This window comes from Hyperolius riggenbachi, chromosome 10, assembly GCF_040937935.1.
Source record: "Hyperolius riggenbachi isolate aHypRig1 chromosome 10, aHypRig1.pri, whole genome shotgun sequence".
Classification (NCBI taxonomy): Eukaryota; Metazoa; Chordata; class Amphibia; order Anura; family Hyperoliidae; genus Hyperolius; species Hyperolius riggenbachi.
Genome location: NC_090655.1, coordinates 69,556,124 through 69,676,081, shown reverse-complemented (window position 1 = coordinate 69,676,081; position 119,958 = coordinate 69,556,124). Strand labels below are relative to the sequence as shown.

Here is a 119,958-nt window from a genome sequence, read left to right as displayed (position 1 = left end):
TGTCCCTAGGCCTTCTCAAAGGACTAGAGGACATGATCTGCGCATGGAGGAAAAACGTTTTAGCCATTTATTTAGGAAAAGGTTCTTTACAGTTCGAGTGATTAAGATGTGGAATGCATTGCCACAGGAAGTCGTTATGGCAAACTCTATACCTGCATTTAAAGGGGGCTTAGATGCTTTCCTTGCGTTGAAAGACATCCATGGCTACAATTACTAGGTAATGCCTAATGATGTTGATCCAGGGATTTTATCTGATTGCCATCTGGAGTCGGGAAGGAATTTTTCCCTTTAGGGGCTAATTGGACCATGCCTTGTAAGGGTTTTTTCGCCTTCCTCTGGATCAACAGGGATATGTGAGGGAGCAGGCTGGTGTTGTACTTTATACTGGTTGAACTCGATGGACGTATGTCTTTTTTCAACCAAAATAACTATGTAACTGTGTAAAAAATTCACCTGCCCGTTGAAGTCTATGGAGGTTCGAATCTAAACTTTTTCCGCATGTTCAGATTCGACGTTCGCTAACCCAAAATCTGATGTTCATGACATCTCTATCAAACACTGCTGCAAAATGGAGTTTAGTGGAAAGTAGGATGTTGCTGTAGGCTGCAAGAATAAAGGCTCATACACACATCAGACTATGGTCTTTGGAAAATCAAAGATCACAGACCAATCTTACCACCCTTCATGTAGTATGAGAGCCATACTCTACACAGTCTTTTCTATGGAGCTGAACTCCACATCAGAAAAAAATCTTTGCAAGATGCTGCACACACGGATCTGTACAGACACAAAAGATCAGTATCTGCAAAAGATCTGTTCCTGACAAAAATCCATTCCTGCAAATTGCAATGATAGTCTATGAGATCTGCAGATCATCATACACACATGATTTAACTGACATTCATCTGCAGATCAAGCAGTCATCCGCAGATCTGAAAATCCATCCTGGTGGATCTGATCTGCAGATGAATGTCAGTTAAATCGTGTGTATGATGATCTGCAGATCTCATAGACTATCATTGCAATTTGCAGGAATGGATTCTTGGCAGGAACAGATCTTTTGCAGATACTGATCTTTTGTGTCTGTACAGATCTCTGTGTGCAGCATCTTGCAAAGATTTTTTTTCTGATGTGGAGTTCAGTTCCATAGAATAGACTGTGTAGGCATTGCTCTCATACTACATGAAGGGTGGTAAGATTGGTCTGTGATCTTTCATTTTCAAAAGACTATAGTCTGATGTGTGTATGTGGCCTAAGCCACAATTAGCGGCAATGGCGGGGAATTTGGATGCATGGAGGTGCCCGATGTAATGCAGCCATCAAATATGCCTCAATTGCCGCTTTTTGCGGCTTTTATCATTTTAGCCTATGGCGTCTTTCCGCTTTGCTCTGTGTGCTCTTTTTTTTCTCTTATTTCGTAAAATATATCTTATGCATGAATTTTAGTTGGGCAAGCCTATCTCTTACTGATATCAAGAATTCCATTCCGCTCCCCAGTATATCATCTCACTCTTAGAAGATGTAAAGGGTGGCTGGCTATACGTCAGGCAATGGTGGCTGATCAACCATCCGATTTGCTAACTATAAAATCAGAAGCAAATCACTGCCACCAAAAGTGGTATGATAAAGTGACCAACCTCAGCTCAAGATTGGTCGAATGCATAAATCGTACATGCTGCAAGATCTCGTGCAGGCTTGCTTAATTGGTTGCGTGGCAGTAACGGCGTGAAATAATTCCCCCCCCCCTGCATATTAACCTCTCTCTCTGCTGCTGTATCCAGACTCCTCTTCTGGGTTCATGACCCATGTGGTTGCTGGCAATATGCACCAGTAACAATGTGGGGTGCAAACCCGTAGGAGGAGTCTGGACACTGCAGGAAAGAGGTAAAGTAATAATGGAGGGGAACATGCACACTAGAAAGGGACAGCAGATGCAGTGTCACAAGACCTATTCCAGAGTTTTCTTGCTGAAATCCCTCGGGACTTGGTCTGCTGGTGTATGGGCAGGCAACAGATCTCTCTCTGATCAGATTTGATCAGAGAGGGATCTGTCTCTTGGTCCATTTGCCCTTACACCATCTGATTTATGGGCATCTTAAAGGGACTCTGGGGAGTAAATAAAAACAAAATTGGAACTTACCTAGGGCTTTCTCCAGCCCACTGTAGGTCGGGAGGTCCCCCGGTGTCCTGGTTCCTCTACCCGGTCCCTCCGCAGAAATCACGACCGGCGACACGGGCCGAGTGTCGGGCTGACACTTCCTGAACGGCCATGCTTGTCATCATGCCAGCCACTTTGCGTCATCACGGTGGCCGGCGTGACAGTACTGCGCACGTGCGGTTTACAGTTACATCGTTCAGGAAGTGTCAGCCCAACACTCGGCCCCGGTGTCGCCATTTGTGATTTCTGTGGAGGGAACCAGAGAGGAGCCCGGAGGATGCCAGGGGACCTCCCGACCTATGGTGGGCTGGAGAAGGCCCCAGGTAAGTTCCGATTTTGTTTTTATTTACTCCTCCGAGTCCCTCTAACTCCCACTGGTCCTTAATCTTTATTGTATTACTCCCAAAACGATTCAGTAGTTCTGCATAAATAAGAGAAAGTGAAAGAACATGGAATTCATTAGACTGTAGTTTTGTTTTAGTTCATGAAACGTGAGCAGAAGGCTGTCAGAGGCAACACATCTACACATTTTGATATTATATATAGCCCAAAGTACTGGGGTCAGGGATAGTATAAAAATGTACAGGCATGGCTGGATTTCAGGCAAGGTCACAAAAGAGCACGAGGAGAGGGAGGGGCGGGCTGTGGGCAGCAGGGTGGCAGTAGCAGTTAGCCTGCCGAATATTAGTCCTGCTACACAGGGTTTGCACATAGCAGTGGGCAGCTACAAACAGCCAGATCTGGCACTCTGGGGATGAAGGGGCACCCTTCCAGTGATTTATGAGCTGCCTGTTACTCACCAAATGCGCCCCTCGCCAAGGAGCTTACAATCTAATCCCTGCAGTCACTAATCATTTACTGTCCTCAGAGGAGCCTACTATCTAATACCTGCCATGTTGTGGGGGAAGTTTAGGATGCTTTCGGTCTGGGGGCAGCTGGTGACAGTGGGCCTTGGGCGGGTAAAATTACAAATCCAGCCCTGTGTACAGACACAGGATTCTCTCAAAGTGGTGTAGCAATGTACCTTTACTTCCACCACTTTGGTTAACCAGAAAAAAATCCTTCATACTACAGTATTAAAAAGTGAAGAGGCGGCACAATGAAGGCGTTGCTGATTAAAGCATGTATTGTAGTGCAACGGAACAGCACACTACATGTTACAAACCATCGCAGTCCTTCCTCAGGTGTATAAGGTATATATATACACCTGAGGAAGGGCCGCGATGGTTCGTAACATGTAGTGTGCTGTTCCGTTGCACTACAATACATGCTTTAATCAGCAACGCCTTCATTGTGCCGCCTCTTCACTTTATAATTACTTGTTACTCTGGGGGGCTACCTGATCGAGACGCAGCACCGGCAATCCAGGGAGTGATTTCTCTGTATATACTGTATATTCCAGTACCATGGTTTTCTCACCTTTTGATACTACAGTATACAGTATGTATAAAGGGTGTAGTACATACACATGAATTACCACTAGGGGGTGCTGGGAAGAGATGAAAGGGATGAACAGGCTGTTCCTAATGCAGCAAAGACAGTGGTAAAACCTTGGCTCCCAAGTGGCAGCTCATGTATTAATGTGCTGGTTATAAGGTCTCAGGCTGCATTTCCACTTGTGCGGTGCGAATCGCCGCGGTAAAAATTCGCATGCGGATGTGAATTTCGCATGCGGGTCTATGCGAATTTTCATGAAAGTTCGCATGGATGACGATGTATGCGAATTTAACCATGGCAGTGCTGGTGTGCTTTTCCATTGTTTCTATGCGAATTTGCATGAAAATTTGCATACTCAAACCTCATGCGAATTTCCTATTAAATACATGGTATGCGATTCGAATAGCAGTATGCGATATGCGAATTCTGATGGCTCTGTCATGCGAATTTTTTCTGCACAGAAAAACGCAAAGGAATCCTGAGGGCTCGTTCCCACTATCGCGAATCCGCATGCGTCCAATGCATGCGGATTCGCACATGTAATGCAAGTGGATGGGCCTGTTTCCACTGTAGCGTTGTTGAGGTGCGTTTTTTTCAGCGGTAAAAAAACGCACAAAAGAGCCAACGAATTCGCCTGCGAGTGGAATGCATGCGAATCGCCGCTAATGTATTTAATAGTAAAAACGCATGCGTTTGTTACATGCGTTTTTACCCGCGATTTCGCGTGCGATTTCGCACCTTTTTCAATGTTTTTTTGCCCTGGCAGTGTCATGGTTAATTTTGCATGGCACCCTGCCATGCGAAATCGCACGCGAAATCGCGGGTAAAAACGCATGCGGAAACGATCCGCATGCGTTTTTACAAGCGTCGGAATGCCGGCGAAATCGCGTCGCAACAGTGGAAACAAGCCCTGACAAGTGGAAACAGTCCCATTCACTTGTATTGCTATGCGAATTTGCATGCGAAAAACGCATGCGAATTCGCGATAGTGGAAATGGGCCCTAAGATTATGTTACCACAGGTATCATACAAGACACAACATAGAATAATAAATCAAAACGCTAGTAGCAAATGAAGTATGGTCTTTTTTTAATAATTTGCATCTCCACTGTTCTTACGCATACATTTGAAAAAGTTGTGCGTTAAATAACATTATCAATACCAAATAACAATTTAGGCGCAATGTTAAATTACAAAAACTTTTTTAATGTGCTATTACATTAGCAGTAAATTTACCAATAGTCTACAACCTGATTATAACCTAATCTCTGCCTACTCTCACACAGAACCCTTCCCTGCTGGTGCCCAACTCTAAATCCCCCCTGGAGGTGCCTAACCCTAAGACCTCCCTGGTGGTGCCAAACCCTAAGACCCCCTTCACCTTGTGCTGCCTAACCCTAAGACACCCCTATCACAAGCCCCCTAGTGGCCAGACCGCACAACGCCTTCGAATCGGTTTCAGCACACAGACCTTGCAATCCGTGGTCTCAATCGATCAGTGCACAGAAACTGCTGGAATATTGGCAGCAGACAGGCAAGAAGGGAGCTTGTGAGTTACGGTAATACAAATTACACACTATTTCAGGGTTTAACTGCCACCACTACTGCAGAAGGGTAGGAGACCTAACTAATATCTGCAAATGAAAACGGTTAAAACACACTCTAGTTTATCTAGCTATCAACAGTAGTAGCGACTCTTCAGAAGCCAGGGTTCAGTTTGTGCCGCTGAATAGCAGGGGTAGCTGAATAAATAAAATGACTTTTTAGCCGTTTATTATTAATGCAATATAAATAATTAATATATACAGAAAATCATTAAAATCAACAATTATGGAGACAATCGTAGCGCAGTACGAAAATAAAAATAAGGGAAGAAATAAACGGATGCTTAAGCCAAATGAAAATATGAAAATATGTCCTTTCTTGGAAAACACGTGCAGTTCTTTGTTTCATTTCAGGAGCCAAAGTTCAGACAAGATGGCCGCTGCTCTTCCTCAAAGCAGCAGCATGCTCCCATGAAGATGGAATTCGGAGGAATGCCCCTCCCTGTATGCACCCTGGTTTTATGGAAGCTAGTTTTAGGGGTGGAGCAAAGCTAGCCCCCTCCAGTTCACAAACAATCACATTTCATTCCCTCGGAGAGAGATTTAGGTTTAAACTTATAAAACGCTGTAATTCAAAACCAGGAAATACCATATTTGTGCGGATGACAGATTCATATTCTTCAGAATATGACAATTCCTATGACATCAGACTTGGCTTTCCATATTATGTTTAGATCCGGAGAGGTTTAATACTTTGTCGTGGCTTATCCCTGGCCCTCCAAGACTGGTATCAAAATGTCCATCAAAACACCATGAATTAAATTATATAACTCCCATAACAGTCCTGGGCACGGTATTCCTTTAGCAGGCTAAAAATCATATACAGCATTCATTTTCTCTCTGCTTCAAACGGAGTCGAGCAGTCTGGTCTCCTGCTGAGTTTATCCTGTCTTCTTCAAAAGGCAGCACACTCTGCCATTTGGGGGCTTAAGGTGCGTACACATGCACTACTAAATGCAACGATGGGTCCGCTGAGCAGATCGTTCAGAAACAACCTTATCAGCCCGTACATACGCGCATACTGTCGGCTAAAGGCCGCCCAGCGGGAGGGTCCGGCGGACCCATCTTTGCCTTTAGTAGTGCGTGTGTACGCACCTTTACTGCTGGACAGCTTTCACACCTAGGTGTCACTGGACCAGAAAGGAACTTCTTTTGATCAAGTTAATTTAAACAAACATGCCTTCACTGGTCAACAAACATACTTCATGAAAAGATTTCCTCTAGCACAGGGGTCTCAAACTTGCGGCCCGCGGGCCATTTGCGGCCCTCGATACAATATTTTGTGGCCCTCGCCGGCAAAAGCTTCCTTATAGTTCGCTTATAGTTCAGTGCTCCCAAGTAATCCGCCGCATCCCCGCCGCTAAACGAGGGCCACAGAGCCCCCAAATCGCCCAGGGGGCAATCCGCCGGCATTTCCTGGAAGGGGCAGAGCTTTCAGCTTCAGCTCTGCCCCTCCTGACGTCAATCGCCATACGGATCGCCGCCTCTCCCCGCCCCTCTCTGTGAAGGAAGAGTGAGAGGGGAGGGCAGAGGCGGCAATGCGCCGCGATTGTGAAATTCCTTATGCGGCCCAGCCTCATCCTGACTTTGCCTCCTGCAGCCCCCAGGTAAATTGAGTTTGAGACCCCTGCTCTAGCAGCTATGAAAGCCAGAGACCCCCAGGCTCGACTGCCTGGTATCCATAAACATAAGATTCTGATCTGGCACGTCAACGGCAATCGGTGCAGTAAACTGATTGCGATTGCGTTCTCTTTTCTCACGGCTGTTCCGTGACAACCCCCCCACCTTGTGGTGCCTAACCCTAAGACTCCCGATCCCTGCAATACAATATAATAAATAACTTTTTATTCCACTAATTAGCGTAATGGCTATCAATATTGCAATAAACAATTGAGCCCATTTTCGGTCACATTTTTATTAACTGCTCCTGTTCTTAGTTGTGCAAAAACCCAGAAGGAGCTCCTGGAAATGGGGCAAATGTTGATAGGTATATGATTCTTAATCCAATTCAGAAAGAGTAAAAAAATCCTCATTTGAAATACTTTTAAAGGCCCAGTGCACACCAAAACCGCTAGCAGATCCGCAATACGCTAGCGGTTTTGGGAGCTGATTTCAGAGCGATTCTAGGTATGTTTAGAGAGGTTTTCTAAACATACCTAGCGGTTTTGGGTGCGTTTTTGTGTAGCAGATTACACATATTGTTACAGTAAAAGCTGTTACTGAACAGCTACTGTAACAAAAATGCCTGGCAAACCGCTCTGAACTAGCGTTTTTCAGAGCGGTTTGCGTTTTTCCTATACTTTACATTGAGGACGAAACGCTTCCGAAAACCGCAAACGCGCAGCAGGAGGCGCGTTTGCGGCTCGGCAAAAACCGCAAACCGCCGGTGTGCACCATCCCATTGCAATACATTAGACAAGCGTTTTTATAGGCGGATGCGGCCGGCGGATCGCTCCAAAAACCGCTCGGTGTGCACTGGGCCAAAAGCATCAGTCAATTAGAGCTCAAATTAACCCATTATTATGCAGACAAAAAGGTATAGTGAGTACACAGAATACTAGACATTTTGGTATGTCATTGGCTTCAATTCATCAAAGGCTGTTAGAAAAAAAAAGTCTAAAATACCGAATGCAGTATTTTCCCAACTTGTTTATTTTTTTTCGAATTCATCAAGATTTTCACAGGTGCGGTACAAGTTAGGTAATTTACTGAAACCCATGGCTTCAATTCACAACAACCTGTTCGGTAACAGCAGAGCAGTGTGAAGTTGTCTCTGTTTTGTTACATGCTGTTCCGTGCAGAGGGCTCGTTCACACTACAGGCATTTTGGGGAGTTTTGTAAGCACTGGCGATTTTCAAAATCGCCCTAAAAATGCTTGTGCAATGATTCTCTATGAGAGAGTTCACATCTGAGCGGTTCGTTTCCGATCTGCTCAGAAAAGCACTGCATGGACCATTTTTGGGGCGATTTAGCCTCAATGGAAAGTATAGGGAAATTGCTAGTAAAAGTGCTTTGCATAGCGATTTCCCAGCTTTTAAGAATAAATACATTGTATTTATTCTTTTCTAGTTCAAAGAGTTCACTTCCTGAGTCCTGACTGACATCAGGAAATGAAAAAATGCAATCGCTCTGCATAAGCACTTAGAAAAGCACTTTTACAAAAAAAATGAAGCGCACAGAAATCGCAAAAAAAAAAAAAGGCATCAAAAAACGGTGAATGGAAGTGAATGGAATGCAATGTGAACGAGGCCTGATGGCATTACACAAGTAAAAGGCATACCAGACATCCCTTTAGAATGCACGTTTGTTATACTCCCTCTGTTCACTCTAAGGGCCCTTTTCCACTAGCGCGATTGCGTTTGCTGAATAACAAAAGCACAAATCACTAGCGATTTTAAAATCGCTAGGGTTTGCTAAATAACATAGGAATCGCAGTAGGTTATTTCCACTACCGCAATTCGATTTTTGCACAAACGCGATCGCGTGGCGGATCGATTATTGACACAATTTTGCTATGCCCTGCAGTGCATAGCAAAATCGCAAACGCTGTCGCCGGGAAAAAAAAGGACTTTGCTGAATCGCATTCGCTAGCATTTAGCGCTAGTGGAAAAGGGCCCTGAATATATTAGTCTTTCTTAACATTTTTAGAAAAACTTCCAGCAGACATTACATATGCCATGCTTAGGTAATTTCCCCACCAGCTATTCTGCATCTTCAAACAAAAACCTAAAAGTTTAAATGGCAGAAAGGGCCGCAGGGGAAACCTCTTATGTTCAGGATCTCTCTGCTCCCTGCGTGGGGGTAGAAAAGCTTGACCCTCCAGAGAAGGCTATGGATCCTATCACAAGGACTTGCAGGAGATGGAGGCTGTTGCTATTGGCTCTCCGCTCCTGTCAATCATGAGTTATCCCTCTCTGCTTCTGTGAGTCACAGCTCCTGCACTTTCTCTGCACTGTTTCTGACATACCAGAGCTTCCAGTAATCATTGAACATGTTACTGGGCTTTACCACATGCTGTAATCTTGAATTGACATCTGTTGAGGTGTTTACCTCACAAGTCGGTAAATTACCCCACTGCTCTGTAATTTCAGCTTACCATGCGGTAACAGCCTTGATGAATTGACATTTTACAAAATGCTCAGAAAAATCAGCTGTTTTCAGCATTACCGAATGCGGTAGGTAATGCTTGATGAATTGAAGCCATTGAGTATCTCTAAGGCCACATACACACATCAGACCATAGTCTTTGAAAATGAAAGATCACAGACCAATTTTACCCCCTTCCATGTAGTATGAGAACCATACCTTCACAGTCTTTTCTATGGAGCTGAACTACCCATCAGAAAAAAATATTTGCAAGATGCTGCACACACAGATGCTGTACAGACACAAAAGATCAGTATCTGCAAAAGATCTGTTCCTGCCAAAGATCCGTTCCTGCAAATTGCATTCATAGTCTATGAGATCTGCAGATCATCATACACACCTTGTTTAACTGACATTCATCTGCAGATCAGACAATCATCTGCAGATCTGAAAATCCATCCTGGTGGATATGATCTGCAGATAAATGTCTGTTAAACAAGGTGTGTATGATGATCTGCAGATATTATAGACTATGAATGCATTTTGCAGGAAAGGATCTTTGGCAGGAACAGATCTTTTGCAGATACTGATCTATTGAATGTGTACAGCATCTTTGTGTGCAGCATCTTGCAAAGATTTCTGTCTGATGGGGAGTTCAGCTCCATAGAATAGACTGTGTAGAGTATGTCTCTCATATTACATGGAAGGGGGTAAAATTGGTCTGTGATCTTTCATTTTCAAAAGACTATGGTCTGATGTGTGTATGAGCCTTTAGTCTGACTTAGAACATCCACCACTAATGGTCCCTTGAGTGGAGTGAGTAGAAGTTTGCCCTATTTTGTAGGTAGAGAAGCAAATCTGACTTGGATACAAATTTAATGAAAATTGTATGTAGCTTGTAAACAAAGTGCACAGTATCATTCAAGATAACCAGCAGATAATGTGAAAAGAGATCAGTGTTAAAGGTCAGTATTCATTAGTTCAATCACGTATAGAAAAATCCAATGTATAGATGTCTGCCTAGTGGAGACTGGTGTCCACACAGCTATATTAGCAGCTTGACCTGAAATGTCATCATCTTGGAAGAGCACTGAGGGCAGCAGTAGCAGCAGCCAGGGAGGACAGGGTCTCAGCTTGCAACCGGGATGCAGAATGCAGTCTGGTAATCTATGGAAAACACTTTTGGATCTTCATTTGAAACCATGCCAAATGCTGGCTTCAGTAGTGTTTTAAACCGTATCTGAAGCAAAAATAAAATTAGATATCTCAGTAGTGAAAAGCCTCTACATCACAGGTGACAAACACAACAAGACCCCCAGGCCAAATGCAGCTCTCCTTGCCATTTTATGTGGCCCTCAAGAGCTTTATAGGTGCATCATTGTAAGTCGTACCAGACTGACAACGAACTGCTTTTCCTATTCAGAGGAGCACACTGGTAACAGTATTTCTGGTTGAAACATTGACAGTCTGATGGGGTGCAGAACAGCCCATGGGACCCCCCAGTTAAAATATGGGGCTTCCGCCTTGTATACAAACCTCCATGTGGCTGGTAAAAACACCCACACATCTTTCCTTCCCTGAAACCCCCTCCCCACATAGCAGAGGAGTGCAGCGTTCCAGTATAAAATGACTTGCATTGCATACATCTCTTCTGTTCTTCTTGGCAGCTGTACACTCAATACTACTATACCTCCAAGGTGGGAAAATATCACCTATGAGAAAACTTAGGAGAAAAAGTGAATTGCATATGGCCATGGTGTGCATAAAAATGCAAAACAACTGACAGACAAGTGTGACCCCTGCTTTAATCACTTGAGGACCGCAGTGTTGAAGAAAATCTGTAATGAAAAAACTCCCCTGGGGGGTACTCACCTCGGGTGGTGGAAGGCTCTGGATCCTATTGAGGCTTCCCCCATCCTCCTCGGTCCCACGACGGCGGCGAAAATCTTCCGGAGCGGCGGCGATGTAAATATTTACCTCTTGGGCTCCAGCGCAGGCGCAGTATCCGCTCTCTGCACGGAGATGGGCAAAATTAACCGATCTCCGTCGGGCCGCTCTACTGCGCAGGCGCAAGTCTCCTGCGCCTGCGCAGTAGAGCGGACCCGACGGAGATTGGCTATTTTCACCTATCTCCATCAAAAGAGCTGCAACAGCGCCCCCGCTGGAGCCTGGAAAGGTAAATATTGAACAGGCTGTAGGATTTGTCGTCTGTGCGTTCCGGGGGCTGCAGCGAGACCGCCGTGGGACACAGGAGGACGGGGGAAGCCTCGATAGGGTCCGGAGGATTCCCCCTACTGAGGAGAGTACCCCCCCAGGGGAACTTTTTTTTCAGTACAGGTTTTCTTTAAAGGGACCCTGGGCTCTAAAAATAAACAAAATTGGTACTTACCTGGGGCTTTCTCCAGCCCACCGTAGGTCGGGAGGTCCCCCGGCGTCATCCTGACTCCTCTCCTGGTCCCTCTGCCGCATACCGCACCGGTGACACCCGGGCCGAGTGTCGGGCTCCCTCTTCCTTAACGGTGACGCTCTTCGTCATCACGCCAGCTGCTGTGCGTCTTCACGGTGGCCGGCGTGACAGTACTGCATATGCACAGTTTAAAAATTTAGAGGAGCCAGGATGACGCCGGGGGACCTCCCGACCTATGGTGGGCTGGAGAAAGCCCAAGGTAAGTACCAATTTCATTTATTTTTAGAGCTCAGGGTCCCTTTAAACCCCCCTAGTAACCAGGCCATTTTTTACAATTCCGATCATCGCAGCTATAACGGTTTATTGCTCGGTCATACAACTTACCTCCCAAATGAATTTTACCTCCTTTTCTTATCACTAATACAGATCTCTTTTGGTGCTATTTGATTATTGCTGTAATTTTTAGTTTTTACTATATTCATCAAAAAAGACAGGAATTTTGTCAAAAAATGATATTTTTAACTTTCTGTGGTAAACATTTTCAAATAAAGTAACATTTCTATACAAGTTTTTGTCCAAATTTATTGTGCTACATGTCTTTGATAAAAAAAAAATCCAATAAGGCCTAGTGCACACCAGAGCGGTTCGGCTGCAGTTTGCGATCCGCTTGCGGGTGCGGATCTGCTAGGGTAATGTATTTCAATGGGCTGGTGCACACCAGAGCGGGAGGCGTTTTGCAGAAACGCATACTCCCGGGCTGCTGCAGATTTTGGATTGCGGATGCGTTTCTGCCTCAATGTTAAGTATAGGAAAAACGCAAACCGCTCTGAAAAACGGCACTTCAGAGCGGTTTGCCAGGCGTTTTTTGTTACAGTAGCTGTTCAGTAACAGCTTTACTGTAACAATACAGGAAATCTACTATACCAAAACCGCTACACAAAACCGCAAAACGCTAGCTGAAACGCTGCAGAAAAATAACAAAAAGCGTTTCAAAATCTGCTAGCATTTTGCGGATCTGCTAGCGGTTTTTGGTGTGCACCAGGCCTAAGTGTATATTTATTGGTTTGGGTAAAAGTTATAGCGTTTACAATCTACGGTACAAAAAAGTGAATTTGCGCGAAGCAGCTCTGACTTTTCTGAGCACCTGTCATGTTTCTTGAGGTGCTAGAATTACAGGATAGTATAACTACCCCTCAAATTACCCGATTTTGGAAAGAAGACACCCCAAGGTATTTGCTGAGGAGCATGGTGAGTTCATAACAAATTTTATTTTTTGTCATAAGCAAAAAAATGACACTTTGTGACAAAAAATAGTGTTTCCATTTCTGCTAACTTGTAACAAAAAAAATAAATAAAATCTGCCACGGACTCAGCATGCCCCTCAGTGAATACCTTGGGGTGTCTACTTTACAAAATTGGGTCACTTGTGGGGTACTTGTACTGCTTTGGCATTTTTTTTTGGGGGGGGGGGGGCTAAATTGTGAGCACCCCTGTAAAGCCTAAAGGTGCTCATTGGACTTTGGGCCCCTTTGCGCAGCTAGGCAGCAAAAAAAAGTTTCACACATGTGGTATCACCGTACTCAGGAGAAGTAGTATAATGTGTTTTGGGGTGTCTTTTCAAACATACCCATGCTGGGTGGGAGAAATATCTCTGTAAACGACAACTTTTTCAATTTGTTTACACTAAATTGTCCATTTACAGAGATATTTCTCCCACCCAGCATGGGTATGTGTGAAAAGACACCCCAAAACACATTATACTACTTCTCCTGAGTACGGCGATACCACATGTGTGAAACTTTTTTGCAGCCTAGCTGTGCAAAGGGGCTCAAAGTCCAATGAGTACCTTTAGGATTTCACAGGTCAATTTTACTCATTTATTTTTCAGACTACTCCTCACGGCTCAGGGCCCCTAAAATGCCAGGGCAGCATAGGAACCCCACAAGTCACCCCATGGTATTCCGTGAGGAGTATGGCAAGTTCATAGAAGATTTTATTTTTTGTCATTTTCCAGGCAGATTGTGTACCCCTTATTAGTTCAAAACTTAAGAGCGCTATACCTTAAAGGATCTATGGGCCTGATTGACTAACCGGTGCTAATCTAGTATCTAGTTAGCACGCCTAAAGGCTTTGGGTGTGCTAACTAGGGTGCTAAGAAGTAAGCACGCACCGAGCTGAATAAGATCACGCGCAAATCCCGGTGCCCGCGAAACGTCGCACCGGGTGCAACGAAACCGGCGCACCCGATGCGCCCTAAACATCACACCCATGCGTCATTTAGTACGCATCCAATGCGCCATTATAGGCACATCAGGTGTGCCGTTTTCGCTATTTAGCGCGCGCAAAGTAGGTTTAGGCGTAATAAGGGGCTTTTCACAAGCGTGCTAACAGTTAGCACCGCTTTGTGAATCAAGCCCAATATCTTAAGGGATCTGTAATTTAGAAAGGGCTGTACTCCATAACCTCGCAGAGCGGAGACGTTCCATAGTTAAGTTTGAATTTGCCATAGCTTTAATTTGGTCTAGACGTGGAACTTCACTAGAGCCCCAGTGAGCAAGAATTTGTTGTCTGGTAGCGAAAAGGATATGAGACACCAACAATCTATTTGTGTAACGATCAGTGTAGCACAGAGAGGATCTGATTACCGGTGATCTGCAGTATCACTGGGAATACAGATATATACCAGATTATAGATGATCTGCAGTATCACCGATAATCCGATATACAAACTAACCTCTGGACACCTGAGTAGAGTGTTTGGTGCAAACAGTAATAAATGAGAGGACTGGGCCTCAGAGCAGTAAGGAGTACTGCCCAATTCCTTCTGGACTCTCCCGGAGGGAGGAGTCAGGCTGAGGGAAGGAGTGACACTCAAGAGGGAGTGTCACTATCAGGACTGGGAACCGCTTCTAATAGTAAGGTCGGTTCTCGAGGTCGGACAAGCCAGGTTGTAACCACACGGACAGATAAAGTACAGATTCAGAAGGCAGAGGTGAAGTCTAAAGTACAGGCAGGGTTCAGCAACAGGGTATCAGAAATATCGAGGTACAAAATCAGAAGGCAGATGCAGAGTCTAAAGACGAGCCGGGGTTCGGCAACAGAGTATCAGAATGACAAAGTACAGGATCAGAGTTCAGGAGAATGGTCAGGCAGGCAGAAGGTCATAACAGATAATCACAATCAAACTAGTACTTTAAACTATCAACAAATCTAGCTAAGTGTAGGATTACAGCTCCAGCTGGTCCCGGCACACTTTCGGATCTGACTCAGGTCTGCGTGCTACCACGTAGTGATCGCAATGCCAGACAACCAGCAACTGAACAGCCAGCAGTATATATACCAGAACACTCTCCAGGCCCCTCCCTAATTGCTGGACCAATGAGAGTTGTGGAAAATGTCAGCTGACCAGCCTGGTCAGCTGACTCACTTCTGGCTGTTATATAAGCTCTGCCTCTGCGTCACTCTGAATCTTGGTGGACTATCAGTCCCAGCCACACCAGTACTGTCTTGTAATGTATCCATCGGACGAGTGTGGGAGCCGCCGCACCGCTCACTACACCAGCGGCGGATTCCCCACGCTCAGCCCCCTTGTCAGGGACACTGCCATGCGGCAAGTCCGCCGCCTCCAATGCGGATTCCGCCGCACCCAATGCGGATTCCGCCGCTCTGCCTATGTGGCATGCGGCGGTTTTTCTGCGTTGTGACGCCATGCTGGACGCGGAAACAGCCGCCTCACCCTGAGAAGCGGCGGTTTTTCCGCGTTTCTTCACAATTTGGAGCTGAAATGTTCTCTAAACCCACATGAAGTAATGCTAGCTCCGGATTAGCTAATGGATTAGATACGAAATATACAGAAACCAGTTTAAAAACTACCGTCCATAAGCTTTTTATAGGCAGACATTCCCATAGTATGTGAGAAATCGTGCCGATGTCCTTTCCACATCTCCAACATTGTGGGGATTGATGAGGATTAAAAGTTGCTAATTTCCTTGGGGTCAGATACCAATTCAATAGTATTTTAAAGAATGTCTCCAAGTGAGAAGCGGCGGCTTTTCCGCATTTCTTCACAGTACCCAAAAGAGGAGTGGACTCCGGACAACTCCTCCCAGGTTTCTCGGGATGTAAGGCATGAAACTCCTTCCTTAACTAGTCCGCATACATGCAGTCCCCGGTACCTATTGTCTCTCCTCAATGCCATACCCTCTCCAATGCACCAGATATTGTACCGAATTCTGGACCATGCGTGAGTCTAATATTTTCTCTACCTCATACTCAGGTTTCTCATCCACCATCACAGGAGGAGGAGGAGTGGGACCCACATGGACTGCAGGTTTAAGCAGGGACACGTGGAAAGTTCTTACACCCCGCATGCTGGCCGGAAGATCTACAGCATAAGTGACGCTGTTGATCTTTCTGGCTATCGGGAAAGGACCGACAAACCTGGGGCCCAACTTGTCTGAGGGCTGTTTCAGGGTCAAGTGACGTGTGGATACCCAAACCAAGTCTCCTGGTTGGAATCTCCACTCCAAAGACCGTTTCTTGTCAGCTTGACCCTTCTGACTCAGAAACGCCTTCTCCAAATTACTCTTAACAATTCCCCAATTGTCTCTGAGTGACTTCTGCCAAGCCTCCAGTGCTGGAAACGGAGTGGAGGCCACTGGCAATGGGAAAATTTAGGCAATCTCCCGGTCACTACCTAAAACGGAGCGAATCCCGAGGAGGAACTTCTCAAATTATTATGCGCAAATTCTGCGAATGGTAAAAATCTAACCCAATCGTTCTGTGCCTCAGCAACATAGCATCTCAAAAACTGCTCCAGTGATTGATTGACCCTCTCTGTTTGCCCATTGGTCTGTGGGTGGTAGCCTGACGAGAATGACAGCTCCATGCCCATTAGATGACAAAATGCCCTCCAAAATCCAGACACAAATTGGACTCCCCTATCTGACACGATGTTTTCCGGAATGCCATGCAGCCGGAAAACGTGAGTGATGAACAATTCGGCCAGTTCCTGAGCCGAGGGGAGTCCTTTCAGGGGCACAAAATGGGCCATTTTGCTAAAGCGGTCGACTACCACCCAAATGACCGACATGCCTTCAGACCTGGGCAATTCCCCCACAAAATCCATGGACAGGTGGGTCCATGGCTCACTCGGGGTGGGCAAAGGCTGTAACCTTCCCACAGGTGCCAGCCAGGAGGGCTTACTTTTAGCACATACCGCACATTCCCTGACATATTCCTTGCAGTCTGTTGCCATAGAAGGCCACCAAGCGCACTTGGCAATCAGATCCTGCATTCTGGCAGCTCCAGGGTGACCAGCATTTTTATGGGCGTGAAACATTTGCAGAACCTGTAGACGAAATGGCAGTGGGATAAACATAACCCCCTCAGGTTTTTCCTCAGGGACATCCTGCTGAAAGGGACCCAGAACCTCAGCCCAATCTTCCCAGGTCTCTGTGGCTGCTAACACTAACCTCTGCGGGACGATGGACTCAGGAGCGGGGGCTGTGCTGTCTCTGGTTCGAAACATCTGGACAGGGCATCTGCCTTGATGTTCTTGCTGCCTGGGGTGTACGTGATTATAAATCTGAACCTCGTAAAAAATAAAGACCAACGGGCCTGACGGGGACTTAGTCTCTTAGCCCCCTCGATGTATTCCAAATTCTTGTGATCAGTGTAAACCGTGATCGTATGTTCTGCCCCTTCTAACCAATGGCGCCATTCTTCAAACGCCAATTTAATGACCAGAAGTTCCCGGTTGCCTATATCGTAGTTTTTTTCTGCCGGTGAAAACCTACGGGAAAAATAAGTGCATGGATGTAATCTGCCCTGCAACCCTGACCGTTGAGACAGCACCTCCCCCACCCCAACCTCCGAGGCATCAACCTCCACAATAAAGGGAAAGGACATGTCTACATGTCTCAAAATAGGTGCTGAGCAAAACAATTTTTTCAAGTGAGAAAAGGCTGCCACAGCCTCAGGGGACCAGTGGTTGGTATCTGCCCCCTTCTTAGTGAGACTGGTAAGGGGGGCAATTATCGTGGAGTACCCCTTTATGAACCTCCTATAGTAGTTCGCAAAGCCCAAAAATCTTTGCAGAGCCTTCAACCCCACTGGCTGTGGCCATTCCAAGACAGCTGTGACCTTGGCAGGATCCATCGACAGGCCTGAGGTGGAAATTACATACCCTAAAAACGTGACGGTGGTCACCTCAAAAACACACTTTTCCACCTTGGCATAAAGCATATTTTGTCTCAATTTGTCCAACACAAATTTAACGTGGATCCTGTGCTCAGAGAGGTTGTTGGAATAAATCAGTATATCGTCAAGGTATACCAGCACAAATCTACCCAACACCTACCTGAAAACCTCATTGATTAATTCTTGGAAGACGGCTGGCGCATTTCACAACCCGAAGGGCATCACTAAGTACTCGTAATGCCCGTCGGGTGTGTTGAAGGCCGTCTTCCATTCATCGCCCTTTCTAATGCGGATCAGGTTGTATGCACCCCTCAGGTCTAACTTTGAGAAGATCTTAGCGTTTGTGACCTGTGTGAACAAATCGTCTATCAATGGTAACGGATAACGATTCTTCACCGTGATTTTATTCAGGCCACGGTAATCGATGCAAGGTCGAAGACCTCCGTCTTTTTTCTTAACAAAAAAGAAACCGGCCCCTGCAGGTGACCGGGAGAGGTGAATGAACCCTTTGGCTAGATTGTCGCGGATGTACTCCTGCAAAGCCACTTTCTCGGGTCCAGACAAATTATACAGGTGACCCTGGGGGGGCATACAACTGGCACGAAGATCAATGGGGCAATCGAAAGGGCGATGCGGAGGTAACTTATCAGCCGCTTTGGGACAGAATACATCCGAAAATTCTGAGTATTGCTCGGGAACACCCTCCAAATAAATCTTGGTCTGACCTAATGTCACTTTCCCTAGACACTGCTGGGAACAGAAGTCTGACCAACTGGTAAATTGTCCTGCAGCCCAACTGATCAGTGGGGAATGAAGCTGCAGCCAGGGCATACCTAAGACAATTGTGGAGGTGGTCATGTGTAAAACAAAAAAGCTTAATCTCTCCCTATGCAGTACCCCAATATTGACTTCCACCTCTGGTGTCTGAGACAGTGGACGGTCCCTTTGTAGCGGGGAATCGTCCACGGCAGTAACTTGGATAGGTGGTTTTACTGGGGAGAGTGGAATGCCCAACTTCACTGCAAACTCGGAACTCATAAAATTAGCCGCTGAGCCTGAATCAACAAAGGCCTCTGTGGCTTCAGATTTGTCCCCCCATGTAATCGTACATGGAAGGAGCAAACGTTTTTCTTTTAGGGGTATGAGACGGGCGCCTAGGGTGTTACCCCCTACAACTCCTAGGCGGTAGTGTTTCCCGGCTTATTAGGACAGTTTCGTACCCTATGCCCCCCCTAAGCGCAATACAGGCACAACTGTTCCGTCATCCTCCGCCTTCGCTCCACCTGAGACAATTTTGATCGACCTATCTGCATAGGCTCGGGTGGAGGTAAGACTGGAGCAGATGAGACTGAGGAAGGTGCTGCTACCTGAGGTGTAGCGTAAGACACTACTCTGACGCGATGACTACCCCTGGTCTGTTTTTGGTAGCGCAGCCTGCGGTCAATTCGGATGGCCGCTGAGATGGCCTCATCGACTGTTTTGGGCTTGGGCTGACTTAGCATCAGATCAGAGACCTCATCGGACAGCCCTGACAGAAAACAATCTAACAGGGCGTACGTGTCCCACCTGGCCGTAACTGACCACCTCCTAAATTCGGCCGCGTAATCTTCGACCGGACCCTTGCCTTGACGTAAAATCTTGAGCTTCCGCTCATAAGTCGAGGCAAGGTCTGGGTCGTCGTAAATTACTGCCATGGCTTTAAAGAATTCCTCCACAGAGGTAAGGGCTAAGTCACCGGCAGGCCGATTGTACGCCCAGGTCTGGGAGTCACCAGATAGCTAGGTTTTGATAAAGATGACCCGTTGGGTCTCAGTCCCCGAGGATCGGGGTCTCAACTCAAAATACGATAACAATCTACTCTTAAAATTCCGAAAGTCAGACTTGTGGCCGGAAAATCTATCAGGTACGGGCATATGTATGTCATCACTAAGAGGAGATCGCAGCGAATCAACTGACGTCTGGAGGGTTCGCACAGAGCCTGATAGGGCGTCAATTAATGCTTTGTGCTGGCCCAGTGCTTGATGGATGTTATCCACCGAAGTGGCAAGCACGCCCAGAGGGTCAGCGCGTGCGTCCATCTGTTTTTTGGTCTGGTGTTCTGTAACGATCGGTGTAGCACAGAGAGGATCTGATTACCGGTGATCTGCAGTATCACTGGGAATACAGATATATACCAGATTATAGATGATCTGCAGTATCACCGATAATCCGATATACAAACTAACCTCTGGACACCTGAGTAGAGTGTTTGGTGCAAACAGTAATAAATGGGAGGACTGGGCCTCAGAGCAGTAAGGAGTACTGCCCAATTCCTTCTGGACTCTCCCGGAGGGAGGAGTCAGGCTGAGGGAAGGAGTGACACTCAAGAGGGAGTGTCACTATCAGGACTGGGAACCGCCTCTAATAGTAAGGTCGGTTCTCGAGGTCGGACAAGCCAGGTCGTAACCACACGGACAGATAAAGTACAGATTCAGAAGGCAGAGGCGAAGTCTAAAGTACAGGCAGGGTTCGGCAATAGGGTATCAGAAATATCGAGGTACAAAATCAGAAGGCAGATGCAGAGTCTAAAGACGAGCCGGGGTTCGGCAACAGAGTATCAGAATGACAAAGTACAGGATCAGAGTTCAGGAGAATGGTCAGGCAGGCAGAAGGTCATAACAGATAATCACAATCAAACTAGTACTTTAAACTATCAACAAATCTAGCTAAGTGTAGGATTACAGCTCCAGCTGGTCCCGGCACACTTTCGGCTCTGACTCAGGTCTGCGTGCTACCACGTAGTGATCGCAACGCCAGACAACCAGCAACTGAACAGCCAGCAGTATATATACCAGAACACTCTCCAGGCCCCTCCCTAATTGCTGGACCAATGAGAGTTGTGGAAAATGTCAGCTGACCAGCTTGGTCAGCTGACTCACTTCTGGCTGTTATATAAGGTCTGCCTCTGCGCGCGCGCGTCACTCTGAATCTTGGTGGACTATCAGTCCCAGCAGCACCAGTACTGTCTTGTAATGTATCCATCAGACAGAGCGTGGGAGCCACAGCACCGCTCACTACACCAGCGGCGGCTTCCCCACGCTCAGCCCCCTTGTCAGGGACACTGCCATGCGGCAAGTCCGCCACCTCCAATGCGGATTCCGCTGCACCCAATGCGGATTCCGCCGCTCTGCCTATGCGACATGCGGCGGTTTTTCCGCGTTGTGACGCCATGCTGGACGCGGAAACAGCCGCCTCACCCTGAGAAGCGGCGGTTTTCCCGCGTTTCTTCACAATTTGGAGCTGAAATGTTCTCTAAACCCACATGAAGTAATGCTAGCTCCGGATTAGCTAATGGATTAGATACGAAATATACAGATACCAGTCTAAAAACTACCGTCCATAAGCTTTTTATAGGCAGACATTCCCATAGTATGTGAAAAATCGTGCCGATGTCCTTTCCACATCTCCAACATTGTGGGGATTGATGAGGATTAAAAGTTGCTAATTTCCTTTGGGTCAGATACCAATTCAATAGTATTTTAAAGAATGTCTCCAAGTGTGTTGAACAGTGCGAGAAATGAATCTAGATATATGTCTACTGGTTTTTATAATATCATTGACAGTAATATTCGATCGTATTGTTTTATTTCATACTCTATCTAATGAGTTAGCAGATTGAGCAACTAATTCTGAGGACCAAAAGGAGATACCTTTAGGTAAGGAAAGAGGTTCTTTGAGAAAAACAGCTAAATGCCTAGGTAGTGTTGGGATGTTTAACGTATAAAAGAGCTAATCTGAAGTTATGAAAGCTCTCCTTTTTTGGTAAAGAAAATTGTTCAGCCAATTGTGTAAAGGATTTAATTTGCCCTTGGGAGAATAGATCATTAAGGTATATGATACCTGAAGATAGCCACTGTCACAGGGCCCCTAGTGGCCGGACCGCACAATGCCTTCCAACCGGTTTCAGCACACAGACCATGCAATCTGTGGTCGCAATCGGTGCGCAGAAACCACTGAGAATTTGGCAGCAGACCGACTAGAAGGGAGCCTGTGAGTTACGGTAATTACAAATTACACACTATTTCAGGGTATATCTGCCACCACCTCTGTTACCATGGGACAGAGGAACCCACTGACTGGCTAATTCTAGACCTGCAAATAGAAAACGGTTAAACACACTCTATTTTATCTAGCTATCAACAATAGTAGAGACTTTTCAGAAGCCAGGGTTCAGTTTGTGCCGCTGAATAGTAGGGTAGCTGAATAAATAAATGCGTCGTTTATTAAACATGCAACATAAATAATTAATATATACAGAAAATCGTTAAGTTAAACAATTATAAAGACAAATAATAACACAGTATGAAATAAAAAATGGAATAAAATACTTAGGTTCGTGGAAATATGTCCTTTCTGGGAAAAGAAATGCTAAGCCCTTGGTTTCAGAGTGGAGGACTCAGTGTCAAAGTCCAAACAAGCCAGATGCCAGCATGTCCTCAAGCTGGCAAGGGTGTAATTAGTATGATGTTTCAAAGTGGAGGTCATTGATTTTGGGTCCTCTGCCATTTTTATACCCGACTTAGTAGGAGGGAGTGAGGGCGGGAACCACACACCCCCTTAGAACAAGAGATGAGTCCTCCCCTTCTCTTGGGGACCAAAAATCATATCTAACCATATATGGGCTCTATCTCACAGAACCGTACAGGTCAGGGCAGATTTACTAACATTTCCAGTTCAGTCACGATTTATCCAGCACAATGATACCAAACACGAGGGGTAGGACCCCGGTGGTGTCACCAGGTCACTTTCAAACTGCTTAACTGACAGCCCATAACTGCAGCATGTCATGTGAGAACATTAAATGAAGCAGAGTAAATTGTTGGGCGCATCCTCACTAGTTTGCCTCAGGCAGCAAAAAGTCTAGAACCGGCCCTGTGTGCCGCGGTGCCCATCCATCTTCCTAATCCGCCACTTGTCCATCAGCCCTTTACAGAGCAGTGATGATCGAAATCAGCTAATTATGATTACGCTAAAGTACATTTTCGCATTTATGCGTATACGCAATTACGAATTGTTAATTCATTTGACTTGTAAGCATTCGTAATTACGCATGAATTTACGCATCATTTTGTGCCGACTTTGGCGGTGAATAGCAGTAGTTTGGGAGATAAAAATGCAAAGAAAAATGGTTTTTAAACTAAAAAAAAATGACAGTTTAAAAAACATTTTTCTTTGTATTTTTAAAATCGAGTCTTTTTGAAAAAATTTCTTTTTTTGCCTTGTACCCACTATCCTCAACATATGTATCAATTTTGGTAGCAATAGCATATATAAGGGCTTTGCTATTCACCGCCAAAGTCGGAACTAAGTTACGCGTAAATTGTAAATGTGTAACTATGAATGCCGACAGTTGCATATGAAATTAATTAGGCTTTTCCCTGAAATCTTGCATTACGATTATGATGCGTAAATGCGAATTTCAATTCACATCGGCGTAATTTCTGCTCATCCCTAATACAGAGCATAGCATGTGGCGCGTGTGTGATGTCCCGCACGTGCCACATCAGCGGCTTGTATTGGGCTAACACAGAACAGGTAATGTATAAATGCACACATACATGCACATTTGTACACTGGCGGAACAGCGGCAGGTGTTTTGACACGTTTATCGCTTGTCCTGATCCTGATATCGCTCACCGTTCCCGCCGCACGCCTGATCGACCACGACGTCCTGACATCTTGCAGCATGTTTGATGGACATGCTGGGCCCGAAATTGTCTGCGTCGTCGATCAGGCATGCAGTTGGCAGCACAGATTTTCATCCGATTCCATAATAATTATTGAATCAGATAATCAATGGTTGATTGGCTACCAAGTCGCTATATGTATGGGTAACGTTAGGTACCTTTTGACTTTATTCATTGCGGTGCCCATCCTAAAACAGGATCAGAACGCAACGATACAACCTATACAGTGCAAGATGAAGTCTACGGTCTTTATGCTTGTACTGCCCATTGGCCTGTAACACACTGCATTATTTATTTATTGTATTTATAAAGGGGCAACATACGCAGAGCTGATGCTGTGCATAACTCCGTCATAACGCCGCACAATGTACCTACTCCAGTGTGGCACTGGTAGTGCCATAGGGATATAATTGCATCACGTTACAATGGGATTATATTCTCCACACTGCAATGGAGCGAAAGGAGCCTGTCTGTGCAGAAAAGCACCCGTTGTAAGGCATGTTCCTTTCCGAATTTATATGAGTTGTGTCTTTGTATGCATTTATGTTCATGGTTGAATTTTTTTGCGTTTGCGTTTTTAATAATCTCCCATTTCAACAAGTGAAAAAAATACAGTATCAGATTTTTATTTTTTATATAAAGCACATGTGAATCCCATACAGTATGCAGGAAGAAGGAACTTGCTGTGCGATTTAAAAATGCAAATTGCATTGGAAAATGCACACGAATTTGATTTCTGTGCAAACACAAGATGGCGATGCACTTTGTACTGCGTTACCAGGAAGTGTTTGTTAACATATTTTCTGCTACTTCACTTTTTTCTTTGATTTTAATGAATGAACTTGGCTTCTGATTGAAGTTATGTTCATTCATACACAGGAACTTTGATTGGTTCAGGGAACACATGTTCCCTGTTCACCAATAAGGTGTAAGTTGCAGGGTTGCCAACTATCCGTATTTTGACATTAAAAACAAGTAGAAATAAGGCTGCCTGTACTTGTCCATATGTTTCACTATTGTGTCTGTCCAGCAGAGGCACAAACATTTTTACAAAAATTTGCATCAGCTCAGAATTTTTTTGCATCTCACTATTCTTTCTAGCAAACAGACCTCATTACACAAGCAGATAGGGACACCGTGCAAACTCAGAGAAGACAAAGAGACTTTTTCTTGCTTTGTATTTATTAGTCATTTATTGATCTTTACAGAAGATATGACTGTTAACAGGCCGTCAGTGTCTGTCCTATATTTGCATCAGCCATATTTCCACCGCAGAATATATACCTGGACAAAGAGATACAGCAGATTATAATGGATTGCAGTTTGTGGAAAACAACTAAAATGCAAAGAGGCAGATTTAACAAGACCAGTAGACTGGAAATTGGAGCTAAACAGATTTATTTATTTATTACTTATTTATTGTATTTATAAAGCGCCAACATATTACGCAGCGCTGGACATTAGTTTAGGTTACAGACAATACTTAGGGTTGACATACAGCAATATGACAATACACGAATACAAGAAAAACCAGATCACGCAGCACAATATGAGTACAAGGTAATGCTTAGTCAGTCACTGGATGGGAGTATGTAGATTAGGCAAGTCAGGTTCACTCAAATGCATAGCATGGGTGCGCACAGTAATGGAGGTGCATGATCAGGTAGGACACAAAAGGAGGAGGACCCTGCCCAAAGGCTTACAATCTAGAGGGAGAGGTAGGGACACGAAAGGTAGGGGAACAGAGTTCTGCTGTGGGTTTAGAGCACTTCTCAGGGGTGGTAGGCCAGAGTGACAAGGTGAGTTTAGAGGGCCTTCCTGAAGATGTTGAAGGAGGGGGCTGCCATTATGGGTGGAGGTAAGGAGTTCCATAGTGTTAGAGCAGCTCTTGAGAAGTCCTGGAGGCATGCATGGGACTGGGTGATGCGGATGGCGGTCAGGCGAAGTTCATTGGAGGAGCGGAGTGAGCGGCTAGGTGTATACCTCTGAGTAAGATCAGAAATGTAGGTTGGACAGGTTTTGTGGACAGATTTGTAGGTCAGACACAGTATCTTGAATCTGATTCTGGACTGGATAGGAAGCCAGTGGAGGGATTAACGGAGGGGAGCCGCCATGGTGGAGCGATGGGAGGAGTGGATAATTCTGGCTGCCGCATTCATGATGGACTGCAGTGGGGCTATTCGGGTCATAGAGAGACCAGACAGAAAGGCATTGCAGTAGTCAAGGCAGGAAATTATAAGGGCATGGATGAGGAGTTTGGTGGTGGCAGAGGTCAGGAAAGGGCGAATCTTACAGATGTTATGAAGGTGAAAGTTGCAGGACTTTGTGAGGTTTTGGATATGGGGAATGAAGGAGAGTGCGGAGTCCAGGGTGACACCCAGACAGCGGGCTTGAGAGGTAGGGCGAATGGTAGTGTGGTTAACAGTGACATGCACATCTGGAGGTTCATGGATGGCCGGGGTGGGAAGATCATAAATTCCATTTTGTCTAGATTTAGTTTCAGGAACCAAGCGGACATCCAGGAGGAGATGGCTGATAGGCAGGAGGAGACCTTGTCCATGGTAGTGGTGGATATGTCAGGGGTGTGGAGGAAGATCTGGGTGTCATCTGCTTACAGATGATAGTTAAAACCAATGGAGGAGATAACCTTGCCAATGGAGGATGTGTATAGGGAGAACAGTAGGGGGCCAAGGACCGAGCCTTGGGGGACTCCCACCGAGAGGTGGTTGGGGGTGGACGAGGACTCATTGAAGGAGGTCGTGAAGAAATGATTGGAGAGGTAGGATGAAAGCCAGGTAAGGGCGAGATTGTGAATGCCCATGGACTGGAGGGACTGGAGGAGTAGGGGATAATCTACTGTGTAAAAAGCTGCTGAAAGGTCAAGGAGAATGGAGTATTTACCTTCAGCTTTAGCTAAGGCAAGGTCATTGACCACTTTGGTGAGAGCTGTTTCGGTTGAGTGGGCAGGCCGAAATCCAGATTGCAGTGGGTCTAGCAGTGAGTTGCCATTGAGGTACTGGGTCAAGCGTTTGTGAACAAGACGCTCAAGGAGTTTTGAGGCAAAGGGGAGGAGGGAGATAGGGCGGTAGTTGGAGGGTAGCGAGGGGTCGAGGGAGGGTTTCTTGAGCAGGGGTAGTACAGTGGCCTGCTTGAAATCTGAGGGGAAGCTGCCTGTAGATAGGGAGAGGTTAAACAGGGTAGTGAGGACTGGAGCCACATGCGTGAAGTCTTGTACTGTAGGAAATCCTGGTTAAGTCGAGTTTTCCTCCATTTCCGTTCAGTGGCTCGCATTTCCCTCTGGAGGTTGCGAGTATGGGTAGTGTGCCAGGGCTGGGGGTTAGGGGGGCGGTTGCGGTGGAATATTGGTGGAGCAGCTTTCTCTAGGGCTGATGAGAGAGTTTGGCGATACTGAGCTGCAGCAAGATTAGGACAGGTTGGGGGGGAAGAGTGGAGGAGATGGCATGGAGAGGGTCAGCAAGGACGCTAGGATTGAGCTTACGTAGGTCTCGCTGCCATCGACCAGGTGGGTGGGCAGGTAGGTTGGAGGTGCCTTCCATGGGGAGGTTGAAGGTGAGAAGGTGATGGTCTGAGGGTGGAAAGGGTGCGATGTCTTGGTCTGCAATGGTGGTGGATTTAGTGAATATAAGGTCGAGAGTGTGACCTGCAGTGTGGGTGGGGGTGTTGGTGTGTTGTACTAAGCCAAGTGAGTTGGCTATGGTGAGTAGCCGGGTCGCAACGGAGTTCTGGGGTTCATCGATGGGAATATTGAAATCCCCGAGGATGATGGTGGGGAGGTCAGAGGAGAGGATGTGTGGGAGCCAGGAGGCAATGTTGTCTAGAAATTGTCAAGATTAGTTCTTAGTTCCCAAAGAACTAAGTCTCTCCAAAAAAGGGACAGTTGGGAGCTATACCATTGCATGGTCTCGCCAGTCACGTTGCTCTCGCCGCTCGCAACGCTACTCACGTCACCGCACCTGCCCACTCTGCTGTCACACTGACAGCAGAGCTTCTGCATCTTGGTCAGGAGCCAATTTCATTGGCCCCCGCGATTACTGTGAGCCAATCACAGTAATCATTGTGTACAATAGGAAAAGGTCGGCTCTGGTCCTTAAGAGGCCAGAGCTATCCAGTAAGAATGTGGTTAAAGAGGACTGTAGTGACAATTAGTAGTATGCACTAAATAATTGAGGATACCCACTTTTCTAGTCATTTTTCTGGTTTCACCATCAGAAGCACATCCAATATCTGTATATTGCTGCATATTGGTATGTAGCCATGTCCTCCCAGTAATGCTTAGCCTAGGCTGATTAGCTATGCAGATTCTGGGAGACCAGGTATATTTTCTACTGGCTTCGGAACTCTCAGTAAACAAACATTTCACAGAGCTGCACCCGACGGGACTAAACATGTCATCACCAATGATAAATTTCAGAATATAAATCCGGGTGAGAAAAGATTAATCAGTGGGCTTATACTGAATAAATAATTGTTATGCACAATATATAAGATGTTGGTTGGACTATCTCTGTTAAAAAAAATAAAGAAAACCTTCATAGGGTTTAACCTAAAGGACTAAAGACTTTTTTGTTGTTGTTGTTAAACTTACTTTTTAGGCCGATTTTACACTGGAACCCGGCGTTACAGCAGCATTGCGTTGTGACCATCACTCCACACCGCAACGCTAAAAACAGCCTTCGGGGATCATCACGCCAATGCTCTCTAATCTCCCTTCTGGCTGCAGGCCACGCAGGGGGGAGGCTCTCTAGTGCTCACTTCCTGTGGCCATAATCTGAATTGCACGAAAGTGTATTGAAAAAATACACTTCCGCGCATGCCCGCTGTAATGCCAAAAAAAACCAAAACCCTGTGTTGCCATAGATTTACAGGACTTCCAATTGGCACGCAATGTTGCCCGACAACGCACTGTTGAACGTGCATCAAAATCGCGACTTCCGGTGGATCGCATCGCAAGTATGAAATGCCCCATAGACTTTAATTGGTATAGCATTACCCTGTGGCAAAACAAGGTAACGCATCAACATACCAGTGTAAAGGGGGCCTTAGAGTAAAGCCCAAATCAAGAGATCAGTTCATTACTGGCTCACTTGACTTCTAACATGCTTCATCAGCGACTGACCTAGATCATATGTGTTGCTGTAGAAGCAGGGCCGGTTCTAGACTCTTTGCTTTTTGAGGCAAACCTGTGAGGATCTCCCCCCCATCCCCAAGATTTGGAATGATCGCACAGCACCCGAGAATTTTCACCCTCCGTGTAGGTAGGTAGGTAGCTAGGTATAGTTGCCCCAGTATAGGTAGCCAATATTGTTGCCCCCTGTTTAGGTAGCCAGAATAGTTTCCCCAGTATACGTAGCTAGTATAGTTGCCCCCAGTCTAGGTAGTATAGTTGCCCCCAATATAGGTAGTATAGTTGCCCCAGTATATGTTGCTAGTATAGTTGCCCCACTGTAGGTAGCTAGTATACTTGCCTCAGTATAGGTAGCTAGTATACGTGCCCCAGTATAGGTAGTATAGTTGCCCCAGTATAGGTAGTATAGTTGCCCCCAGTATAGGTAGTATAGTTGACCCCAGTCTAGGTAGTATAGTTGCCCCCAGTATAGGTAGTATAGTTGCCCCAGGTATAGGTAGTATAGTTGCCCCCAGTATAGGTAGTATAGTTACCCCCAGTATAGGTAGTATAATTGCCCCCAGTATAGGTAGTATAGTTGCCCCCAGTATAGGTAGTATAGTTGCCCCTAGTATAGGTAGTATAGTTGCTCCCAGTATAAGTAGTATAGTTGCCCCTAGTATAGGTAGTATAGTTGCCCCTAGTATAGGTAGTATAGTTGCCCCTAGTATAGGTAGTATAGTTGCTCCCAGTATAGGTAGTATAGTTGCCCCTAGTATAGTTGCCCCCAAGTATAAGTAGTATAGATGCCCCAGTATAGGTAGTATAGTTGCCCCCAGTATAGGTTGTATAGTTGCCCCCAGTATAGGTTGTATAGTTGCCCCCAGTATAGGTAGTATAGTTGCTCCCAGTATAGGTAGTATAGTTGTCCCCAGTATAAGTAGTATAGATGCCCCAGTATAGGTAGTATAGTTGCCCCCAGTATAGGTAGTATAGTTGCCCCCAGTATAGGTAGTATAGTTGCCCCCAGTATAGGTAGTATAGTTGTCCCCAGTATAAGTAGTATAGATGCCCCAGTATAGGTAGTATAGTTGCCCCCAGTATAGGTAGTATAGTTGCCCCCAGTAAAGTATAGCTGCCCCCAGTATAGGTAGTATAGTTGCCCCAGGACAGACAGGATGCCACTCCAGGGCTCTTGCTGCCTGATGAACCTTCTTCACCCGGAGTCATGGGCCACCCGACCCTTTGTAGAAGATTTATGTTAAATACTTACTTCGCTGCATCTGGACCATAAATCACTTTCACAAAAGAAGCCCCCACTCTTGGATCTGTGTCAGTATCAACTTCTTTCTGCCAGACAAACACTACCTTCTTCACCGGTTTTATGTTTAAGTCCAAATCAATGAATACTGAGTAAGTTGAGTTGGGACTGATGAGGCCACTGAAAATACAACACATTTATTTGAACAATGAAGAATTCTGTGAATATACATGTGGTGTGCTCATACATTTGGCCTGTAAGTGGCACTGTGCTACTTGTAAAAACTGATAAGATTGAGGCCTCAATTCACGGAGCATTATCAAACGTTTATCAAACACTTTATCAAACGTTTGATAATTTACCTCATGGGTAAAATCTCACTAACTTGTGTTATATATTTGTTGAACGTTTTATCGGTAAAACATTCAATAAATATATAACACCTTTGGCCTCAATTCACGGAGCATTATCAAACGTTTATCAAACACTTTATCAAACGTTTGATAATTTACCTCATGGGTAAAATCTCATTTTGAATTCACTAAGGTGTTATATATTTGTTGAACGTTTTATCGGTAAAACATTCCATAAGTATATAACACCTTAGTGAATTTAAAATGAGATTTTACCCATGAGGTAAATTATCAAACGTTTGACAAAGTGTTTGATAAACGTTTGGTAATGCTCCGTGAATTTAGGCCTATGTGTATTGTTGTGGATTGTTGGTTCCTGTTTCTGCATGCTGGAGACATAGACATAGACAAAATCTTGTCAGAACTGTAAGGAATGTTGTAAGAAGAAAATGGTGAGCTTCTGAGAGGAACTGACAGTTTCCCCAGTATAGGGTGGCCAGGCACACTCTTCACTTCCTGTTTCTGCCTGGTGCTGTCCCCAGACTTCTGCAGCCTGAGGAAGTCGCCTCACTTCGCATTAGTGATGGCCCGAACGGTTCGCACGCGAACTTATTTGCGCAAACTTCGGTGGTTCGCGTTAGGGTCAACTTTTACCCTCTACATCACAGTCAGCAAACACAGGGTAGCCAATCAGGCTACACTCCCTCCTGGAGCCCCCCCTCCCCCCCCCCCTTATAAAAGGCAGGCAGCATCAGCCATTTCACTCACTCGTGTGCCTGCAGTAATTGGAGAAGGGAGAGAACTTGCTGTAGACATAGGGAAAGCTTAGTTAGGCTCTTGTTAGTTTGCTCCTTGCTGATACTTATTGCTAAAAAGCACCCCTCAACAGCTCTTTTTTTTGTGTGTGTGTGTGTGTGTCCCAGACACTTATGTTGCATATACAGCCCTGTCAATCAGTCGCAGATGGCCCTTGGTAATTCCTACTGTGCCACTGCCAGGCCCAGCACATTCAGTGACTACCTGTGTGTGTGACAGCCGCACATTTGTAATACCAATCACTGCATACCTGCCTGTTCAGTGCACCTACCTATGTGAGCACACACAGTGTTATATACAAGTCACTGCACCTGTTCACGGTACCTGTGTGTGTGACAGCTGCACATTTGTAATACCAATCACTGCATACCTACCTGTTCAGTGCACCTTCCTACCTACGTGACCGCAAGCAGTGTTATATTATATACCAGTCACTGCACCTGTTCACGGTACCTGTGTGACTGCACATTGTATTAGTCAAGTCAGTGCATACCTTTCACTTCATCCCCCCCAATATGGGCAAAACAGGCAGAGGCAGGCCACCCGGCAGGTCTGTTTGATGTCGTGCTGTCGTGATTTCGTGCGTCCCTGGACCAAAGTACAGTGTTCAGAAGGCGCGTGCCATCAACCCCCAAGATTGTCAGGACGTAGTTGACTATTTAACACAGAACACCTCATCTTCCTCAGCCACCAGCGCTACTACAAGCACCACATCCGCTGTATTTGACACTTCGCAGGAGTTATTTGGTGTGGAAATCACTGATTCACAGCCAATACTGCTACAACAAGATGAAGGCGCTAAGCACGGAAGTGTGACATATCTTCCGCCTCCTGCTCTGATTCTGGCACCCCATTTAATTCTCAGTCGGCCGCCACCACCAATGTGCCATCACCCCAGGGCTCAGCGGTGTGGAAATTTTTTTGTGTTTCTGCCTCAGATGAGAGCAATGCCATCTGTACTCTCTGCCACCAATAATTGAGCCTTGGAAAGACCAAGACCCGCGTAGGGTCAACTTCCTTACGAAGGCACATGATTACAAAGCACAAACTGCAATGGGATGACCACCTGAGGAAAAGCAGTACACAAAAGCAAAGCCACACACCACAGTGGAAGATACCAGGCCGCAATTATTTCTCAAAAAAGGTGATACCCAAACTGTACCGTGATGTTGAAAGGCAAGTGGTGTCATCTTTGGCACACAGCGTTGGGTCAAGGGTCCATATGACCACGTGGTCTGCAAAACACGGTCAGGTCTGCCCGAAGACTAAGTCAGTCCCCACACACAGCATCTCTGCCTGCACGCCGTGACTGCCTGCCCCAAGACTAAGTCGCTCCCCACACAGCATCTCTGTCTGCAGGCCGCTTGACTGCCTTCTCCGCCACCACCAACAGGCTCCAGGGCTCCAGGTGGATTCCTGAATTTGCTAGCAGCGGCCACTATAATAATGTTTCTGGTGCGTGTACATGCCTGCCTAATTTTTCTGGCTGCACTGCAGCTGCAACAACAAAACAAAAGGCATGTACATGTGCCAATTCCCCTTCGTGATTGTTACCTTGCCGCGGTGAAGAGGCTTGCATATCACAATGAAGCAATGACCGCCGGCTGTATGAGTGTCTCGTCTCGGGAGGGGGGGGGGGGGGGGCGGCACACCAAAGATAATAAGGTTGTTGCTTCATTGTGGACTGACCAAATTCGATCAGCTGGACAGTCACTGTTGTTCTGTCATTGAGCTGCCTCAGCCCGGCGACCATATGGGCTTGAAAACCGCTATCGCCTGCACTCTCGCCATGGTGCGCACCAGTCCAGCACGGCTGTCACTACACAAACAGCTGTTTGAAGTGCGTTACACAGTGAGTTTGGTGTGTCAGTGTGAAGCAGTACTCTAATTACACTCCCTGATTGATGTATACACATGCAAGATGTTTTCAAGCACTTTAAGCCTCCAATTTAGCATGCAATGTGATTTTTGCCCTTAAAACGCTGCTGTGAGTCAAATCCAGATTTTCCCCCGGGACTTTTGGCATCTATCCCACTCCGCCATGCCCACCTCCAGGTGTTAGACCCCTTGAAACATCTTTTCCATCACTTTTGTGGCCAGCATAAATGTTTCTAGTTTTCAAAGTTCGCCTCCCTATTAAAGTCTATTGCGGTTCACAAAAGTTCGCGCAAACCAAACTTTTGCAGAGGTTTGCAAACGAAAAATCGGAGGTTTGAGCCATCTCTACTTGGCAACACGGGCAGACCGGACCTGACATCGTGTTTATTTTAAATAATTTTATTTGGTTCAGGTTCACTTTAAAGCAGTTTTAAACTCTGACAAAATATTCAATAAAAATGTTTTTTCCTACTTTTTATAGCCCATATAATTATCATATTTGCTTTTGTGCACAAGTATTATTATTCATTTAGAAATTATAAGTACCCAAAGTTCAGTTTATTTACTTTGAAAGCTGCTGGTGCATTTTATTCATAACTGTTGTATTTCTATTGTAAATGCACCCAGTAATGATTTCTGAGCAGTGTCTCAGTTCAGAACTCATTAGTAGAGATGAGGCGAACGGTTCCCGAACTGTTCGCCGGCGAACATCTCTTATTCCCTGGGCCTCTTACTACTTCCGGGTCGCAATGACCCGGAGTAGTACGCCTGCGCTGCCCAGCGGAGCGCGTCCTAGATCGCGCTCCTGTTGCCGGGCCCTTTCTGCGCATGTGCGTGACGTCATGAAGGACGTCACACTCATGCGCAGAGAGTGCCCGGCAACAGGGGCGCGATCTAGGACGCGCTCCGCTGGGCAGCGCAGGCGTACTACTCCGGGTCATTGCGACCCGGAAGTAGTAAGAGGACCAGAAGGGTTCGCCAGGCGAACGGTTCGGCCCATCACTACTCATTAGCAGAAGTTTCTGCACAGTCAGAGAATGTTTACTCAATTGTATCAAGTGAAGAATGTAAACAGAACAGTGTCGGACTGTGAGGTGGGAAAACTGAGGCAATCCACCTGCTGGCCAAGCAGCAGTAACCCTGTGTTATCACTCCCAATAAAAACCTGCAGCAAGTCTTCACCGTGACACCGTTCAACATCTGATTACTGCTGCTTGGTCAGCAAGTTGATTTCCTCAGCTTTTTCAGCTCCCAGTCCGGCACTGAAACACAAGATAAGGTTATCACCTGTTCGGATGCGGCTGCCCCTGCAGGAGAAAAAGTCAGTCCTGCAATATTTAACCCTTTGAATGCTGTTTTACAAAAAAAAAAATATTGTGTTAGTATATTATATGCTGTAAATAATCTTTTAGAGAAAAGATGCTGGGTTTCATTCCACTTTAAGGAAGGCTATACCCTGGACAAAAATGGACATACAGTGGTGTGAAAAACTATTTGCCCCCTTCCTGATTTCTTATTCTTTTTCATGTTTGTCACACTTAAATGTTTTTGCTCATCAAAAACCGTTAACTATTAGTCAAAGATAACATAATTGAACACAAAATGCAGTTTTAAATGATGGTTTTTATTATTTAGTGAGAAAAATAACTCCAAACCTACATGGCCCTGTGTGAAAAAGAAATTGCCCCCTGAACCTAATAACTGGTTGGGCCACCCTTAGCAGCAATAACTGCAATCAAGCGTTTGCGATAACTTGCAACGAGTCTTTACAGCGCTCTGGAGGAATTTTGGCCCACTCATCTTTGCAGAATTGTTGTAATTCAGCTTTATTTGAGGGTTTTCTAGCATGAACCGCCTTTTTAAGGTCATGCCACAACATCTCAATAGGATTCAGGTCAGGACTTTGACTAGGCCACTCCAAAGTCTTCATTTTGTTTTTCTTCAGCCATTCAGAGGTGGATTTGCTGGTGTGTTTTGGGTCATTGTCCTGCTGCAGCACCCAAGATCGCTTCAGCTTGAGTTGACGAACAGGTGGCCGGACATTCTCCTTCAGGATTTTTTGGTAGACAGTAGAATTCATGGTTCCATCTATCACAGCAAGCCTTCCGGGTCCTGAAGCAGCAAAACAACCCCAGACCATCACACTACCTCCACCATATTTTACTGTTGGTATGATGTTCTTTTGCTGTAATGCTGTGTTACTTCTACGCCAGATGTAACGGGACACGCACCTTCCAAAAAGTTCAACTTTTGTCTCGTCGGTCAACAAGGTAGTTTCCCAAACGTCTTGCCAATCATTGAGATGTTTTTTTAGCAAAATTGAGACGAGCCTTAATGTTCTTTTTGCTTAAAAGTGGTTTGTGCCTTGGATATCTGCCATGCAGACCATTTTTGCCCAGTCTCTTTCTTATGGTGGAGTCGTGAACAATGACCTTAATTGAGGCAAGTGAGGCCTGCAGTTCTTTAGATGTTGTCCTGGGGTCTTTTGTGGCCTCTCGGATGAGTTTTCTCTGCGCTCTTGGGGAAATTTTGGTCGGCCAGCCACTCCTGGGAAGGTCCATCACTGTTCCATGTTTTTGCCATTTGTGGATAATGGCTCTCACTGTGGTTCGCTGGAGTCCCAAAGCTTTAGAAATGGCTTTATAACCTTTACCAGACTGATAGATCTCAATTACAGTACTTTGTTCTCATTTGTTCCTGAATTTCTTTGGATCTTGGCATGATGTCTAGCTTTTGAGGTGCTTTTGGTCTACTTCTCTGTGTCAGATAGCTCCTAGTTAAGTGATTTCTTGATTGAAACAGGTGTGGCAGTAATCAGGCCTGGGGGTGACTACAGAAATTGAACTCAGGTGTGATGAACCACAGTTAAGTTATTTTTTAACACTTTTTCACACATGGCCATGTAGATTTGGAGGTTTTTTTTCCTCACTAAATAATAAAAACCATCATTTAAAACTGCATTTTGTGTTCAATTATGTTATCTTTGACTAATAGTTAACGGTTTTTGATGAACAGAAACATTTAAGTGTGACAAACATGCAAAAGAATAAGAAATCAGGAAGGGGGCAAATAGTTTTTCACACCACTGTATTTGACAGTTGGACAGTGATCTACTGCCAACCATGCAGTTTATCTCTGTTCTGACTTGGTGTCCTGCCTAAAGATAAAGACCAAAATGTAAACATACTTGTCAATCTCATTTTGGCTGGAACATCCATCTTTACCACACAGAGACACTGATATTGACCCTTCAACCTCCTCTGTTGCAGAAATACCGATGTGTACATTGTATCTCCAGCCTAGAAAAGAAGAAGATACAATATGTGGAATGCTATTAAAAAGTTGCATCGAAACTTCACTCTTCATTGCCTGGCAAAGAACATAAGAGGCACAACAGAGTTGGTTTCTTCAAATGCTGAAAACACAGAGTCCGCAATCCGATTTCAAATGACTAGAGGAATATGTATTAAAGTACATGGAGGCCTGAAAGGGCACCACCATCCAAGAGGAAGCAGTCTAAGTTGGATGTTTTTAAGTAGGTACAAAACTACACAGAATAAAGTGTGTTAATAAGGTTGGAAATATAAAAACAAAAACTGTGGCAACCTAAAGTGTACCTGAGATGGGGGGAAGGGGGATATAAACATTTTGAACATACCTGGGACTTCCTCCAGCCCACTTGGAGCAGGTTGCTCCCACGCTGCCATCCTCCGCTGCCTTCAGCCGCCACAATTTGTCCCGGAAAGTCCTCCGGTCCGTGGCATACTTCGTAGGCATAGGCTGGCTGTGCATGCTTCCTCGTAGTGAGCGTTCCGCGCCAGCGCAGTAGTACTGCGCAGTCGCAGAACACTTCTAACCACAGCCCGGCTGCTCCTGTACCGACTGGCCCTGACTGGACGACTTACCAGGGCCAGAGGCTGCAGGCAGCTGTGAACGGTGGCTTGGGAGCGATGGAGAAAGCCTCAGGTATGTATAAAATTATAATATCCCCCATCTCAGATATACTTTAAGGTTGAGATCCTGAAAGAGGATCATGAGGGTGATCATGAGGCCTCTTTCACATTAGATAACACGTGCAGGAGCCGGTTCCTGCACGCGTTGAATAGGCTGCGGCGTGTCGTGTGGAATCTGCGGTGCGACGCTGAGTAGCGGCGGTAGTAATTAATTAACCCAATGGGAAAATGCAGATTCCCGACTATAAAATGCTCCCGGGTGCGTCGTACCGCAATGCATCAAAACGCGGCGTCGGGTGTGAAAGGTAAAATAAAAGTCTATGGACTTTCCTTTTACCTTGGTTAACGCAAAGTATAGACGTTGCGTTAAAACGCTGAAAAGGGCTCTGGTGTGAAAGAGCCCTGAGGGCCAGACACTGACCATGGAAGAGAAATAAAACATTGACCTTTTTTGTTTTTAGGTGAACCTATGAGCATTTGAACAGGAGATACTCAACACCATCTTGCCAGTCTTTGGGATTCTCCAAGAATATCTATAGAGTAACATGAGTTTCATATAACTCTAAACAGAGCTGGAAGGAGGACGTAACGAACGTGAAATGCGGTGTGAAGCGCAAGTAGTGAAACCCACTTCTACTGAAATAATGCTGAAGTGTGGTGTTTGAGAGTATTTGGCTGATCCGAATTCGATATGCTGAATTTGAACACTAAAGCTATCTATGAGGGGGAATGCTCATAGAAGAAGAGGCTACACATATGGCACAGCTGCAATGGGAATGTGAATAGAAAAGTAGGTTAAAGAAAAATTTTTGAGGGGAAAGGAAACGTGTTCCCTACTACAGTGGATGGCCTGGTACTTTGACAAAGTCACCCATTGCGCTCCTCTCGCTGGGAGCATTCTACACAGAACGCTCCTGGCCACAGGAATGCATTGGGGGTGCGCGCGGGTGGGCCTTGCATACACAATAAAGCACAACTTTGCCAAAGAACTGGGCCATACAGGGGGGGGGAGGGGAAACCGGAGTGGCCCTGGGAAATGGTGAGGAACTGAACAGCTTGAAGGGGGCTGGAGGAAGCCCCAGGTAAATATAAATCCTGAGACACTATTTGTCTCAGGTACATTTTAAAACTTACTAACTTTTTACATTTTTTTTTAACTCCATGGGCCATATGCAATTCACTTTTTCACCTGGGTTTTCTCCTAGGAGAAAAAATTTCATCTTCCATTTAAAATAACATTTTAGCACTTTGCAATGGAAAAAGTATCAAAAAGTAGGTAAAAAGTACTATCAAAATTATTTTGATCATTTCTTTGCTTGCTAATGGTTTAAAAATCAATTTGACAAGTTTTAAAATATCACCTAGGAGAAAAGTCAGATGAAAATTTCTGTTGCATATGGGCCCATGTATGTTAGCAGGAGTCCCTCTCTTAACTTGGTCCTTTCCACCTTACAAGACTTTAAAGGGACTCCGAGCACTTCTCATGGGCATGCCTTTAAGACTCCAACCAGTACTGCAAAGTACTTAAAGAGACTCTGAAGCGAATTTTAATTCTCTTTTTTAACCTATATTAATGTTAAGCCCCATAAGCACAGCTAAACCGCCGCTATCCCGCGGCAAAATGAGGGGTTAATACCCCCCCAAATCCATTCTCCTGTGTTGGGGGAGCACTTCCTGATTGAGGCAAAGCTACAGCCATAAGCTCTGCCTCAAGCACGTCAATCGCGCTTCTCCCACGTCCCTCTCATCTGCCTTTACAGAGACGGGCGGGGAAGAGGCGGAGATCTGCGCGGCGATTGACGCGCATGGAGGCAGGCCAGGAAGAGCAAAATCCACCACCAAGAAAGTCGTGGATTTTGCTAGGGGGGGATTTGGGGGGTATTAACCCCTAGTTTTGCCACGGGATAGTGGCGGTTTAGCTGTGCTTATGGGGCTTTACATGAATACAGGTTAGAAAAGAGAATAGAGACTTGCTTCATAGTCTCTCTAAAGATGCATACCTTTCTGTAGCTTGGGCTCTTGCCGTTCTACCCCAAGTAGTTTTAGTTCGATGTCAATTTAAAAATCGTGGCTGCCATCTTGGCTATGTTATAACTTCCGGGTCACCCTCATCTTCTCTGTTAGAGAAGTGCATCACTGAAAGAAGCAGGAAGAGGAAGTGACACGCATGGCCATTGCAAGAGGCTCCTCCAGAGGGGTCATAGCACGACTTTGCTGGAGGAAGTCTGGCTTAAAGGCTTGCCCATGAGAGGTGCTCGGAGTCCCTTTAAACAGCCATTACAGCACTGCAGTAACCTACAGGCAGACACGTAATGGCTCTTAGTCATGCTAGGTGGAAGAGAAATAGTGAAAAGGGTGATTCTCGGCCCTGCTGAGAGACGAAGAGTTGATATTGAAAATCATTTTCTGAACACTACAGAGCTAAAGTTAATTGAGCATTTTATTCTACTCAGGCCTGGATTTACATCAGAATCAGAATCAGAATCTTTATTTTCGCTAAGCACGACTGGGTCATGCCCGGAATTGGTCTTGGCACGTACAGGATACAGGTAGGATAGGGTACACAGAATACATCAGAAAGGATCGACACTATATCAGACATTACATACAGAGAAAACATCCAAGCAAACAACACTCAAATTTTTTTATAGTTATACAGCACTCAGGTGAGTGAGGGATATGTGTGGCGGCAAAACATGGTCACGTTGTAGTGTGGAGTGCATGGAGAGAGTTTAGTGAGTTTACAGCCGAGGGGAAGAAGCTGTTTCTGTGTCTAGTGGGCCTGGTGTAGATGGACCGGTACCTCCGGCCTAAAGGAAGCTGGCTGAAAAAACGGTTGCCAGGGTGTGAGGGGTCATTTACAATCCTCAAAGCTCTGGAGCTCAGTCTTGAGTGGTAGAGGAGGTCCAGAGCGGGTAGTGAATTTCCTATGATTCTCTCCGCTGATCTGATGACTCTCTGTAACTTGTGTCTGTCGCTGGCGGAGGAGCTTGTGTACCAGACTAGGATGGAAGAGCAGAGGACAGATGCAATTGTGGCAGAGTAGAAACTGGTCAGAAGTTTCGGGGACATGCCGAACTTCTTCAGTTGATGGAGATAGTATAACTTCTGCTGGGCTTTTCTCTAGATGGAGGAGGTGTTTGCCTTCCACTTCAGGTCCTTGGAGATGGTTGTGCCCAGAAGTCAGACACCGGGAACTCTTTCCACTTCTTTGTCGTCAATACAGATTGGAGGGGGGCGTTGGCGTGCTTTCTAAAATCCACAATCATCTCAACAGTTTTTGCCGTGTTTAGGACCAGCCAGTTCTCCCTGCACCAGTGGCAGATGCTCTCAACCTGGTGGCGGTACGCTTCCTCATCATTTTTAGTGATGAGGCTGACAATGGTGGTGTCGTCAGCGAATTTGATCACTTTGACGGAGTCCGCTGTGGATCTGCAAGCATTCGTGTACAGGGAGAACAGGAACGGCGACAGGACGCACCCTTGCGGTGCGCCTGTATTTGTAATCCGAGGTTGAGAGGAGATGGTGCCTAGCTTAACGACCTGGGATCTGTTGGTGAGGAAGTCCGTGATACACAGGCGTAGAGTGGGGTGGACCCCGAGTGCGGCAAGGTTCTCCTGGAGTATTTTGGGGCTGATGGTATTGAACGCTGAGCTGAAGTCAAGAAAGAGGATCCTGGCATACGTGCCGGGTTTGTCCAGATGATCATGGACGAGCTCCAGGCAGATATTGATGGCGTCGTCGGTGGACCTGTTTGCTCTGTATGCAAACTGATGCTGATCCAGCAGGGCCTCAGTGGTGAGCTTGAGGAGGGGGAGCACCATCCATTCAAGAACCTTCATGATGACTGATGTAAGTGCCACGGGCCTGAAGTCGTTGAGGTCGGTGGCGCCTTGCTTTTTGGGGACAGGGATGATGGTGGATCTCTTGAAGCAAGCGGGGACTTTCCCGCTCTGAAGGGACTTGTTGTAGATGGAGGAAAGAATAGGAGCCTACAGGCACAGGTGCCCTGGCACCCTAGACTTTGCCCTCCATGAACCTGCAAACACCTACCAAACTGCACCGCAAGTGTGCTGGCTGACCCAGTTTTCACTTCTCCCTTACTTTCCCTGCCCATCATAGATACAAGTAGCTAGCGGTGCCCCCGACTAATAGGAGATCTGGACATCTCGCCGAGAGCTGTGTAAATTTATGCTCTGCAATGGGAAAGAGGGAGGTACTGGGGAGGGGAGTGAGACACCTTTCCATCATCAGGCGTCTGTAGGCACGTGCCTACAGTGCCTTATGGTAAATCTGACCCTGATTCTACTGCCATTAGGGCAGCATGCACACTGGTCTGTCATTTTGTGTGTGTGTGTTTTTCTGCATGTGTTTTATGCACTATATGTGTGTATGTATGTGGAAACGTGTATGCGTTTTTTATTTGAAATTTCACTGCTTTCAGGTTTTTGTTTTCCTTTGCATTGAGAAAACACATTGAAGTGTGAAGTAGCCCATTGATTAACGTTAGTCCTCAATTAAATGCTTTTCCTATGCAGAAATGCACACGACAACAAACATGTGTGAATGATGCCTTTATGCTTTTATGGCTGAATTTGTCTTACAAAGCCAAGGTAAACAATAGAAAATATTAGGTGCTAAATTATTTGCAATGCATATTTATCTCACCATGCTACCTATCCCCAGGGTTGCTCGGATTGCCCTGTTCATGAATACGAGTGATCACGAGCATGACTCCGCCCACTTCTGAATTGAAGGGATATCCGACTCGAGTGCGGTTTCGAGTCGAATAACTGCATGTAATCACGAATCATGAGTCGGTATTCCTGATTAAAAACCCGCCGACTGTTAGTAGCAAAGCCCCCTTACATGCTAGAAACACCAAATTTGCAGGTTATGTTAAAAAGAACAGTGGGAACAAGGGGATTTTTTTTTTTCAAAAACACATTATAGTTTTTGAGAAAATTGATTTTTCCCCCCTCCCTTCTTAACCTCCTTGCCGGTTATCCCGAGCTCAGCTCGGGGTAACCTGCGCAGGAGGATTTCTCAGGCCCCGCTGGGCCGATTTGCGTAATTTTTTTTTCCTACACGCAGCTAGCACTTTGCATGTGCTAGTCATGTGTAGATCATGCACCCCCCCTTCCCCGCTGAGTGTACCGTCCATTGCTCTATGGCTATTGCTGCTGAGCGGTGATGGCTTTGTGTTCCCCCCACCATGTGCAGAAATGTGCGGGTGGAATGTTACACACACTATGTAGGAGCGCTGCCACAACCCACCACCAGAGCGGCGCAGGAGGTATAGCTGTGTTCCGTGCTTGTATGTGCCTCTGTGTGTACCCGCCCCCCGCCGATGTATGGAGAGTGGTGCACAGGCGCGGAGCTAGGGGGGGTCGGGGTAGGTCAAGTGCCCCCGGGCGCCGGGTCCCTAAGGGCGCCCAGCTGAGCTGATTTTTTTTTTTTTCTGCGGAGGGGAGCAGCGCAGAGAAGAGAAGAGGGAGAGCTATGCGGACGGTGGAGAAGGGGGCCATCTCCCCCCCTTCTCTCACCTTAGGGCTCTCCCTCCCTCCATCGCTGTCCCCTCCGTTATTGTCCGGGTGCTGGCGCAGCGGGCGGGACTCACCTCCGTCTCGCTCCAGCGCCGGCTGGAAGTTCGGATCCCGCAGCCGCTGCTCTGGTCTGGACAAGACCAGAGTAGCGGCAGATCCATCCGCGCTGCGACGAGACGGAGGTAAGTTCCGCCCGCCGCTGCCAGCACCCGGACATTAATGGAGGGGACAGCGAGGGAGAGAGAGCAGATCTCCCTCTTCTCTGCGCTGCTCCCCTCCTGCTGGGGAGGCAGGGAGGGGGGCACCTGGCTACCTACTCTGGGCATATATACCCCTGGCTACATCTACTGGGCATATATACCCCCTGGCTACATCTACTGGGCATATATACCCCTGGCTTCATCTACTGGGCATATATACCCCTGGCTACATCTACTGGGCACAAATACCCCTGGCTACATCTACTGGGCACAAATACCCCTGGCTACATCTACTGGGCACATATACCCCTGGCTACATCTACTGGGCACATATACCCCTGGCTACATCTACTGGGCATATATACCCCTGGCTACATCTACTGGGCATATATACCCCTGGCTACATATACTGGGCATATATACCCCCTAGCTACATCTACTGGGCATATATACCCCTGGCTACATCTACTGGGCATATATACCCCTGGCTACATCTACTGGGCATATATACCCCTGGCTACATCTACTGGGCATATATACCCCTGGCTACATCTACTGGGCATATATACCCCTGGCTACATCTACTGGGCATATATACCCCTGGCTACATCTACTGGGCATATATACCCCTGGCTACATCTACTGGGCATATATACCCCTGGCTACATATACTGGGCATATATACCCCTGGCTACATCTACTGGGCATATATACCCCTGGCTACATCTACTGGGCATATATACCCCTGGCTACATCTACTGGGCATATATACCCCTGGCTACATCTACTGGGCATATATACCCCTGGCTACATCTACTGGGCATATATACCCCTGGCTACATATACTGGGCATATATACCCCTGGCTACATCTACTGGGCATATATACCCCTGGCTACATCTACTGGGCATATATACCCCCTGGCTACATCTACTGGGCATATATACCCCTGGCTACATCTACTGGGCATATATACCCCTGGCTACATCTACTGGGCATATATACCCCTGGCTACATCTACTGGGCATATATACCCCTGGCTACATCTACTGGGCATATATACCCCCTGGCTACATATACTGGGCATATATACCCCCTGGCTACATATACTGGGCATATATACCCCTGGCTACATATACTGGGCATATATACCCCCTGGCTACATATACTGGGCATATATACCCCCTGGCTACATCTACTGGGCATATATACCCCTGGCTACATCTACTGGGCATATATACCCCTGGCTACATCTACTGGGCATATATACCCCCTGGCTACATCTACTGGGCATATATACCCCCTGGCTACATATACTGGGCATATATACCCCCTGGCTACATATACTGGGCATATATACCCCCTGGCTACATATACTGGGCATATATACCCCCTGGCTACATATACTGGGCATATATACCCCCTGGCTACATATACTGGGCATATATACCCCCTGGCTACATGGACTGGGCATATATACCCCCTGGCTACATATACTGGGCATATATACCCCTGGCTACATAGACTGGGCATATATACCCCCTGGCTACATGGACTGGGCATATATACCCCCTGGCTACATATACTGGGCATATATACCCCTGGCTACCTACTCTGGGCATATATACCCCTGGCTACATATACTGGGCATATATACCCCTGGCTACATATACTGGGCATATATACCCCCTGGCTACATGGACTGGGCATATATACCCCCTGGCTACATATACTGGGCATATATACCCCTGGCTACATATACTGGGCATATATACCCCCTGGCTACATATACTGGGCATATATACCCCCTGGCTACATATACTGGGCATATATACCCCTGGCTACATATACTGGGCATATATACCCCCTGGCTACATATACTGGGCATATATACCCCCTGGCTACATATACTGGGCATATATACCCCTGGCTACATATACTGGGCATATATACCCCCTGGCTACATGGACTGGGCATATATACCCCCTGGCTACATATACTGGGCATATATACCCCTGGCTACCTACTCTGGGCATATATACCCCTGGCTACATATACTGGGCATATATACCCCCTGGCTACATATACTGGGCATATATACCCCCTGGCTACATATACTGGGCATATATACCCCCTGGCTACATATACTGGGCATATATACCCCCTGGCTACATGGACTGGGCATATATACCCCTGGCTACATATACTGGGCACATATACGCCTGACTATATATACTGGGCACATATTATTCTCCTGGCTACATATACTGGGCATATATACCCCTGGCTACATATACTGGGCACATATACCTCTGGCTACATATACTGGGCACACATATCCCTGCCTACATATACTGGGCACATATACCCCTGGCTACCTGTTCTGTGGACATCTCTACCCCTGGCTACCTGTTCTGGGGACATCTATACCGCTGGCCACCTATTCTGGGGACATCTATACCGCTGGCCACCTATTCTGGGGACATCTATACTGCTGGCCACCTATTCTGGGGACAACTATAGACCTGGGGCTACCTATTTTTGGGGAACCACGTCAGATTGAGTGTATTTTGGAGAACTGCTGCCAGGTGAGAGGTGTCTACCATATTAAGGGGGCATTCTACCTATTTATGTGAAATGCTGTCTATTTATGTGACTCGTGACTGCTGAATTTGTCTTGTTGGGGGCCTCATGGTTACTGAATTTGTCTTGTTGGGGGCCTCATGATTTGTTGGGGGCCTCAAGATCGCTGAATTTGTCTTGTTGGGGGCCTCATGATTGCTGAATTTGTCTTGTTGGGGGCCTCATGATTGCTAAATTTGTCTTGTTGGGGGCCTCATGATTGCTGAGTTGGTTATGTTGGGGGTCTCATGATTGCTGAATTTGTCTTGATGGGGGGGCTTATGATTGCTGAATTTGTCTTAGAACATGCTGGAAGGTACATACTGAGGGAGGGTGGGTGAGCGTGAGCCTGCTAACCTCCATATACATTTGGCTCCACCCATAACCACGCCCACATTTATTATGTGACCACGCCCCTTTTTGGCGCGGCAACCTTGACTTTGGGGGGCGCATTAATAGTCTTTGTCCCCGGGCGCTGAAAACCCTAGCTACGCCTCTGGTGGTGCAGGTTCCTTACTGGTCTGCGCTGCCATAGGATCGCTCTTCCTGTCTGACGTAGTCTCATTACTATGGCCCCTGCATTGGTGCACGTGGTAAGGGGCCACTATAGGGAGTCATACTAATAAGACTACGTCAAACAGGAAAAACGATCCTACAGCTACAGTGGCTTGCAAAAGTATTCGGCCCCCTTGAAGTTTTCCACATTAATGCCACAAACATGAATCAAATTTATTAGAATTCCACATGACAGACAAATACAAAGTGGTGTACACGTGAGAAGTGGAACGAAACTCATACATGATTCCAAACATTTTTTATAAATAAAATAACTGCAAAGTGGGGTGTACGTAATTATTCAGCCCCCTGAGTCAATACTTTGTAGAACCACCTTTTGCTGCAATTACAGCTGCCAGTCTTTTAGAGTATGTCCCTACGAGCTTTGCACATCTTGAGACTGAAATTCTTGCCCATTCTTCTTTGCAAAACAGCTCCAGCTCAGTCAGATTAGATGGACAGCGTTTGTGAACAGCAGTTTTCAGATCCTGTCACAGATTCTCGATTAGATTTAGATCTGAACTTTGACTGGGTCATTCTAACACATGGGTATGTTTTGTTGTAAACCATTCCATTGTTGCCCTGGCTTTATGTTTAAGGTCGTTGTCCTGCTGAAAGGTGAACCACCGCCCCAGTCTCAATTCTTTTGCCGACTCCAAGAGGTTTCCTTCCAAGATTGCCCTGTATTTGGCTGCCTCCATCTTCCCATCAACTCTGACCAGCTTTCCTGTCCCTGCTGAAGAGAAGCACCCCCAGAGCATGATGCTGCCACCACCATATTTGACAGTGGGGATGGTGTGTTCAGAGTGATGTGCAGTGTTAGTTTTCCGCCACACATAGCATTTTGCATTTTGGCCAAAAAGTTCCATTTTGTTCTCATCTGACCAGAGCACCTTCTTCCACATGTTTACTGTGTCCCCCACATGGCTTGTGGCAAACTGCAAATGGGACTTCTTATGCTTTTCTGTTAACAATGGCTTTCTTCTTGCCACTCTTCCATAAAAGCCAACTTTGTGCAGTGCATGACTAATAGTTGTCCTATGGACAGATTCCCCCACCTGAGCTGTAGATCTCTGCATCTCGTCCAGAGTCACCATGGGCCTCTTTACTGCATTTCCAATCAGCGCTCTCCTTCTTTGGCCTGTGAGTTTAGGTGTACGGCCTTGTCTTGGTAGGTTTACAGTTATGCCATACTCCTTCCATTTCTGAACGATCGCTTGAACAGTGCTCCGTGGGATGTTCAAGGCTTTGGAAATCTTTTTGTAGCCTAAGCCTGCTTTAAATTTCTCAATAACTTTATCCCTGACCTGTCTGATGTGTTCTTTGGACCTTATGGTGTTGTTGCTCCCAATATTCTCTTGGACAACCTCTGAGGCCGTCACAGAGCAGCTGTATTTGTACTGACATTAGATTACACACAGGTGCACTCTATTTAGCCATTAGCACTCATCAGGCAATGTCTATGGGCAACTGACTACACTCAGACCAAAGGGGGCTGAATAATTATGCACACCCCACTTTGCAGTTATTTATTTGTAAAAATGTTTGGAGTCATGTATGATTTTCGTTCCACTTCTCACGTGTACACCACTTTGTATTGGTCTTTCATGTGGAATTCCAATAAAATTGATTCATGTTTGTGGCAGTAATATGACAAAAAGTGGAAAACTTCAAGGGGGCTGAATACTTTTGCAAGCCACTGTATACCTACCGCTCTACTCTGGTTGTGGCAGCACTCCTGCATAGGGTATGTAACAATCCACCATCAAGTCTCTGCACATGGTGGGGGGGGACCACAAAGCTATCACTGCTCAGCAGCAATAGCCATATAGCGGTTGATAGTACACTCGGTGGGGAAAGGGGGGCTGGTGGCACTCCTACAAAGGGTATGTACTGTAACTTCAATCCTGCCACACATCTCTGCACATGGGGAGGGTGACAACAGCCATCACCGAAACACACAGGGACCAGACAGATAAGCAAGCCCTGATCCTGTACCACTTGCAGCCTCTTTGTTAATGAGCTTTGAGGATTTTAGATGTCTTTTGCTGTGTGCATGTGGCTCGTTGCAAGCCTGTTGTGACAGGAGACATGGCTGCATATTTGTAGATGTGGACTATTTTTGCAGTTTGTACAAAGAGCAGCTGTTTCCTATTCTCGGCTTATATGCGAATCAATAATTTTTCCACGGTTTTTTGGGTAAAAGTTGGGGGGTCAGCTTGTATGCGGGTCGGCTTATATGTGAGTATATACGGTAAGTCAAAAATGTACAAGATGGCCATACCTGGGGCTTTTTCAGTGCCTCCGAAAATATGTCCAGAGGCGCTCATAGCTGTCTATAGCTTTACAAGCTCTTTACACTGCCTGATGAAGCAGGATGATACCTGCGAAATGCATTGCTATTACTTTGGAGTCTTATTGAATAAAGATTTTTTTCACTGAAAACTGATTGCAAGTCTACTCGTAGGAGGTAAGTCCACCACTACCTCCCTTTTTAAATGGCTTTTAATCATCTTATGCTCATCTGGCAACATTTTTAACACGAATGGTGTCAGGTCTAATCTTCCCATCAGCCTACAGAGTAGTTACCAGAGGTAACCCAACCTTGCGGGTATATTCTCATACATTTACTCTAATTACCTATTGGATTGACATATTGCACTATTGGGGCTCTCGATCTGCTTTGTTTTTCAATGCTTACAGCTTTGCTGGCCTTGGTGCATTGTCCCCATTTGAAGCTGATCCCAAATTGAAGCAGAAGTGCTTTCCGTGACCAGAGGCGTATCTAGGGAAAATGGCGCCTACGGCAAGCACTGAAATTGCACCCCTGACTGTGCATGTGCCGCCTTAGTTATGTGCCTCTTGGTCACGCTCCTGGCGCAGAATGATCCAGGCCATGGGAGTACAACTGAGGAGATGCATGGCCAGGATGTGCATGTGCATTAGTCCCCGACTGCCTCAGGGCTGTCGGCAGCTGAATGGATGGGACCGGACAGACACAAAGGGATCCCATGGACTATAGAGGGCTGGTGGAGGGCACAGGTAAATACAGGTATAATCCTTTTGTAATGTTTATTTCAGGCACACTGATGTCTCTTTGCATTCCGTTTTTAGCTTCTGTGTATTGGTGCTGAAGAAGCAATTGCACAATATGTGACCCTAAGGCCTCTTTTCCAAGTGCAGCTGAACTGGTTATGTGCCGGGCCAGCCACTAGCTCCATTTGGCTACAGTAACATGCATGTGTTACACATTTACCACGAGGTGACGTTACCCAGAGATAAGAAAAGTCACGTCGAGTCTGGGGATGGCACCCGCCTTGCTCAGATGCAACTTCACAAGGGGGCCACCTGTCCACCGACTGTGCCGAGATAGCAAGTGCCCGGCCGGTGAACGGGAGCAGCTGGCAGGCAGTGAATTCACCGCCTTCAGCTGCCCATAGAAAAGAGGCCTAAATTGGCCGGGAAGCCCTTTCTGGCAGCCCTCTAAAACCCAAGTGCTGCTTAGTTTTAGAGCACTTTCCTTTTATATAATGCAACGGTACTTGTACCCATCCTGCCTGTCTTGCCATTACCATTACCGACCTTGCCTAGTTATCTTGATTACGGCTGATCTCTGCCTGCCATGACCTTTGGCTTGTTACCCGCTTCAGATAAAACCCCACCTGCTTCTGACCTGCCTCTGCCTGTTTACAGCCTGCCCTCGACCATGGCTTGCTATACAACTATGTATTCCACAAGGCACTTTCGCTTGTTCTCTATTATCACTGGTGGGGCAATACCAGGGCCCAGGGTTGTGCTCTGTTAGAGACCCATAGCCAGTCAGTCCATGCCTCGAGAGAGCCCATGCCAACCACTAGTTGTAGAGACAACCAAACCTGCTCCCAACTGCATACCTCCCAACTTTTTGAGATAAAAAAGAGGGACACTTAAGCCACACCCCTGCCACACCCCTAATCTCGCTCCCAGAACACCCCTAGTCATGCATAACATAAAGATTTCATAAGAGAAATATGTTATTTTATAATTCAACCCACACTGGTCCTTTCTATCCTGGTTCATTTTCCTTCATATAAAAACATGAAAATAAGAAATATATCAATTCCAGGCTAGGTGCCCACTTAGCAGAAACGCTAGCATTGCGGAAAATCCTGCATTTTTTTGTCTATGGGCCGCAGGAAAAAACGCATATAAAAATTTTCATACATGCATTTTTAAAAACGCAGGTTTTGTTGCATAATATTCAAAAACGCTTAAACACACATAATGAAAGTCAATGGGAACGCAATGGTATCTGTTTTTCATGTGTTGTCCATGCATTTTTATATGCTTTTTTTATTGTTTTGTGATGTATTTCTGCTTCCTGTTTTCTTCCTAGTGATTAGCATAAAACGCATGAAAAATGCATATGTGTTGTGTATATGCGAAACGCAAACGCATACATGTGCACACAAAACGGTTGAAAACCGCTAACGCAAATGCAGTAAAAACGCACACAAAAAAACGACAGAAAACGTGACCTTTCACGCTCTGTTATGTTTGCACCCAGCCTAAGGCTAGTTACACACCGGGACGTTGCGTTATAGTGGACGTTATGGTCGCATAACGTCCCCTAACGCAACGCCTGCCGGTGTTGGTAGAGGACGATGAGTGAGCCGCGTTAAGCGGCTCTTTTTCGCATTAGGGCAGTGAGAGTGGCGCTGATTGGCCGGCGGGACCACGTGATGCAGAGTGAAACACTCCGCATCACGTGGTACCGCCAGCCAATCAGCAGCCACCAGTGCAGTGCATATTGAGTAGCCATGTGCGCGGCTACGTAGCGGCCTCTTCCCGCCTCCTCTCCGCCCCAACACTGAGCATGTGCAAACAGTCTAACGCGGCTTAAAGAAATACTGTAGGGGGGGTCGGGGGAAAATGAGTCGAACTTACCCGGGGCTTCTAATGGTCCTCCGCAGACATCCTGTGCCCGCGCAGCCACTCACCGATGCTCCGGCCCTGCCTCCGGTGCACCTCTGGAATTTCAGACTTTAAAGTCTGAAAACCACTGCGCCTGCGTTGCCGTGTCCTAGCTCCCGCTGATGTCACCAGGAGCGTACTGCGCAGGCCCAGTATGGTCTGTGCCTGCGCAGTACGCTCCTGGTGACATCAGCGGGAGCGAGGACAAGGCAACGCAGGCACAGCTGGAATTTCAGACTTTAAAATCTGAAATTCCAGAAGTGACCCAGAGGCATCGATGAGTGGCTGCGTGGGTACAGGATGTCTGCGGGGGACCATTAGAAGCCACGGGTAAGTTCAATTCATTTTCCCCCGACCCCCTACAGTATCCCTTTAAGCCGATGGAACGCTATAGTATGCTGCACGTTCTGAAGAACGTGCAGCGTTACATGTAACGCAACGTGGGCAGTGTGAACAGCCCCATTGACTTTGTATTGCTGTGAGTTGGGGAGTGTTACAGGCTGCACTAACGTGCGCCTGTAACGTCCCTGTGTGGAAGCAGCCTAAAGGATGGGAATAAAGTTTACAAATTTCTAAGTGGAAAAATACATATGTTTGCATAGATATGTACATCAGTCCTGAAAGAGAGACAGTGAGGAAGAAAGAGGGACAGAGGGACTGGGTTCTCAAAGAGGGGCTGTCCCTCCAAAAAAGGGACAGTTGGGAGCTATGCAGTATGCAGCCGTAACAGAATAATTGCTGCTGACAAGGTCAGAAATTGTTATGTATTTACTTTTCATCCTGTGCATGTTATATTGCAGCACAGGGCCGTTTCTGGGCACAGGCTGTCCAGAGCAGTGGTGCTCAGCAGAGCTCGAATATTCGAGTAGCTCGAATATTCGAGCTCTTTTCCAGCTATTCGAGCTCGGTATTCGAGCTCCGAATAGCTGTAGCTATTCGAATGGGCTATTCGAGTACACTCGAATAGCCCATTCACTATTCGAGCTATTCGAGCAAACCGGCGCTATTCGAGCTCGGTACCGAGCTCGAATAGCGTCATAGCCCAGATTGATGTCCTTAGAGCCAATCAGAGGGCTCCCAGGCCCTCTGACGGCAGCCAATCACAGAGGGGGACCCTGGCCAGCCCCTACCCTATAAATAGCGGCCGCCATGTTAGGTTTCTCCGTGCTTGCCTGAGACTTGTACAGAGAGAGAGTTGCTCCTTTGTGCTTTGGCTTAGCAAGAGCTCTATTGTGGTCATTTACCTAGCGTTTTTGCTCACCTACACCTGCCATATACACCTATATTGTTGTTAGTTAGATAGACATTGTATTTTAGTTAGTAGCTTTTGTGTTACATAGAGACAGGCCAGCTGCTGCAGGCTTACAGCTTTAGGCCTCAGGGCCTTGCCTGTGTGGGCAGCTGTCCTCCTGTCCTCTGTTTATTTCTCTCTATTCTATACCAGTATTTCTGCTGTCCTTTACTACTGATTGTATTAGTATTGTAGTTATATACTGTAACTGTACTAGGACACTCACTGTCACTGTTCATAGGCTACTAGCTGCTCCTGCGTGTGTGCACTCACTTTCTGTGTACACACTACACACACTCTATTTCCTTCTGATAACTGATTGATTATTGTAATTGATTATTGTAATTAGTTAGTTGTACTTACTGTTACTACTTACTGTACTAGGAGTCTAGGACACTCAGTCACTGTTCATAGGCTACTAGCTCCTGCGTGTGTGCACTCACTGTCTGTGTACACACTACACACACTCTATTTCCTTCTGATAACTGATTGATTATTGTAATTAGTTAGTTGTACTTACTGTTACTACTTACTGTACTAGGAGTCTAGGACACTCAGTCACTGTTCATAGGCTACTAGCTCCTGCGTGTGTGCACTCACTGTCTGTGTACACACACTACACACACTCTATTTCCTTCTGATAACTGATTGATTATTGTAATTAGTTAGTTGTTTGTACTTACTGTTACTACTTACTCTTACTGTACTAGGAGTCTAGGACACTCAGTCACTGTTCATAGGCTACTAGCTCCTGCGTGTGTGCACTCACTGTCTGTGTACACACACTACACACACTCTATTTCCTTCTGATAACTGATTGCTTATTGTAATTAGTTAGTTGTACTTACTGTTACTACTTACTCTTACTGTACTAGGAGTCTAGGACACTCAGTCACTGTTCATAGTCTACTAGCTCCTGCGTGTGTGCACTCACTGTCTGTGTACACACACTACACACACTCTATTTCCTTCTGATAACTGATTGATTATTGTAATTAGTTAGTTGTTTGTACTTACTGTTACTACTTACTCTTACTGTACTAGGAGTCTAGGACACTCAGTCACTGTTCATAGGCTACTAGCTCCTGCGTGTGTGCACTCACTGTCTGTGTACACACACTACACACACTCTATTTCCTTCTGATAACTGATTGCTTATTGTAATTAGTTAGTTGTACTTACTGTTACTACTTACTCTTACTGTACTAGGAGTCTAGGACACTCAGTCACTGTTCATAGTCTACTAGCTCCTGCGTGTGTGCACTCACTGTCTGTGTACACACACTACACACACTCTATTTCCTTCTGATAACTGATTGATTATTGTAATTAGTTAGTTGTTTGTACTTACTGTTACTACTTACTCTTACTGTACTAGGAGTCTAGGACACTCAGTCACTGTTCATAGGCTACTAGCTCCTGCGTGTGTGCACTCACTGTCTGTGTACACACACTACACACACTCTATTTCCTTCTGATAACTGATTGCTTATTGTAATTAGTTAGTTGTACTTACTGTTACTACTTACTCTTACTGTACTAGGAGTCTAGGACACTCAGTCACTGTTCATAGTCTACTAGCTCCTGCGTGTGTGCACTCACTGTCTGTGTACACACACTACACACACTCTATTTCCTTCTGATAACTGATTGATTATTGTAATTAGTTAGTTGTTTGTACTTACTGTTACTACTTACTCTTACTGTACTAGGAGTCTAGGACACTCAGTCACTGTTCATAGGCTACTAGCTCCTGCGTGTGTGCACTCACTGTCTGTGTACACACACTACACACAGTCACACACTCTATTTCCTTCTGATAACTGATTGATTATTGTAATTAGTTAGTTGTACTTACTGTTACTACTTACTCTTACTGTACTAGGAGTCTAGGACACTCAATCACTGTTCATAGGCTACTAGCTCCTGCGTGTGTGCACTCACTGTCTGTGTACACACACTACACACACTCTATTTCCTTCTGATAACTGATTGATTATTGTAATTAGTTAGTTGTACTTACTGACTGTTACTACTTACTTACTTACTGTACTAGGGACACTCACTCAGTCACTGTTCATAGGCTAGCTCCTGCGCGTGTTTGCGCGTGCGTGCACTCACTGTCTGTAGTGTACACACACTAAATTTACTTGTGATTACTACTGATTATTGTAACTGCTAGTTGTACTTCCTGACTGTTACTACTTACTTACTGTACTAGGGACACTCACTCAGTCACCTCACCCACCAACCCACTCCATTAAAGTACCCCACTTTTCACCCGCCCTTTTAAAAAACTTTTGTCTATACGCCCAAAACATCGAAGATGTCTGGAAGTGGCAGCCAGCGCGGTTTGGGCAAGGGGAAGGGCAGCAAGGGAATCAGGAGGAGAGGGAGCAGCATTGTGGCAGGCCGTGGCCGCGCCACCATGCACAGTTCCGCAGCAGCAGCAGCAGCGTCAGTGGCTAACATTCCTCCCATAGCCACTGGCCGTGGACGCCTTGGGCGCCGCCCAGCAGGAGCATCTGCAACTCACGCTGCAGAGACACAGCAGCAGCAGCGTGTAGCACCTGCTCCGATTTTCCTCCAGCCGGGTCGGAAATGTCCCATTGAGGAAAAGCATGCAGACACTGTGGTGCAACTCATGACGGAGGATGAGCAGCCCGCCATCAGCTCTGCATCTGAGGCCTCCACCCTCACCACCACCACCACCACCCCTGTTCGCAGCAGCCGCCCAGCAGGGTCTGGGGAGGAGGCCAGTTCACCGTCACTCGCCGACCTGTCATTCAGCAGTCTTTTGACCCCAGGCATCATGAGTAAATTGTCTGCTGTTGTTGGCGATCTTGAGGAGGAGATGCTGATGGGCACTTTGGGGGATGAGGGATTGGACAGCAAGACTGTGGCGACAGTCAAGCAGCCCATCCATGCATCAGGAGAGGAGTTTGGGGGGTCCTCATCCCAGCAGGACATGTTTCAGGAGGGGGAGGATGTTGATGACCCGGTGACAGACAGAGACTGGGTGCCACCACCTCCAGGGGATGTCGTCCTCAGCAGCTCTGAGGAGGAGGAGGAGGATGCTCTTGTGGGCCTTGCAAGGAGGCGCATCATTGCAAGCATTGGCAGCAGCAGTAGGCAGGTCCCACAGCCTGCTGGTGTCTCAGGCTCAGCAGCAGCAGCAGCAGCATCTGCCAGTACCACCACCAGCCGCACCCAAGCCCCCCAAGCCCCACCCCCAACCACCACAGGGAGACAGGCAGCAGCGCTTCCATGCCGTAGGGGGATGTTTCTGTCACCAATCTGGCGCTTTTTCACCATGCCCACAGTGTACAGCAAGTACGCCACTTGCAACCACTGTCAGCGGAAGTTGAGCAGAGGTGCAGACCCCTTAAAGTTCTGCACCAGCTCGCTCATCAACCACCTTGCTGCAAAACATTTCCACCAGCATCAGGAGTTCCAGAGGCTGAAGGCATCTGGTGCTGGCAGTGGCACCACACCCATCACTGCACAGCCTTCAGCAGCAGCAGCAACAGCAGCCACCCGCCCTCCTGCTCCTCCAGCAGCACCAGCAGGAGTGCGGAAACGCACTGCTCCTCCCCCCTCTGCAACTCCTGCCGCCGACACTGAGGCCTGTTCTGGCAGCCAGTCCTCAGTGGCCTCCTCCGCTGTGTCTGCTGATTCCCGTGCCAGCAAAAGGCCACGCCACAGCCTTTTGAGCGAGTCCTTCCAGGGGGTGGTTAGGGCTCTGCCTACCAGCAGCCGTCGCGTGCGGCAGCTGAACGGCTTGCTGGCACGGGCCATGTGCTCCCAACTCCTGCCGTACACGCTCGTGCAGGAGGGGAGCGACATTCGTGCGCTGCTTGCTTGCGCAGCCCCAGACTGGCAGCTCCCCAGCAGACACTTTTTCTCCCGCAAGGCCTTTCCTGCACTGCACCGCTTTGTGATGGCCAATGTGGAGCGAGGGCTGGAGCACGCGGTTGGTGAAAGAGTCCACGTCACCATGGACTCCTGGAGCAGCCGCTTCGGGACAGGCCGCTACCTGTCCTTCACTGTCCACTGGGTCAGCTTGGTGGAAGGGGGTGAGGATGGGAGAGCAGCAGCGGGCACAGCAGCAGCAGCAACACAGTGGGTGGTGCCACCCCGCAGGGTCAGGGGAACTGCTGCAGGTTCCTCCGATCCTCTGCCATCCTCCGGCACACCTGGCCAAACCCCCCGCCTCAGCAGCAGCGTGAAGGCCCGCCACTGCCAAGCGCTGCTGCACTTGGTCAGCCTTGGGAAGACCAAGCTGACGGCAACCCATGTGTTGGCCAAACTCCAGGAGCAGGAGAGGATTTGGCTGACCCCCAGAGGCCTCAGAGTCGGAGAGGTGGTGGTCGACAATGGGGCCAATCTGGTTGCCGCAATAGACAGGGGAAACCTGACCCACATCCCCTGTCTTGCCCACGTGCTGAACCTGGTAGTGCAGAAGTTCTTGCGTACCTACCAGGGGATGGGCGAACTGCTGGAAACGGCAAGGAACGTTGTGCGTCACTTCCGGCGCTCGGCTGCAGCCTGTGCGAGCCTGGAAGACATGCAAAAGGAGCTGGATCTGCCACGCCATCGGCTGATCCTTGACGTTCCGACTCGCTGGAACTCCACCCTGGCGATGTTGGAGCGTCTGGTTGAACAGAAGCGCGCTGTCAAACAGTACCTTGCCCTGGCCACTGTTTCCGCCGCTCAGAGAAGGGACAAGACCAGCAACATCCCGTCCATCGTCCCCGATGATGACTGGAGGCACATGCAGCAGGTGTGCTTAGTGCTGGCTCCCTTTCTGCAGGCCACTAACATGGTGAGCAGGGACCATGCTATGGTCTGCGAGTGGGTGCCCCTGGTTTGTCTGCTGAACAGGGCCCTCGATGCTTTGCTGGAACAGGGAGCGGCAGCCTTGGACCAGCAGGAGCGGCAAGCAGCTGCACAGTCCACCTCTGAGGGGGAGGAGGAGGAGGACTTGGTGGAGGTCCCTGACCTTGCAGCTGATGAGGGGGAGCAGCACAGTGCAGCTGAGTTGGTGCGGGGGTGGAGAGAGGATGAGGCTGACGAGGCAGAGGAGGAGGATGAGGACAGCAGCACTGCCGTCGATGTGCCAGCAGACGTGGCCCGCCTCTTCCCAATGGCAGCGCACATGCTGACGTGCCTGCGCAGAGACCCCAGGGTGATCCAGATGAAGCAGAGGGAGGACATCTGGATCAGCATGATGTTGGACCCACGCCTCAAGGGGAAGTTGAGCCAGTTCCTGCCGCCTGCAGGAGGAGACCCAGCGCAACAAATAAGGAGCTTGCAGCAGGCCCTTGTTGAGCGCTTGGAGGAAGCCTTCCCCCAGCCTTCCACCCCCACTGTCCAGCAGCCAGCACAGAGGCAGCAGCAGGTGCCTGCATCCAGCAGCAAGCGCCCCACAGACCTGCTGTCTCTCAGCCACGAGCTCTACAGGACTGTAGAGGCTCCGGCAGCAGTGACTAGAGAGGAGGTGCATGCAGCAGCATCCTCCACCGGTCACAGCCAGCGCCTGACCCGCATGGTGGCTGACTACATGGGGTCCTACAGCGGGCTTGACAGCGATGCCCCTGTTGATCCCATGGAGTATTGGGTCAAGCGCCTGGAGATCTGGAGCGAGCTGGCACAGTACGCCCTGGAAGTGCTGTCCTGCCCCCCTTCCAGCGTGCTGTCCGAGCGCTCCTTCAGTGCAGCTGGTGGTGTGGTCACCGAGAAACGCTCACGTCTGTCTCACAAGTCTGTGGACAGACTGACGTTTCTCAAGATGAACCAGGCGTGGGTGGAAGGCGAGTTCCTGGCCCCTGTTGTCGGCGAGAGGGGGACATGAACTGGCTAAGAACCATCGTTAATGTGCCTTACCACCCTTTACCACCTCCTGGCTCCTGCTCACTAAGCCAGCCTGGTTCACTTTGACTATTACGTCGCCTGCAGCCACACATTTTACACCTACAGTGGGCTGCTGTGTACTGCCCTTCTGCTGTCTGTCTGTGTTTCCCACTGCCAGGGTACACAGATTTACCTTCTGCTGCCACTCTGCCACCAGCTATTACGTCAAACAATAGCTATATATCTGTGTAATTTGTTTTACAAACAAAACCAAAAAACCATAAAAAAAAAAAAAAAAAAGGTTTACTTTTTCTTAGGTGCCCGGGTTGAAAACTGTGTTGTCCCAGTTGTGTATTGGACACGATGTGGGCTGCACGACCGCTGTCTGGGACCTCCTGTTGTGTTCATTTACGGCCTGGTATCACCGCTAGGTACCAGGGCTATTATGTCACGCTGCCTGCCTGCTGCCACACTCACACTACTCCTCCATTCCTCCTGCTGATGCTGCTGTCTGTCTGTGTTCCCAACGCCAGGGTACACAGATTTACCTTCTGCTGCCACTCTGCCACCAGCTATTACGTCAAACAATAGCTGCTCACATTACTCCTCCATTCCTCCTGCTGCTGCTGCTGCTGTCTGTCTGTCTGTGTTTCCCAATGCCAGGGTACACAGATTTACCTTCTGCTGCCACTCTGCCACCAGCTATTACGTCAAAAAATAGCTATATCTGTCTGTGTAATTTGTTGTAAAAACAAAACTACAAAACCATAAAAAAAAAAAAAAAGGTTTAATTTTTCTGAGGTGCCCGGGTTGAAAACTGTGTTGTCCCAGTTGTGTATTGGACACAATGTGGGCTACACGACCGCTGTCTGGGACCTCCTGCCTGCTGTGTTTATTTACAGCCCTGGTATCACCGCTAGGTACCAGGGCTATTATGTCACGCTGCCTGCCTGCTGCCACACTCACACTACTCCTCCATTCCTCCTGCTGATGCTGCTGTCTGTCTGTGTTTCCCAACGCCAGGGTACACAGATTTACCTTCTGCTGCCACTCTGCCACCAGCTATTACGTCAAACAATAGCTGCTCACATTACTCCTCCATTCCTCCTGCTGCTGCTGCTGCTGTCTGTCTGTCTGTGTTTCCCAACGCCAGGGTACACAGATTTACCTTCTGCTGCCACTCTGTCACCAGCTATTACGTCAAAAAATAGCTATATCTGTCTGTGTAATTTGTTGTAAAAACAAAACTACAAAACCATAAAAAAAAAAAAAAAGGTTTAATTTTTCTGAGGTGCCCGGGTTGAAAACTGTGTTGTCCCAGTTGTGTATTGGACACAATGTGGGCTACACGACCGCTGTCTGGGACCTCCTGCCTGCTGTGTTTATTTACAGCCCTGGTATCACCGCTAGGTACCAGGGCTATTATGTCACGCTGCCTGCCTGCTGCCACACTCACACTACTCCTCCATTCCTCCTGCTGATGCTGCTGTCTGTCTGTGTTTCCCAACGCCAGGGTACACAGATTTACCTTCTGCTGCCACTCTGCCACCAGCTATTACGTCAAACAATAGCTGCTCACATTACTCCTCCATTCCTCCTGCTGCTGCTGCTGCTGTCTGTCTGTCTGTGTTTCCCAACGCCAGGGTACACAGATTTACCTTCTGCTGCCACTCTGCCACCAGCTATTACGTCAAAAAATAGCTATATCTGTCTGTGTAATTTGTTGTAAAAACAAAACTACAAAACCATAAAAAAAAAAAAAAAAAAGGTTTAATTTTTCTGAGGTGCCCGGGTTGAAAACTGTGTTGTCCCAGTTGTGTATTGGACACAATGTGGGCTACACGACCGCTGTCTGGGACCTCCTGCCTGCTGTGTTTATTTACAGCCCTGGTATCACCGCTAGGTACCAGGGCTATTATGTCACGCTGCCTGCCTCATTGACTGCCTGCTGCCACACACTCATCCTCCTCCTCCTGCTGCTGAATTTACCTCCTGCTGTCTGTGTGTTTCCACTGCCAGGGAGCACATACAATGGCGCTTCCAACATGCGTGCGCCACCAGCTATTTGTTACGCTCAAAAATAGCTGCATTTCTTTAAAAAAAAAATTTGAAAAGAGAAATAAGTGAAGAAGAAGACGATATAGAAGAAGATGAAGAAGATGAAGAAGAAGAAGATGAAGAAGAAGAAGATGAAGAAGAAGAAGAAGAAGAAGAAGAAGAAGAAGAAGGAGAAGAAGATGAAGATGAAGAAGAAGAAGATGAAGATGAAGAAGATGAAGAAGATGAAGATGAAGAAGATGAAGAAGAAGAAGATGAAGAAGAAGAAGATGAAGAAGAAGAAGATGAAGATGATGAAGAAGAAGAAGATGAAGAAGAAGATGAAGATGATGAAGAAGAAGAATATGAAGAAGATGAAGATGAAGAAGAAGAAGATGATGAAGAAGAAGAAGAAGATGAAGAAGAAGATGAAGAAGATGAAGAAGAAGAAGATGAAGAAGATGAAGATGATGAAGAAGATGAAGAAGAAGAAGATGAAGATGATGAAGAAGAAGAAGATGAAGAAGAAGATGAAGATGATGAAGAAGAAGAAGATGAAGAAGATGAAGAAGATGAAGAAGAAGAAGAAGATGATGAAGAAGAAGAAGATGAAGAAGAAGATGAAGAAGATGAAGAAGATGAAGAAGAAGAAGAAGATGAAGAAGTTGAAGATGAAGAAGATGAAGAAGAAGAAGAAGAAGAAGATGAAGATGAAGAAGATGAAGAAGAAGAAGAAGATGAAGAAGTTGAAGATGAAGAAGATGAAGAAGAAGAAGAAGAAGATGAAGAAGATGAAGAATATGAAGAAGAAGATGAAGAAGATGAAGAAGAAGATGAAGAAGATGAAGAAAAAGAAGATGAAGAAGACAATATAAAAGAAGAAGAAGATATAGAAGAAGATATAGAAGAAGAAGATATAGAAGAAGAAGATATAGAAGAAGAAGAAGAAGAAGAAGATATAGAAGATAAAGAAGAAGAAGAAGAAGTATATACAGTACTGAACAAAATTCTGGACACAACTTCTCTTTTCAACTTTTTTTTTTTAAAGGAACATCCCCACATAATCACTTGCTGTTGTTACTTGGAAAAAAAGAGGTTTCTTGCATCATTCACCCTCAAAACAAGTGTTGGAAGCTATTTAAGGCCATTTCGAATAGTCAGCTCGAATAATGAGCTCAAATACCGACTCGAATAGTGAGCTCGAATTCCGAGGTCGAATCGAATAGTAAAAATTATTCGACTCGAATATTCGACTGATCTCGAATAATTTACTATTCGAATTCGACCTAACTCGAATTTTGAAAAGGGGTATTTGAGCACCACTAGTCCAGAGTATAATAAGCACAATGGGTGCACAGACTGGTGGAAATATATCACGTATATATTACAGTGTTTTTCAATAAGGTTTTCATTGACAGCAGAATTTGTGTTGTAGTCAGGTGTTGTTTCTAATTTGGAAGGGCAACCATTACAAACGTATCCAGTACCACATCCCCTGCCCCAGTATAACATACGCAAGAAGTTGCTCTCATCTCCAGTGACCAGGTAGAAGGTCTGTCTGTTTTTGGGGTCTTCGTCAGTATAAAAATCTGCATAAGAATCAGCATGATACCCCATGGTAACACAGCTCCCAGCGTGGCACGGGAACCCTGCACCCTGTATATAATAAGAGGGAGAAAAGTGGGTAAAGATATGACGCACAATTAGGATACAGTGAAATCACTGCTAAGAATAAGAGAACCACCTCATACCAATGAAGTAGTAAGCAGCTCCGCTTCTTTTAAAGAGAACCTGAGAGGAGAAGGGTCTCAAGTTCCATACTTACCTGGGGCATCCTTAAAGGAGTCATCAAGCAAGTAATGCTACCCAGAATACTACTTACCCAGGGCTTCCTCCAGCCCCTGGCAGCCACTATGTCCCGTGCCGCAGCTCCGTTATTTGCCATTGGCTCCTGGTCTACGACGGTGCTTCGCCGCTGTCAAACACCTCAGAACTACTGCGCCTGCGCTGTACACTATGGACCACGTGGAGGTGATTGTCAGCGGCGTTCGCACAGGCGCAGTAGAGGACAACGTCGAGGTCGGCCTCTGCACTGGTGGGGACCCCAGGCCAGCGGCAAGGGACATAGTGGCTGCAAGGGGCTGGAGGAAGCCCCGGGTAAGTAGTGCTGGGGGTAGCATTACTTGCTTGTTGACTCCTTTAAGCTCCCTTGAGGCCGCTCGTCCCTCGCCATCTCCCAAGGTGGCACCAGTCAGTTAAGTATGGTACCTGAGACGCTTCCAGAATTTCTTCCAGAGTCAAAAGAGCCATAATTCTCCTATGTTGCTGTAACTTACAGTAGTTAGTAGGAATCTGATGGAACTGACAGGCTTTTGACTACTCCATCTCTTCTTCAGGGGAGGGGGGGGGAAGGGTTCTAAGTATTTAATAGGAGCCCCACTGAAAAGGATCTATACAAAAATGCATCTCCCCTCCCCATTTGCACACTATTCTGGCAGTTGGACTGAGAAACTAATGTTCACTAAGTGCGTTTGAAAAGAAAGAAAACCCTGAGAATCCCCTATTAGGAGATGGGCTAGTCCAAAACCTGTCATTTCTGTCAGATTTCTACTACTTGGCGCTTTGAGTCCGCAAGGAGAAAAGCGCAATATAAATGTTATTTGTCTTGTCTTGTCTTGTACCTGCTGTAAGTGACAGAAACTCAGGAGAACAGTGATTTATAGTACATTTTACTCTGGGAGAAATGTACTTCTCATTTATGTGTTTTCATGTATTTAACATTTTTCAATTTATCACTATAGTGTGAAAATATCTCAAAGCTAAAGGGCTGCGTCAACTGGGAAAATAACTAACCCCTTTCTATCTTTTTCATGCACCAGAGATCCAATTCTCACTCGTTTTCTGGTTTGATTTTCACTATAGTGGTCCTTAAAGTAAACCTCCGGACTAAAAATCTACTCAGCAGAACTGAAAAGGCTTGGTGTTTCTTTAACAGTTTCACAGCATCAGAACTTTGTTTTTCTTACCAAAGCATCATCTTTAGCTGCATTTTTAGCTAAGCTCCATGCATCAAAGAAAAAAAGCCCGGGCTTTTTTTCCCTGAAGCTGTGCAGAGCATGATGGGATTTCCTATGTTGTTATTCACGTTGCCTAGCAACTGGGAGAGGTGCTCAGGACACAGGACAGTTGGAACTGTGTCTCATGCTCCCTGTCACCTCCTTTCAACCAAAAAGATGGCTGCCATCATGAAATCAAACATTTGCCTGTTCTTTTAAAACAGGGTGGATAAGAGATTATATTACCTATCTATTTTAATTAACATAACTAATGTAACTTAATGATAGTATGTTTGTTTAAGCTGGAGTTCCTCTTTAAGGGCGGGCGGCTAACCTCCTGGGGCACAGTGGCGGGAGTGCATGCAGAGTGAAATCACCTCTCCAGGCTCCACATGCTGCTCATCTTCTTCCTTGTAGGTGTCCATCTCATTGGCAACAGCGCTGTTAATTCTGCTGCTGGGGGAGGCTCTTTAGATACTACTGAGGGAGCATTGGACCAATCATAAGCCGCAGAATTTTTCTGTGGAAATCAGAATACCGCCCAGTAGGTGCCCAAATTACTCACTGAGTGCTGCTATTATTATTTAGTGCTTATATAGCACCAACATATTATGCAGCGCTGTACTGAGTATATTGTCTTGGCACTTAACTGTTCCTCAGAGGGGCTAACAATATAATCCCTTCCATAGTCTTACGTCTATGTATGTATCATGTAGTGTATGTATCATAGTCTAGGGTCAATTTTAAGAGGAAGCCAATTAACTTATCTGTATGTTTTTTGGGATGTGGGAAGAAACCAGAGCACCCAGTGGAAACCCACACAGACACAGGGAGAACATACAAACTCCTTGCAGATGTTGACCTGGCTGGGATTCGAACTGGGGACCCAGCACTGCAGGGAGGGCCCTAATCACTACGCCACCGTGGTGGTCACAACAATTTGAAATTATTGTTTTGGCTATTCAGAGCAGGGGTGTTTTTAGGCACAGGCATTACAGCTCACTGCCTGGAGTGCCATTGGTCCTGGGCGTGCCATACCCCTCATTAAGTCCCACCCCCAAAGTAAGCCCTGCCCTGACTATAGTCACACCCCCACGGGTGTTTGTATCTCCTTCTGTCCCATTGTGCCTCCTTCTGTCTCCTTGTGCCACCTTCAGTCCCCGTGTGTGTCCCTCTGTACCCCTTTGTCTCCTTCTGTCGCCCTTTGACCTCCTGTTTCCCTTGGTGCCTCTTTCTGTCTCCTGGTGCCACCTTCAATCTCCTTGTGCCACCACTGCCCGCCTGTGCATCCAGGGGTAAATTAAAGTGAAATGGTGCCCAAGCAAGCAACAACTTTTGGCCCACACTTGATGGCCACCTAGCTTTTTGGCAAGATGTGTTGAGGATTAGCATAAACCGACTCTCTCCAGGCCCTAGGCACCTGCCTAAGTTGCCTTGTGGATGGTCTGGCTCTGTGTGCATCCCTCTGTGTCTCCCTCTAACCCACTGTGCCTCCTTCTGTCCCCCTTTGTGCCTCACTCTGCCCCCTTGTCCAAATATCTGTTCCTATCCCCCTCCTGTGCTCCCCTAGTCCAGTGTATAAAGGCAGAGTAAAGTGCAGCAGGAGTCGTTAGTCTTACAACCATTTTAGCATTTGCAGTCTCACCTTCTTGAAGCCTCTGTACGATGGCCCCGGGTAGCTGACAAAACCGTCAGGCCACATAATGCTTTTCTGGAACATTTGGTGACTCCTCTCATGACTACATACGGTTCCCTGAAGTCCTGCACAAGAATACAATTAAAAAGCTAAAACTCTGCTGGATTACTGAATGCCAATGTAGACTTTATTGCCAGTCGTGTGTCATTACCATCAAATATATCATTAAGGCCGAAACCCCATAAGGTGGAGGGGTCACATCCCGGCATGAGCTTTCCTCCATTGGGGTAGAAATCCAAGTGACCAACAGGCTTAAACATACCACAACCTGGAAAGAAAGAAGAGTACTTAGAAGACTACTTACTTCTACATACGGCAAAACTAGAGCAGAGCCATCATCAGTGGCATCAGGGCCGGCCCGCTCATGAGGCGGGGTGAAACTTTTGCCTCAGGCGGGACTTCTAGGGGGACGGCAACCGCCCGTCCGTGGGTGCGGGGGGGCCGGACCCCCCCACCCTCCCTTGCCTGGGTCCCCCGATCTGCGCTCTACCTCCAGCTTTAAATGGTTACATAGCAGCCGATAGTAAGAGGGATGGGCGGGGATCACTCACCTCTTCCGGTTCCAGCATGCGCTCCACTGACGTCACTTCCTGCAACGCCGTCCACTTACAATACAGTGGGCGGCGTTGCAGGAAGTGACATCAGTGGAACGCACGCTGGAACCGGAAGAGGTGAGTGATCCCCGCCCGTCCCTCTTACTATCGGCTGCTATGTAACCATTTAAAGCAGGAGGTGGAGCGCAGATCGGGGGACCCAGGCGAGGGACGGGGGGTCGACCCCCCCCTCCCCGCCGCTAGGCCCAATACCCCCCTTCTGCCCGCTACCCCTTCAGCTCGGAGGCTGCCCCCGCACCGACGGCTGGGGGGGGGGCAATTTTTTCTAAGTTTGCCTCAGGCGGCAAAACGTCTCGGGCCGGCCCTGAGTGGGATACTGGTGTCATATGACCACTAAACTCTGGGAGGCAGGTTCAGAATTGTGCCTTCCATTGGGAGCCACTTAGGAGTCATTAAGTGTACTTTATATGAGTTCTGCTAAATTTGTATGGGTGCTGATGGCGAAATAGTGTCGTGTGTAAAGGTCACACCCTTTCCCCCAGTTGAACGCATGACACTACTCACAGATCTGTCTATCAGTACATTTTATTAGAACCTGTGGATCTGAGACTGCAGGGATTGCTACGCAGCTGCAACATTTCTTTCAAGTATCCAGTTGTCCTGTCTCTCGCCTATTGCTTGCTGCAGTACTAAAGTAATGGTGCAAACTGTACAGAGAATGGTGCACCTCGTAAAGAGAATGCAGTTCTTTTTGGCAATGCTTCTGGGTTGGACAGCACACTATTATAGGGCAAATGCAAATGTCTCCGAAATTAGCTGTCCATCAGCTGTTTTCTGAGACCGAAAGCTCTATTTTGCATAAGTAACATGATCGGGACAAAGTCCTCCAGCACCCAAGGCTGAGACACCAAAGTGCACCCCTCCATCCCTTCCTCCCCAGCCATCACACACTGCTTGCTATTAGGTGCCCCAGGGCTCCCAACCCCACAGCACCTTAATCTCTAGTTATCTGGTTTGCAGACACTGCCATATATCCCCTTTTCTTACTTCTCTCTTCTTCAAACACAATAGGGGAATGATAGCTGAGTGAGTTGTGTGCCCCCTCCTACACTGCGCCCTGAGGCTGGAGCCGTTTTGCCTCTGCCCGGCCCTGCCTAGCATGATGATGTATGATTGCTACATCATCACGTTTAGGGCATGCTAACAATCTAGGGCAAATTCACTGTGTGCATAGTAAACAGTTAAGATTGGTTGGAGGTGCCCATACATGTACAATCCCGATTGTATGTACAATCGGTAACTAAAAAAATATCGATTTCACCCTGGAAATCGGGTAATTTCACTGCCACCACTCTTCGATTTGCTAGGGCGAAGAGACCCCAATGCTATCATAAATCATTTGCCCACTCGACTGTAACTGCTCTCACCAAAGTGGTCAATGACCTTGCCTTAGCTAAAGCTGAAGGTAAATACTCAATTCTCCTCCTCCTCCACAGTAGATCATCCCTTACTCCTCCAGTCCATAGGCATTCACGATCTCGCTCTGACCTGGCTTTCATCCTACCTCTCCAACCGCTCCTTCACGACTGCCTTCAATGAGTCCTCGTCCACCCCCAACCACCTCTCGGTAGGAGTCCCCCAAGGCTCAGTCCTTGGCCCCCTACTGTTCACCCTATACACATCCTCCATTGGCAAGGTTATCTCCTCCATGGGTTTTAACTATCATCTGTATGCAGATGACACCCAGATCTACCTCCACACCCCTGACATATCCACCAATACCATGGACAAGGTCTCCTCCTGCCTATCAGCCATCTCCTCCTGGATGTCCGCTAGGTTCCTGAAACTAAATCTAGACAAAACGGAATTTATGATCTTCCCACCCCGGCCATCCATGAACCTCCCAGATGTGCATGTCACTGTTAACCACATTACCATTCGCCCTACCTCTCAAGCCCGGGTGCTGTCTGGGTGTCACCCTGGACTCCGCACTCTCCTGCACTCCCCACATCCCAAACCTCACAAAGTCCTGCAACTTCCACCTTCGTAACATCTGTGAGATTCGCCCTTTCCTGACCTCTGCCACCACCAAACTCCTCATCCATGCAGGGCCGGCCCGCTCATGAGGCGGGGTGAAACTTTTGCCTCAGGCGGCAAATTTCTAGGGGCGGCATCCGCCCGTCAGAGGGTGCGGGGAGCCGGCCGCCCAGCTGGAGGGGTAGCGGGCAGGACGGGGGTATTGGGCCTAGCGGCGGGGAGGGGGTTGGACCCCCCCTCCCTCGCCTGGGTCCCCGTCCTCCGCTCCCCTCCAGCCTTAAATACATCAGAACTAGCGCAACTCGTAAGAGGCAGTGGGCGGGGAGGACTCACCTCTTCCTCGCTCGATCCAGCGTGCGCTCCACTGACGTCACTTCCTGCACGCCGCCCACTGTATTGTAAATAGACGGCGCTGCAGGAAGGGACGTCAGTGGAGCGCACGCTGGATCGAGCGAGGAAGAGGTGAGTCCTCCCCGCCCACTGCCTCTTACGAGTTGCGCTAGTTCTGATGTATTTAAGGCTGGAGGGGAGCGGAGGACGGGGACCCAGGTGAGGGAGGGGGGGTCCGACCCCCCTCCCCGCCGCTAGGCCCAATACCCCCGCCCTGCCCGCTACCCCTCCAGCTCGGCGGCGGCGCCCCCCCCCCCCACGGGTGGGGGGGGGGCGGCGGCAGCAATAATTCTTTTTAAAATTTGCCTCAGGCGGCAAAAAGTCTAGGGCCGGCCCTGCATCCATGACCTCATAATTTCCTGCCTTGACTTCTGCAATGCCCTTCTGTCTGGTCTCCCTATGATCCGAATAGCCCCACTGCAGTCCATCATGAATGCGGCAGTCAGAATTACCCACTGCTCCCATCGCTCCACCACGGCGGATCCCCTCATTGAATCCCTCCCCTGGCTTCCTATCCAGTCCAGAATCAGATTCAAGATACTGTGTCTGACCTACAAATCTGTCTACAAAACCTGCCCAACCTACATTTCCTATCTTACTCAGAGGTACACACCTAGCCGCTCACTCCGCTCTTCCAATTAACATCGCCTGACCGCCCCCCGCATCTCCCAGTCCCATGCACGCCTCCAGGACTTCTCAAGAGCTGCTCCAACACTATGGAACTCCCTACCTCCACCCATTAGGGCAGCCCCCTCCTTCAACATCTTCAAGAAGGCCCTCAAAACTCACCTTTTCACTCTGGCCTACCACCCCTCACAAGTGCTCTAAACCCACAGCTGAACTCTGGTCCCCTACCTTTCGTGTCCTTACCTCTCCCTCTAGATTGTAAGCCTTTGGGCAGGGTCCTGCTCCTTTTGGGTCCTACTTGATCATGCACCTCCATTACTGTGAACCCATGCTATGCATCTGAGTGAACCTAACTTGCCTAATCTCCATGCTCCCATCCAGTGACTGACTAAGCATTACCTTGTACTCATACTGTGCTGCATGATCCGGTCTTTCTTGTATCCCTGTATTGTCATTTTGCTGTATGTCACCCCTAAATATTGTCTGTAACCTAAACTAATGTCCAGTGCTGCGTAATATGTTGGCGCTTTATAAATACAATAAATAAATAAATACTGACACCACACCAACTTTTATATGAACTTCCTAGTTCAGATGCACAGCAACTCCTCTTCCTGCCCAGGTAACTCTGCCCAGTTATGTTTAAGTGGCACTGCCTATTTATGTGATATGCTCCATTTTGTTTTGCAACAGATGTTCACTTCCTCCCAGCAGGCACTCTCTTGGTGCTGCATGCCCGGCTCCCAATGCATGTCATCTGATCAGAGAAGGACAGTAAGAGGAAAACTGATGCAACGGGAGCAGGTAAGGCCTAGGGCCAGTTTAAGCAACAATGGGGCCCCAGGGCAAAATAAACCTGCCCCCCCCCACCCCCCAACATATACCCTGGAACAAAAATCGGCATTAGGGAACCTTTTTTGCAGCTGGTATAGTCAGGGTGTGAAGTCCCAATCGGTCGGAGCTCCACATTCTGGCTAGCCCAGCCTGCATGGGGTACAAGGGGTTAAAAAGTTTCGGGGGGGGACCCCACCAAATTTTTTTTTTAAAAAAAATTCCCACACTCTAAACATAAAAAAAAAATTGGGAAAATAGGAAAAAATGTCAGGGATCTTCATACAGCCATATTGCGGCTGTATAGCGATCCCTGGCCAAAGCGCTGTGGCTGCGTATAGACCCCCTGGAAACCCAGTCAGGAAATTTATTGCACTTTCGTTTGATGCATGTAAAATTACACTACCGTTAGATTTGCTACTAAAAGTGACATTTACCGCATTTAAAAGTATACTTTTTTCCTTCAAAACTTTAAAATCGATTTTCTCAAAAACTATAAGGTCTTTTTGAAAAATAGTTTTTTCCTCTTATTCCTAATGATCTCCTTAACATATCCTGCAATTTTAGGCTTTCTAGCATTTAAGGTGGAATTGCTATTAACCATTAAAGTTGGCAGGTTTTTAAATGTGTATTTTTTTTCCTTTGAAACTTTAAAATCGATTTTCTCAAAAACTATAAGGCCGATTTGAAAAAAATGTTTTTCCTTTTGTAGCCACTGGGGGCCCCTACAAGCTCTGGGGACCTGGGGCAGCTTCCTCCTTTGCCTCTATGGTAGCGCCAGCCCTGGTAAGGCCAGAAACCCACTAGGAGCGATTTTCTGAGCGCTTTGCGATTTGAAAAGCTCTTGCTAATGTAATGCTATGTGTGTGATCCCACTTGAGCAATGTGATTTTATAAAAATCCCCCATAGCATTGAATTTGCAAGAGCTTTTTCAAATCACTAGCCATTAGAAATCGCTCCTAGTAGGTTTCTGGCCTAAATAATGTTACAGCTCCACTGCGCTTACTCTGCAAGGGGGAAGGGAGGAGAAGTGGGCCCCCATAGCAGGCAGGGATCACAGGGGCTATTGTTAGACACCTGCTTTAACTGATACCTTAAAGGATACTCGAAGTTACATGTGACATGAGATAGACATGTGTATGTACAGTGCCTAGCACACAAATAACTATGCTGTGTTCCTTTTTTTCTTTCTCTGCCTGAAAGAGTTAAATATCAGGTATGTAAGTGGCTGACTCAGTCCTGACAGGAAGTGACTACAGTGTGACCCTCACTGATAAGAAATTCCAACTATAAAACGCTTTCCTAGCAGAAAATGGCTTCTGAGAGCAAGAAAGAGAAAAAAAGGGGAATTTCTTATTAGTGAGGGTCACACTGAAGTCACTTCCTGTCTGAGTCAGGACTGAGTCAGCCACTTACATACCTGATATTTAACTCTTTCAGACAGAGAAAGAAAAAAAGAAACACAGCATAGCTATTTGTGTGCTAGGCACTGTACATACCCATGTCTATCTCATCATGTCACATGTCACTTTGTGTATCCTTTAAGTGACATGTGGTATAATAAAATTAACATACAAACATACAGTACCAATCCTGCTTTGGCTGTAGTTGTCTGTATCACACACCTGAAACAAGCATGCACTTAGTCTTGTCAGATTTTTGTCAGAAAAAACAATTTTGCATGACTTTTTCCGGGTCTGTAACGAAAAGGACTAGAGGCAGGGGATCGGCAGGACTGACAGGCAACTGGCATTGTTTAATACTAAGTAAATATGGCAGCCTCCTTATCGCTCCCACCTCAGGTTCCCTTTAAGACTGCAAGTGAAGGAATCTATATCCAGTCTATCCAGTTAATATGCAGCTAGAAGAAAAGTAAAAGGTATGGAAATAACTTCTATATATTATGCCTACTGTACCCCAGTTATCCCATGTAAATCCATTGGTGTGAATAACATCAACAAAGACAGCATCATCTGGGTTGAGGTGGACTTCTGGCGGACTGTCAATAAAATATGGCCCAGCTGGGTCCAGACCTAAAAAGAAATGTTATAAGAATAGATTAATTAAAGCAAGGCTTGCTAAGGTCTTGTCCATTATGTCCGTTTTTTTGTAAAATTTTAAGCGCAGGCAATTTTCAAAACGCTTGTGCAATGATTCTCTATGAGAGAGTTCATATCAGAGTGGTTCGTTTGCGATCCGATTTGAAAAGCGGTGCTTGAGCCATTTTTGAGTCGATTTGCCTCAATGGAAGGTATAGGGAAAACGCAAAACGCTCACAATCTCGCTTTGGCAAGATTGCGTGAGCGCTTTTAAAAAAAAAATACATTGTATTTATAGTTTCCGGATTTTTTTTCCAGATAAAAAGACGGAAGTGCTCTGCAAAAGCGCTTACAAAAACAAGCGAACGCGCAAAAAAATCGCCAAAAAACTCTTAAAAACATTCAGAAAAATTTCCACCGCGGACGTACACGTGAGCCTAACGCAATGTGAACAAGGCCTTAATAAGTGTTATCATCCATATTATCCTAAAGAACTCTGGAGCATCCAGGAGCAGAGTCTTCCTCAGGCTGGGTCCATTCTGGCTTGCAGTTCCATTTGCCACATCGGAGGGCAGTGGATCAGCAGACTTTTCGTGCCTTGCAACTGTCCCGATTTCACCGAGACTGTTCTGGATTAGAAGGCATTCTCCCATTTCCCGTGGCACTGGGCCTTGTTTCCTGGCAGGGGAAGGATGCAGGGATGCAGAGCATCAGCAGGATCACTGCCACAGTGCATGTGATGTGGCTAAAGTTCAGATCATACCGCGTAACCCGGGCTGTCAATACAGATGGCTTGATGTGATGCTAATAGGTGAGACACTGGAAGTAAATAGGGGGGAGAGGGGGAACTACTAGAATACAGGGATCATTAAATGGGGAAGGGAGGGGTAGGGACCACTAGATGCCAAGGATCACTGGATGGGGAGGGAGAGGGTTCACTAGACACCAGGGATCACTGGATGTGGGTGGGTGGGGGGAACCACTATACACCAGGGATCAGTGGATGGGTACGGAGGGCGGGAGAAAGGGTTCTATGCCGTGTAAGGCAGGAATCCAATGATATGTGCATCAAGCCTCATACAGTTAGACCCTGCGCAGTTCAGTGCTGCAATTGGACTTTACAAAAAGTGAGATTTTGCTGGTTTAGTTTATTGTGAACACTGATATGTTTCCAAAAAGTACAACTCACCTGTTATTCTGCCAATTCCCGGCTGTCTCTTCCCAGCTTCTCCAGCAACCTGCGCCCCCAGACTGTGCCCGATAAGATATACTTGAGACAGGGGGTACTCAAATGCTTCCTGAAAGGCAAAGTAACTTTAAGATGTATTCACTACATTTCAGTAAAACAAAACAAAAAAAAAGCAGTAAAAAATTGTGCAGATACATTTTACTGGGCGCTACTGAAGCTATATGATGTTCCCTGTGCAGTGTGCATAACTTGGGTCATACACCCCACGTTTATTGCTTGTATAGCACGTTATGCCCAGTATGGATACACTTGTACATGGACAGGAGCATAGTGTTGAGCCGAAATTTCGTAATTTTGTGTTTCCTTAATTACGGACGTGAATTTTTCTGCTACGACACAAATTCGTAATTTCATAATTGCCATGCAAACCGTAATTCGGAACGCCGTAAGTGAAATTTTGGTTATGTAATTTCGCGTTTCGGCGCAAATTTGTGTTTAACGCGAAATTTTGTAATTTCATGTTTTCAATACAAACAGTTATTTTAGTTACGAAAATTGACATAATTTTGTTTCTAATAGTAATTATGCACATTTAGGTAATGACTAAACTCAGGAAAGTCACTCATTGATTGCAATTGCAGGGAGCGAGTAGGGAATCGGCGGTGGGGAGATCCGTCCTGCCGGATCTTATCAATCGAGCCACATCAGCGGCTCGATTGATAAGCCACATCGCCGCCTCTTCTACGCGTGTAGATGAGGCTTTAGACAGTTGCTCTTTACCAAGGTGCACTTAGCGGTCATGTTGAGACACTTGGTTTTGGGCCTTGCAATATCTGATAATGCAAAGGTTCCTGCACGTGCTGTCACTTTAAATAAATTTAAGTATCAGGAGGCTCTGGACTGATACAAAATTTCGAGAATGGACAAATTTCCATGTTAAACAAGAAATTCTGATTTGTTTGTGTTACGTAAACGATCGTAATTACGAAAAATGATCATATTTATGAAATTCCCCATACACGCGAAATTTCATGTAATGTCAGCTTGCTTTTTGAATAAAAACTTTTTTCCAGTTGAATCAGTGTCTATATCTTCTGGAGAGGTAAGCAATGACCTCTCTTTTTATTATATCATTTTTTATTTAAAAATACTAAAATAGAACACACATTGGGCGGCTGGGCGCCTCAATTCTACCCATTATAATATGAACTGTAAGTTGGAACAGAAGTGCCAGTACAAGTATAAAATGTATTAAAAAATGTGTAAAAGAGGAGTTAGGAGAAAGTAGCAAACTATTGCAGTATGTCAGGAAGCCAAGTGTCTATGTGACAGAGGCGCTTGCCTTCCTGACATACACTTCATTCTAAGGCTCCTCCAGTGCCCTTTTTACTGGCTATGCGGAAGGTTTCATATTTTTAATCCCTTTCCTGGTCATAAGCTTACTTTAAATTGGAGATTTGCAGCAAACTGGCAAAATGGTTGTTTGAAACCACAAAATTAGGCAGACAGTCCCCCAAACAGCATAATTAGGCAGGCCATTCCACCAAACAACACATTGGCCTCAATTCACTAAGCTTATCTCCTGTCTTTAATAACGTTTCTGTAGTTATCACCATGGTGATGAGGCACATAGTATTCAGGAAACATTTTACCTCTTGCAAACCTAAAGTTAACTCTTCTGTCTTTAAGTTAACGCTTCAATCCTTATAATAACTCCAGAATTTCTTAAGTTAAAGACAGGCTGTTAATTAACTGCATGTGCAGATAACTACAGAGGAGGTAACTTAAGGAATAAAGAGATAGGATAACTCTCTCACTGTGCAGAGGTAAGTTTTCTCTTGCCTTATTATCTCCAGCATGATCTTAGTGAATTGAGGCCATTGTTGCCAATGGCTTTCACCACAATGAAAGTGTTAAATGCCATTGTTATTTCCGGACACTGTCAGGAAATACTGAACTCTAATTGTTGGTCTCTGAAGTAGCGGTTCTTGTATAAACCACGGAACATCAAGTTAATCACTGCATATTAACGTAAGATATAAATTTTAAACAATGTTTTCATATTTGTTTATTATTCATTGACTGTAGTTAAATGTCACTGTTCTACTTGTCTACTGCATAACATTCTCTATACTGTTCATGTGGGTCATTGGTTCCTGTTCTGCCCTGGCTACAGACACTGAGAATCCGTAGTTGGAGAATCCTGTAGATAAATCTAGTTTAAGTTATCCTGCCTCCATGACAACCAAACACAACAATATTACTATACACTGCTAGACTGGGCTATGCCCCTTTAGCATCTCTCTTATGGTGCCCATATATGGTACAATAAAAACGTTAAATTTTCCCGTTTGTTAGACCAAAAGGTTTGAATCAAATAAAAGTTTGAGAATCTTTTTTTCGATGAAGAAAAAAAGAATCGATTATACCGCTTTTTTCAATAAAAATCTAATTGGACATGTTGGAAAAATCTTTATATTCTATCTAAGGTCTGGTGCAAACCAGAGGAGTTTTTCTGAGCGTTTTGAGTTTTTAAATCTGCTGCTAATGTTGAAAAAAAACCATAGCATTACATTGGTAAGAGCTTTTGAAACCTCTAAAAGCTCTTCCCAATGTAATGCTATGGGGTTTTTTACAAAACCTCATCGCTCCAGTGTGCACAGACACATAGGATAACATTAGCAGCAGATTTAAAAACTCAAAACGCTCAGAAAAACTCCTCTGGTGTGCACCAGGCCTAACAGAATAATCAAACAAAATTATCTAACCAAAAAAAATGAAAACATTGTACCATGTGTGGGCACCATTAGTCCAGCTTATTTTAAAAACAATTGGGGGAAAAAAAAGAAACTTCTCACATACACAGATTATGCCATTACAACTATTATTGCACTGCAAAAAAATCTAGTGTGATTAAAATCTTTTTATCAACATTTTTACACAAAAAGTTTGAGCGTGTAATTATAACGATAATTTGACATTATATTTCAATATCAGGACTGGGGAACTGGAGGCCTCTCCATTATACAAACAAAATTCAAAAAGTATTTTTGTTTAACCACTTAATGACAAGTAGACTTATAAAAACGTCCTGCTAGAGCCTCTTAACGGCTCCAGGACGTTGTTATAAATCAAACAGTGCAGCTGCCGCTGTGCGCATGCATGTGTGCCCTCCCGCATGTGCACGTGCGTTCCCGCGAGCGTGCACGTGAAATTAGTGAAATCCACCTTTATTTCCAAATAATATATTGCCACCATACTTTGTACTAGGGACATAATTAAAATCTTGTGATAACCAGGACAAATAGGCAGATAAAACATGTGGGTTTTATGTACAGTAGCAGTGTTTATATTAAAACTATAGGGGATGAAATTGGAGAAATAGTGTATTTTTTCATGTTTTCCTTGTTTTTCCCTTTAAAATGCATGCAAAGTAATTACTGAAAACAAATATCAACCTCAAAAAGCCTAATGGTGGTGAAACAACAAGATATAGATCATTTCATTGTGATTAGTAGTGATTAACCTATCGGCAAATGAAAGGGATGCGTTAGGGTAAAAAACACTTTGGGGCGAAGTGGTTAAATGGGCTTAAAGTGTACCTGAGACGAAAAGCGTCTCAGGTACCATGCTTACCTGGGGCTTCCTTAAGCCCTCTTGAGGCTGCTCGTCCCTCACTGTCTCCCACTCCCCGGGTATCTCCGGTGTCCGGCAATTAAACCCGAAAGCCTGGCCGAGTGTGACTCAGCCAGGCTTTCGGGATTAATTGTGTGGGACCGCAGCCACCCGGGGAGACGGCGAGCAACGAACGGCTGTAAGGGGGCTTTAGGAAGCCTCAGGTAAGTATGGAACCTGAGACACTTATCGTCTCAGATTCCCTTTAAACTCTGACATGCCATTTAATAAAAACGTGTTTTATAATTAAGTTATCATAACTGCTTTCGTGCACAAGTATTATCATCTGTTTACAAATTAGAAGTTCCCATTGCAATTTATTGCATAGCTGCTGTGCTGAGTGTGTCTTCTATGTACACTTTCTACTTGTATTCAGCTGAAGGACTGCAAGGAATGTTTACTAATAGTGGCTGATACGGAAACATAAACAAGATAAAGTAATCACCTCCTCAACTTTGAATTCAGAGTGAAGCTTCCCACTGAAGAATATTGTTCTGTGTTTTAACTGTTTGAATATTGTTCTGCTACCATTTTTCTTTCTGGGAGGAAGTTTTATGTTGTAAAGAATCTTTCAGAGCAAAGAAGAAATGCTGAGTATAATTCAACTTTAAGAGCATTGTATCAGAATACAGAGAAGCACTCACCTGAAGACTGTTGATGAACAGATAGACTTGCGCTCCCACCACTCGTACATTATTGGCCGCTTGTGTGTAGAGGGCTCTAGCCCCCTTCCCCCAGCCGACGCTGATACAGTTCACATTTGATGCCCTCAGTAGGGTCTGAAGAGATAAACCAGTGGAAAGTTTTTCTTTAGAAAGGAAAATGCCCAGAAAATGCCCACTGACAGTTTTGGAAAGGCGGACATCTTACCTTACACATGTTCACAATCCACCCATCAAGTCCATTACTTAGGAAACCATGGATGATAAATATAGACCTCAGATTAGAGCTGAAGGTTGATGAAGACACATTTTGCGAGGTGACAATCTAGAAGGGTAAAAAAAAAATTACATTGTAGCTACACCAACATAAAAGGGACTTTTTTAAAAAATTTGATGCAACCACAGCAATTCACTGTAATCTGATATCTCTACCGTAGTTATAATAAGTGACAGTTAAAAAGGCACTGAAGCGAGGAAAAAAAAAAAAAAAACTTAGTGAATTGTATGTGTAGTACGGATGATGAATAGAACATTAATAGCAAAAAAAAAAAAGTCTTTTTTTATAACATTGCATCATTCTCTAATATTTGCAGTTTACAAACTACCGTACACTCTGCATTTTAAACTATGAAATAGAGCAGAGCTAATGAACCTTTGAACTTCACTGTAGTAAAATCTTATCTGAAGTTGTCTTTTACTGTTTCTTTGATGTGTAAGTGCTTCAGAAAGTAGCACTGCTCTCTGACTAAATTAGTTGGAGAGCTCATTTGCATAGATAACAAGTAAAGTTTTTTTTAACTCTCCCTTTACTGGAAACAATATGAGACTTATATCTGTGCCACTAATGTTCTATTTCTCAGCTGTACTACACATACAACTCATATCATAAGTTTATTTTCACTTCAGATCAGATTCCCTTTAACCTTCCATGCATTATGATTATTTCAAGATTTAGGGTCTAAACGCAGTGCAATTTTTTCCAAAAAATTTAAACCCTAAAAACAAGGCAAAAAAATGTACCAGAGAGATCTGCAGCAGCTCCTGCATATCACTCACTCAGGCATGGGATTACCGCTGTGAGCTGCGGATTTCCGTCCCGAGCAGAGGTTAAAGGCTTATTGCAATTTTTAGTTTCTAAAATCAGCAAGCTTCTCCTAGTTCTGTTACTGTCTATGTTCGAGTATCCGGGCCTACAATGGACTATTCCCATTCAGCATAATATTCCTCGCTAGTGATGGTAATGTCTAGAAAGACTCATGGACAAGCATGTGATCAGTTTGGTTAGGTGATAGCTATGTAAGTCTCTGTTTTGCAAATCTATCAGCTGATCAAACAATCACATGCTTCTCCATGAGTTCTCCTATGCTGGATACACACGATGCGTTTTTGTGTTAGTTTTTGCGGTCGATTCGCGTCGATTCGATTATTTCCAACATGCTCGATTCGGATTTCGATCGTTTTTGCCGTCGATTTGGCATCATTAACATGCAAATCGACGGCAAAAACGATCGAAATCCAAATCGAGCATGTTGGAAATAATCGAACCGATGCGAATCGACCGCAAAAACGCATCGTGTGTATTCAGCATTATTCTGGGTACACACTATGAGATTTTCTGGTCGATTTACTGTCAGATCGATTATTTCCAACATGTCCGATTTGCTTTTTCGATCGATTTCTGAGCATTTTCCGATCGATTTCCGTGCACCTTAATAGGAAATCGATCGGAAAGCAAATCGAACATGTTGGAAATAATCGATCTGATAGTAAATCGACCAGAAAATCTCATAGTGTGTACCCAGCATTAGACATGACCATCACTATTCACCACTTCAACAAAACGAAGCCAATAGAGAAAAAAGAAGTCTGTGAAAGGCTGGGAACTCAAGCTCACCAAACAACCATTTCTTTCTTTATTTGCCTACTGAACAATCCAACACTTAACACCCTCCACTACTAAAGCTAGGTACATAAGCTCATCAGGATTGAGCTCGATCCTTCGGGCCACACAGTGGTGCAAAAGTGGCAAACATAGATTACAACCATTTGAAGAAAAGAGAGATGGCGGGCACCGATGCTAGTATACCATAAAACTTTTATTGGCATCAGATGGTAAACCAGATAAGATATATTATGCAGTTTCCGCCCGCACTCCGGCCTCCTATGCCTGGTTTTGATGCGCGGCAGATTTCCTCCTCCTAGTGTTTAACATGTTGCTGCAGGTTGCTATGGTCACGGGGGGAGGAGTGAATTGGGGATACACACAGGCTGGCATTAGCATCACTCGTGAATGGTGGGATGTGATAGGCCAGCCTGTGTCCTGCCCACCTCTAGGTTAGACGTAAGCTTCGGCGGCACGTGTATTATTCTATGTGCGTGTTTGGAAGGGGGAGGTCTGCCGCGCACGGTGGGAGGAGCGGCAGGTGACGTCAGACGCACTGCTCAGATACAAGACGGAGCGTGAATATGGCGCAGTCACCGGCCTCTCTGCACCCCCGCTTAGCCTCTGAGGAAACAACATCTGTTGTGAAACAGCTGTAAGGTAGAGGGGAGCGCTCTCCATCGGGGGTCTCCTCTGGTTTACCATCTGATGCCAATAAAAGTTTTATGGTATACTAGCATCGGTGCCCGCCATCTCTCTTTTCTTCAAGTTGTCTGGAAGTTTTGTTTCGGCGGAGGCACGCTGTATGTGAAGCCATGAGATTGTGCTTGCATCCTGGTCATTTTCTGTGCTGATGTGCTGGTCATCTCTCTACGTGCTGTAACCATAGATTACAACCATCTCTTCCTGCTGCTGTGGCATCCTCCAACCACTCTTCCAAATCTACCCTACTCACTAGTGATGATCTATTGATTACATGAAAATTTTGCAGACATCTTAGCAGTTATGGTCATACGTAATTGCAATTTGGACATTCAATTGATTTTGTGTAAATTATTCCTAATTTTGCATAAATATGCTAAATTTTGCATAATTTTGTGGCGACTTTAGCGGTTAATAGCAAAGCCCCCAAACTGCTATGTAAGTTAAGGGGAGTAGTGGAAACAAGTAAAAAAATAATTTTTCAAAAAGACTGTAGTTTTTGAGAAAATCAATTTTAAAAATGCTAAGGAAAAAATGTTTTTTAAACTAAGAAAAATTAAAATTTTTCCTTTTCATTTTTCCTTTTCATTTTTAACATCGATTTTCTTAAGGTCTTTTTGAAAAATGTTTTTAACTTGTTCCTACTATTCCCGATAACATATGTATCAACTTTGGTGATAGTCACATCTATGGAGCTTCACTATTAACCACTTTAATTGACACAAAATTATGCAAAATTGCGAAATTATGGTTCCTGATTACATTTAAAAACTGAATTATGATTTTTCCCAAAATTGCACATTACGATTTTGCATTGTAATTGCAAACTACAATGCAAAATTATGATGATGTGAAATGACTACTACCCACCACATCCCAGGTATCTGTCCCCTGGTCTGCTGACCAATTGCTGAGAATGGAGGTGGCAGAGAGGAAGATGTCTGTGAACCGAAGGTCTGATGCGGTATCATGGCAGCAGGAATTTGTTGAAAAATGCAGCTCCACATCCACCATCTCTGTTAGCAGCAGGCAACCTGGTCCCTTCCTCTTTTCAGAAGTCCTTTCGGGCCCCTGCTCCTCCATCACTGTTAGCAGCCAGCCACCCATGGACTTTTCCGTAACTAACCTGGGTCTCTTATTCTTTCAGCATGCAGCTTGCCTCAGTCTATCTTAATAGCCAATATGGCCTACCAATCTCGGTTAGCGCCCACCATGGATACCTATCTCTGTCAGGACCCACTATGGACCGCCTATCTCTAATGGCACCACCCATGAGTCTTTATTTCTGTAGGCACCAACATGACCAACCTGTCCTTCACCAACCCTATCTCTGTCAGTCCATAAACCCACCATCTCTGTTGCCATCACCATTGTTACCATTGCTGCCCGCACGTAGTTTGGGCTCTTTATTTATATCAGAACTCACCATAAGCTCACCATCTCTGTCAGTAGACAGAATTGTTTCACACTACTGTCAGTAGCCACTGTGGACCCCCAAAATCTCTGTCATTAGCCACCAGTTTCCCTTAAATATTTGTCATCAGGCACCATTAGCCTTCAAACATGCTTTAGCAGACCCTACTGTCCAAGACAGCCACTATTGATCCCAACATCTCTGTCCACATGCACCATAGCATCATAATACATTTCAAAAAACACCATGGGCCTAAACTGCCACTACAGATGTGGGTGCCAAAATCTTAAGTAGCAGTGCCTAGTAGCAAATCTGGCCCTTTCATGGCCGACTTGAAATGCCTGTAGAGCAATATAGGTATGTCTTGTAGAGAGCAAAACAGCCACCCAAAATGCAGTAAGGAAAAAAAAATATGTAGGAGTGCATATTGTGCTACTCATGGACTGATTTAATTTCAGGTCAAGTTGCAGTTATCCTTTAACCACTTGCCGACCGCACACTCATACCGTGCGGCGGCAAAGTGGTAGCTGGAGGACCAGCGACGCACATCTGCGTCGCCAGGTGCCTCCCTAATTAATCAGGAGAGGCCGCTCGCGCGAGCGGCCGTTTCCTGTTAGATCACGGAGCGGGTCTCCGTGAATAGCCTGGAGCCGCTGATCGCGGCTCGCAGACTAAATGTAAACGCAGGAGACATTTGTCTCCTTTGTTTACATTGCACGGCGCTGCTGGGGGAATTTTGCCATGGAGGGGGGCTTTGAGGTGCCCCCCTGGCCCCGCAACATGCCTGCAGACCGGAGCGATCAGACCCCCCCAGCACATCATCCCCCTAGTGGGGAAAAAAGGGGGGCGATCTGGTCGCTCTGCCTGCAATCTGATCTGTGCTGGGGGCTGCAGAGCCCACCCAGCACAGATCCCATCAAACAGCGCTGGTCCTTAAGGGGGGGGGGGGTAAAGGCTGGGTCTTTAAGTGGTTAAAGACCCCACACTCTATCTGCTGCACGCAGAGGCGTATCTATAGGGGTGCAGGCATGGCTTGTGCCATGGGCACCACATCACCATGGGCGCTATGACTGATCCCTCCTCCCTTATGCCCCACCACCATACTGAGGGATGCCTCTCAGACTTTTGTACGTGGTCTTATACTGGAAGACATCTCTCTACCTATACTGGGAAAGGGGGGTGTACTTATACTGGGAGACATCTCTCACTACATATACTAGAGGGGCTACATTATACAGGGAAGGAACCTGTCACTATCTATTTTGGGGAGCTACGTATACTGGGGGACACCTCTTACTACCTATGCTAAAGAAGGCTTCTTGTACCCTGGAGACACCTCTGACTATATAATTTGGGAGGACAACCTAAACTGGGGGCTACCTATACTGGGGTTAACTACCTCTGGCTACCTCTGGTTACTAATACTTGGGGGGGCTAACTCTAGCAACCCATACTGTGGGGCGGTGTCAGACTGGGAGATGAAAAAACTGAGGAAATCCACCTGCTGGCTAAGCAGCAGTAACCCTGTGTTACCACTCTCAAAAAAACCTGCTGAAAGTCTTCACTGTGAGCAGCAACACCTGATTACTGCTGCTTGACCAGCAAGTGGATTTCCTCAGCTTTTCCAGCTCCCAGTTTAACACTGCTCTGGTTGCTACTTAGACTGAGGAGACTGGTATCATTGTAAAAAAAAGAAGCTCTGTTATTATGGAGCAAGATGGTCACCGTCTCACCGAGGGGGCAGAATTTCAGTGTTTTCCATAGGCGCTGTATTAACCAGATACGCCCCTGGCTGTACGACAAGTATATAAAATCGAGCCTTATTTGTTTTTCAGGAAAGTGGAAATTTTTGCATGATGAGATGCAAACATGGCAAGTGTTTTCTAATGCTGTAAGAACTAAACATACCTCAAACCGACGCTGACTTCTCCTGGTGAAAAGAAAGAATTGAGTACCAATCTTCTCTGGCGGCCACGGCAAAGGGGCGAAAGGTCTTCCTATGGAGTATGGTGGACCATCAGTAAAGCAGCCCAGAGTGCCATAGCAGACCTCTTCCGCTGGACATGCAAAAGAAGAGCAGAAAATGAAGTACCGGTGAATGATTATATGTTAATCAGTTGTGGCTCCCCTTTCATGTGCAACAAGACAAGACGAATAAAAATTATATTACACTTTCTCCTGGCTAACTCAAAGCGCCAGAGCTGCAGCAGAGGCGTAGCTAGGGATTTTGGCCCCCGGAGATAAAGGCAGTTTTTGCTCCCACCCACGAAAAAAAAATGGTGTGACCACATATCAGAATGCGGGCATGGTCATGAGTGGAGCCAAATGTACAAATGCAGTTTAGATAGCTAAATGTGCCCCCTTCACCATTCACATAGCCAGTGTGCCCCCATATAGATGCCAGATGTAACCCCTTCCCCTGTTTAGATATCCAGATGTGTCCCCCTCTACATAGCCAGATGCAACAGCAGAAGACCCACTGGCTCCAACGCTCCAATGATGCCATCATCTGTCCTCTGCAGCGTGCCCAGCATCCTCTCTTTGGTAACAGAGGAGAGAGGATGTCATCTCCGGAACGTCAGAGCTGGTGAGTTTTCTAGTGTTATTAACATTTACTCATTCCACTGCAGAGGGAGAGAGAAAAGCGGTGGCACTTCAGGTGGCCAGCAAGCCGCCTCTCATACATGTGGGGGAGAGGCAGCTGCGCTAAGCAACCTTAGCTATGCCCCTGAGCTGCAGCCACTAGGGCACGCTCAGTGGGCAGTAGCTGTTTTAGGGAGTCTTGCCCAAGGACTCCTTACTGGTGGCTTACTGAACAGGAAGAGCTAAGATTTGAAGCCAGGTCTTCTGTGTCAGAGCCCTTAACCATTACACTATCCAGTCACTCCCCTCTTTTATGTGTATCATCCATGTACTGTAGCCCCCTATCTTTCAGGAACAGTTCTCTTGGGTATCTGTTTCCCTTTTTTATGTGTTGCTCCCCATTTGTCAGCCTCCTCTTTCATATCTAGCAGCCCTTCTTCCATGTCCAGGTGCCCCTTTGGGCTACAGCCACCCAAGACCCGGGCCTTTGTTGCCTTTCCAAAAATCCAGCCCTAATTTTATTGATAGGATGCTAAAATATCACCTGGGAAAATACTTTGTCAAAATCAATCCACAAGCTCCATATTTTATTAAAGTGGACCATCTCTAATTTCATAAGAAAGTTTGCAAAGGGGTATAATGGAGTTAAAGTGGACCTGAACTCTTGCACAGGACAGCGGGAAAACAGAGAGAAATGCACCCTGTATGTATTTAGAGAGTTTAGCCTGTCTAATTCCCCCTCATCTGTGACTAATCACCACTGTAGTTCGATCTCTCAGTGGGCCAGCTCAGGAATCTCTGCTGCCTCAGCAGAGCAGCTAATTTGTAAACACAGGGTGTTAACCCTATGTCTGTTTCCATGAAAGCAGGAAGTAGACACACTGAGGATTTATTGCAAGATTTGTATCAGCTGTTATAAAGAAATGTTTTTCTTTTAAGGTTATTATGCTGTTGCTTATCTTTTAGAACAGAGGAGCAGCGAGAAGTTCTGAGTTCAGGTCCGTCTTAATGTTTGTTTGTTTTTTCTCCAAGTATCTCATGGAGGTTGAGGAGATTTACACACAAGGTACAAATTAAAAAAATAGTTTTATTATGTGTAGAAAAGCCATCATTATGTATGCCAGTGTTTCTCAACATTTTATTGGTATGTACCCCTCTTAAAACCCTGTGCTCACCAAGTACCCTCCAGCATAGTAAACATTTTCACAAGTACCCCTTAACAAATATACATTTAATTATAGTACATGATAATTGGTTCTAAACAATTTCTAAACATTTACTATTGCTTTTAATGAGCTAAAATACTAATTTGGAGTTGTTTGAATAAGATTTAGCATTTTCTAAAACTCTAAATTTGTTATTCTTGGTAAGTATATCAAGCCTGAGTACCCCCTGGAACCATCAGAAGTAACCCCTGGGGTACACGTACCACACATTGAGAACCTAGGATGTATGCAACCTATTAGTAGTTACTGTGGTTAGTACTTTAGTTAAAGTTACGCTTTAGATGCTAATATCAGGGCAAAGTGACCTAGCTACAGAAAAGATCTGGCTATAGATCCTGCACAGCATTGATAAAAGTTTGTTTTGGATCTGAGTACACAGTTGTCCATTTCAACACTGTGGGGGTCAGTAGCCTGACCTGATCAGTATCTTCCCTGTCAGGTCAGGTCACCCAATCCATGTAAATTTTCAGCCATATTACGTTACCGGAGGCACCGTGCGATTTTTGTAGGGCTTTCTGAGCATATTAAAGTGTAACTCCAGACTATAGCGATGAGCGCGAATTTCGCATTGTAATTTACAATTACGAGTAAATTACGATGCAAAATCATAATGCGAAATTTCAGGTACAAACGTAGTTAGTTTGGTTTGTAAATGTAGTCAAGAACCGTAATTTTGCAGTTTCGCATAATTTTCGCTTAATTTTGTGCCGACTTTAGCGGTCAATAGTGAAAATCCCCATACATGCTATGATCAACAAATTTGCTATTTATACTAAGAGGATTAATGGGAACAGGGGAAAAAATATTTTTTCTCAAAAAGACCTTGTAGTTGAGTTTAAAAAACATTTTTTCTTTACATTTCAAAAATGTATTTTCTCAAAAACTACAAGGTCTTTTTGAAAAATGTATTTTTTGCTTTGTTCCCACCCTTCTCCAGAAAAAAAAACTCACCCCCCCCTCCTCTTTTTAGTTTTCCACAGACAGAAAAGTGATAAATCTCTCAGCCTTTCATACTCTGTGGATTCCGATAGGGTAGGGCTTCTCTCGCATCCCAGGAAATTAACAAAAGTCTTAGGTTCCATACTTACCTGGAGCTCCCTTAAGCCCCCTTGAGGCCGATTGTCTCTTCTAATGGCTCCTGTCCCCCGTTGAATGGCCCAAAAGCTCGGCCAAGTCGCGCTTCATCGCTCATGCGCCGCTCCCCTGTTGCACTCCCGTGGCTAGGAGCATTCTGCGCTTGTGCACTAGTGCGCTGGGACAAAACACTACCAGCCATGGGAGCGCCACAGGTGCGTGTTTGCGGCCGAGCCACGCGCGCGCAATGAAGCGCGACTTGGCAAAGCTTTTGGGCCATCAAGTGGGGGACAGGTGCCGCCCAGGGAGCCTTTAAAGCCTCGCCAGAGATTGTGCCATTCTAGAGTAAAAGGAAAATTCCACTGTCATGAAATATAAAATATCATAAGCATAGATCAATGCAACTACATACATCATAGCTTTGTTACTCATTTTCTACACCAGCAGTATAGAAGGGGCTGCCGTAGTGGTTGGTTAGGCCACACTCCATCCATAGGAAAATACTGAAGGGAGGTTGAGTATCAGGCTGACCATAGTGCCAGGAGCGTAACTAGGGGGGAGAAGCCCCTCGACTGCAGGGGAGCCCAGAGGTGTGGGAGGGCCCCAACTGCTAACCTTCCCTTTCTCTGATACTCCAGATCAGGTGTTTTTGTGGCTACACATGTTATGGGTATGAAGATCCTGATGACCACACTTGTTTCATGACCCTTGCAAGATAGGCTCTCCTATTGTCAAGGTCACCAAGAAAAGGCAAAGGAGAGATTGTGAACATTGAGGGACCCCATCAAAGTTTTGCTGGAGGAGACCATAATTTGTAGTTACGCCCCTGGATAGTGCTTCCCACAATCCTTCATGCCACTTCACCTACTACGGGGAAAGAGCTAAAGGCTTCCCCCTTACATTAGAGAAAGGGAGGATAGAAGCAAGGGTTTGAAATAGGGTATAGCAAGCTGGTGGCTGTATAGACCCCATCCCCCTCCTAAACGGCACTCCTTGGAAGACATTGGGGACCAGGCTCAGAGAAGCTCAATGACTATGTCACTGGTCATTTAGATGGATTTTAGTGAGGATATGTTTTTTTGTTTTTGTTTTTGTTTTGGTGGGATTGTGCGATAGCCAACAAAAGGTAAAAAGTACCGTAATAGCCTCAGAAATCTATGTTTGTTTGCTGTGAAGCTAAATCACTGATAGAAGCTGCCATTGTCATGCTTACCTTCCACCATGTGATGGTACAGAGAAGTGACACCCACCTCTTAGGGCCCTTTTCCACTAGCGCGTTTGCGCTAGCGGAATCGCAAAATCGCAAACCGTTAGCGATTTTACAATCGCTAGGGTTTGCTAAATAACATAGGAATCGCGGTAGGGTATTTCCACTACCGCGATTTGTTTTTGCCTGAAACGCGATCGCGGCGCGGAGCGATATTTGCCGCGATTTTGCTATGCAGTGCATAGCATAGCAAAATCGCGGCCGCAAACGTCGGGAAATTGCCGGTAATCAGTTTCCCTTTTTCATGTGTTGCTCCCCATTTACTGCCTCCTCTTTCATATGTAACCAACCCTATTTCACATCCACGTGACCACTTGAGCTGCAGCCTCCCAAGGCCTGGGCCTTTGTGGCCTTTCCCAAAATCAGGCCCTGTCTACTCCCCCATTACCACACCACCACTGTGCAATGTCAAACAGAATTCATATCCTCTTCTTACAGTACAGACACCTACCCTCCCTCCATGTGAGGATATAGAGGAGTAACATTCCTCTCTGACAGTATAGACACCTACCTTCCCTCCATGTGAGGCTATAGAGGAGTAACATTCCTCTCCGACAGTACAGACACCTACCCTCCCGCCATGTGAGGATATAGAGGAGTAACATTCCTCTCCGACAGTACAGACACCTACCCTCCCTCCATGTGAGGATATAGAGGAGTAACATTCCTCTCTGACAGTACAGACACCTACCCTCCCTCCATGTGAGGATATAGAGGAGTAACATTCCTCTCTTACAGTACAGACACCTACCCTCCCTCCATGTGAGGATATAGAGGAGTAACATTCCTCTCTGACAGTACAGACACCTACCCTCCCTCCATGTGAGGATATAGAGGAGTAACATTCCTCTTCTGACAGTACAGACACCTACCCTCCCTCCATGTGAGGATATAGAGGAGTAACATTCCTCTCTGACAGTACAGACACCTACCCTCCCTCCATGTGAGGATATAGAGGAGTAACATTCCTCTCTGACAGTATAGACACCTACCTTCCCTCCATGTGAGGCTATAGAGGAGTAACATTCCTCTCCGACAGTACAGACACCTACCCTCCCGCCATGTGAGGATATAGAGGAGTAACATTCCTCTCCGACAGTACAGACACCTACCCTCCCTCCATGTGAGGATATAGAGGAGTAACATTCCTCTCTGACAGTACAGACACCTACCCTCCCTCCATGTGAGGATATAGAGGAGTAACATTCCTCTCTGACAGTACAGACACCTACCCTCCCTCCATGTGAGGATATAGAGGAGTAACATTCCTCTCTGACAGTACAGACACCTACCCTCCCTCCATGTGAGGATATAGAGGAGTAACATTCCTCTTCTGACAGTACAGACACCTATCCTCCCTCCATGTGAGGATATAGAGGAGTAACATTCCTCTCTGACAGTACAGACACCTACCCTCCCTCCATGTGAGGATATAGAGGAGTAACATTCCTCTCCGACAGTACAGACACCTACCCTCCCGCCATGTGAGGATATAGAGGAGTAACATTCCTCTTCTGACAGTACAGACACCTACCCTCCCTCCATGTGAGGATATAGAGGAGTAACATTCCTCTCTGACAGTACAGACACCTACCCTCCCTCCATGTGAGGATATAGAGGAGTAACATTCCTCTCTGACAGTACAGACACCTACCCTCCCTCCATGTGAGGATATAGAGGAGTAACATTCCTCTCTGACAGTACAGACACCTACCCTCCCTCCATGTGAGAATATAGAGGAGTAACATTCCTCTCTGACAGTACAGACCCCTACCCTCCCACCATGTGAGGATATAGAGGAGTAACATTCCTCTCTGACAGTACAGACATCTACCCTCCCTCCATTTGAGGAGGATATAGAGGAGTAACATTCCTCTCTGACAGTACAGACACCTACCCTTCCTCCATGTGAGGATATAGAGGAGTAACATTCCTCTTCTGACAGTACAGACACCTACCCTCCCTCCATGTGAGGATATAGAGGAGTAACATTCCTCTCTGACAGTACAGACACCTACCCTCCCTCCATGTGAGGATATAGAGGAGTAACATTCCTCTCTGACAGTACAGACACCTACCCTCCCTCCATGTGAGGATATAGAGGAGTAACATTCCTCTCTGACAGTACAGACACCTACCCTCCCTCCATGTGAGGATATAGAGGAGTAACATTCCTCTCTGACAGTACAGACACCTACCCTCCCTCCATGTGAGGATATAGAGGAGTAACATTCCTCTCTGACAGTACAGACACCTACCCTCCCTCCATGTGAGGATATAGAGGAGTAACATTCCTCTCTGACAGTACAGACACCTACCCTCCCTCCATGTGAGGATATAGAGGAGTAACATTCCTCTCTGACAGTACAGACACCTACCCTCCCTCCATGTGAGGATATAGAGGAGTAACATTCCTCTCTGACAGTACAAACCCCTACCCTCCCACCATGTGAGGATATAGAGGAGTAACATTCCTCTCTGACAGTACAGACACCTACCCTCCCTCCATGTGAGGATATAGAGGAGTAACATTCCTCTCCGACAGTACAGACACCTACCCTCCCGCCATGTGAGGATATAGAGGAGTAACATTCCTCTTCTGACAGTACAGACACCTACCCTCCCTCCATGTGAGGATATAGAGGAGTAACATTCCTCTCTGACAGTACAGACACCTACCCTCCCTCCATGTGAGGATATAGAGGAGTAACATTCCTCTCTGACAGTACAGACACCTACCCTCCCTCCATGTGAGGATATAGAGGAGTAACATTCCTCTCTGACAGTACAGACACCTACCCTCCCTCCATGTGAGAATATAGAGGAGTAACATTCCTCTCTGACAGTACAGACCCCTACCCTCCCACCATGTGAGGATATAGAGGAGTAACATTCCTCTCTGACAGTACAGACATCTACCCTCCCTCCATTTGAGGAGGATATAGAGGAGTAACATTCCTCTCTGACAGTACAGACACCTACCCTTCCTCCATGTGAGGATATAGAGGAGTAACATTCCTCTTCTGACAGTACAGACACCTACCCTCCCTCCATGCGAGGATATAGAGGAGTAACATTCCTCTCTGACAGTACAGACACCTACCCTCCCTCCATGTGAGGATATAGAGGAGTAACATTCCTCTCTGACAGTACAGACACCTACCCTCCCTCCATGTGAGGATATAGAGGAGTAACATTCCTCTTCTGACAGTACAGACACCTATCCTCCCTCCATGTGAGGATATAGAGGAGTAACATTCCTCTCTGACAGTACAGACACCTACCCTCCCTCCATGTGAGGATATAGAGGAGTAACATTCCTCTCCGACAGTACAGACACCTACCCTCCCGCCATGTGAGGATATAGAGGAGTAACATTCCTCTTCTGACAGTACAGAAACCTACCCTCCCTCCATGTGAGGATATAGAGGAGTAACATTCCTCTCTGACAGTACAGACACCTACCCTCCCTCCATGTGAGGATATAGAGGAGTAACATTCCTCTCTGACAGTACAGACACCTACCCTCCCTCCATGTGAGGATATAGAGGAGTAACATTCCTCTCTGACAGTACAGACACCTACCCTCCCTCCATGTGAGAATATAGAGGAGTAACATTCCTCTCTGACAGTACAGACCCCTACCCTCCCACCATGTGAGGATATAGAGGAGTAACATTCCTCTCTGACAGTACAGACATCTACCCTCCCTCCATTTGAGGAGGATATAGAGGAGTAACATTCCTCTCTGACAGTACAGACACCTACCCTTCCTCCATGTGAGGATATAGAGGAGTAACATTCCTCTTCTGACAGTACAGACACCTACCCTCCCTCCATGTGAGGATATAGAGGAGTAACATTCCTCTCTGACAGTACAGACACCTACCCTCCCTCCATGTGAGGATATAGAGGAGTAACATTCCTCTTCTGACAGTACAGACACCTATCCTCCCTCCATGTGAGGATATAGAGGAGTAACATTCCTCTCTGACAGTACAGACACCTACTCTCCCTCCATGTGAGGATATAGAGGAGTAACATTCCTCTCTGACAGTACAGACACCTACCCTCCCTCCATGTGAGGATATAGAGGAGTAACATTCCTCTCTGACAGTACAGACACCTACCCTCCCTCCATGTGAGGATATAGAGGAGTAACATTCCTCTCTGACAGTACAGACACCTACCCTCCCTCCATGTGAGGATATAGAGGAGTAACATTCCTCTCTGACAGTACAGACACCTACCCTCCCTCCATGTGAGGATATAGAGGAGTAACATTCCTCTCTGACAGTACAGACACCTACCCTCCCTCCATGTGAGGATATAGAGGAGTAACATTCCTCTCTGACAGTACAGACACCTACCCTCCCTCCATGTGAGGATATAGAGGAGTAACATTCCTCTCTGACAGTACAGACACCTACCCTCCCTCCATGTGAGGATATAGAGGAGTAACATTCCTCTCTGACAGTACAGACACCTACCCTCCCTCCATGTGAGGATATAGAGGAGTAACATTCCTCTCTGACAGTACAAACCCCTACCCTCCCACCATGTGAGGATATAGAGGAGTAACATTCCTCTCTGACAGTACAGACATCTACCCTCCCTCCATGTGAGGATATAGAGGAGTAACATTCCTCTTCTGACAGTACAGACACCTACCCTCCCTCCATGTGAGGATATAGAGGAGTAACATTCCTCTTCTGACAGTACAGACACCTACCCTCCCTCCATGTGAGGATATAGAGGAGTAACATTCCTCTTCTGACAGTACAGACACCTACCCTCCCTCCATGTGAGGATATAGAGGAGTAACATTCCTCTGACAGTACAGACACCTACCCTCCCTCCATGTGAGGATATAGAGGAGTAACATTCCTCTCTGACAGTACAGACACCTACCCTCCCGCCATGTAAGGGAACAGAGGAGGGGCACTCACCTTTAATGGCTGCTACAGTAGCGAGCACCAGTAACAGCTTCCCAATCATCTGTAACATTCAGAAAAGAGGACCAGTCATCACTAGTTAACCTTGGCACAACGTACAAATCCTGCAAGGTGCAGCTACTGTACTGGTAACATGTAAACAATCACAAAGGTACGGAGGGTGAGCTTTACCATCAGCCCTTTTGAAGGTGTTATCAGGATAAAATTAAGAAAATAAGTGCTACTTACCCGGGGCTTTCTCCAGCCCCAAGCTCCCAGCATGTCCGTCGCCGCAGCTCTGCAGTCAGCCATTCGCCACAGCTCCGTCCCGGTCCCCGGCGATGACATCAGGCCGACCACCAACGGTGCTGTCATCACCGCCATGTGGACCGGAGCGGACTGCGCAGGCTGGAGGAGGCCCCGGGTAAGTAGCACTTATTTTCTTAATTTTATCCTGATAACTCCTTTAAATACCATTTACACTTTCCAATAAAAACAAAATACCAAACACTCTACTTGTAAAATGGTATGCTCGATCACAGAACATACAAATGAACATTTGAGCAGTATCTTGAATTAGTCTCTCCGTCCCTGCTGGGCTTGTGCATGAGCAGCACGGATGCACCCACTAAAATGATTTGGACATGAGTGCTTCCGAAGACTGATGAGGAGTCCTGAAGGTAACATCGCTGAAATGAGGGCACCGTGAGAGGACCAGGAAAGTTCTATGGGATCCAGAGCCTTGCCATAGGTGAGTATCGAACCTGAAGCAAGCTTCCTCGCTTCCGGTTCACTTTTTTTTTTTACAAAAAGCTGGCTTTATTGGTGCAGAAAAAGCGTAATCGATTTACATTATACATTTTCACGAGTATACAAAAAAAAGGTACAAGTTTTACTAAAGTGGGAGGTTTTCCTCCTAGCTAGTGATAGGCAGAAGTTACGCATATGCGTAATTCGCATTTACGCATCGTAATTTACACATCAAATTTTCAGGGAAAAGCGTAATTCATTTTGTATGTAATTGTAAGCATTCGTAATTACACATGAATGTACGCATAATTTCGTGCCAACTTTGCCGGTAAATAGCAAAGCTCCCCCACCCCCCCATACATGCTATTGCTACCAAAATTGCTACATAAGTTAAGGAGAATATTGGGTGCAAGTCAAGAATTTTTTTTTTTCAGTTTTTGAGAAAATCGATTTTAAAAATGAAAAGAAAAATGGTTTTTAAACTGTAATTTTTCTGAGTTTAAAACCATTTTTCTTTGCATTTTTAAGATCGATTTTGTTTCAAAAACGACAAGGTCTTTTTTAACTTGAACCCACTATTCTCCTTAACATATGTAGCAATTTTGATAGCAATACACGTATGGGGGGGGGGGGGGGGGGGGTTGCTATTCACCGCCAAAGTCAGCAGCACAAAATTACGCGTAAATTACGCAAATCAATTGCATTAAGAATTTGTAATTATGTATAGGCGTAATTGCAAAAATTTACTTAAAGCTGACCCAAACCAAACATTTTTTTTAATTCAAAATATTTAGTTGCACAACTCTGACACATACAAAGATAATTAAACACTCCTTCGCCTATGAGCATTTCAGTGCATGCTTTTCACCCTTCTCTTTTCATAACTAGGGTTATACAGGTGGCAGCCATTAGCAATTCCTCCTTTGCCGGGCAACACCTACTCCACCAGTTTGCCGAATTCTGTCCCGGCAATATGAAAGGAAGGGAGGGGTTCCTCCAATAAATGTAAATTATTTTAGATTTGTCATCATGCAGCTGAAAAAAGACTGCTATTTATTATTATAATTTAGGTAATAGATTTTATTTCTGAAATCTTGTATTTTTAACATGGGTCCACTTTAAATTTTGCACAATCATAATTAGCTGCCATCACTACTAGCAATATATATATATATATATATATATATATATATATATATATGCTTAGTGCAATTTTTCAAAGATGACATGACATAGTATACATGGTAGATTATGCAATTGCATAGTTAAAGGGGATAAAGGTAGTGATATATATTCATGAGGCATAAGTTGGACCTAGCATTACCAGAGAATAGCAGAGTGGCACCCAGTGAATGTTTAATAAAGCACACTTCCTGTACTTCCAAGGTTAGGCATAGTTTCATTATAATGCAGTTAGGGGAGCTTCGGTGGAAATTGTAATGCTAATCGAAGAATGATGATGGCATGAGATACTGATAGATGTACAGAGATGTTACATCACCCTGTAAGTAGCAGTGTGTTGTCAGCAGTAATTGTAATGCTAAACAGCAAATGATGATGGCATAAGATATTGTTGATGGCATGAGATACTGATAGATGTACAGAGATGTTACATCACCCTGTAAGTAGCAGTGTGTTGTCAGCAGTAATTGTAATGCTAAACAGCAAATGATGATGGCATAAGATATTGTTGATGGCATGAGATACTGATAGATGTACAGAGATGTTACATCCCCCTGTAAGTAGCAATGTGGTGTTCTGTGGTAATTGTAATGCTAAACAGAGAATGTTGATGGCATGAGATACTGATAGATGTACAGAGATGTCACGTTTTAAAACAATATGCTGAAAAAAGTGAAATGTGTGAAAGGTTTTTCAATCCAACCAACTTTTCACCATACACAGTACAATCTTTTTTTGTGAAATTGCGTCAATCTCAAACAAAAAAGGTACCTCAAATAACTTCCTCAGAATTTTCAATCAACCCAAAAATTGGATCGTTTTTGTCGAATTGGAAAAAAACAATTGTAATGTTTGTAGCTACCTTAAAAAGGGGCTTAAACCTAGGATTAAACTTCATCCCAATCAGTAGCCGATACAGCCTTTCCCACAAGATATGTTTACCTTTATCGAATGATCGAATCAAATAGATCATCAGGGGAGACTGTGTGGCTAATATTTTGGTGAAACCCCTCCCACAGTGTGATGTCATGACTATGGTCCTGACAGTTTGCTGTCTGTGAACCTCGTCGCATTGTGGGAAATAGTTTTTCCAATTGTCAGTCAAGCAATATCTCCCTCTGTGCATTAAACTATCAGTAATGAACATTCCATACAGATCACCTGGCAGAACTAGAGATGTTGCCGCCTGTGATAAATTTTAGAGTGTAAATTGGGGTGAGGAAAGATTTTTACAATGGACAAACACTGACTAAATAATCTATAAATTAATATTGTAAAAAAGAAGCAATTTTATTCATTATGTTATTTTAACTACAGTTCCTCTTTAAGAAAAGCAGCAAATACAAAGCCCAAAGCATCTTACACAGTCTGCTACAACAGTACTGAGCATAACAAAGAAGAGCAGCCAAAACACCACTCACCATGCCAAGCTCCAAACCTTGATGCAACATCAGCTCATCTGGAGGGTGACATTTAAATGGTCCTCAGGGGGGTGGGGCTGGCCTGGTGATTATGCAAACAACGGCACACCATTCTGTCATTCAGAAACCAATCCAGCACAATACCTTATTGCTGTCATTATACTCCTATATCTTTCCTTTGGGGTATGTTTACACCATTGTGTTGCAGTTCTGCCAGTTTGTAAGAATACGACATGCACCACTTTTGGTTACACCAACAAAGCTGTTTAGAACAGAGATTGATTAAAGCGGAATATAATCCCTGCACTTCAACTTTGCTCTAAAACATTATTTACAGTATATTATATGCAACCAGCATTTTTTTTTACTAGATCAGCATTGGAAGGGTTACACATAGCTTTAAAGTTCCTGGAGATTTTTGCAGACGCATCCAAAGCTGAAATAGATACATTTTGTTTACATAAATGTATATAAGTGTTGAATGTGACTCACTCTCTCTGACTGAGAAGGAGCTGGAGGACAGCCAAAGAGTGTGTAACATTTCTCAATAGATACATTTAACTAAATAGAATGTAACAATCTGAATTTCTGCATATCTCTCCACGGAACTTTAAACCTCTGTGTTTAACCCTTCCAATGCTGGTCTAGTAAAAAAAAAAAATGCTTTTTGCATATAATATGCTGTAAATAATGTTTTAGAGCAAAGTTGAAATGCAGGGTTATATCCTGCTTTAAGATGTAATGGTGCCTGGTGGGCCACTTGGCCCCATGCACCTGCCTAGGTTGCCTGGTGGTTGAGCCTTTCCGGTTTGGACCCATATAAATGCGAATGCGACACACTAAAGTGTCTACATTGCATTTTTTGGTTATTTTCTGTTAGCCGGGCGCAACCTCTAGGTGGCGATTGAACTCCAGCAGAGTTACATCTTTCCCTACTATCCATGACGGCCTGGAGGGGGAATAGTAATTATCGCCACCTAGAGGATGCGCCCGGCTAACGGCTAAGTACCCATTTTTTTTCTACACCCCAGTTTTTTCAAAATTTGGGATGCTATGTAAAATGTAAATAAAACCGAATGAGATAATTATCAAAATCATGCACGCCATACAGTATATTTACTTAAAAAAAGCAATATAGATAACATCTCATATGTTGAAGCTAAGAAATGTTAAAACGTTAATGTTTTAAAAATTTGTGCCAACAACACTTTCAAAAAGTAACAGAGAGCTGGAAAAAAATCATGTCAAAATCATGTCATGCCAAAAATACCTGCAGGTCAGACCTGTTATCCACTGAGAACATTTGGTGCATAATGAAAAAAAAAATAAGATAGGAGACCCCCAAACACACATAAAAAACAACTGCAAAGCCAATAGAATATCAGTAAGTTCAGTATACCAATATTCTATCATCGAGACCTGACCTGACACCCAAATTAAAGAGTACCTAAATTATAAATTACAGTTTGCTTTAAACCTAATAAGTTGCCAAGATATATAAACTCACACATGATAAAGTGTGATTTTCTCACCCACAGGGTCCGTATTCCACATATGGTCTTGAAATCGGGTGAGTTAAAAATGGCGCTAGCGCCGACAGTGTAAAAATGGTGCTGCATTAATTTGCATTATAAAACGATATTTATCGTTTTATGAGTGAAAAAATGGCGCCACATTAAAAACAATATATATCTTTTTATGACTTACATTTCAGAATGATATTTATCGTTTTATGGGTTGAATATGGGTTTCGCTCCCAGTGTGTATTATGGGGTGCTACCCACACTCAGGGGGGTCTTGAGTGCAGAAACAAGAATACTGCCAGCAGGTGCAAGTGCAAGTGCAAACAGGCCAATGCCTGTGCTTTATTAGCCAGTTGCTCAGCAAAAATACGCAAACACAAAATAAATCCTTGCCGTCTGGCTTCTAAACACCCCACTAGGTAATGCTAACTAGTCTAAACAAAAACAGTCTTTTTCAGCAAAAGGAAACAAATGCAGAGCAACTTACATTAGCTGTAATTTCTCACCAGCTCACAGCAGGCCAGGGCTCCTTTCCTCTCAGCCTTCAGTGTCAGACTGATTGCATAGCCCCACCCGATCTCAGACCTGCTAGACTAAATAACTCACCTGTGTAACAACACAGGCTTAAAAACATCCCGGACTGGACCTGATGGCCAGGGAACCCACCCTGCTCTTCCCTGGCCAACTCCAGGACCCTAACTGGATTTCCTTTTTTCCACTTAACTTGCAGATAAAAGAAAATCTACACTTTCCTGGAGTTTTTAGAAAATACAGCGCTGGAGTCTGGGTGAAATATAAACCCCCTCCCAGACCCTTTCTGTAAAGCATTGGGACACCTTGTCACATATCCCCCCCCCCCCCCCATTCAAGCCTGTGGGGTCGGACACTGTTCCCAACCATACAATGTGTTCGAGACAGAGCGTCAGCATTGGCTTGAAGTTTTCCTGCTCTGTGTTCCACTGAAAAACTAAAGTCTTGTAGGGACAAAAACCAGCGAGTTACCCGTGCATTATTGTACTTGGCTTGAGACACCCAAGTTAGGGGGGAATGATCTGTCACCAACCGAAACTGTCAGCCAAGCAAATAATACCGCAAAGCCTCCAGTGCCCACTTAATGGCAAGGCACTCTCGTTCAACGATATTATAGTTACGCTCAGCTGGGGACAGTTTTCCTACTCAGATATACAACGGGATGATCTTCCCCATGCACTGCTTGTGACAGAACAGCCCCTAAACCCACATCGGAGGCATCCGTCTGAACCACAAATTCTTTTTTAAAATCAGGTGCAATCAAAACTGGCTCACTACATAGGACCATCTTAAGTATGCTGAACGCGAGGTCTGCATCTTTATTCCAGGTGATTTCCCCTGAGCTTTTCCCCTTCGTTAGATCTGTAAGTGGAGCAGCCACAGTGGCAAAATCTGGGATAAACCTTTGGTAGTACCCAACCATACCCAAGAACGTTCTGACCTGTTTCTTGGTGTGAGTTTGGGGCCATTGTTTAATTGCTTGCACCTTCTGGGCTTGTGGTTTAATGAGACCAATAATGTAGCCCAAATACCGGGCTTCCTCGAGGCCTATGGCACATTTCTTTGGGTTAGCTGTTAACCCAGCTTGTCGGATTGAATTTACCACTGCTTAAACCTTGGGTAAGTGACTCTCCCAGTCCTGGCTAAATATAACCACATCATCTAAGTAAGCTGATGCAAATTGTTGGTGTGGTCTAAGGACTTCATCCATTAACCTTTGGAATGTGGCTGGGGCCCCGTGCAACCCAAACGGCATTCTAACATATTGAAACAGGCCCTGTGGGGTGACAAATGCCGTCTTTTCTCTAGCTGCTGGTGTAAGCGGAATCTGCCAGTAACCCATGGTTAAGTCTAGAGTAGAGATGTCGCGAACCTCCGATTTTCGGTTCGTGAACCCTGTTCGCGAACCTCCGCGAAAGTTTTGGTTCACGAAAAAGTTCGCGAACCGCAATAAACTTCAATGGGGAGGCGAACTTTGAAAACTTGAAAAAATTCTACCAGCTAGAAAAAATGTTTCAAGAGCTCTAATACCTGGAGGCACACCTGATTGAGTGAAATACACATCACTGCTGGAGGACCCACCCTCCCTCCTCCAAGCAAGGTCTTTATACCATTTAAATCAGTTGTCTGCCTACACTAATTAGTTATGGGACAGCTGCTACACACTCTGCTAGGGATATTTTAATTAGCCTCTTGTGGGCTCCCTCCTCCTCCCTCCTATCGGGTCTCTTCTGCCATTGAATTATACTATTTTAAAAACCAGTATACATCATACCATGGCTGGGATTCGAACACAGATCTCACTGTGTGGTGGGCAAGTCACCCTAACCACTGTACCACTACAGTAGTAAGTGAAGCTGGCCTAAAATTTACCATTTATGCTCAATGCAATAGAAACATTAGGTTGCTTAAAGGAGAACTGTAGTGAGAGGTATATGGAGGCTGCCATATTGGTTTCCTTTTAAGCTATACCAGTTGCCTGGCAGCCCTGCTGATCTATTTGGCTGCAGTAGTGTGAATCACACCAGAAACAAGCATGCAGCTAATCTTGTCAGATCTTACAAAAATGTCAAACACCAGATCTGCTGCATGCTTGTTCAGGGTCTAGGGCTAAAAGTATTGGAGGCAGAGGATCTGCAGGATAGCCAGGTAACTGGTATTGCTAAAAAGGAAATCAATATGGTAGCCTCCATATACCTTTCACTACAGTTCTCCTTTAAAGGGAACCTTAACTGAGAGTGATATGGATGTTTCCTGTAAACAATACCAGTTGCCTGGCAGTCCAGCTGATCTTTGTGACTGCAATAGTGGCTGAATCACACCCTGAAACAAGCATGCAGCTAATCCAATCTGACTTCAGTCAGAGCACCTGATCTGCATGCTTGTTCAGGGACTGTGGCTAAAAGTATTAGAGACACAGGATCAGCAGGCGATTCAGGCAACTGGTATTATTTTAAAAGGAAAAATCCATATCCTTCTCCGTTTAGGTTCCCTTTAAGGATTTGTAGCATAAAAGCCAACTCACATTGGCTGGGATTTGAACCTGGGTCTCACTGGGCAAGCACACTAGCCACTGTACCAACTGAAGCTGGCCTAAAATTTACCATTTATGCTCAATACAAGAGAAAAAGTAGACAAGACAAATAACATTTATATCACACTTTTCTCCTGGCGGACTCAAAGCACCAGAGCTGCAGCCACTAGGGCATGCTCTATAGGCAGTAGCAGTGTTAGGAAGACTTGCCTAAGGTCTCCTACTGAATAGGTGCTGGCTTACTGAACAGACAGAGCTGAGATTTGAACTCTGGTTTCCTGTGTCAGAGGCAGAGCCCTTGACCATTACACCATGCAGCCACTGCTTACAGATATGTAGCCAGACATGGCCTTGTCTTTTGTGTTCAACAGTTGTCAAGAGAAAAATTAGACAAGATAGCAGTGTTAGGAAGACTTGCCTAAGGTTTCCTACTGAATAGGTGCTGGCTTACTGAACAGACAGAGCTGAGAATTGAACTCTGGTCTCCTGTGTCAGAGGCAGAGCCATTGACCATTACACCATGCAGCCACTGCTTACAGATATGTAGCCAGACATGGCCTTGTCTTTTGTGTTCAACAGTTGTCCAAAGAGAACCCCAGATAGCCAGGTAGATTCATATCTCTCTCTCTTCCTAACACTGCTACTGCCTATAGAGCATGCCCTAGTAGCTGCAGCTCTGGTGCTTTGAGTCCGCCTGGAGAAAAGTGTGATATAAATGTTATTTGTCTTGTCTACTTTTTCTCTTGTATTGAGCATAAATGGTAAATTTTAGGCCAGCTTCAGTTGGTACAGTGGTTAGGGTGCTTGCCCACCACACAGTGAGACCCAGGTTCAAATCCCAGCCAATGTGAGTTGGCTTTTATGCTACAAATCCTTAAAGGGAACCTAAACGGAGAAGGATATGGATTTTTCCTTTTAAAATAATACCAGTTGCCTGAATCGCCTGCTGATCCTGTGTCTCTAATACTTTTAGCCACAGCCCCTGAACAAGCATGCAGATCAGGTGCTCTGACTGAAGTCAGACTGGATTAGCTGCATGCTTGTTTCAGGGTGTGATTCAGCCACTATTGCAGTCACAAAGATCAGCTGGACTGCCAGGTAACTGGTATTGTTTACAGGAAACATCCATATCACTCTCAGTTAAGGTTCCCTTTAAAGGAGAACTGTAGTGAAAGGTATATGGAGGCTACCATATTGATTTCCTTTTAAGCAATACCAGTTACCTGGCTATCCTGCAGATCCTCTGCCTCCAATACTTTTAGCCCTAGACCCTGAACAAGCATGCAGCAGATCTGGTGTTTGACATTTTTGTAAGATCTGACAAGATTAGCTGCATGCTTGTTTCTGGTGTGATTCACACTACTGCAGCCAAATAGATAAGCAGGGCTGCCAGGCAACTGGTATAGCTTAAAAGGAAATCAATATGGCAGCCTCCATATACCTCTCACTACAGTTCTCCTTTAACCACTTGAGGACCCACCCTTTACCCCCCCTTAAGGACCAGCGCTGTTTTAGCTGATCTGTGCTGGGTGGGCTGTGCAGCCCCCAGCACAGATCAGGGTGCAGGCAGAGCGACCAGATCGCTCCCCTTTTTTCCCCACTAGGGGGATGATGTGCTGGGGGGGGGGGGTCTGATCACTCCTGCCTGCCTGGGTGTTGCGGGGGGGGGGGGGGGGCACCTCAAAGCCCCCCTCCGCGGCGAAATTCCCCCCCTCCCTCTCATCCCTGTCCCCCCTGGCAATCTGGGCTGCACAGGACGCTATCCGTCCTGTGCAGCCAGTGACAGGCTGTCCCCTGTCACATGGCGGCGATCCCCGGCCGCTGATTGGCCGGGGATCGCCGATCTGCCTTACGGCGCTGCTGCGCAGCAGCGCCGTACAATGTAAACAAAGCGGATTATTTCCGCTTGTGTTTACATTTAGCCTGCGAGCCGCGATCAGCGGCCCGCAGGCTATTCACGGAGCCCCCCGCGAGTGGCTGTTTCCTGATTAATTAGCCTGCAGCCGGCGACGCAGAACTGCGTCGCTGGTCCTGCAGCTGCCACTTTGCCGACGCGCGGTATGAGTGCGCGGTCAGCAAGTGGTTAAACAACCTAATGTTTCTATTGCATTGAGCATAAATGGTAAATTTTAGGCCAGCTTCACTTACTACTGTAGTGGTACAGTGGTTAGGGTGACTTGCCCACCACACAGTGAGATCTGGGTTCGATTCCCAGCTATGGTATGATGTATACTGGTTTTTAAAATAGTATAATTCCCTGGCAGAAGAGACCCTCCTCCCTCAGGTAGGAGGGAGGAGAAGGGAGCCCACAAGAGGCTAATTAAAATCTCCCTAGCAGAGTGTGTAGCAGCTGTCCCATAACTAATTAGTGTAGGCAGACAACTGAGTCAAATGGTATAAGGACCTAGCTTGGAGGAGGGATGGTGGGCGGGTCCTCCAGCAGTGTGTTTGGCAATAACATGTCTGCTGACAGTGATATGGAGGGTCAAAGTTTTGCTCAATAGAGTATTATGGGGCGAATTGAACTTCCGCAAAAGTTCGCCTGATGTAGGCGAACGCAAACCCCCAAAGTTTGCCTGGAACCGTTCGCGACATCTCTAGTCTAGAGTAGTAATGTATCTTGCCGGCCCCAACCTCTCAATTAGTTCATCCACCTGTGGCATGGGGTACGCATCGAACTTTGAGATGTCATTTAGTTTCCGAAAATTGTTGCAAAACCGTAACGATCCATCAGGTTTCGGCACTAACACGATGGGGCTGCTCCACTCACTATGGGACCTTTCAACGACACCTAAGTCCAACATTCGTTGCACCTCCTCAGGCACTGCCTGTCTGCGGGCCTCCGGTATCCTATATGGTTTCAACCGGATGCACTTTTGAGGGTCCGGGACAATGTCATGTTCAATGACATGGGTACAACCAGGTTTATCCGAGAACACATCAGAATTCCTAAGGAGGAACTTCCTTACTTCCTGAGCTTGGGGACCCGTCAAAGCTTCAGATACTTTTACATCAGGGATTCATCCCTGCTGTGGGATGCTGAGCAACTCAGCCGCCATAGCAACTGGTGGCTCCTTCCAGGCTTTTAACAGATTTACATGATAAATCTGTTCCTTTTTTCGCTTATTGGGCTGGTAGACCTTGTAATTTACATCATTAACTCTTTCTACAATTTCATAGGGCCCCTGCCATTTTGCTAGAAACTTATTTTCTGCAATGGGCACAAGAACCAATACCCAATCCCCTAGCTGAAAAACCCGAAGTCGGGCCGCCTGATTATAAACGCGGCTTTGAGCCTCCTGAGCCTGTCTAATATGTTCTCTCACGATTGGCATCACTGCTGAAATGCGATCCTGCATCTGTAGGACATGCACCACCACAGAACAATGGGGAGAGGGCTCTTCCTCACAGGACTCTTTAGCTATATACAAGAGTCCCCGAGGATGTCACCCATACAAGAGCTCGAATGGGGAAAAACCAGTGGAAGACTGGGGTACCTCGCGTACAGCAAACAATAAGTAAGGTAACAGACAGTCCCAATCCTTCCCATCTGCTTCGACCACCCTTTTCAGCATCCCTTTGAGAGTTTTGTTAAAGCGTTCAACCAACCCATCAGTCTGAGGGTGGTAGACTGATGTCCTTAGTTGCTTTATCCCAAGTAGCTTGCACAAATCTCTCATTACTTTCGACATGAAAGGTGTCCTCTGAGCGTCTAGTTAAAAATGGTGCCGGCAAAAAAATGGCGCCCCCTTCTGCCCGATATATGTTTAAAACGATATTTATCGTTTTAAAGGTTAAAATAGTGCAGACCTTTTGAACGAAATTTATCGTTTTAAAACTTTTTTTTTTTCGTGCCTGAACGATATTTATCGTTGATAAATCTGATAATCTGATATACTTGCTTTGCTGCCGTTTGGAAAATATCTGCCCGCCGGCTTTAATGTTTATTAGCAAAGCCCCCTTAAAAGCTACAAACACCAAATTTGCAGGGAATGTTAAGAAGAAAATTGTGAACAAGAGGAAAAAACTTTTTTCAGAAAGACCTTATAGTTTTTGAGAAAATCGATTTTGAATATTCTTCTTCTGACCGTGGGAAAATTAAACGCCCGCCGACTTTAGCGGTTAATAGCAAAGCCCCTTTAAATGCCAGAAACACCAAATGTGTAGGGAATGTTAAGAAGAATAGTGGGAACACGAAGAAAAAAAATTGTTCAAAAAGACCTTATAGTTTTTGAGAAAATCGAGTTTAAATCTTCAAAGAGGAAATGTATCTATTTAAATCGCGTACTGACATTTCCATGGAAACTTTTTCCGCCGACTTTAGCAGTTAATAGCAAAGTCCCCTTAAATCCTAGCAACACCAAATTTGCAGGATATGTTAAAAAGATACTGGGAAACAATATTTAAAAAAAAAATGAAAAATTTTATTTATTTATTTTTTTAAATTAAAATTTGTGGGTTATGTTCAGAGTGTGGGAAATGTTTTGAAAAAAATGACGTGGGGTCCCCCCTCCCGAGCCTCTGTAACCCCTTGTCTCCCATGCAGGCTGGGATAGCCAGAATGTGGAGCCCCGGCCGACTGGGGCTTCGCACCCTGAGCTATACCAGCCCGCATGGTCCATGGTATGGGGGGGCTTCGGGGGGGAGGGGCAGCCAAGCCTTCCCCTCCCCCCTGGAGCCCTTGTCCAATCCATGGACAAGGGGCTCTTCCCCACCTCCGGTGCCCCAGGAGGAGGTGGAGGCGACGACTCCCTGGGGGGGGTTCATGGTGGCATCTGGGAGTCCCCTTTAAGAAGGGGACCCCCAGATGCCCACCCCCCTCCCAGGAGAAATGAGTATAGGGCTACTTTGTACCCCTTACCCATTTCCACAAAGGGTTAAATGAAATAAAAACACAACAACGAGAAAAGTCCTTTAATGTTCTAAATTAACCAGAAATACTTACCTGTACCTTTAAGAAAAAAATCCCACGTCAATTAGGTCCCACGACAGTATCCTCTGTCTTGCGACCTTCTGTTACATCTTGATTGAAGATCTCCGCCGCCCCGACGCCACACACGCCGCCTCCGCCGCACTGCTCTCAGCTATACTTAGTATAGCTAAGAGCAAAAAGCATCTTTAAATTTTAGCTCCAATGGTCCCCATTGGTTCCTAAACAGACCAATGGGGATCAGGAGGATCCCCATTGGTCGATAAGGAGCCAATGGGGAGCCTTGGAGCCAAAATTTAAAGATGCTTTTTGTTCTCAGCTATACTTGGTATAGCTGAGAGTTGCGTCTATGCATCTATATAGACGCATTAGCGCTAGCTGCCGCTGCCCTCCCTGCCTCCCCCCACCTGTCACCCTCACCCATGCTGGCACCCATGGGTGCATTGGGTGTCAGCATGGGTGAGGGTGACAGGTGGGGGGAGGCAAGGAGGGCAGCGGCAGCTAGCGCTAATGCGTCTATATAGACGCTTAGACGCAACTCTCAGCTATACCTAGCATAGCTGAGAGCAGTGCGGCGGAGGCGGCGTGTGTGGCGTCGGGGCGGCGGAGATCTTCAATCAAGATGTATCAGAAGATCGCAAGATGGAGGATACTGTCGTGGGACCTGATTGGCGTGGGATTTTTTTCTTAAAGGTACAGGTAAGTATTTGTGGTTAATTTAGAACACTAAAGGACTTTTCTCGTGGTTGTGTTTTTATTTCATTTAACCCTTTGTGGAAATGGGTAAGGGGCACTTTGTACCTCTATACTCATTTCTCCTGGGAGGGGGGTGGGCATCTGGGGGTCCCCTTCTTAAAGGGGACTCCCAGATGCCACCATGAACCCCCCCCCCCAGGGGCAAGGGAGGCGGGGAAGAGCCCCTTGTCCATGGATTGGACAAGGGGCTCCGGGGGGGAGGGGGAGGCTTGGCCGACCCTCCCCCCGGAGCCCCCCCACACCATGGACCATGCGGGCTGGTATAGCTCAGGGTGCGAAGCCCCAGTCGGCCAGGGCTCCGCATTCTGGCTATCCCAGCCTGCATGGGAGACAAGGGGTTACAGAGGCTCGGGAGGCACGAGAAAAGTATTTTAATAATCTTAATTAACCACAAATACTTACCTGTACCTTTAAAAAAAATGTTCCCACGCCAATATATCCTCGGAAATAATCCAACGAATAACAATATCCTCTTATCTTGCGATCTTCAATTAACTTGATTGAAGATCTCCCACGCCAATTAGAATACTATACCTTACAATGCGTCCTGCGTAGGGACGCATAGCACGGCTCCCGCTGTCCTCCCCACCTCCTCACCTGTCACCCTCACCTAGCCTGGCACCTGGTGCACCCATGGGTGCCACCCTAGGTGAGGGTGACAGGTGCAGGCAGACGGGGAGAGACAGCGGAGCTGGCAGCTATACGTCAGCACAGGACGCATCCTAAGGTATAGTAACCGACTCTTAAATGAGCCGGTTCTTTTTGTATTGAATCAAATGAATCGATTCATTTGATTCAATACAAAAAGAACCGGCTACTAAAGAGCCGGTTACTATACCTTAGGATGTGTCCTGTGCGGACGTATAGCTGCCAGCTCCGCTGTCTCTCCCGTCTGCCTGCACCTGTCACCCTCACCTAGGGTGGCACCCATGGGTGCACCAGGTGCCAGGCTAGGTGAGGGTGACAGGTGAGGAGGCGGGGAGGACAGCGGGAGCCGTGCTATGCGTCCCTACGCAGGACGCATTGTAAGGTATAGTATTCTAATTGGCGTGGGAGATCTTCAATCAAGTTAATTGAAGATCGCAAGATAAGAGGATATTGCTATTCGTTGCATCATTTCCGAGGATATATTGGCGTGGGAACATTTTTTTTAAAGGTACAGGTAAGTATTTGTGGTTAATTAAGATTATTAAAATACTTTTCTCGTGGTTGTGTTTTTATTTCATTTAACCCTTTGTTGAAATGGGTAAGGGGTACAAAGTAACCCTATACTCATTTCTCCTGGGAGGGGGGTGGGCATCTTGGGGTCCCCTTCTTAAAGGGGACGCCCAGATGCCACCATGAACCCCCCCCAGGGAGTCGTCGCCCCCACCTTCTCCTGGGGCACCGGAGGTGGGGAAGAGCCCCTTGTCCATGGGTTGGACAAGGGCTCCGGGGGGGAGGGGAAGGCTTGGCCGCCCCTCCCCCCGAAGCCCCCCCATATCATGGACCATGCGGGCTGGTATAGCTCAGGGTGCGAAGCCCCAGTCGGCCGGGGCTCCGCATTCTGGCTATCCCAGCCTGCATGGGGGACAAGGGGTTACAGAGGCTCGGGAGGGGGGACCCCACGTCGTTTTTTTTTTTAAATTTATTTCCCACAATCAGAACATTAAAAAAATAAAAATTGATAGCTTGGCTTCCCACAACTTCCAGAACAGTGGGAAATCACGTCCCAAGATAACACTGTAAGCTAGAGCCTCAGACACAGCCACAATATGAAAGGCAGTCCCGACCTGGGTCTCAAATTCCACTATGGCTGTTGAGTAGGTCTTCACATCCCCGTGGATGAATTGAACTGTAACCTGCTGTTCCAGGATCTGGTTTGTGTCCATCAATTTGGCATCTATCAGCGTGACCAGCAGCGCCTGTACCACCTTGCCTCCAACTTTAACAGCAGCCATATGTGTGCCTGTGGTAGAGAGAAATGCTGGGTGAGCGAAGAATGACACTCGCCGAGCTGTGTCACATTCCATGGGCTCAGCAGTGGAAGGGCAGTTGGTGGCTATATGCTCAGGCTCTCGGCAGCACAAACAGGTAGGTAGTCCGGATGAGCTTGGGGTTGTAGCAGCTGCGGAACCCCCTCAGGCTGCAGTCGACCACTCCGGGACCCCCCGAGCTCCAGCATACCTGTCTGTTGCCCCGGGCAGCCTCTTCTTCGGCCCTTGACTTTCTGACTGTCTCCTGCAAGATACCCTTCTGCAGCTAGATATCGTTCAATCATCTCAACCATTTGATCTGCAGTCTGTGGATCTGCGTGGCTGACCCATTTTCTCAAGGTGTGCGGTAGTGCTGTGAGAAAACGGTCCATGGTCACATGCTCGACAATCTGTGGTGCTATCAGGGTTTCTGGTTGTAGCCATTTTCGTACCAGGTGGCAGAGGTCATGCATTTGAGACCTTGGAGACGTGTCAGTTTGATACTGATGAACTCGCTGAGCCCTTACTGCTACAGTAAAGCCCAGTCGGCAAAGAATCTCCTTCTTTAATTTATCATAGTCATGTGCACTTTCAGGAGTCAAGTCAAAATACACCTTCTGTGACTCTCCAGTTAGAAATGGAGCAACCAGGCCTGCCCACTGAGTTTTGGGCCAATCCTCCCGTAGAGCTGTGCGTTCAAACGTATGGAGAAAGGCCTCTACATCGTCATGAGGGGTCATTTTCTGCAGGAAATGGCTTGCCTGTACAATCCCTGGGGTAATACCACTGGATAGGTGCTCCTGACTTCTTTGAGACAGCTGCTGCAGAACTTCTTTCGAAGTTTTGCGGTCCTGCTCCGCTGCCGCAGCTAGTGCGGCAGTTGCTTCAGCATGTACTTGTCTGTCCCTTTCAGCCGCTTGTGACTGGGCTTGCCTGTCCCTCTCAGCTGCATCTGACAGAGCTGAAATCTGTGCACTGAGAAGGCGGACTGTCTCCAGATGAGCTTCCTGGTGCCTGACATTCGCATCTTGGAGTGCCTGCTGCTGTCTGTCACTGGATTCTTGAAGCCGAGAATTTGTCTCTCGCTGTACACTGTTAGCTTCCTGCTGTGCTGCACTCAGTTGTGCTAAACGCAACACAAGATCCTCCATTTCAGGTGCATATAGTCTGCATGCAAAAAAAAATATTTTTTTTTCTGTCTTTACACCACGCTTCTGCAGTGATATTCTTTGCACATTGTAGTGGATCTGAGTGCCCGCATCCTCCACCAATTGTGGGGTGCTACCCACACTCAGGGGGGTCTTGAGTGCAGAAACAAGAATACTGCCAGCAGGTCCAAGTGAAAACAGGCCAATGCCTGTGCTTTATTAGCTAGTTGCTCAGCAAAAATAAACAAACACAAAATAAATCCTTGCCGTCTGGCTCCTAAACACCTTACTAGGTAATGCTAACTAGTCTAAACAAAAACAGTCTTTTTTAGCAAAAGGAAACAAATGCAGAGCAACTTATATTAGCTGTAATTTCTCACCAGCTCACAGCAGGCCAGGGGCTCCTTTCCTCTCAGCCTTCAGTGTCAGACTGATTGCATAGCCCCACCCAATCTCAGACCTGCTAGACTAAATAACTCACCTGTGTAACAACACAGGCTGAAAAACATCCCGGACTGGACCGGATGGCCAGGGAACCCACCCTGCTCTTCCCTGGCCAACTCCAGGACCCTAACTGGATTTCCTTTTTTCCACATAACTTGCAGATAAAAGAAAATCTACACTTTCCTGGAGTTTTTAGAAAATACAGCGCTGGAGTCTGGGTGAAATATAAACCCCCTCCGAGACCCTTTCTGTAAAGCACTGTGACACCTTGTCACATAATATATCTATCTATCTATCTATCTATCTATCTATCTATCTATCTATCTATCTGTATATATATATATATATATATATATATATATATATATATATATATATATATATATATACATACATATATATATATATATATATATATATATATATATATATATACACACATATTTATATATATATATATATATATATATATATATATATATATATATACACACACACACACACACACACACGCACGCGCACACACGCACACACACACACACACACACACACACACACACACACACACACACACACACACACACACACACACACACACACACACACACACACACACACACACACACACACACACACACACACACACACACTGACTAAAGATGGCCAGAACGATTCGCCGGCGAACTTCCAGGTTCTGATTGCGGAGAACCGCAAACTTTACCGGAAGTTCGATTCGCCCCCATAGTGCATCATGAGGGTCAACTTTGACCCTCTACATCACAGTCAGCAGGCACATTGTAGCCAATCAGGCTACACTCCCTCCTCGAGCCCCACTCCACCTTATAGAAGTCAGGCAGCGTCAGGTATTTCACTCACTCGTGTGGCTTCAGTAATCAGAGAAGGGAGAGGTGCTGCAGAGACATTAGGGAAAGCTTAGTTAGGCTACAGTTAGGCTTGTTAGGTTGCTCCTTGCCGATTCTTATTGCTAAAAAAGCACCCCTCAACAGCTCTTTTGAGAGCTAATCTTGTTCTTGTGATCTATTTTTTGTGTGTGTGTGTGTCCCACAGATACTTGTGTTGCATAGACAGCCTTGGTAATTCCTACTGTGTGTGCCACTGCCAGGCCCAGCACATTCAGTGACTACTACCTGTGTGTGTGACAGGTGCACATTGTAATACCCATCACTGCATATACCTACCTATCTGTAGTTCACTGTGCACCCACCCACCTACGTGGGCCTATACTCAGTCACTGTTGTTCTGTCATTCAGCAACCTCAGCCCGACCATATGGGCTTGAAAACCGCCATGGCCTGCACTTTGGCCATAAAAGATTCTTGTTGCAGGTACTGAACAGCAAGCAGAACAAGTATTTAAAAAATAGATGTAAGCGTTAACAATGGTAGAGAAAGAATCATCGGAAGTTGATAAGGCAGTCAGACATTACCTGACATCACTGAGTGAGGAAGAGCAATCTCGCCACAGTGCGCACCAGTACAGCATGGCCGTCACTACGGAAACAGCTGTTTGCGGTGCATTACACAGTGAGTTTGGTCTGTCAGTGTGAAGCAGTACCCTAATTACACTCCCTGATTGATGTATACACATGCAAGATGTTTTAAAGCACTTTAGGCCTAGAGATGGCCCTAACAATTTGCCGGCAAACGGTTCCTGGCGAACTTCCGGGGTTCGCGATCGCGGAGAACCGCAAACTTTACCGGAAGTTCGATTCGCCCCCATAGTGCATCATGAGGGTCAACTTTGACCCTCTACATCACAGTCAGCGGGCACATTGTAGCCAATCAGGCTACACTCCCTCCTGGAGGCCCTCCCCCCATATAAAAGGCAGGCAGCATCAGGCATTGGACTCACTCGTGTGCCTGCAGTAATTAGAGAAGGGAAAGCTGCTGCAGACTCTCATAGGGAAAGATTAGTTAGGCTCTTGTAGGCTTCTTAGCTTGCTCCGTGCTGATTCTTATTGCTAAAAAAAAAAATCACCCCTCAACAGCTCTTTTGAGAGCTAATTTTGTTCTTATGATCTATTTTTTTGTGTGTGTTTGTGTCCCACTGACACTTGTGTTGCATAGACAGCCTTGGTAATTCCTACTGTGTGTGCCACTGCCAGGCCCAGCACATTCAGTGACTACTACCTGTGTGTGTGACAGGTGCACATTGTAATACCCATCACTGCATATACCTACCTACCTGTAGTTCACTGTGCACCCACCCACCTACGTGAGCGCACGCAGTGTTACTGTGCCTGTCTGGTACCTGTGTGTGTGTGACAGGTGCACATTATAATACCCACTGCATATACCTACCTGTTGTTCACTGTGCACCCACCCACCTACGTGAGCGCACGCAGTGTCACTGTGCCAGTCCGGTACCTGTGTGTGTGTGACAGGTGCACATTATAATACCCACTGCATATACCTACTTGTTGTTCACAGTGCACCCACCTACCTACGTGAGCGCACGCAGTGTGATATTCCACTCCATGCATACCTGTTAACCGCACCTGTTTGACTGCACATTGTATTAGTCAAGTCAGTGCATACCTTTCACTTCATCCCCCGATATGGACAAAACGGACAAAACAGATAGAGGCAGAGGTAGAGGCAGACCCAGAGGAAGGCCACCCGGCAGGTCTGTGCGAGGTCATGTTGATGTGATTTTGTGCGGCCCTGGCCCAAAGTACAGTGCTCAGAAGAAGGCACGTCCCATCAACTCCCAAGATTGTCAGGACGTGGTTGACTATTTAACAGAGAACACCTCATCTTCCGTAGCCACCAGCGCTACTATAAGCATCACAGCCGCTGCATTTGACACTTTGCAGGACTTAATTGGTGGGGAATTAACTGATTCACAGCCATTATTGTTACAACCAGATGAAGGCGCTAAGCAAGTTACGCCACCTCATATGTCTGAGTTAGGCGGCGACACTATGGACGTAATGTGTGAGGATGAGGATAATGAAGTACCTGCTGTTGGTGCAGTTTTGGAGGTGTCTGAGGCAAGCGAAGCTGGGCAGGATGATTATGATGATGATGATGATACGGATACCACGTGGGATCCTAAGAGACAAGATGAAGTGGACAGTCCAGAGGGTGAGCCAGAGAGGAGTGGGAGGAGATGAGTTGCTGAAAGAAGCAGGGGGAGCTCATCAGAAACAGCTGGTGGCAGTGTCCGGCGCCAGCCAACATGCCCTTCAACATCAGCTGCTGATGCCACCATAGTGCCATCACCCCAGGGGGGCTCAGCGGTTTGGAAATTTTTTAGTGTGTCTGCCGTAGATCAGAGCAATGCCATCTATTCTCTCTGCCTCCAAAAATTGAGCCGTGGAAAGGCCAACACCTACAAAGGGACAACTGCCTTAAAAAGGCACCTGCAGAAAAGGCACAAACTGCAATGGGAAGAGCACCTGAGCAAAAGCAGCACACAAAAGCAAAGCCACCCTCCTTCTCCTATTTCTCCTTCAGGTGTAGCATCTTCAGCCGCTTTCTCCCTTGCACCTTCACAGCCACCCTCCTCCACTCCGCCTCTGCCCTTGAGCGGTTCCTGCTCCTCTGCCCACAGCAGCCAGGTGTCTGTGAGGGAAATCTTTGAGCGGAAGAAGCCAATTTCTGCCAGTCACCCCCTTGCCTGGTGTCTGACAGCTGGCTTGGTGGAACTGTCAGCTCGCCAGCTGTTACCATACCAGCTGGTGGAAGATACCAGGCCGCAATTATTTCTCTAAAAAGGCGATACCCAAACTGTACTGTGAAGTTGAGAGGCAAGTGGTGTCATCTCTGGCACACAGCGTTGGATCAAGGGTCCACCTGACCACGGCTGACTGATCTGCCAAGCATGGTCAGGGCAGGTACATTACGTACACAGCCCATTGGGTCAACCTGGTGGCCAATGGAAAGCAGGGAGTACGTGGCTGTGCAGTGGACCAACTTGTGACACCTCCACGGCTTGCAGGCAGGTCTCCTGCCACCTCCCTTCCTTCTCTTCCTACTCCTCCTGCTACATCCTCTTCGCTATCGTCCTCCTCCTTGGCTGAGTGGCAGTTCAACTCTACTGGTGCTGCAATCTCCTCTCCAGCTACACAGCCCCATCTCCCCAGGACCTATGCGGCATGCCAGGTACGACAGTGTCACGCCATCTTAGACATGTCTTGCCTCAAAGCGGAGAGTCACACTGGACTAGCTCTTCTGGCTGCTCTTAACAAACAGGTGGATCAGTGGCGACTGGCCAACCTGGTGATTCGCAGTGAAGGCACCATCAGCGACTTGATCCCGTACGCATACTTCATGGAGCGTGCCGTGCGTAGAGTGGTGGATCAAGCTGTGGAGGAGCATGAACAGGAACAATTATGAGAGGAACAGTTGTGGGAGCAAGTTTCATCAGAACCAGATGTTTCCTCAACACCTGTGACAGCACAGAGGGGGGAGGAGGAGGAAGAGTTGCGTGGGGAAGAGGAGTCAGACTCGGATGATGAGGAAGGTGTTTCTTTGGAGGAGGAGGAGGAGGCGGCAGAAGAACAACCCGCATCAGGTGTCGCAGGTGGCTTGTGCTGCTGGAAGTTCCCGTGGTATTGTTTGTGGCTGGGGGGAGGAGGAGGACTTACCTGACGTCACTGGGAAAGAACAAGAGCAGATGGATAGTACGTCTGGATCCAACTTTGTGCAGATGGCGTCTTTCATGCTGTCCAGCCTGTTGAGGGCCCCCGTATAAAAAAAAACAAGGGGAATGAGCTGTACTGGGTGGCCACGCTACTAGACCCTCGGTATAGGCACAAAGTGGCGGAGATGTTTCCAAATCACCTGAAGGCAGAAAGGATGCAGCACTTGCAGAACAAGCTGGTGACTATGCTTTACAATGCGTTTAAGGGTGATGTCACAGCACAACGCAATAAAGGTACCACTGCCAGTAATCCTCCTCCCATGTCCACGCAGGCAAGGACAGGACGCTCCAGCGATCTCATGGTGATGTCGGACATGCGGACATTCTTTAGTCCAACACCTCACCTTAGCCCTTCCGGATCCACCCTCCACCAACGCCTAGACCGGCAGGTAACCGACTACCTAGCCTTAAGTGTGGATGTAGACACTGTGAGCAGCGATGAACCCTTGGACTACTGGGTGTGCAGGCTTGACCTGTGGCGAGAGCTGTCACAATTTGCCATCCAACTTCTGTCTTGCCCTGCCGGAAGCGTCCTGTCAGAAAGGACCTTCATTGTCACTGAGAAGAGAAGTCGCCTAAGTCACAAAAGTGTTCAGTACTTCACCTTTATCAAAATTAATGAGGCATGGATACCGGAGGGCTACTGCTCGCCCGAAGACTAAGTCAGTCCTCACACACAGCATCTCTGCCTGCACGCCGTGTGACTGCCTGCCCCAAGACTAAGTCTCTCCCCCCCCACACAGCATCTGTGCCCGCAGGCCGCTTGACTGCCTTCTCCACCACCACCAACAGGGTCCAGGACTCCAGGCGGATTCCTGAATTTTTAAGGCCGCTGCTAGCAGCTAGCAGCGGCCGCTATAATAATTTTTCTGGTGCGTGTACATGCCTGCCTATTTTTTCTGGCTGCACTGCAGCTGCAACAACAAGACAAAAGGCATGTACATGTGCCCATTCCCCTTCGTGATCATTACCTTGCTGCGGTAAAAGGGCTTGCGTATCACAATGAAGCAATGACCGCCGGCTATATGAGTGTCTCGGGGGGTGGCACACCAAAAATAATAAGGTTGTTGCTTCACTGTGGACAGACCAAATTTGATCAGCTGGACAGTCACTGTTTTGTCATTCAGCTACCTCAGCCCGGCGATCATATGGGCTTGAAAGCCGCCATCACCTGCACTCTCGTCATGTTGTGCACCAGTCCAGCATGGCCGTCACTACACAAACAGCTGTTTGCAGTCACTGCATACCTTTCACTGCATCTTTGACTGCACATTGTATTATACCTGGCAGTCAGTGCATACCTTTCACTTGAATGGATGGCAGACTTGCCCTCCATAACAGATTCTCGTTAAAGGTAGTACGGTCTATCAGTGTCATTACAGCAGGGCCTCCAAAGTCCTCCTGTATTGTTATTTTTGGTCACTACCTCAGGACATGCATGCCATGCCTGCTGCCTTCCTTGGATGTGTGGTAGCCGTTCCTGCTCCTTTGCCCAGAGCGTGCCTGCTGCCTTCCTTGGATGTGTGGTGGTGGTAGCTGTTTCTTAGGCTCCCACTCCGGACCGGAATCGAACCAGGATTCCCCGGCCATTACCCATGGTCACCAAGCTACTGAGAAAGTACCATAGAAAGTTTCACACAGTTGAATGAATGGCAGACTTGCCCTCCATAACAGATTCTTGGCAAATGCTTTTGATTTGGTTCATCTTGCGCTGGGTCAAGGGTCCATCTGACCACAGATGCCTGGTCTGAAAAGCACAGTCAGGGCCGGTACATTACTTATACAGCAAATGGGTCCTTACTTGGATCTGCGGTGGTGGTAGCCAGTTCTCAGGATCCAACTGTGGACTGGAATCGAACCCTGATTCCCTGTCCCTTACCTGTGGTCACTCACAATGGCAGACTTGCCCTCCATAAAAGATTCTCGTTGCAGGTACTGAACAGTACTGAACGGTACTGAGCGCTGGTATAATACAGTGTGCGGTCAGACAGATGCAGGGGAAAGGTATGCACTGGCATAATACAGTGTGCTGTCACACAGATACAGGGAAAGGTATGCACTGGTATAATACAGTGTGCTGTCACACAGATACAGCGGAAAGGTATGCACTGATACAATACAGCAGAAAAGTATGCACTGGTATAATACAGTGTGCTGTCACACAGATACAGGGGAAAGGTATGCACTGGTGTAATACAGTGTGCTGTCACACAGATGCAGGGGAACGGTATGCACTGGTACAATACAGTGTGCTGTCACACAGATACAGCGGAAAGGTATGCACTGGTACAATACAGCAGAAAGGTATGCACTGGTATAATACAGTGTACTGTCACACAGATACAGGGGAAAGGTATGCACTGGTATAATACAGTGTACTGTCACACAGATATAGGGGAAATACAGTGTGCTTTCACACAGATACAGGGTATAATACAGTGTGCTGCTGTCACACAGATACAGGGGAAAGGTATGCACTGGTATAATACAGTGTGCTGTCACACAGATGCAGGGGGAAGGTATGCACTGGTATAATACAGTGTGCTGTCACACAGATACAGTGGAAAGTTATGCACTGGTATAATACAGTGTGCTGTCACACAGATACAGGGGGGAGGTATGCACTGGTATAATACAGTGTGCAGTCACACAGACACAGCGGAAAGGTATGCACTGGTATAATACAGAGTGCTGTCATACAGGTACAGGGGAAAGGTATGCACTGGTATAATACAGTGTGCTGTCACACAGATACAGCGGAAAGGTATGCACTGGTATAATACAGTGTGCTGTCACACAGATACAGGGGAAAGGTATGCACTGGCATAATACAGTATGCTGTCTCACAGACACAGCGGAAAGGTATGCACTGGTATAATTTAGTATGCTGTCACACAGATACAGGGGAAAGGTATACACTGGTACAATAGAGTGTGCTGTCACACAAATACAGTGGAAAGGTATGCGCAGTGGTAATACTGTGTGCTGGGCCTAGCACAGTAGTACAGCAAGGGCCAGTTGTGACAGACAGGGCTGTACTGTATCTATGCAGTGTCAGACTGTCAGTGTCACACACACAAAAAAAAACACATCAGAATAATATTAGCTCTCAAAAGAGCTTTTTTTAAAGATATGCACTGTTAATACTGTCTGTGTGCTTGACCCAGCACAACACAGCAAGGCCCAGCTGCGACAGGGTTGAATCTATGCATCTGTTGTTAAAGTGAACCTTAAGCCTGTTAAAAAAATGAGATTAACTCACCTGGGGCTTCCCTCAGCCCCCTGCAGCCGATCGGTGCCCTCGCAGCTCCGGTCTGATGCCTCTGGACCCTCCGGCGAACACTTCCGGTCTGGCCGTCACCGGCCGACAGGCATGGGAACGCGAGTGATTGTTCGCGTTCCCAGTCTGTATATCGCCCCCTATGCTGCTATTGCGACCTACTGGCCGCAATAGCAGCGTTCCCATGCCTGTCGGCCGGTGACGGCGAAACCGGAAGTGTTCGCCGGCGGGTCCAGAGGCATCGGACCGAAGCTGCGAGGGCACCGATCGGCTGCAGGGGGCTGAGGGAAGCCCCAGGTGAGTTAATCTCATTTTTTTAACAGGCTTAAGGTTCACTTTAAACACACAAAAAAAATAAAATATTAGCTCTCAAAAGAGCTTTTTTGGGGGGTGCTTTCAGCAACAAATTTCAGTGAGGAGCAAGCTAACAGCCTAACAAACGCTTTCCCTGTCTCTCCAGGAATCACTATATCACTCTCCAGGAACCTCTCACTATAGCAGCATCAGCAGACTGAGAACATGGCCAACACTGCAGCGTTTTTATAGGGGGAGGCAGGGGTCCATGGGTGAGTGCAGCCTGATTGGCTGCCATTTGTCTGCTGACTGTGATGTAGAGGGTCAAAGTTTAGCCCGTTGCGGGCACAGGTAGCTGATATCTGCGCGGACTACCAGCCAGGCGGACCGTTCAGGCCATCTCTAACTGTACACATTGTCTAGACGATATATAAGAATTGCCATTCAGACCTTTTTTGGCTGGAGGTGGTCTGTAAGTAGTGCCAAAACTAAACACACATCTTGATCAGTCCCTTATAAATACTGTATATAAGTCACTTAGGACTATCAATTGCGCAAAAGGTGGATCAGCGCAACACCAGGCCGCCTCCGAATGGCCTCCATCAGAGATGCGCTGAGCCCCCCCAGGAACTACAAACGCACCTTGAACCCAAAAAGAAGCTCTGCATATACACCAAAAGCATGGCTGTTAAGTGGGAGCAGCTGACCAAAAACGAATTACATTAGTACACAGCAAGGAAATGAGCAGCGCTACTTAAAAACAGACTAGTGCCTACCTGCAAAAGAGTGCAAGCCCCACTTGTGGGGTCGAATACACACCGAGCATACACATGACCTGTCTACCACTAGAGGAGGATGTTGGTTTCCATTAACAGCTTGCATGCAACCTATTAAGTACTCGTCCCTCCCACTGCGAAGAAGTCAATCCTCCATGGGAGGGGCCTAACACTAACTAAATCCTAACCTATGTATATGCATAGCCTGGGTGCGGCTAATCAAATAAAATCGAAAATTGCGCAAAAGGTGGATCAGCGCAACACCAGGCCGCCTCCGAATGGCCTCCATTAGAGATGCGCTGAGCCCCCCCAGGAACTACAAACGCACCTTGAACCCAAACAGAAGCTCTGCATATACACCAAAAGCATGACTGTTAAGTGGGAGCAGCTGACCAAAAACGAATTACATTAGTACACAGCAAGGAAATGAGCAGCGCTACTTAAAAACAGACTAGTGCCTACCTGCAAAAGAGTGCAAGCCCCACTTGTGGGGTCGAATACACACCGAGCATACACATGACCTGTCTACCATGACCTGTCTACCACTACCACCTGTCTACCTGTCTACCAATTTTCGATTTTATTTGATTAGCCGCACCCAGGCTATGCATATACATAGGTTAGGATTTAGTTAGTGTTAGGCCCCTCCCATGGAGGATTGACTTCTTCGCAGTGGGAGGGACGAGTACTTAATAGGTTGCATGCAAGCTGTTAATGGAAGCCAACATCCTCCTCTAGTGGTAGACAGGTCATGTGTATGCTCGGTGTGTATTCGACCCCACAAGTGGGGCTTGCACTCTTTTGCAGGTAGGCACTAGTCTGTTTTTAAGTAGCGCTGCTCATTTCCTTGCTGTGTACTAAGGACTATAAGACATACCTAGGTTTAGAGGGCAAAAACCTGGGGGAAAAAAACTAAACCTAAACCTGGTGCATCCATGCTGCAGGAGCATCTTGTAGCTGTTCTCCCCAAATTATTGTGTTCCCCATGTGTTTTCCAGTGTCCCCATGTGTTTCTTTCTGTCCCCTACGTGCCCTCTTTTGTCTCCCATGTGTCCCCTTCTGTCTCCCACGTCAACTCCTTGTATTTGGCATATAAGACACAGTGACTTTTTTTCTCTTCATTAGTGATGAGCAGATATTACGCCTATGCATAATTACACATCCTAATTCGCAATAATGCATCATAATCGTAATGCGAAATTTCGGGGGAAAAGTGTAATTCATTTCATAGTTAATTATTACCATTCATAATTACTCATTAATTTACGTGCAATTTACGCATAATTTTGTGCCGACTTTGAAGAGCAAAGCCCCAATATATGCTAATGCTACCAACTGCTACCAAAATTGCTACATATGTTCAGAAGAATAGTGGGTACAAGTTAAAAAAATAATTGTTCAAAAAGACCTCGTAGTTTTTGAGAAAATCGATTTTAAAAATACAAAGAAAAATAGTTTTTAAACTGTAATTTTTCTGGGTTTAAAAAACATTTTTCTTTGCATTTTTAAAATCGATTTTCTCAAAAACTGCAAATTATTTTTTGGACTTGTACCCAATATTCTACTTAACATATGTAGCAAAAATTACACGTAAGGTATGCATTAATTAATGCGTAATTACGAATGATTATACAAAGTCAATTGAATTAACAATTTGTAATTACGTATAGGCGTAATTGCGAAAATGTACGCATAATTTCGCGTTATTGTAATTAGCTCATTACGATCATCACTACTATTCATTTTTGGGGGAGAAAAAGTGTGTCTTATATGCCGAAAAATGCAGAAGGCCCCTATATGTCATACATGAACTGTCCAAGGTGTTTTGTTACCCATTCTTGTTTATTTCCTTCTACACCAAAGATT

The 119,958-nt window shown here is 46.2% G+C and overlaps 1 protein-coding gene across 1 annotated transcript; it reads right to left on the bottom strand.

The window, feature by feature from the left end:
• Positions 1 to 24,798: 24,798 nt before the first annotated feature.
• Positions 24,799 to 108,634, bottom strand: LOC137536678 (pancreatic lipase-related protein 2-like). The gene is made up of 14 exons (XM_068258914.1): positions 107,695 to 108,634; positions 107,301 to 107,476; positions 91,918 to 91,966; positions 82,727 to 82,875; positions 77,029 to 77,145; positions 76,803 to 76,937; positions 72,484 to 72,592; positions 71,172 to 71,288; positions 64,967 to 65,083; positions 64,765 to 64,880; positions 61,578 to 61,719; positions 36,241 to 36,352; positions 30,019 to 30,186; positions 24,799 to 24,904 (listed from the first exon to the last, which is right to left on the bottom strand). The coding sequence occupies exons 1-14, from the start codon at positions 108,632 to 108,634 to the stop codon at positions 24,841 to 24,843; spliced, it is 2,511 nt and encodes an 836-aa protein (XP_068115015.1). The 3' UTR covers positions 24,799 to 24,840.
• Between the last annotated feature and the right edge of the window lie 11,324 nt (positions 108,635 to 119,958).

Excerpts from the sequence above, each read along its gene's own strand:
- LOC137536678 (XM_068258914.1), bottom strand. The coding sequence starts at position 108,634 with ATGGAGGATCTTGTGTTGCGTTTAGCACAACTGAGTGCAGCACAGCAG. Across the intron at positions 64,881-64,966 it reads CCTTAATGATATATTTGATG|GACTTCAGGGAACCGTATGT; the intron begins GTAATGACACAC and ends ATTCTTGTGCAG. Across the intron at positions 36,353-61,577 it reads AGATGAGAGCAACTTCTTGC|GCTGGAGATACAATGTACAC; the intron begins GTATGTTATACT and ends CTTCTTTTCTAG.